Below are 138,661 nucleotides of genomic sequence, written 5' to 3'. Positions count from 1 at the left end.
ACCCACGACTGCGTGGCCTCACACCATCATCAAGTTCGCTGACAACACGACAGCACTAGGCCAACAACAACGATGAGACAGCTTACAGTGAGGAGGTAGGCACTCTGATGGATTTCTGCCAGGTAAACAACATCTCCCTCAATGTTAGCAAAACAAAGGAGCTGATTGTAGACTTCAGGAGGAACCAGGTTGGACACACCCCCATCCTCATCAACGCGGCCTCCATGGAGACTGACTTTAACTTCAAATTCCTCGGCGTACACATCTCAGCGAAGCTGAAATAGTCTAACCACACGGAAACCGTAGTGAAGAAGGCACAACAGCGACTCCTTAACCTCGGGACGCTGAAGAAACTCAGCCTGTCCCAGAGGGCCCTCAGTATTTTACCAGAGCATCACCCAGAGCATACTGTCAGGCTGCATCACAGCCTGGTACCTGGTACGGCAACTCCACCACCGGTTCTTCAGAGGGTGATACTTGCAGCCGAACGCACCATTGGGTGCACACTGCCTGACCTACAGGACACCTACAACACCAGGTGTCGTAGAAAGGGTTAGGATAATGAAGATGGCGCCGGAGGGTATGGCTGCCGTCTTATCAACACTATGGTGTTGAACGCTGAGTTGTAGTCAATGAATAGCATTCTCACATAGGTGTTACTTTTGTCCAAGTGGGAAAGGGCAGTGTGGAGTGCAATAGAGATTTCACCATCTGTGGATCTGTTGGGGCGGTATGCAAATTGGAGTGGGATTAAGGTTTCTGGGATAATGGTGTTGTGAGCCATGACCAGCCTTTCAATGCACTTCATGGCTACAGACGGGAGTGCTTCGGGTCGGTAGTCATTTAGGCAGGTTACCTTGAAACATGTTGGTATTACAGATGTCCTGGTAATCCGTCTGGCCCCGTGGCCTTGTGAATGATGACCTATTTAAAGGTCTTACTCAGATCAACTGCGGATAGCGTGTGTCACGTTCTGACCTTAGTTCTGTTATTTTGTCTTTGGTTTAGTATGGTCAGGGTGTGTGTTGGGTGGGCAGTCTATGTTTTTCTATGTTGGTTTTTGAGTTCGGCCTAGTATGGTTCTCAATCAGAGGCAGCTGTCAGTTGTTGTCCCTGATTGAGAATCATACTTAGGTAGCCTGGGTTTCACTGTTGGGTTGTGGGTGTTTGTTTCCGTGTTTGTGTTCGTACCACACGGGACTGTTTCGTTTTGTTCACATCGTTTATTGTTTTTTTCCATTGTTCAGTTTGTTTATTAAAAAGACATGAACAGTTACCACGCTGCACCTTGGTCCTCCTCTCTATCTCCAGACGACATCCGTTACAGCGTGATAACATAGTCTTCCAGAACATCTGGTGCTCTCATGCATGTTTCAGTGTTATTTGCCTCGAAGTGAGCATAGAAGTTGTTTAGCTCATCTGGTAGGCTCGTGTCACTGGGCAGCTCTTGGCTGTGCTTCCCTTTGTAGTCTGTAATGGTTTGCAAGCCCTGCCACATCCGATGAGCGTCAAAGCCGGTGTAGTATGATTAGATCTTAGTCCTGTATTGATGCTTTGCCTGATAGTTTGTCGGAGGGCATAGTGGGAGTTCTTATAAGCTTCCGGGTTAGAGTCCCGCTCCCGCTCCATGCATGCAGCGCTACTCCTTACCTTATTTTTCTTTATCTTCAGTATTTTCCACAACTAGTCAATTTTTTTTCCACACATCTGACTTCTCCTTTCACCAGTAAACATTCCCCAATTTTGAATTTATTTGTCATGTCTTCAGCATCCATTTAGCTGTTATTGTGTTGAGAGTTTGTTAAAACCAATTTATTGTTGTGATTATGATATAAAGGGCAGGTAGGGCAGGCCCTATTGGTCACATGCATATGGAATGTTTTTCCTAAACAAATGAGGGATTTCGGTAACAGAACTTTTCAGTCAGAAATGGCAGTAATTATGTTGCAGCCAGCAACACGGACAGCACAATAAACACTTTGATGTTTTGTGGTGGTCGTTGCAACTGGGATGAGAGAGAGACAACTGGTGCTAGTCACACAGTCACTTGCTGTCTTTTTTTTAAACACAGAGCAGCAAGTCTGAGCCCGGCCTGGCACAATCAAATCAATTGCTGGTCGGACTCACTCTAATCTTTTGTGTATCTTAATTATTCAAATAAACAGTGTGCTTAAATCATCAGACAAGCTCAGTGAATATAGTTGTTTTGATTTAAAACACATAGGATGTGTCTATATATGGAAAAATACACATTTTAAAATTATGACCAATCCACTGGTCGAAAGAACAGACTCTTCGTCGACCACTATTTTTTGTTGTTGTGTACAGCTCTGTCTTCCTCTTTAGTCCTGGGTAACATTGCATTGTGCCATTTTGCAAGAGATATTATAGAAAGGAGATAGGAATAGAATGAATGAAGGAACACTGTCAACCAATCCCGCTCATGTTGTCATGCTGCGTCACACGGTTGCAAAGCTAATCGTCACGCAATCCCTTCTCGAAGTCTGTGCATATCAAATAACCTAAAATTGTATTGGTCACATATCCATATTTAGCAGAGTTATTGCATGTGTAGTGAAATTCTTGTGATCCTAGCGCCAACAGTGCAGTAATATCTGACAATCCCAGATCTAAAAGTAAAATAATGGAATTAAGAGATATATAAATATTCGGATGAGCAATGCCGGAGTGGCATTGACTAAAATACAGTAGAATACAGTATGTAAACATTATTAAAGTGACTAGTGTTCCATTATCAAAGTGACCAGTGAATCCATGTCTGTGTATATAGGGCAGCAGCCTCTAAGTTGCAGGATTGAGTATCCAGGTGGTAGCCGGCTAGTTATGGCTATACTGTCTGATGGCCTTGAGATAGAAGCTGTTTTTCAGTCTCTTTGTCCCAGCTTTGACCTCGCCTTCTGGATGATAGCGGGGGGAACAGGCCGTAGCTCGGGTGATTGATGTCTTTGATGATCTTTTTGGCCTTCCTGTGACATCGGGTGCTGTTGGTGTCCTGGAGGGCAGGCAGTGTTCCCCGGGTGATGCATTGGGCAGACCGCACCACCCTCTGGAGAGCCCTGCGGTTGCGGGCGGTGCAGTTCCCATACCACGCGGTGATACAGCCCGACAGGATGCTCTCAATTGTGCATCTGTAAAAGTTTGTGAGGGTCTTAGGAGCCAAGCCAAATTTCTTCAGCCTCTTCAGATTTTTCCTGAAGTCAACGATCAACTCCTCCGTTTTGTTGACGTTGAGGGAGAGGTTATTTTCCTGGCACCACTCCACTAGGGCCCTCACCTCCTCACTGTAGGCTGTCTCGTCATTGTTGGGAATCAGGCCTACTATGGTTGTGTCATCTGAAAACTTGATGATTGAGTTGAAGGCATGTGTGGCCACGCAGTCATGGGTGAACATGGAGTACAGGAAGGGGCTGAGTACACACCCTTGTGGGACCCCTGTGTTGAGGATCAGTGTGAAGATGGAGATGTACATGTTGAGAAACATGCCTATTTTCCTCAATTATGAATTGTCACAATTCTAAAGCGATACGATACTACAGACAGTAAGTTAATTATCTCACATCTCGAAAAAAAGATTTGTAATGTTGTACTTCTTGTTGACAGAATTTGTGCTAATGTTGGGTTTTTGAGCTAGCGCCCAATAGAATTCCATTCACTCTTTGAAGGAGAGCCCTCCTTTTCCCAGAATCGCCCAGAATGCAACTCACGGCCAATTGAAGAAGCATGGGCAATTTTTCCCATCTCCTCAAAAGTATATCTGCTGTTGCGAATGTTAAGATTCCACTCTTGTATGTTCTTCTCGAAGAAGAAAGTTGCTGATAATATACAGTTGTTTCTGTATGGACAGCCGATGGGGACTGTTTCTAAGTACAAATATTTGGGTCTATGGTTCAATGAGCGATATAGATGGAAAGATCATGTCCTAAATGTTGAAACAAAGTGTAAGAAGGTGCTGAATCTTACGCGCTCGGTCTCTGGTTATGAATGGGATGCTGACAGACAATCGATTGATGCATATTCATAGAGCTCTGATCAGGAGTACAATTGATTACGTGTGTATAGTTTATGGAACAACGGCAAAGACTTGGCTTCAGATGCTGGACAGTAACCAGTGTGTAGCTTTAAGGATATGTATTGGTGCATTTAAATCAACATCTGTATGTGCCTTACTAGTGGAGGCAGGTGAGATGCCTTTGGATATGCGGTGTAAAAATAATTCATTAGCTTATTGGGTTAGATTGAAAGGCTGTGAGCTTGAGCGTCCCACTGCTACTGTTCTAGATGACTGTTGGGAATATGCGCGTAGACAAGGCAGTGGTTTTGGTTGGAGAGTTGGAAAGCTTGCTGATGAGAGTAAGGTTTGAGGGAGTTGGAGGTTGGCCTTTCTCTGGTGATAGGGAATGTTCCTCCATGGTTACTGCCAGACCCTGTTGTTGATCTCACCTCGGTAGAGAAAAGGAACGATTGGTCAGAAGTCAGTGATATAGGGAAACTGGTTGACAATTACATTGGTAAAAGTTGTTATTATTTTTTCCCGCTTTTCACAGATGGATCCAAGGACCCAGACAGTGGACGCACAGGAGCAGGTGTTTACGTTCCTGAATTTGATGTGCAGATATGTAGAAGACTATCAGATGAACTGTCAGTATACTCGGTTGAAATGTTGGTGATAGTACTGGCCCTCCAGTGGGTGAAGGATTTACAACCTGTTATAATTATAGTCTGCTCAGATTCTCTGTCTGGGAATTGTTTATCATCTGGTAAATCTAATAGGAGTGACCTACTTTTGGAGGCATTCATCGTATCATGGAGATTACGTGTGTCAGATGAGATGGGATTCTGAGCATAAGGGGCGGCATTTATGTGCCCTCCAAAGAAAGCTAGTGGACCAAGATGTGTAGGGTCGATGAAACAGTGGAGCATGTGTTGTCATATTGTTGTAAGTATGTTGAAGAGAGGGAAAGATTTGAAGTGTAGCGTCATAGAGGGGGGGGGGGTGGAAGGGATATTGGTGGATGGTGGCGGGCCTGTTAGAAGTTAGTAGGGCTCCTTTTTTCTCAGAAGTACTGAGTTAGGCAGGACGGTTTAGAAATGTTGTAAACGTGATTAATCACACACACCAGGCCAGTAGGTGGAGGCATCCTCCTTTAACATTGGTTTGCGGACTGCCATTAAATCATAGAAGATGACAAAGACGACGACTCCACCTTGTGAGGCACATCGATAGTGATGTGACTCAAATTGATAGTGCAGTTTATTTTTGTTTATTTTACAGCTAACTAGCTACAGTATGTGATAAGCTGGTTGTAACAAAATGTGGGAAAAGGTCAAGGGGTGTGAATACTTTCTAAAGGCATTGTCTCTGCACCCAAACAAATTACAAATAGCATTGAGTCTTACATAGGAAAGACATAAACAAGTGATATAATATTAATAAAACAAACTTTATTGAAATAATAATCATAGGGGAATACATTGTCTGATTCAAACCTGAAAATAAAGACATTCAAATCGCTATCATAACATTATACAACGTTCATTTCAGGGCTACTTTTAGCAAAATATGAAACAAATCAAATCAAATTATATTTGTCACGTGCCGAATACAACAGTTGTTGACCTTAAAGAGAAATGCTTACATACAAGCCCTTAACCAACAATGCAGTTTAAGAAAATACCTAAAACAAAGCATGAAATAAAAGTAACAAATAATTAAAGAGTAGCAGCAAGGCTATATACAGGGGATACCGGTGCAGAGTCAATGTGCGGGGTCACCGGTTAGTAGAGGTAATTTAGGTAATAGGTACATGGGGGGACAATGCGAATAGTCTGGGTAAACATTTGATGAGATGTTCAGGAGTCTTATGGCTTGGGGGTAGAAGCTGTTTGGAAGCCTTTTGGTCCTAGACTTGGCTCTGGGGCGATCTGTTTGGGCGGTATGCAAATTGGAGTGGGTCATAGGTTTCTGAGATAATGGTGTTGACGTGAGCCATGACCAGCCTTTCAAAGCACTTAATGGCTACAGACGTGAGTGCTACGGGTCAGTAGTAATTTAGGGAGGTTACCTTAGTGTTCTTGGGCACAGAGACTATTGTGGTCTGCTTGAAACATGTTGGTATTACAGACTCAGACAGGGAGAGGTTGAAAAAGTAAGTGAAGACACTTGCCAGTTGGTCAGCGCATGCTCGGAGTACACGTCCTGGTAATCCGTCTGGCCCTGCGGCCTTGTGAATCTTCACCTGATTAAAGGTTTTACTCACATCGGCTGCGGAGAGTGTGATCACACAGTCATCCGGAACAGCTGATGCTCTCATGCATGTTTCAGTTTTACTTGCCTCGAAGCGATCATAGAAGTTATTTAGCTCATCTGGTAGGCTCGTGTCACTGGGCAGCTCTAGGCTGTGTTTCCCTTTGTAGTCTGTAATAGTTTGCAAGCCCTGCCACATCCGACGAGCATAGTACGATTCGATCTTAGTCCTGTATTGACCCTTTGCCTGTTTGATGGTTCATCGGAGGGCATAGCGGGATTTCTTATAAGCTTCCGGGTTAGGGTTCCGCTCCTTGAAAGCGGTAGCTCTACCCTTTTAGCTCAGTGCGGATGTTGACTGTAATCCATGGCTTCTAGTTGGGGTGTGTACGTACAGTCACTGTGGGGACGACTTACTTATTGATGAAGTCAATGACTAATGTGGTGTACTCAATGCCATCGGCAGTATCCCGGAACATATTCCAGTCTGTGCCAGCAAAACATTTCTGTAGTTTAGCATCTGACCACTTTTTTATTTACCGAGTGGTGCTTCCTGCTTACATTTTTGCTTGTGAGCAGGAATCAGGAGGATAGAATTATGGTCAGATTTGCCAAATGGAGGGCGAGGGAGAACTTTGTACGTGTCTGTTTGTGGAGTAAAGGTGTTCTAGAGTTTTCTTCTCCTTGGTTGCACATTTAACGTGCTGATAGAAATGAGGTAAAACTGATTTAAGTTTCCCTGCATTGAAGTCCCCAGCCACTAGGATAAGGCATATAACAACAATCAATTTCTACATTCAACAAGCATATAGTCCATTATATAACAGTTAGAATGGGAACAATTCCAAAAGCACAACATTATTTTTACAATCGTTATAATTTACAAGTGATTTACGTCCCCAAGGCCATTAGAGTCATGAATGAAACAAAGGGAGGCTGGCATGCAGGATGTCTTGGATAAGAAAGGGTAAACTTGCAAGGGAGACTGGACACCTACACCACCCGATGTCACAGGAAGGCCATAAAGATCATCAAGGACAACAACCACCCGAGCCACTGCCTGTTCACCCCGCTATCATCCAGAAGGCGAGGTCAGTACAGGTGCATCAAAGCAGGGACCGAGAGACTGAAAAACAGCTTCTATCTCAAGGCCATCAGACTTTTAAACAGCCACCACTAACATTGAGTTGCTGCTGCCAACATACTGACTCAACTCTAGCCACTTTAATAATGGAAATTGATGGAAAAATGTATCACTAGCCACTTTAAACAATGCCACTTAATATAATGTTTACATACCCTACATTACTTATCTCATATATATATATATACTGTACTCTATGTCATCTACTGCATCTTGCCATCTTCATGTAATACATGTATCACTAGCCACTTTAAACTATGCCACTTTATGTTTATATACCCTACATTACTCATCTCATATGTATATACTGTACTCTATACCATCTACTGCATCTAGCCTATGCCGTTCTGTACCATCACTCATTCATATATCTTTATGTACATATTCTTTATCCCTTTACACTTGTGTGCATAAGGTAATAGTTGTGGAATTGTTAGGTTAGATTACTCATTGGTTATTACTGCATTGTCGGAACTAGAAGCACAAGCATTTCGCTACACTCGCATTAACATCTGCTAACCATGTGTATGTGACAAATACAATTTGATTTGATTTGATTTGGACATGCAGGAGAAGGGGTACTTGCAGGAAAAATGACTAGTGAACATCTGAGCTTCACCTGAATCCCTTTACCAATGCATATTTCAGCAATGAGTCACACTCCCTGGAATGCCACAACTTAAAACAATGTCGGTCCTCTATGACGCAAAATCGTTTGCACTTGCATTCAGGTGCCACGCAAACAAGCTGGGTCATGTTCTCCTTTCTGTCTTTCCTACCATTTTTAGATGGCGCGTAGACTGGGCACGTGTTGTGTGTGTGTGTCTGTGTGTGAAAAGAAGACCTTAACGTTAAACTTGAGTTTTCACCGACAAAACGTTCTGTCATATGGAAACCTGTCATTAACCTTCTGACTGACGAACAACATTCCTTCTGAATGCAATCTGGCTTAACCTGTTTGCCCATTTTCCCCGACCAGGTGCTGCTTTATGACCCAGCCATTCCTGGAACAAAAAGGAAACTGTTGACAACTGCAATGTCAACACAGTAAGAAAAAAGGCGACAAAGTACAATTTTATGATCCAAAGGTTTTCACTGTAACATTTGAGAAAGCATGTCATGTAATTGCATATCCATAACTGAAATATGATCCTGTGTGCCTGTAAGTAGCAAAGTCACAAACCAGCTAGACGAGGAACATTTAGTTACCAAGTCCACCACACATTATTTAGTAGCTGTTATCGTAACGTTTCGGCTATAACGTTACATTCATTCTTGCCATCAACAGCCAGAAGGTTCAATATTTTATAAGAATCATATCACAAGATAGACACCTAATGAGATATAGCCAGTTAGTCATCTGCCATGGGATATGACTAGCTAGTCAAATATATAGCCATCCAATTTCCCTCCACAGCATCCCTCTCTCTCAAATTTAGGCTGGCTAACGCTAGACAGGGACAAAATATAATCACGAGCCAGTTAGTTTTTGCTCTAATACCTAATGCATTTGACTTTGTTATCAGAGAAATGAAAGAGTAGGCCATTCAAGGAGTTGGTATAATGTGATGTCATCGCCCCCCCCCCCCTTGCATACAGGAACAATAGAGGACAAAATAGAAAAGGCCCATCCACCACTTGTACCATGTCATGTCATACCTGGAACACCTATTGAGATCAGGTGTTAAATGAGGTTCAAAGCAGACTGGAGAGTCCCAAATAGGCTTGTCTAACCCAGCCCACATTCCTGTCAATCACTGGTGAGTTTCACCCACTTTGTTGTTGATTTTATTTATTTATTTGATCTTTATTTAACCAGGTAGGATAGTTGAGAACAAGTTCTCATTTGCAACTGCAACCTGGCCAAGATAAAGCAAAGCAGTGTGACACAGACTACAACACAGAGTTACACATGGAGTTAACAATAAACAAGCCAATGACACAAACAAGTCAATGACACTGTAGAGAAAAGAAAGTCTATATACAGTGTGTGCAAAAGGCATGAGGAGGTAGGCAATAAATAGACCATAGGATGAATAATTACAATTTAGCAGATTAACACTGGAGTGATAAATGAGCAAATGATGATGTGCAAGTAGAGATACTGGTGTGCAAAAGAGCAGAAAAGTAAATAAAATAAAAACAGTATGGGGATGAGGTAGGTATATTGGGTGGGCTATTTACAGTTGGACTATGTACAGCTGCAGTGATCGGTTATCTGCTCAGATAGTTGATGTTTAAAGTTGGTGAGGGAAATAAAAGTCTCCAACTTCAGCAATTTTTGCAATTCGTTCCAGTCACTGGCAGCAGAGAACTGGAAGGAAAGGCGGCCAAATGAGGTGTTGGCTTTGCGGATAATCAGTGAGATATACCTGCTGGAACGTGTGCTACGGTTGGGTGTTGTTATCGTGACCAGTGAACTGAGATAAAGTGGAGCTTTACCTAGCATAGACTTATAGATGACCTGGAGCCAGTGGGTCTGTTGATGAATATGTAGCGAGGGCCAGCCGACTAGAGCATACAGGTCGCAGTGGTGCGTGGTATAAGGTGATTTGGTAACAAAACGTATGGCACTGTGATAGACTGCATCTAGTTTGCTGAGTAGAGTGTTGGAAGCTATTTTGTAGATGACATCGCCGAAGTTGAGGATAGGTAGCATAGTCAGTTTTGCTAGGGTAAGTTTGGCGGCGTGAGTGAAGAAAGGCTTTGTTGCGAAATAGAAAGCTGATTCTAGATTTGATTTTGGATTGGAGATGTTTAATATGAGTCTGGAAGGAGAGTTTACAGTCGAGCCAGACACCTAGGTATTTTTAGTTGTCCACATATTCTAGGTCGGAACCGTCCAGGGTGGTGATGCTAGTCGGGCGGGCGAGTGCGGGCAGTGAACGGTTGAAAAGCATGCATTTGGTTTTACTAGCGTTTAAGAGCAGTTGGAGGCCACGGAAGGAGTGTTGTATGGCATTGAAGCTCATTTGGAGGTTAGTTAGCACAGTGTCCAAAGAAGGGCCAGAAGTATACAGAATGGTGTCGTCTGCGTAGAGGTGGATCAGGGAATCACCCGCAGCAAGAGTGACATCATTGATATATACAGAGAAAAGTGTCGGCCCGAGAATTGAACCCTGTGGTATCCCCATAGAGACTGCCGGACATCATGCCCTCCGATTTGACACACTGAACTCTGTCTGCAAAGTAGTTGGTGAACCAGGTGAGGCAGTCGTCAGAGAAACCAAGGCTATTGAGTCTGCCGATAAGAATAGGGTGATTAACAGAGTCGAATGCCTTGGCCAGGTGGATGAATACAGAGCACAGTACTGTCTTTTATCGATGGTGGTTATGATATCGTTTAGTACCTTGAGCGTGGCTGAGGTGCACCCGTGACCGGCTTGGAAGCCAGATTGCACAGTGGAGAAGGTACGGTGGGATTCGAAATGGTCAGTAATCTGTTTATTAACTTGGCTTTTGAAGACAGGGCAGGATGGATATAGGTCTGTAACAGTTTGGGTCCCCAAACTGAAGAGGGGGATGACCGCGGCATCTTTCCAATCTTTAGGCATCTCGGACAATACGAAAGAGAGGTTGAACAGGCTGGTAATAGGGGTTGCAACAATGGCGGCGGATAGTTTTAGAAAGAGAGGGTCCAGATTGTCTAGCCCAGCTGATTTGTACTGGTCCAGATTTTGCAGCTCTTTCATAACATCTGCTGTCTGGATATGGGTGAAGGAGAAGCTGGGGAGGCTTGGGCGAGTAGCTGCGTGGGGTGGGGGTCGGAGCTGTTGGCCGGGGTTGGAGTAGCCAGGAGGAAGGCATGGCCAGCCGTTGAGAAATGCTTGTTGAAATTTTCGATTATCATGGATTTATCAGTGGTGACCGTGTTACGTAGCCTCAGTGCAGTGGGCAGCTGGGAGGAAGTGCTCTTGTTCTCCATGGACTTTACAGTGTCCCAAAACTTTTTGGAGTTAGAGCTACAGGATGCGAATTTCTGCTTGAAAAAGCTAGACTTTGCTTTCCTGACTGACTGCGTGTAGTGGTTCCTGATTTCCCTGAACAGTTGCATTTTGTGGGGACCCTTTGATGCTCTGGCAGTCAAGATGTTTTTGTGCTGATCAAGGGCAGTCAGGTCTGGAGTGAACCAAGGGCTATATCTGTTCTTAGTTCTGCATTTTTTGAACGGGGCATGCTTATCTAAGATGGTGAGGAAATTACTTTTAAAGAATGACCAGGCATCCTAGACTGACGGGATGAGGTCAATGTCCTTCCAGGATACCCGGGCAAGGTCGATTAGAAAGGCCTGCTCGCAGAAGTGTTTTAGGGAGCGTTTGACAGTGATGAAGGGTGGTCGTTTGACCGCGGACCCATAGCGGATACAGGCAATGAGGCAGTGATCGCTGAGATCCTGATTGAAAACAGAGGAGGCGTATTTGGAGGGCAAGTTGGTCAGGATAATGTCTATGAGGGTGCCCATGTTTACGGATTTAGGATTGTACCTGGTGGGTTCCTTGATGGTTTGTGTGAGATTGAGGGCATCTATCTTAGATTGTAGGACTGCCGGGGTGTTAAGCATATCCCAGTTTAGGTCACCTAACAGAACCGACTCTGAAGCTAGATGGGGGACAATCAATTCACAAATGGTGTCCAGGGCACAGCTGGGAGCGGAGGGGGGTTGATAGCAGGCGGCAACAGTGAGAGACTTATTTCTGGAGAGGTTAATTTTTAAAATTAGAAGTTCAAACTGTTTGCGTATAGACCTGGAAAGTATGACAGAACTTTGCAGGCTCTCTCTGCAGTAGATTTCAACTCCTCCCCCTTTGGCAGTTCTATCTTGACGGAAAATGTTGTAGTTGGGTATGGAAATCTCAGAATTGTTGGTGGCCTTCCTAAGGTGGCCTTCAGGAAGCAGACACGGCAAGGACATCAGGGTTGGCGGAGTGTGCTAAAGCAGTGAGTAAAACAAACTTAGGGAGGAGGCTTCTGATGTTGACATGTATGAAACAAAGTTTTTTTTATCACAGAAGTCAACAAATGAGGGTGACTGGGGACACGCGGGGCCTGGGTTTACCTCCACATCACCCGAGGAACAGAGGAGGAGTAGGATGAGGGTCCGGCTAAAGGCTATCAAAAGTGATCGCCTAGAGCGTTGGCGACAAAGAATAAAAGGAGCAGATTTCTGGGCGTGGTAGAATAGATTCAGGGCATAATGTGCAGACAGGGGTATGGTGGGGTACGGGTACAGCGGGGGTAAGCCCAGGCACTGAGTGATGATAAGAGAGGCTATAATGGGTGAGGTCATCGCATGTGTGGGAGGTGGGAAAAAGGTATCAGGGTTATAATAAGTGGAACTAGGGGATCCATTGTGAACTAAAACAATGATAACTAACCTAAACAACAGTATACAAGGCATATTGACATATGAGAGAGACATACAGCGAGGCATAAAGTAATCACAGGTGTTGATTTGGGGAGTAGTCGTTACTATGCTAACACGCGGGCTAACACGCGGGTGCTAGCACGATGGTATATGTTTAGATGTTAAAAATATCCCAAGTACAAATATAATAAAGCACACACACACACACACACACACACACACACACACACACACACACACACACACACACACACACACACACACACACACACACACACACACACACACACACACACACACACACACAAGGATAAAAACAGCTGTTTTGAGCAAAATAGTGTTATTTTGACACAACTGCAAACTTCAAGGAGTAGGGCATTCAAGGAGTTCCTTGGAAATCCGTGATGTCATCGGTATCCCCCTTGTTTGAGGAGCAATAGAGAACAAAAGTGGAAATACCCCTCCCAACTTGTGCTATATCATGACATACCTTAACCACCTATTAAGATGTGCCTTTTGTTAAGTAAATTAGGTGTTAAATGAGGTGAAAAGGAGACTGAAGTGGCACTTTAAGACAGTAAGACTGAGATGTTAAGACAATAAGGAAATTGTCTGGAAATTCTGGAAATGCCCGTTTGTTTCCCTATCCTGCATTTGCCTTTTGAATAACTTCCTCTGAGCAACACTAATTGGCGTATAAGCTCTACCTGTGTGTAGGACAGTAATCATGCCTAATATTGTTTTAGAATTCAAAGAAATTAGCATTAGGCATTCAGGGATTCTTGAAAGTCAGGACAAGGATTGGTTGAAAAAAGTGTATTTTGTTTAATTATTATTAATATCAATGTTGGCTCTCTTCCCTTTCCAATTTCTAACTCTCTAACTCAAATTGCAATAACTGGCTAGAATGAACCTCTACAGGATCGGTGTCCCCCCACGGGACGGTTAAGCTAACGTAGGCTAATGTGTTATATTCTCCTACATTCATTTCACATTTCCACAAACTTCAAAGTGTTTACTTTCAAATGGTGTCAAGAATATGCATATCCTTGCTTCAGGTCCTGAGCTACAGGCAGTTAGATTTGGGTATGTCATTTTAGGCAGAAATTAAATAAAAGGGTTGGAGACATAAGTGTAGTTTCTTGCAGTAGCCATCTCTGACTTTAAGGAATATTTTCTGGTCAGTTGTGAGGTATGAAGAAAATACAGATATACAAAATATGCAGATTAATTACTCTTTTATCCCCTGATTGATTGCTGTTTAAGTCTGTCAACACCAGATGACCAGATGACGATTTCCTGCATTTTATGTAGGGAATCATTCTATTCTGGTAGAGCCACAGGCTGTAAGATTTTAAAGCACTTTCTAATTCCAGCCACTTAAAAAGATGGTGTTATGATGGCGCCGGAGGGTATGGCAGGTGTCTTATTGGCTCTCAACCAATCATGGTATTTTGTTATTTTTTTCGCGTTGTTCGTAACTTGTTCTGTACATAATGTTGCTTCTGGACGTCAGAACTGGGATTATTCACCTCAAATTGGACGAGGAGTTCTTCTTCAATGAGTTGGACGCAAGGGCTTATTGCAGAGAGAAGGAAATGGAGATGGAGAGACGGAAATGGAGTTTTCGAGGAAAAAGATCAGGGTGCCTTGCGATCAGGCGACGAGTGGCTAATCTTCCCTTGCATTCATTCTGCTAGCTAACGTTCAATCGCTGGAAAATAAATGGTATGAACTGAAAGCACGTTTATCCTACCAACGGGACATTAAAAACTGTAATATCTTATGTGGCTGAACGACCACATTAAGAACATACAGCTGGCAGGTTATAAACTCTATCTGCAATGCAGAACAGCAGCCTCTGGTAAGACACGGGCAGGGGTCTATGCATTTATGTAAACAACAGCTGGTGCACGATATCGAAGGAAGTCTCAAGGTTTTGCTCACCTGAGGTAGAGTGTCTCATGATAAGCTGTAGACCACACTATCTACCCAGAGAGTTTACATCTGTATTTTTTGTAGCTGTCTACATACCACTACAGAGTGAGGTTGGCAATAAAACCATACTAAATGAGCTGCATTCCGCCATAAGCAAACAGGAAACGTTGATCCAGAAGTGGCCCTCTAGTAGCTGGTGACTTTAATGCAGAGAAACTTAAATCAGTTTTACCTCGTTTCTATCAGCATGTTAAATGTACAACCAGAGGGAGAAAAAATTCTAGACCACCTTTACTCCACACACAGAGACTTGCGCAAAGCTCTCCCTTGCCCTCCATTTGGAAAATCTGACCATAAATATATCCTACTGATTCCTGCTTAATAGCAAAAAATAAAGCAGGAAGCACGAGTGACTCAGCCTATAAAAAAGTGGTCAGATGAAGCAGATGCAAAACTACAGGACTGTCTTTTAAACACAGACTGGAATATGATCTGGGATTCTTCTGATGACATTGAGGAGTACACCACATCAGTCACCGGCTTTATCAATAAGTGCATCGAGGACGTCGTCCCCACAGTGACTTTACGTACACACCCCAACCAGAAGCCATGGATTACAGGCAACATTTGCACTGAGCTAAAGGGTAGAGCTGCCGCTTTCAAGGAGCGGGACTCTAACCCGGAAGCTTATAAGAAATCCCCCTACGCCCTCCGATGGACCATCAAACAAGCAAAGCGTCAATACAGGACTAACATTGAATCATACTACACTGGCTTCGACGCTCATTGGATGTGGCAGAGCTTGCTAACTATCACAGACTACAAAGGTGAGCACAGCCGAGAGCTGACCAGTGCCACGAGGCTACCAGACGAGCTAAATAACGTCTATGCTCGCTTCGAGGCAAGTAACACTGAAACATGCATGAGAGCACCAGCTGTTTCGGATGACTGTGTGATCACACTCTCCGCAGCCAATGTGAGTAAGACCTTTAAACAGGTCAACATTCACAAGGCTGCTGGGCCAGACAGGTTACCAGGACTCCGAGAATGCGCTGACCAAATGGCAAGTGTCTTCACTGACAGTTTCAACCTCTATCTGTGCCCAAAACCACTAAGGTAACCTGCCTAAATGACTACCGACCCATAGCACTAACGTCGGAAGCCTTGAAATGCTTTGAAAGGCGGCTCATGGCTCACATCAACACAATTATCCCAGAAACCCTAGACCCACTTCAATTTACATACTGCACCATCAGATCCACAGATTATGCAATCTCTATTGCACTCCACACTGACCTTTAACACCTGGACAAAAGGAACACTTATGTGAGAATGCTATTCATTGACTTCAGCTCAGCATTCAACACCATAGTACCCTCAAAGCTTATCACTAAGCTAAGGACCCTGGGACTAAACACCTCCCTCTGCAACTGAATCCTAGACTTCCTGACGGGCCACTCCCAGATGGTAAGGGTAGGTAACAACACATCTGCCACACTGATCCTCAACACGGGGGCCACTCAGGGGTGTGTCCTCAGTCCCCTCCTGTACTTGTTCTCTAATGACTGCACGGCCAGGCACAACTCCAACACCAGAATTAAGTTTGCTGATGACACAACAGTGGTAGGCCTGATCACCGACAAGTCTGAGACAGCCTATAGGGAGGAGGTCAGAGACCTGACTGTGTGGTGCAAGGACAACAACCTGTCCCTCAACGTGATCAAGATAAAGGAGATGATTGTGGCCAATAGGAAAAGGAGGACCGAGCACGCACCTGTTCTCATCGACGAGGCTGTGGAGGAGCATGTTGAGAGCTTCAAGTTCCTTGGCGTCCACCTCACCAACAAACTATCATGATTTGACATTCCAAGACATTCGTGAAGCACACCAAGACATTCGGGAAGAGGGCACGACAAAGCCCATTCCCCTTCAGGAGACTGAAAAGATTTGGAATGGGTCCTCAGATCCTCAAAAGGTTCTACAGCTGCACCATCGAGAGCATTCTGACGGGCTGCATCACTGCCTGGTATGGTAACTGCACCGCCTCCAACCACAAGGCACTACAGAGGGTAGTGCATACGGCCCAGTACATCACAGTGGCCAAGCTTCCTACCATCCAGGACCTCTATACCAGGCGGTGTCAGAGGAAGGCCCTAAAAATAGTCAAAGACTCCAGCCACCCTAGTCATAGACTGTTCTCTCTGCTACCGCATGGCAAGAGGTATCGGAGCGCCAAGTCTAGGCCCAAGAGGCATCTAAACAGCTTCCACCCCAAGCCATAAGTGTCCTGAACAGCTAATCAAATGTCTCCCCAGACTATTTGCATTGCCCCCCCTCCCACGCTGCTGCTACTCTCTGTTACTATCTATGCACAACCAATTAAATAAATCTACCTGCATCTACATAATTACCTCAATTACCTTGACTCCGGTGCCCCCACATATTGACTCTGTACCGGTACCCCCTGTATGTAGCCCCGCTATTGTTATTTACTGCTTCTCTTTAATTATTTGTTTTTCTAATCTCTTACTTTTTAAAAACATTTTTGTTATATTTTCTTGAAACTGCGATTTTGGTTAAGGGCTTGTAGTAAATTAAGCATTTCACCTGTTGTAACGGGGCATGTGACAAATACAATTTGATTTGATTTGATTAGCTAGTTCAGCGAATTTAAACATTTTAATATTTGTTTCCTCCCTCATTTAGCATGTATTAATAACATCAGTCCACTTTCTCTCCCCCAGGTGGCCATGCACAGCTGTTAAAAATGCTTCATATCGGCTTTTTTTCTTGTTGCTCTTTTCATACTTTGAGGGATTTGTGTGCTCTAGTATGAGGCTGTCTCCCCTCTGTCTGTCTGGCTTATCCAGTGTGTGGCACTGATTCTCTCAACAAAGATTGTGGGGAGTCAGGATGCAGTTGCAGGGAGCTGGCCATGGCAGGCCAGTCTGCACAGAGCAGCCATTTTTGTGGAGGCTCCTTTATCAACAAATAATGGCTGTGTTTTAATTCAGTGTGACTATAAATCTACTGGTAAATATGTTCTTGTGATGTAAATAATTAAGTTCGTAAGCAAATTTGGTTGTTTATCAGAACTCAGTTCATATGACTGTTAAACGCCTTTCTGTTTAGTCATCACACTTGATGATTAAATGGAAACATATCATTTGTATACTGCGGGACTAAGCACACACACCTGAGGGGCTCCCGTGTTGAGGGTCAGTGTGATGGTGTTGTAGCCTACCCCTATTACCTGGGGCAGCCTGTCAGGGAGTCCTTTAGGCAGGTTACCTTGGAGTTCTTGGGAACAGGGACAATGGAGGTCAGTTTGAAACATGTAGGTGTACCCAGTAAAACAGCTGTTAAGCTGAAGATTGAAATAGGTTCAATTTCTACCTCCATCTTAACATCCTATGATGTGTTAGACCTGGGATATCGTTCAAACAATGTAAGCCTGCTTTCCTTCCTCCATATTCACAGATTTCAAAAGGTTGGATTTGGTAAAAACCAAAAGGGGGAAGGCCTTGCCTGTACAAATCCAATCATCCACAGATCAGTGTTTATCTAAAAAAAGGAAGAAAGAAAACCAGGGTGGAAGCAAGCATGGAAAGAAGGTTGTACTTAAAAAGTATTCTAAGGACCTCTGTTTTGAATTTATAAGTCTGCTGGATTAGGTTGGTCCAGGTCTCTTGTGGTCTGTCCCCAAGGAGGGAGGCACTGACTCTAAAATGAGTCTCTCTGGGGATAAAGAGAAGGGGGGTCATTGTCTTTAACATGAGATAGAGGGGAGCACTGCCTGTAAAATGAGTCTCTCTGGGGATAAAGCGAAGGGGGGGCATTGTTTTTAACATGAGATAGGGGGCACTGCCTCTAAAATGAGTCTCTCTGGGGATAAAGATAAAGGGGGGGGGGCATTGCCTTTAACATGAGATAGAGGGGGCACTGTCTCTAAAATGAGTCTCTCTGGGGATAAAGAGAAGGGGGGCATTGCCTTTAACATGAGATATAGGGGGGCACTGCCTCTAAAATGAGTCTCTGGGGATAGAGAGGAGGGGGGCACTACCTCTAAAACAAGTCACTCTAGTTGACATGCAAAGTTATGAGATAGGACAAGAGGGTGTGTGTGTGAGTGAGAGCAGCTGCATCCACACAGGTGTGGTTTTCTGAGTTAATTAAACTATTAACATCCCATCATGGTTAGGGTCCTGTACAAAAACGCCGGTTGCCCATTATTTTGGCTACAATGGATAATAGAAGAAATCGCAGTGACTTTGAAAGGGTGGTCTCTAAGGGGCATAGGAGGTTTAAAGTGTGTGTGTACGTGTAGGTATGTATGTTTACTCTTTAACTGTAGGGATGATAGAATTACAAATACACAATGTTACTTTTATTGAGAATAATTGAAAATTAGGAATGTTGAATGAGGCAAGGCAGGGGAGGACACAGAGAGGATGAGAGAAAAAAGAGAGAGAGAGAGAGAGAGAAAGAGAGAGAGAGAAAGAAAGAAAGAGCGAGAGAGAAAGCGTGCGAGAGAGAGAGAAAGACAGAGAGAGAGAGGGCCAATGACGTGTCATGAGGCATGTGTCATACCCTGACTCAACAATACAAGCTATTACCTACCTATGTACATTCCACAGGAGGCTGGGTAGGACAGCTCATAATGTCAGAAATGGCGCTAATGGAATGGGTGGTGAGCCATTACCACAAGCCCATCCTCCACATTTAAGGTGCCACCAACCTCCTGTGGTACATACCTCCTCCTTCAATCAATGGTATTATAAATACAGGACACACACAAAGCCGTAGTAGCTAATAGGATGGAGTCGGGGTGGGTCTTGTGTGCTGTTGTATTTTCGTTGACCTGCATGGGAAAAGGTAATAGAGAATTATTGTTATTATTATTATTATAGACTAGCAGTCCACTTTGAGTTACTTTAATACATTTAGAGAAAACTCAAGAAGTTCACACTTTACCATGAAGTACTGTACTTTTCCAAGTAAATTATTTTACTGTTTGACTAGATTCCTATAGACATTGGGTTATATTGGGTTCTTTCCCAAATGAATTAAGGAATGTTTAGACCGCATTAAAACAGTGAATATGTTTGATATCACTGGTTTACAGTACATTACAGGACTATAATCTATTTTGGACTGTGTGTATATTTGCTTTGTAATGATTACTGCCTCATTTTGAGAGAGACCCCCCCCCCAAACAAAGTTGAGTATTTAGGAAGTTGGAGTTGGAGTTATCTATGAAAAGTAATTGAAATTATACGTCTTTTGAAATTATGTAATCATTCTTATACTGAATCTTTCAGTCAAATGCAAGTCTTGCACATGACACCACTTTAATCGATAATTAATATGATAGCCAAAACATTCTCCACAGCACTGTCCCAAGTGATATTACTGTTTAACAAAAACAAAGTGGTTTCCACACTGACTAAATCAAAGATTCTCACTTAAACTGCCATTATATCTACTTCTTATTATCAAAAGTCAACAATATATATATACTTTAAATTGAACCTTTATTAACTAGGCAAGTCAGTTAAGAACAAATTCTTATTTACAATGACGGCCTACACCGGCCAAACCCGGAAGAGCTGGGCCAATTGTGGTCCCAATCACAGCCGATTGTGATACAGCCTGGATCAACAATAGACTAGTCTAACCAGACCACATTCCTATTGTTCACTGTTGAGTTTCACTCACTTGACCCAGTGATACTACTGTTTAGATGTTTATTCATCACATGCGCCGAATACAAAAGATGTAGACCTTTCAGTGAAATGCTTACTTACAAGCCCTTAACCAACAATGCAGTTTTAAGAAAATCCCTAAAAAAGTAAGAGATAAGAATAACAAATAATTGAAGAGCAGCAGTAAATAACAATAGCGGGGCTATATATAGGGGGGTACCGGTACAGAGTCAATGGGTCAATGTGCTTTTGGAACAGCTGTCGTGGTAATTGAGGTAATTATGTACATGTAGGTAGAGTTATTAAAGTGACTATGCGTAGATAATAACAGAGAGTCGCAGCAGCGTGGGGGAGAGGGTAATGCAAATAGTCTGGGTAGCCATTTGATGAGCTGTTCAGGAGTCTCATAGCTTGGGGGTAGAAGCTGTTTAGAAGCCTCTTGGACCTAGACTTGGTGCTCCGGTACCGCTTTCCGTGTGTAGCAGAGAGAACAGTCTATGACTAGGGTGTCTGGAGTCTTTGACAATGTTTAGGGCCTTCCTCTGACACTGCCTGGTATAGACGTCCTGGATGCCAGACCCCGGTGATGTACTGGGCCGTACGCACTACCCTGTTTAGTGCCTTGAGGTCGGAGGCCATACAGATGTCATACTAGGCAGTGATGCAACCAGTCAGGATGCTCTCGATGGTGCAGCTGTAAAAGATTTTGAGGATCTGAGGACCCATGCCAAATCTATTCAGTCTCCTGAGGGGGAATAGGTTTTGTCATGCCCTCTTCACGACTGTCTTCGTGTGCTTGGACCATGTTAGTTTGTTGGTGATGTGGACGCCAGGTTGGCGTCTTGGTGGACGCCCACCTGCTCCACTACACCCCCGTCGATGAGAATGGGGGAATACTTGGTCCTCCTTTTCCTGTAGTCCACAATAATCTCCTTTGTCTTGAGAAAAAAGAACGAGGCTCAGAATATAACAATGGATGTTCCAAACATTATATTCTGGAAATGCCAGTTTGTTTGTGTATGGTCTTTCTGCCCTTAGAAGGACATCCACTGAGCGGAACTGAATGGTGTATAAACAAAAGGGTTGATATGACAAAAACCCTACCAGCATTGAGTTACCACAAGTTTCACCTAGAGAGCCAAGGAATATCTTGCCTAGTGTGCTGTTTCTGTGACATATAGTAGTGTATGCACAGAGCCTTCGGAAAGTATTCAGACACGTTGAATTTTATTCTTAAATGGATTCAATACTTTTTTCCCCTCGAGCATACTACACACAATACACTATAATGACAAAGCGAAAACAGGTTTTTAGACATTCTTCCTAATTTATTTAAAAAAAATTTAAAAAATACCTTATTTACATAAGTAAATACAGTTGAAGTCAGAAGTTTACATACACTTGGTTTGAAGTCATTAAAACTCGCTTTTCAACCACTCCACAAAATTCTTGTGAACAAACTATAGTTTTGCCAAGTCGGTTAGGACATCTACTTTGTGCATGACACAAGTAATTTTTCCAGCAACTGTTTACAGACAGATTATTTAATTTATAATTCAGTGTATCACAATTCCAGTGGGTCAGAAGATTACATACACAAAGTTGACTGTGCCTTTTAAACAGCTTGGAAAATTCCCAAAAATGATGTCATCGCTCTAGATGCTTCTGATAGGCTAATTGACACCATTTGAGTCAATTGGAGGTATACCTGTGGATGTATTTCAAGGCCTACCTTCAAACTCAGTGCCTCTTTGCTTGATATCATGAGAAAATCAAAAGAAATTAGCCAAGACCTCAGAAAAAAAATTGTAGATCTCCACAAGTCTGGTTCATCCTTAGGAGCAATTTCCAAACGCCTGAAGGTACCACATTCATCTGTACAAACAATAGTACGCAAGTATAAACACCATGGGACCACGCAGCCGTCGTACCGCTCAGGAAGGAGTTGCGTTCTGTCTCCTAGAGATTAATGTACTTTGGTGCAAAAAGTGTAAATCAATCCCAGAACAACAGCAAAGGAGCTTGTGAAGATGCTGGAGGAAAACGGTACAAAAGTATATTTTTCAACAGTAAGTCCTATATCAACAACTTGAAAGGCCGCTAAGCAAGAAAGAAGCCACTGCTCCAAAACTGCCATAAAAAATCCAGACTACTGTTTGCAACTGCACATGGGGACAAAGATCGTACATTTTGGAGAAATGTTCTCTAGTCTGATTAAACAAAAATAGAAAAAAAAAAAAAAAAAAAATAGGCTTGCAAGCCGAAGAACACTATCCCAACTGTGAAGCACAGGGGTGGCAGCCTCATGATGTGGGCGTGCTTTTCTGCAGGATGGACTGGTGCACTTCACAAAATAGATGGCATCATGGAAAATGATGTGGATATATTGAAGCAACATCTCAAGACATCAGTAAGGAAGTTAAAGCTTGGTCACAAATGAGTCTTTGTGTGCCTTTCCAATTCACATCCAATCAATTAAGTTTACCATGCGTGGACTCAAATCAAGTTATAAAAACATCTCAAGAATGATCAATGGAAACAGCATGCATCTGATCTCAATTTCGAGGCTCATAGCAAAGAGTCTGAATACTTATGTAAATAAGGTATTTCTGTTTTTTTTTTTTTAATACTTCTGCAAAAATGTTTAAAAACCTGTTTCCACTTTGTCATAATTGGGTAATGTGTGTAGATTGATAAGGAAACTTTTTTATTGAATCCATATTAGAATAAAGCTGTAACGTAACAAAATGTGGAAAATGTCAAGGGGTCTGAAAACATTCCTAATACCCTGGCTATCATTTTGTAGGGCTTCATTCTATTTTGATAGAGCCACAAACTGTAAGATGTCCTGCTACTTAAAGGGATAGTACAGCGATTTTAAAAATTTAGATACTTGTTTCCTCCCCCATTTAGCATATCTCTTTAAGCCAAAGGGATTCCAACTTTTTTCAGCATCCTTAGAATCGATACATTTAGATGTATTTACACATCAACAAAAAACTTTCAATTCATAAAATGTTAATGTCTTATCAAAATTAAGATAATCAATAAATACATTTACTCAATACATTTTATTTTTCAAATTATACCTACTATTTTTACTTAAAAAAAACTGGTAACTGTAAACCCCTTTAATAACACCAATCCACTCTCTCTCCACCAGGTGGCCATTCACAGGCAAATGGTAAGTTGCTGTTATTACATGCAACTGCAGTGCTTCAAATCAGCTAGGGTATCTTCCTCAATGCTCTTCTTATACTGTGAGGGATTTGTGTGTTCAATCATGAGCTGTCTCTCCTCTGTTTGTCTTCTCCAGTGTGTGGCATTGCTTCTCTCAACACAAAGATTGTCGGGGGTCAGGCTGCAGCTGCAGGTAGCTGGCCATGGCAGGTCAGTCTGCACCGCTTCAACAGCCATTTTTGTGGAGGCTCCCTTATCAACAAAGAGTGGGTGCTGACTGCCGCTCACTGCTTCCCCAGGTAGAAAGACATAACCTTACCCGTCCCCCAACCCATATATTATGTCTTGGTGATATTTTAATATCTATAAGCTGTCTTTGTCTATGTACTGAATGATCTATTTTAATCATGTATTAATCACTTAATTCAGAGAACTAATTCAAAGTATAATATCTTTGGGTATTTTTTTGCAATTAATGAAATGTAACATGATTAATGTACATGTAACTGCCAAAATACAGGACATGTCAAAATATAAAGTGTCTTAATAGGATGTTGAGCCACCAGAACAGCTTCAATGCACCTTGGCATAGATTCTACAAGTGTCTGGAACTCTTTTGAAGGGATGTGACACAATTCTTCAATGAGAAATTCCATCATTTGGAGTTTGTGGTTGAAAACTAATCTCCAACAAGTGTTCAATTGGGTTGATATCTGGTGGCACACACACACACACACACCTTCTAACCCCCTAAGATCCTCTGAGACTGCTCTTCAAAGTCACTTCTAACCACTTCTAGCCATGGTAGCCAAAATAATGTGCAACTGGACGTATTTATACATGACTCTGAAGGTTACGGTATGCTTCCCAGTCAAAACAGTTTGTGCATATATTATGACGATGTTTTAGTTAATTTTGGTGTTCGGCAGCATACAGGTTTATTCGGCTGTTCAAGCACACCATTTTATTTTTCTTCAGGCAAGCTGAAGTTTGGTAGCGGAAGTCTATGCCCCTTCGTCGGTGATTGGACAACAGTAGGCATTCTTCAATGAAGTGTGTGTTGTCATCCAATGACTAGTTTTTTTTGTGTTTTTTTTACTCTGTTTATTAAGTTTTACACACACACATAGACAAGACAAAGCAATATAAATAATATACTCAACTAGAAGAAATAAAATAAAATAAAAAATAGCTTTAAAGATACCATACTTTAGACAAGTTAAACATACCAGGCAGAAGGCTACAGAGGTTAAAGGGCAATCTATAGTACAGCGACGGAGCAAACACCTCACCATTGTTCCTGTAAACAGTCAAGGGATAAGGGTGGAGAAATGCAACCACTCACAGAGAGTCATGGCAACAGACCGACCATCCGCTGGACAGTTTTTTTTACAATGCTTTAAAATAAAAAAATAAAATTATTATTTATGTAGGCGTGAACAAAGTGTAAAAATAACTGGGAAAAACAAGCTCACACTTCAGTCTCTGCCCGAGCAAGATGAACAAGGCATCTCCGGATCACAATCAATAAGCACATGGACCTTAATGCCCCCCCCCCCAGCAAAAACACAGAGAGAGGCTCCTCCAAGTCTTAAGTCACCGACTTATTTTAGTATTAATTGGAATGCCATCAGAGGATGGACTGTTTAAAGTAAGACCGGAATGGAGCCCAAGCCTCATTAAACAGTTTGGGGTTCCCACGTGAATTGAATTAGATTTTTTTCTAGTTTCAGAGAGCACAACACATCCCTCACCCAATATTTATAAGATGGGGGAGCTGCCATCTTCCAGTTCTGTAGTATTAGCCGTCTAGCTAAAAGAGTTGTATAAGCAACAGTGTCCGACTGGATTCTTGATAGGGGGGTACCCATGGGCAGTACTCCAAAAGGGGCTGTAAGGGGAGACGGATCTATAACAGTGTCATATATATCAGAGAAACATTTAAATATTAATTCCCAGAAACCTGACAGTTTATGACAGCCCCAAAACATATGCAACAGTGTGGCTGGTTCCCCTTTACATCTGACACAGGTAGGATCAAAATCAGAGAATATTCTTCCAAGTTTGGCCCCCGACCAGTGGATACGGTGAACCACCTTGAATTGAATGAGGCTGTGTCTAGTGCTAAAAGAGAACGAGTGCACCCTGTGCAGCACAGATTCCCAGGCGTCTTCCCCAAGTTCCTCCCCCAAATCCTTTTCCCATCGAGTCTTTAAAGGCACCAAAGAAGGGTTCTGTAAATCATGAATGATTGCATATACATCTGAAATTGCGCCCCTAGGAAGCTTGTTCAGCTCCAAGATGCTCTCTATAGCTGTATTCGCAGGCCTATTGGGAAATCCAGGTGTGTTAGCCCTGACAAAGTTTCTCGTCTGGAGATAGCGGAAAAAGTGGGATTGGGGGAGATTGAACTTTTCCTGCAGCTGAGAAAAAGAGGCAAATGTATCATCAAAGAATAATTGGGCTAGCGAGGAGAGGCCTAGTGAGTGCCAAATGCCAAAAGCCCCATCATTCAAAGATGGAGGAAATAAAATGTTCTGATTGATTGGGCCTGATAGAGAAAAGCCTCGGAGGTTAAAGGCTAAACGGAACTGATTCCAAATTTTAAGAGACTGCTTTACAATTGGGTTGACACACCTTTTGCCTAGGGACACTGGGAGAGACGAGCACAACACAGAGGAAAGTCCTGCAGGTTTACACGATTCAGACTCCATCTGGACCCAGAGTGGTCTAGGGCCAGTAGGATCAGTCTGCAGCCAGTACAGAACAGTTCTGAAATTTGCAGCCCAGTAGTATGTCTGAAAATTTGGTAGAGCTAAACCCCCCAATGACCAAGGCTTCTGTAAATGTTTTCTACCAATCCGTGGTACCTTGCCATCCCAAATAAAATGCATGAATGTTTGATCCAGTGAAATAAAAAAAGATTTTGGAATAAAAATGAGTAAACATTGAAATAAATATACAAATTTGGGCAACACATTCATTTTAATGACATTAATCCTTCCGATAAGAGAAAGGGGTAGCGAATTCCAAAAAGTAAAAGATTGTTTCAATCTGTCTGCTAGAGCAACAAAGTATTCCTGAAACGAATTTGAATATTTCCTTGTCACTTTTACTCCCAAGTAAGTGAATTGATCCCGGACAATCCTAAACTGAGAACTTGTAAAAGAGCACTTTAAAGCAGCCTTGTTTACCGGAAAAAGCTCACTCTTGCCTAGATTCAGCTTGTACCCTGAGATTGATCCAAACTTTTTAAGAACAGATAGGGCACGTGGCAATGAGGTATCGGAGTTGGAGATAAACAAAAGGAGGTCGTCAGCATATAGCGAGACTTTCTGCTCCCAGCCTGCCCTGATTATGCCTTGAATGGCATCATTAGCGCGTAGTGCAATGGCGAGAGGCTCGATTTCCAAAGCAAACAACAAGGGGGAGAGTGGGCAACCCTGTCTGCATCCGCGGTGCAAGGGAAAATAGTCAGAGGACAAGTTATTAGTCCATACCGAAGCCATGGGGGAAAAATAAAGAATCTTTATCCATGCATTGAATTTGGGGCCAAATCCAAATCTATAAAGGGCAGCTGTTAGGTAATCCCACTCAACGCGGTCAAACGCTTTTTCGGCATCAAGTGAGACCACCACCCCACGGGTCCTCCGACGCTGGGGACTACAGTATATTCATAAGGCGCCTAATATTGAAAAATAAATGCCTATTTCTCACAAAGCCAGTATGGTCAGAGTGTATTACTTGGTGCAGCAAGCCTTCCATACGGATGGCTAAAAGCTTAGCTAGGATTTTGTAATCACAGTTTAAAAGCGAGATTGGGCGATAGGATCCACATTCCAGGGGGTCTTTGTTTTTCTTTAGTAGTAATGAAATTGAAGCCTGATAAAGACTAGGCGGTAGCTTTGAAGTATTGAGGCACTCTGCAAATAGTCGAGACAAGAATGGGCAAAGCAGACCAGAAAATGTCCTGTAAAATTCAGTTGGAAAACCGTCCGGACCCGGTGATTTACCACTTTTCATTGCGGACACTGCTGTTGCAATCTCCTCAAGCGTAAATTCTTCTTCTCGATAGTCATGGGAGTCTGTATCATTTGAAGGCATATTCAAGCCATTAAAGAAGGAGTCAATCAGCAAGGGGTCTTGAGGGGATTCAGAGGTGTATAGCGCAGAGTAAAATTGTTTAAATTGATCATTGATCTCTTTATGTATAACTGTGGTGGCACCAGACGGGGTCTGTCATGTTTTGTCATAGATTGTCATGTCTTGTCCCTGTGCTTTCTCTTCTATTCGTTTCCCCCTGCTGGTCTTATTAGGTTCTTTCCCTCTCTCTCTCTCCCTCTCTCTCTCTCTCTATCGTTCCGTTCCTGCTCCCAGCTGTTCCTCATTCTCCTAACTACCTCGTTTACTCTTTCACACCTGTCCCCTATTTTGCCCTCTGATTAGAGTCCCTATTTCTCCCTCTGTTTCCGCTTCTGTCCTTGTCGGATCCTTGTTTGCTGTACTGTGTCCTTGTTCCGTCCTGTCGTGTTTTTGCCTTCTTCAGATGCTGCGTGTGAGCAGGTGTCTCTATCAGCTACGGCCTGCGCCAACCCGAAGCGACCTGCAGTTTGTGGCCGCTTCTCCTGTTGTTCCCCTCTACTGACTAGAGGATTTCAGTTATTCCTGTTTGGACATTACCTGTGAAAGTATTCAGGATTTATCGTTTTTTGTTAAGACTGGAATAAACTCTGTTTCTGTTAAGTCGCTTTTGGGTCCTCATTCACCTGCTTAACAGGGTCCTTATTTGTGGGATTAAACGTGAGGCCTCAGATTTACAGATCTGATGCGCAAGGAGTTTACTGGCCTTGTCGCCTTGTTCATAGACTTTGTATCGAGCTCGCAAGAGTAACTGTTCAGCTTGCCTGGTAGAAAGCTCATCAAATTCAGATTGGAGTAGTTGGCGCTCTTTATGCAGATCAGAGGAAGGATCCGTAGCATACTTCTCATCCAATGTGGCTATGGACTCGCTCAGGTCCCGAAGTCGCTGGGAGCGAACTCTGTTTTGGTTGGCTGTATAAGAAATCATTTGGCCTCATAGGTATGCTTTGAGAGACTCCCATATGGTAGAGCAGGACATACCTGGTGTTGAATTAGTTTCTAGGAATAAGGTGATTTCAGAAGAGATGAAATTGACAAACTCCTTATCTGAGAGTAAAATGGGGTTGAGACGCCATTGATAACACATAGGAGGTCGCTGGGGAAACTCTAGTTCAAGCACGCAATGACTAGTTTTCATTCACATTTTTTCCTTTGAGAATTACTGCACTAAACATCTTAGTTTGATGTAAAAATGCGTGACTAAATTAATTACAGGTTTCTTGATTTATCTTAGATTATTTATCTTGATTCTGACTATTTTGTTACATTAAGTGTTAATGTATGTAACAGCATTTAAAAAACACAGACCATCACAGAATGTGCGTTTTAAACCATTTCACCTGCGTGTATATTGAACATCATCTGCATTTACAAAATGCAGCAAGATTATCTTTTCTGCTTTTTATATTTCATTTTCTGCTTGAAAAAAAACAATCCTGCGTTAATGGTGATGGGATGTTAATTGCTTAATTGACTCAGGAACCAAACCTGTGTGGAAGCACCTGCATTCAATTGACTTTGTAGCCCTCATTTATTCAAGTGTTTCCTTTATTTCGGCAGTTCGCTGTATGTGCTTGCTAGTTTGTACTGTACTTGTTTTAAAGCACAGTATTAATGGTTGTCAAATAAGTTGTAGGAGTGGTAATGACTCCAGTGAGGTGACATTGTCTCTCTAAAATACATCCCTGAATTGTGTAAACGACATCAGCAAGGACACTAATAGTCTAATAATCACATTAATAATAGTTATTCCCAACTCTCTTCATTCTCAGCACCAGCACGTCCGGCATGCTTGTCTACCTGGGCCGGCAGAATCAGCAAAGCATCAACTCCAACGAGGTATCCCAAACGGTCTCTCAGATCATCTGCAACCCGAACTACAACAGTGCAACCAGCGACAATGACATATGTTTGCTGAAGCTCTCATCACCTGTCACCTTCACTGACTACATCCAGCCGGTCTGCCTGGCAGCAGTGTAGCTGTCTCTATGCTGGATCTAGTTCAATCACAAACAACATGATCTGTGCTGGTCTACTGAGTGGAGGAAAAGATTCCTGTCAGGTGAGGGATGCATGGCTGTGTTTCATTCCAAATAGTTGCAGAGCCAAAGCTGCAGTTTAGCTGCAGTTTGCAGAGCTATTATTCAATGACTAAGAGATGATGAATCAAACTTCTAATGGTAATTTCATTGTTCACTGACCCTGATGATTAACCTGGTGAAATCTTTAAATTTCACCTGTGGCTCAGTTGGTAGATCATGGCACTTGCAACACCAGGGTTGTGGGTTTGAATCCCACAGGGGACCAGTACGAATAAAGTATGCACTCACTACTGTAAGTCAATCTGGATATGATCATCTGCTAAATTACTAAAATGTATCTGTCTACAGGGAGACTCCGGGGGACCAATGGTGAGCAAACAGGGTCTGGTCTGGATCCAGTCTGGGGTTGTGAGTTTTGGACAAGGCTGTGCCGAAGCAAATTTCCCAGGAGTGTACACCAGAGTGTCCCAGTACCAGACCTGGATCAACAGCCAGATCAGCACTGACATGCCAGGCTTCGTCACCTTCTCCTCCAGTGGGACTGACTCTGATCTCAATGTCACCTGTAATGCACTGTCCAGTGGGGCCACACTCTTCTCCCTCTCTCCTATTCTCATCTCTCTCTCTCTTCTAATAGAGCACACACTAAAAGTGGATGCTTAACTTTACTCACTGTATGTGATAAGTACTGGAATAGTATGTTTATACACTGAAACGAAAGTGATGGTTCTATTTTAATATGAATCTACTAATACTTGTTGATTGTGATTGTTAATGGAACTGATGTGTTTACATGAATGATTAGAATATTCCACCCTGAAACCATATAATTGTATGAAATTGATTAGGATCATAAAATTATTATTAATGATGTGTGTAGTTTTAGTCAGTAAAATTCTAATAAATGATGTGTGTAGTTTTAGTCAGAATTAGGGTAAAACAATATCTTTGTACAAAATGTCTTTATAGTATCTTAAACACAGATTGTCTGAGCAAAATTCAGTGCCGACCTTGGCTAGGGGCCAGAGAGCTTTGGGAGAGGGCAGGGAGTACTTCTTACGACATCAGTAATCTTGGGGGAGGACAGGGTAGGGAGACGGTATGTGCGTAGGATACCTTCTGTTTGTGTGCAAAAGTATGTGCGTAAGGAGCTAGTATAAAATGAATCGTTTTGTACAACTGTTACGCACGCCTCTATGAAGAGGGAACGCAACACCCTGCTACAACTCAACTCAAAGATGAAAGGGGAGCTACTACCGTCGAGAAATTCTTACAGACTACGATAGTACCCTACCATCCCCAGGAATCTGAACAACTGGCGGCGGGTCGTGAGAGCAGGAAAAGCAACAATTGCTTCCACTTTGCCTGATACTGGGCGCACTTGACCTCGTCCCACTTGTTTCCCCAAGTAAGTCACAGTAGCCTTCCCAAACTCACACTTGGCCAAATTGAGGGTTAAAGAAGCATTCTCCAACCACTGAAACACACTTTTCAAAGTGGAGAGATGATCAGACCAAGTAGACGAATGTATCACCACATCGTCTAGGTAAGCAGTACAATTTGGCACATCTGCAAACACAATGTTAACTAGACGCTGAAAAGCAGGTGCAGGGCATCACCGTGTATTGTATATTGTAATTTGTTCTTAACTGACTTGCCTAGTTAAATAAAGTTAAAATGCAGTCATCTAAGTGAGGTAGAGGAAAAGAATCAGACTTTGTAACTGCATTTACACGACGATAGTCCGTGCATAAGCGAGACGTACTGTTAGGCTTAGGAACAAGAATACACAGAGAACTCCAGGAGCTGTTACTGGGTTTTGCCATGTCATTCTGTAATAAATAAGCTACCTCCCTTTTCTTTGAATTAACCCGGTACGGATGCTGACGTATAGGAACAGCGTTCCCCACATCCACATCATGTTCCAAGATGGACGTGCGACTTGGAACGTCCTGAAACACACTGAGAAAACTGTTTATCAATAGTATAAGATTCTTAGTTTGATCGTTATCCAAATGTTCCATTTGAGAGGGTAACTTCTACAGCATCTCCGAATTACATAGGTGTTCACACTGCTGTAACGTATGGCGTAACTCCAACCCGTCCTCCTTATCCTCCTCTAGGTCCCAGCCAGGCTTCAGCACCACCGCAGCCACACTGGAGACGGCGGGCTGGACCGGCTTTCCTGAGGAACTGTTGGGAGAATCACACACATAATATGTTTTCAGCATGTTAACATGACACACAGAAAGAACACAGCTGATCTGGTGTCTTTATTATACAATTGCTGTCACTGAGTTTCTTTTCCACCAGATATGGTCCAGAAAAACGTTCCGACAGAGATGAGCCAGGGATTGGCAACAAAACTAAAACTTGATCCTCTGGTTCAAATGAACGGCCAACAGCCTTTTTGTCATAATGCAACATGCGTTTTTGAGACGAGGAGAGAGACTTTTGGGCTAACGCACATGTGGCGTGCAGTCTCTCCCGCATCTTACTGACATAATCCAACACATTTTTAGGGCGCTACTGGGTGTAGGAGATAAGATATGCTCCTTCAAAACTTTCAGCGGACCCCGTGGGGTGTGTCCAAACACAAGGTCAGCAGGGCTGAATCCTAAGGACTCTTGTATCGTTTCCCTAATAGCAAATAGGACAAATGGCACCCCCTCATCCCAATTGGTACTGGTATCCATGCAATACTTGCGTAGCATTGCCTTCAGCGTCTGATGCCAGCATTCGAGAGCCCCTTGACTCTCTGGATGATACGGACTGGAGACGTGATGGGAAATACACAGCGTATTTAACACATTTGAAAACAGTTTGGACATAAAGTTGGATCCCTGATCAGTTTGGATTACTTTAGGGAGTCCAAATGTAGAGAAGAACTTCACTAGTGCCTTCACCACAGTCTTAGCCATTATCGTATGGAGAGGAATAGCCTCTGGGTATCGAGTAGCACTGCACATTATTGTTAGTAGGAACTGGTTACCTGACCTGGTTTTCGGCAATGGACCTACACAATCAATTATCACTCTTTCAAACGTTTCCCCCACCACAGGAATCGGGCAGAGCGGTGCTCGAGGAACTGTTTGATTCGCTTTCCCAGAGAGTTGACATACGTGACATGTTTTACAAAATTGGACCACGTCCGACTTCAGACCTGGCCAGAAAAAATGACAAAGGACTCGGTTATAAGTCTTTATGATCCCCAACTGTCCAGACCAAGCCTGGTCATGGGCGAGTGACAGCACCTGCTGTCGGAACAGTGTAGGAACAACCACTTGACACACTTCACTCCAGTCACTAACGGTGACATGAGCTGCCCATTTACGCATCAAATCCCCTGCTTCCATAAAGTAGGCTGTCTCTCTGGTTTTTGCTTCCTCAGTGGAAATTTGCATTGCCCCCCCCTCCCCTCCTACGCTGCTGCTACGCTCTGTTACTATCTATACACAACCAATTAAATAAATCTACCTGCATCTACATAATTACCTCAATTACCTTGACTCCGGTGCCCCCACATATTGACTCTGTACCGGTACCCCCTGTAGATAGCCCCGCTATTGTTATTTACTGCTGCTCTTTAATTATTTGTTTTTCTTATCTCTTACTTTAAAAAATATATATATTTTCTTGAAACTGCGATTTTGGTTAAGGGCTTGTAAAATTAAGCATTTCACCTGTTCTAATGGGGCATGTGACAAATACAAATTGAGTTGATTTGATTAGCTAGTTCAGCGATTTTACACATTTCAACATTTGTTTCCTCCCTCCTTTAGCATGTATTAATAACATCAGTCCACTTTCTCTCCCCCAGGTGGCCATGCACAGCTGTTAAAAATGCTTCATATCGGCTTTTTTTCTTGTTGCTCTTTTCATACTTCGAGGGATTTGTGTGCTGAAGTATGAGCTGTCTCCCCTCTGTCTGTCTGTCTTCTCCAGTGTGTGGCACTGATTCTCTCAACAAAGATTGTGGGGAGCCAGGATGCATTTGCAGGGAGCTGGCCATGGCAGGCCAGTCTGCACAGACAGAGCAGCCATTTTTGTGGAGGCTCCTTTATCAACAAATAGTGGGTCCTGACTGCTGCTTATTCCTTCTTCTTCCTTCTTAAGCCCGTTCTGTTTGTACCAAAACAGTTGGAGCAGACCACAAAAGATCCAAAAATTACAATAAGTGTGTTTTAATTCAGTGTGATTATGAATCTACTGGTAAATATGTTCTTGTGATGTAAATAATTAAGGTGGCAAGCAAATGTTATTTTGTATTGCTACATTTGGTTGTTCATCAGAACTCAGTTCATATGACTGTTAAATGCTTTTCTATTTAGTCATCACACTTGATGATTAAATGGAAACATATTGTTTGTATATTGCGGGACTAAGCACACACCCCTGAGGGGCCGCCGTGTTGAGGGTCATTGTGGTGGTGTTGTAGCCTACCCTTATTACCTGGGGCAGCCTGTCAGGGAGTCCATGATTCAGTTGCAATGGGAGGTGTTCAGTCCCAGGGTCCCGAGCTTGAAAGGTATTATCGTGTTGAACGCTGAGTTTAGTCAATGAACAGCATTCTCCCATACAGTAGGTATTCCTCTTATCCAGGTGGCAGAGAGCTGTGTTAAGTGCAATTAAGATTGTATCATTTGTGGATCTGTTGGGCGGCATCCGAATTGGAGTGTGTCTGGGATGACGGTGTTGATGTGTGCCATGACCAGCCTTTCAAAACACTTCATGATTACAGATGTGGGTGCTACAGGACGATAGTCATTTAGGCAGGTTACCTTGGAGTTCTTGGGAACAGAGACAATGGAGGTCAGCTTGAAACATGTAGGTGTACCCAGTAAAACAGCTGTTAAGCTGAAGATTGAAATAGGTTCAATTTCTACCTCCATCTTAACATCCTATGATGTGTTAGATCTGGGATATCGTTCAAATAATGTAAGCCTGCTTTCCTTCCTCCCTATTCACAGATTTCAAAAGGTTGGATTTGGTAAAAACCAAAATGGGGAAGGCCTTGCCTGTACAAATCCAATCATCCACAGATCAGTGTTTATCTCAAAAAAAAGGAAGAAAGAAAACCAGGGTGGAAGCAAGCATGGAAAGAAGGTTGTACTTAAAAAGTATTCTAAGGACCTCTGTTTTGAATTTATAAGTCTGCTGGATTAGGTTGGTCCAGGTCTCTTGTGGTCTGCCCCCGAGGAGGGAGGCACTGCCTCTAAAATGAGTCTTTCTGGGGATAAAGAGAAGGGGGGAATTGTCTTTAACATGAGATAGGGGGGCACTGCCTCTAAAATTAGTGACTTTGAAAGGGTGGTCTCAAAGGGTCATAGGGGGTTTAAAGTGTGTGTGAACGTGTAGGTATGTATGTTTACTCTTTAACTGTAAGGATGATAGAATTACAAATACACAATTTAATTTAATTGCAAGGCAGCGGAGGACACAGAGAGGAAGAGAGAGAGCGAGAGAGAGTTTTAGAGTTTTAACCTGTTCAGGATACCACGGTTTACTGCCCCTTCTGGAGGATTTGGGTACCCATATAAAACAGGATACATTTTTTTCAAAAGTTGCTAATATATGCATGTAAAAAATATTATCGAATAGAAAACACTCTAACGCTTATAAAATCGTTTAAATTTTGTCTCTATGTAAAGCAGAAGTGTCAGGGCATGCATTCTCCCAAAGTCTCTCTTGTAATGGAAAAAGTTGGCACCACTTTGACGTCATCGTATACGCACTTACCAAGCTGTTACAAGCCTGGGAAGAGTCTGTATGTGTTCAGCGCGAAGCCTGCTTCCAATGAGGCGTGTAACTGTGAGAATCGCGCGCTCACGAGACTTTGAGCGTGCCGAAAGGTCTCGGTCACGCCAAAAAACAGTGCACCTATTTGCGCGCTCTGCACATTTTCTCTCTTTCCCTCAGGATCGATTAAAAGACGTGTGTGTTTCGCTTCGTCCTCACAATTGCTGTAGGTCCTTCTGTAGCTCAGTTGGTAGAGCATGGCGCTTGTAACGCCAGGGTAGTGGGTTCGATCCCCGGGACCACCCATACGTAGAATGTATGCACACATGACTGTAAGTCGCTTTGGATAAAAGCGTCTGCTAAATGGCATATATTTTTATATATATATATAACATGTTAAAGCTTAATTATGAACATAGTTTGACAAGTTTACTCGACATATGATATATATTTGACGTTTTGGTGCGCATCCACTTGAAATTTGCCTACATTTTGACCGAAAAGTGGTTATTTTGAGAACCGAAAGACGCAGACTTGAAAACTGAACGCTAATTTGGTGAGTATAATCCCTTCCAGGTCTTCTGATGGAAGAACAGCAAAGGTAAGGGAATATTTATGTGTTCATTTTGGGTTTCTGTCGACTCCAAGATAGAGGAGTCATTATGCTAATGTGGGAGCGCCGACTCCCTATTATAGCCTAGTAAACGCAAAATGTAATGTTATAAATAAAAGTAACACAGCGTTTGCATTTAGAAGAAGTGTATCTTCCTATACATATGTAAAACATGCATATTTAGTCAAAGTTTATGATGTGTATTCCTTGTTAGCTGACGTTATCTGCCGGAGCTATTTAATTTCTCCGGACATTTTAGTAGCATTTTTTGAACGATGCATCATTGTAAACAGAGATTTATGGATATATATAGCATATTATTGAAAAAGAATGAATGTACTGTGTAACATGTTATATTACTGTCATCTGATGAAGATTTCAAAAGGTTAGTGAAATGATTTTTCTTTTAATCCTGCGTTTGTTGATTGCATATTCCTTATTTATTCCATATTTCCTACTTGGCTATGCTAATGAGCTATGTCTGCGGTGGTGGTTTGACATAAATATGTGCTATGTTTTCGCCGTAAAACATTTTAGAAATCTGACTTGCTGGCTAGATAAACAACTTGTTTATCTTTCATTTGAGCTATTTTACTTGTTAATGTGTGGAGGTTAAATATTATTAGGAATATTTTTGCGCATTGTGCGTTATGGTAATGAGCTTGAGCTGTAGTCACGCTACCCGCACAGGAATATAACCCCCTTACTTAAATCATCTTTATTGGGTCTGGGGGCCCAACACACAATAAATACTTATACAAAACCACAGTTACACATCAATTAAAAACACAACTCCAATTCCTCCTCCACAGTAACTAAACACAACAGCCTCTGAATACCCCAAATACTAAAAAACAGATCAATATTGTTGATAAGTTTATAATAGGCAAACTCAACCCTTAGTCTCGCTGCCAACATTCCCTCCAGCATTCCCACCACATCCACAGACCCCTGTCCCCGAATACTGTTCTTTCGGGTCTTCCATATCGCTAATTTTGCTGCCCCTAACACAAAATTAAGCAACACAACTACTCCCTTTCGACTGAACCTGTACTTTGGCCCAAATATATACAGTTGGGAAGAGAAAACCTCTCCCAATAATGAGAACCAATCAGTGATCAGTTCAATCATCCCGACCAACCTGGGACACAGTAAAAACAGATGTGCCAGAGTTTCAGACTCGGCACAGAATGGACACCCCTCCCCAACATTAGTGTCCAGGTGTACCAGATGCATGTTGGTGGCTATAGCTCCATGTATTATCCTCCATTGGAGGTCAGCTGTCCTCTTATCAATAGGCAGTTTGTATAATGATCACCAACAGCGTTTTGGAGAGGCACCTGGACCAAGCACACCCGGCCACCTCGTCAATTTTACCCCTTCCAGGGAAGAGGCATGGGACACCTTTATACATATTCTGTACATGGCCTTCTTTCCCACCTCCTTGAACTCCCCCAGCTCCAGGGTATCGAAGGAAAGCAGCATCCCCACATCCTCCTCGAATGCCCCCATCGCAGCACTAACAATCAGTGCAGGGAACACATAATCCAGACCCTCCTTCCACCGATCAGAATTGGAAGTGTCAGTCACATACTGCAGATGAAGCCCTGGCAAGGAATCTCAGACCTCATCGACGACCTTCCTCAGTAGGCGAGATGATCGGATCCCCACTCTTTCTCCCAGCTCCTCAAACGATCTGCTCCTGCTCCGCATCAGATGACCCAGCTTGGTACACCCCACGCCTAACAGGCATGAACGTAGGCTGGCTGAACCCAGAACTGGATGGCAGTGTTGTGAAAAAGAGGCTCTTCAAAAAGCCACATCCCTGGTGGCGTGCTGGCCTTACGGGACTTGACAAGGACTCTCCAAGCCTGCATAACAGACTCATAAAATGGAGTCAGGCCAGGCAAATCACCACCCTCCAGCTTTAAGAGGAAAAGGTGCTTGTCTAAGCCCAAACAGCCGCCTCTCCTCATCAATATTTAGGCTGTTTCGACCCAGCTAGAACCGTCTCTGTACAACAATCTCTGGGCTGCTTGGAGCCGGAAAGCCATGATTCTAGAGGAAATGTACACCAGGCCTTGCCCACCCTCGTGCAGTGGCAGGTACAGGGCTGCAGCTTTAATCCAGTGTTGTCCAGACCAGAAGAAATTGACAAGGGTCCTCTGAAGCTCTTGTATCAGACCCTTTGGTGGCTGCAAAATCATTAGTCTGTGCCACAGGGTAGAGGCTGCAAGATTATTAGCTACCAGGACCCTTCCCCTATAAGACAGCTGGGGCAGCACCCATTTCCACCTTGACAGTGGCACACACTTTCTCCGCTACACCCTCCCAGTTCTTTTTCTGAAAGACATCGGAGCCTAGAAAACCCCCCCAAAGTCTTCATCCCATCTTTGCCCCACTGAAACCCCCCCCCTGGTAACTGTGGAGTGGACCCCGTTTGAAGCCGACCTGCCCACAGCGTTTCACTCTTTCCCCAATTGACTCTAGCTGAGGAGGCCCCCTCATACACCTTTAAAACGTTTTAGAGAACCTTAACATCCTCACCCCCTGTAATAAAAACTATCACGTCATCTGCATACGCAGACAGTGCTATCGCGGGATCCTTCATTACACCTGGCACAGAGAAACCAGTAAGCTTCACTCTTAAAAAACAAAGCATTGGTTCAATCGCTAGACTATATAATTGCCCTGAAATTGGGCATCCCTGCCTGATGCCCCTTTGGACAGGGATGGGGCAACTCAAACCACCCCCCACCTTCACCATACACGAGGCCCCAGCATACAGTAAATTCATCCAAGACAAAAAACATCCCCAAACCCAAAGTACTGGTGGTCCACACAAAAGCCTTCTCCTGATCCAAAGAAAGTAAACCCACATTTACATCAGACAGTTTACAAATGTCTAAAACATCTCTTATCAAGTTGTCAACAATAGAGCGATCAGGTACACAGTAGGACTGGTCCTTGTGGATCAACAATCCCAGATACTCTTTCAACCTGTTTGAGGGACATTTAGAAACAATTTTGTATTCAGTGCACAGCAAAGCAACAGGTCTCCAATTTTTTATGAGAGCCAAATCCCCCTTTTTTGGCAACAGTGAAAGTACCGCACGTTGACAGGATACAGGAAGAGAACCCTCATGAAAAGATTCACACACCACTTCATAAAAATCCTCCCCAATAGACCCCCAAAAGTGCTTATAAAACTCAGATGGTAAACCATCGATGCCAAGGGCTCGGCCTGTTGAGAGCTGCATAACTGCTGTGGACAGCTCTTGCAGTGTAATGTCAATGCGATTCTCTGCTCAGGTCCCAATTGAGGAAGACCGTAACAACTGTTCAGTACACAGAGAGTCACAATCCTCCGCCTTATAGAGGGCCGAGAAGAAATCCACTGCATGTTGACGCATTTCAATGTCATCCGTGGTCACCTTCCCATCAGGAAGACGAAGGCAAACCATCTGTTTACGTTGAAATGTCGACTGTCCTAGGTTTTTTTTAAAGCGCTAAGAGCATCCATATCCTTGAGGGAAGCGAAACGAGACTTAATCAAGGCACCCTTCACTCTTTCATGCAGAAACGACCTCAGTTCATGTCTCTTGTCCTGTAAGTTCATGACTAGTCCAGGGTCGTTCTGAGTGAGCAGCTTCAATTCAATAGATAGATTCAATACCTGTTCAAGGGCCTTGATAGTCTCTTTAACTTCAATTTGAGACAGAGCAGTATACTGTTGACAAAATACTCATATTTGGGCCTTCCCAACCTCCCACCATTGTCTCAAGGACTCAACATTTCCTTTTATAACCCTCCATTTTCCCAAAAACAACAAAAACCTGTCCCAAAACATGACATCATGTAACAATTTAACATTAAAATACCAGGTAATGACCTTCGTGACAGGAAAAGTGAATATCAACAGTAACCATATATATGATCAGAGAAATCCACAGGAGTAATGGCACACTTTCCAACCCTACTACAGTATTGCTCAGATACACACAACCTGTCTAACCTTGCTGCACTGACACGACCTTCATTCATTTTTAGCCATGTGTACTGCCTAACGTTTGCATTCTTTACTCTCCACAAATCAGAAAGCTCGAACTCAGTTAATAGGCCAGACAGGCAAGTGGCTGACCGCAGGTGAGGTTCATCAAATCAAATTTATTTATATAGCCCTTCGTACATCAGCTGATATCTCAAAGTGCTGTACAGAAACCCAGCCTAAAGTTGCAACTCCGTGCCCTTCAGCGGTGCGATCAACAGTAAAATCCACTGTACAGTTCCAGTCCCCCCTAAAACCATACACCCCTCTTGGTCACACTGTCTTAAGGTTTCCTTTACTTGATCAAATATAGCAATACGCTCTGTACCCTCATTAGGAGCATAAACATTTTTAAAAAACACAAAAAAAACATAACATACCCATACGTAGAATGTATGCACACATGACTGTAAGTCGCTTTGGATAAAAGCGTCTGCTAAATGGCATATATTATTATTATTATTATTATTATTATTATTATTATTATAACATCCACCTTGACCAATAAAACCCGACCCATGACAATCTCTGTTGTAGATACCACAGTCACCCCTAAGCCTGAGGAAAACAAGACTGCCACCCCAGCACTGAAATTAGTACCATGACTGAGTACATGCTGCCCCTCCCACCACATACCCCAGTCAACCGTATTTTCCTCATCACTATGTGTCTCCTGTAGGAAAACTACATTAAGCCTTTTCTATTTTATTACTTCTAATACCCAAGCCCTCTTATTCCTGTCCCTTCCCCCATTAATATTGAGAGAACCAACCCTTGGTACCTCCATATAGAAAAGAGAAAAGAAAAGCAGAAGAAACCACAGAGAAATCAAGGAGAATAAAGACACCCCATGAAGCATGATCATCATCATTATTTTAATCTTCTCTTAATATGACTACGTTTCCCACCACCTTTTGCTGCTGCAACAGCAGTAATACATTTCCTCAAGTGAAACCGCTTCTTCTCACTCAATTGGTCTAACCCCACCGTCTTCTGTAACATCACAGCTGACCTCACAAACTTATCAACATCAAAAGAATCTGCCAATTTGACAGATTTCCCAAAAGCCTGATACAGAAACTCATTTACCTCCTCTAGATCATAAACTGAGTCCTCACCAGCAGCTGTCATATCAAAAGAGATATCCATATCCTTCTCCTGATCCTCAGCTGAGACCACAGACAACTGACTCCCCTCTACCACATCCCTTTCAACACTCCCCACTTGCACCTCATCACTCGTACCAGGCATCTTCTCCACTACCTGAGAGTCTAGCTCCACATGAACCCCAGCACTCGTAGTGGCCATCTCCTCCACTACCTGGGAGCCTAGCTCCACATGAAAACCCTCCTGTACATCATTACTCGTAATGGGCATCTCCTCCACTACCTGGGAGCCTAGCTCCACATGAACCCCAGCACTCGTAGTGGGCATCTCCTCCACTACCTGGGAGCCTAGCTCCACATGAACCCCCTCCTTTACCCCAGCACTCGTACTGGGCACCTGCTCACCAGTCTGAGGAACTGGCTCTTCAGATACATCCTTACCTTCTACAACAATACTTTTCTGTAGCATAACATTTCCCTCTAATAAAAGTTGCAACTCCGTGCCCTCAACACGGATAAGTTGTTCCTCAGCAACAGGTGATTTTGGCTGCTCTACCGTTGTCGGTTCACCTCTCCCTACATCAGAGGGCCCAGGCGTTACGATGACCACCTGCGCCCCTCCCTCGGCCTTCTCCCATTTCGGGCAAGCATGTCGCTTATGACCAACATCCCCACACTCAAAACACTGTTGACTACCCGTACTAGCATAAGCCATATACATTCTATTGTCATACTTGATTTTAAACGATAACTCTAAAGTCTGCTCCGGTGAGTCCAAAAACATAAACACCTGTCTCCGAAATGACATTACCTGTTTCAGCGCCGGGTGTTGATGGAGAAAAAAGCGGCGTAACTTGAATGAACATTCCTTTAAGAAGTACGCAATGCTCAACCATCCGATCAACCAGACACTCTTCTTTAAGAAATACCACCACCGCTTTATTCATCCGGGATGCATAAGCAACATTCTCATAGCCTACCTTCTCTCCTACAGCGACCAGAAACCGTGACAGTAGACAGGGACGGCATCCCCATTCGGGCTGCCATCCCCGCCAAAATCAGGGTAATTTTGATACGAAAAACAAAATACTTAATTCTACCACAACAAAAATAATAACCTTAATCATGCACAGAAGAAAAAAATGCCACCAAGAAATAGCAAACCGAAAGAAAGTTGTGAGTATCTAACTCTCCACAACACACTCACTCCTTCACTCAAACAATTCTCAGCATGCACCAATCACTCCCAGCATGCAGAGAGAGAGAGAGAGAGAGAGCGAGAGAGAAAGAAAGAGCGAGAGAGAAAGCGTGCGCGAGAGATAGAGAGAGAGAGGGCCAATGACATGTGTCATGAGGCATGTGTCACACCCTGACTCAACAATACAAGCTATTACCTACCTATGTACATACCACAGGAGGCTGCTGAGGGTAGGACGGCTCATAATGTCAGAAATGGCGCTAATGGAATGGGTGGTGAATCATTACCACAAGCCCATCCTCCTCATTTAAGGTGCCACCAACCTCCTGTGGTACATACCTCCTCCTCCAACAAAAGGTATTTTAAATACAGGACACACACAAAGCCGTAGCAGCTAATAGGATGGAGTCGGGGTGGGTCTTGTGTGCTGTTGTATTTTCGTTGACCTGCATGGGAAAAGGTAGAGAATTATTATTATTATTATTATTATAGACTAGCAGTCCACTTTGAGTTACTTTAATACATTTAGAGAAAGCTCAACAAGTTCACACTTTACCAAGTACTGTACTTTTCCAAGTAAATCATTTCACTGTTTTGACTAGATTCCTATAGACAGATTGGGTTCTTTCCCAAATGAATAAAGGAACGTTTAGACTGCATTAAAACTGTGAATATGTTTGATATCACTGCTTTTACAGTACATTACAGGAATATAATATATTTTGGACTGTGTGTATATTTGCTTTTGTAATGATTACTGCCTCATTTTGAGAGACCCCCCAAAAAAAAGTTGAGTATTTAGGAAGTTGAAATTATCTATGAAAAGTAATTGAAATTATACATGTCTTTTGAAATTATGTAGTCATTCTTATACTGAACCTTTGAGTATAATGCAAGTCTTGCACATGACACCACTTTAATCGATAATTAATATGATAGCCAAAACATTCTCCACAGGACTGTCCCAAGTGATATTACTGTTTAACAAAAACAAAGTGGTTTCCACACTGACTAAATCAAAGATTCTCACTCAAACTACCGTTATATCTACTTCTTATTATCAAAAGTCAACAATGTATATATATTTTTTTATTTAACCATTGTTTAACTAGGCAAGTCAGTTAAGAATAAATTCTTATTTACAATGACGGCCTTGTCACATGCGCCGAATACAACACCTTACAGTGAAATGCTTACTTACAAGGCCTTAACCAACCAGCAGTTTTAAGAAAATCCCTAAAAAGATAAGAGATAAGAATAAATAATTAACGAGCAGTATAGGACTATAACAATAGTGGGGATATATACAGGTGGTGCCGGTACAGAGTCAATGTGTCAATGTGTGGGGGGCTCCGGTGTCGAGGTAATTGAGGTAATTATGTACATGTAGGTAGAGTTATTAAAGTGGCTATGCAGAGATAATATATATATAGTATAGCAGCAGCGTGGGGGAGAGGGCAATGCAAATAGTCTGGGTATCCATTTGATTAGGTGTTCAGGAGTCTCATAGCTTGGAGGTGGAAGCTGTTTAGAAGCCTCTTGGACCTAGACTTGGCGCTCCGGCACCGCTTGCCGTGCGGCAGCAGAGAGAACAGTCTATGACTAGGGAGGCTGGAGTATTTTACTATTTTTTAGGGCCATCCTCTGTCACCGCCTGGTATAGAGGTCCTGGATGGCAGGAAGCTTGGCCCCGGTGATGTACTGGGCCGCACGCATTACCTGTAGTGCCTTGTGGTCGGGGGCCGTGTAGTTGCCATACCAGGCAGTGATGCAACCCGTCAGGATGCTTTCGATGGTGCAGCTGTAAAAATCAAAAGGGTCTTGTCAGTCTCCTGATGGGGTATAGGTTTTGTCGTGCCCTCTGCTTGGACTATTTTAGTTGGTGATGTGGACGCCAAGAGACTTGAGGCTGTAAACCTGCTCCACTACAACCCCGCGTGCTCGGCCCTACTTTTCCTGTAAGTCCACAATCATCTCCTTTGTCTTGAGAAAGTGAATGAGACTAAGAACATAATAATGGGTGCCCCATTGTTATAACTGGAAATGCCAGTTTGCTTGTCTATCGTCTTTTAGCCCTTAGAAGGACATCCACTGAGCAGCACAAAATGGTCTATAAACAAAGGGTTGATATGACAAAAACCCTACCAGCATTGAGTTACCACAAGTTTCACCTAGTGAGCCAAGTATATTCTTGACCAGTGGATTGTTTCTGTGACATATATATATATACAGTGTAAGCAAACAGTCTTCGGAAAGTATTCAGACCCGTTGAATTATTCCCCATTTTGTTACGTTACAGTCTCGAACATACTACACACGTTTCTCCCCCTCGAACATACTGCACACAATACCCTATAATGACAAATGACAAAGCGAAAACAGGTTTACAGACATTTTTGCAATTGTATGAGAAAAAAAAATGTCCAATCATTTGAATTTACCACACGTGGACTCCGATCAAGTTATAAAAACATCTCAAGGATGACCAATGGAAACAGGATGCTCCCGAGCTCAATTTCAAGGATCATAGCAAAGGGTCTGAATACTTACAGTTGAAGTCTGAAGTTTACATACACTTATGTTGGAGTCATTCAAACTTGTCATGGCTTTAGAAGCTTCTGATAGGCTAATTGACATCATTTGGGTCAATTGGAGGTGTACCTGTGGATGTACTTCAAGGCCTACATTCAAACTCAGTGCCTCTTTGCTTGACATCATGGGAAAATCAAAAGAATCAGCCAAGACCTCAGAAAACAAATTGTAGCCCACCACAAGTCTGGTTCATCCTTGGGAGCAATTTCCAAACACATGAAGGTACCATGTTCATCTGTACAAACAATAGTACGCAAGTATAAACACCATGGGACCACGTAGCCGTCATACCTGTAACGATTGTCGTTGCGAGAAGGAGAAGAGGACCAAAGTGCAGCATGGTACGCGTTCATAATAATTTTAATAAAGATTAATACTGACCAAAAACGACAAACGAACAGTTCTGTAAGGTGCAACACTAATCGGAAAATAACTACCCACAAATCATAGTGGGTAAACAGGCTGCCTAAGTATGGTTCTCAATCAGAGACAACGATAAACAGCTGCCTCTGATTGGGAACCATATCAGGCCAAACACAGAAATACAAAAACATAGAACACATAGAATGCCCACCCCAACTCACGCCCTGACCAAACTAAAATAGAGACATTAAAAAGGAACTAAGGTCAGGACGTGACAATACCGCTCAGGAAGTCTCCTAGAGATGAACGTACTTTGCGAAAAGTGCAAATCAATCCCAAAGGACCCTGTGAAGATGCTGGTGGAAACAGGTACAAAACTATCTATATCCACAGTAAAAACGAGTCCTATAACGACATAACCTGAAAGGCCGCTCAGCAAGGAAGAAGCCACTGCTTCAAAACGGCTATAAAAAAATCCAGACTACAGTTTGCAACTGCACATGGGGACAAAGATTGTACTTTTTGGAGAAATGTCCTCTGGTCTGATGAAACAAAAATAGAACTGTTTGGACATAATGACCATTGTTATGTTTGGAGGAAAAAGGGGAGGCTTGCAAGCTGAAGAACACCAACCCAACCGTGGAGCACGGGGGTGGCAGCATCATGTTGTGGGGGTGCTTTGCTGCAGGAGGGACTGGTACACTTCACACAATAGATGGCATCATGAGGATGGAAAATTATGTGGATATATTCTAGCAACATCTCAAGACATCAGTCAGGAAGTTAAAGCTTGGTCGCAAATGGATCTTCCAAATGGACAATGACCCAAGCATACTTCCAAAGTTGTGGCAAAATGGTTTAAGGACAACAAAGTCAAGGTATTGGAGCGGCCATCACAAAGCCCTGACCTAAATCCTATAGAAAATTTGTGGGCAGAACTGAAAAAGTGTGTGCGAGCAAGGAGGCCTAAAAAACCTGACTCAGTTACACCAGCTCTGTCAGTTGGAATGGGCCAAAATTAACCCAACTTATTGTCACACCCTGACCATAGTTTGCTTTGTATGTTTCTATGTTTTGTTTGGTCAGGGTGTGATCTGACTGGGCATTCTATGTTGTGTGTCTAGTTTGTCTGTTTCTGTGTTTGGCCTGATATGGTTCTCAATCAGAGGCAGGTGTTAGTCATTGTCTCTGATTGGGAACCATATTTAGGTAGCCTGTTTGGTGTTGGGGTTGGTGGGTGATTGTTCCTGTCTTTGTGTTTGTTACAGCAGATAGGGCTGTTTTTGGTTTTTCACATTTCTTGTTTTGTATATTGTTCATTTATCATCTTCATTAAAGATGTATCACAATAACCACGCTGCGTTTTGGTCCGCCTCTCCTTCAACAGAAGAAAGCCGTGACACTTATTGTGGGAAGGCTACCTGAAACATTTGACCCAAGTTAAACAATTTAAAAGCAATGCTACCAATTGAGTGTATGTAAAATTCTGACCCACTGGGAATGTGATGAAAGAAATAAAAGCTGAAAATAAATATTTTTCTCTACTGTTATTCTGACATTTGACATTCTTAAAATAAAGTGGTGATCCTAACTGACCTAAGACAGGGAATTTTTACGAGGACTAAACGTCAGGAATTGTGAAAAACTGAGTTTAAATGTATTTGGCTAAGGTGTATGTGAACCTCCTTCAACTGTATGTAAAATAAAAAAAGTATGTTTTTTGTTTTTAATACATCTGCAAAAATGTCCAGAAACCTGTTTTTTGCTTTGTTTTAATGGGGTATTGGGCGTTGATCGATAAGGAAACGTTTTTAATTAATACATTTTAGAATAAAGCTGTCACGTAACAAAATGTGGAAAATATTTTGATAGAGCCACAAATTGTAAGATTTCCAGCTACTTAAACGGATAGCATGTCTCTTTAAGCCCGAGGTATTGAAACTTTTTCAGCAGCTTTAGAATCTATACATTTAGATTTGTTTTCACATCAACAATAAATTCATAAAATGTTAATCTCTTATCAAATTATGATAATCAATAAATACTTTTACTCAATACATTTTATTTTTCAAATCATACTTTTATTTGAACTTTATCACGCTTGAATAGTGCTTAAAGCACTATAACCTGGTAACTGAAAACCCCTTTAATAACATCAATCCACTCTCTCTCCACCAGGTGGCCATTCACAGGCAAATGGTAAGTTGCTGTTATTACATGCAACTGCATTGCTTCAAATCAGCTAGTGTATCCTCCTCAATGCTCTTTTTATACAGTGAGGGATTTGTGAGTTCAATCATGAGCTGTCTCTCCTCTGTTTGTCTTCTTCAGTGTGTGGCATTGCTTCTCTCAACACAAAGATTGTCGGGGGTCAGGCTGCAGCTGCAGGTAGCTGGCCATGGCAGGCCAGTCTGCACCGCTCCAACAGCCATTTTTGTGGAGGCTCCCTTATCAACAAAGAGTGGGTGCTGACTGCCGCTCACTGCTTCCCCAGGTAGAAAGACATAACCTTACCCGTCCCCCAACCCATATATTATGTCTTGGTGATATTTTAATATCTATAAGCTGTCTTTGTCTATGTACTGAATGATCTATTTTAATCATGTATTAATCACTTAATTCAGAGAACTAATTCAAAGTATAATGTATTTTGGTAATTTTTTCAATGAAATAAATGTAACTTGATAAATATAGTTGTAACTGCCAAAATACAGGATAAGGTATCTTAATAGGGTGTTGAGACACCACGAGCCACCAGAACGGCTTCAATGTGCCTTGGCATAGATTCTACCATTCTACCGCATAGATTCCACACACACACACACACACACACACACACACACACACACACACACACACACACACACACACACACACACACACACACACACACACACACACACACACACACACACACACACACACACACACACACACACACACACACACACACACACACACACACACACACACGTTTTAACCCCCTATGATCCTCTGAGACTCCTCTTTCAAAGTCACTTCTAACCACTTCTAGCCATGGTAGCCAAAATAATGTGCATCGGCTGTTCAAGCACACCATTTAATTTTTCTTGAGGCAAGCCAAAGTTTCGTCTCCGAAGAAGTCTATGCCCTACTCCCTACTACAGAAGAACTAGACCGGAGGAAAGTACCAGAGAAAAGTAGCCTACACATCAGTCAGAGCGCTGTCTGGTGATCCAATGACAAGAGCAAAGACATTTCATCTGAGTGGAGAAGTGCAACTGCAGCGCAAAGTTAGACCTTTTACGTTTATGATTTGAGGAAACCCTGACTGAGGCTGAGCAGAATTTTACCTTTATTTTACTAGGCAAGTCAGTTAAGAACAAATTCTTATTTTCATGTACAATAAGAAGCATTTTATCTTTGTTTACAAAATGCAGCAAGATATCTTATCTGCTTTTTATATTTATTTTCTGCTTGAAAAATACAAAATCCTGCGTTAATGCGGCCCCTGGTGATGGGATGTTAATTGCTTAATTGTCTCAGGAACCAAACCTGTGTGGAAACACCTGCTCTCAATTGACTTTGTAGCCCTCATTTATTCAAGTGTTTCCTTTATTTTGGCAGTTCGCTGTATGTGCTTGCTAGTTTGTACTGTACTTGTTTTAAAGCACAGTATTAATGGTTGTCAAATAAGTTGTAGGAGTGGTAATGACTCCAGTGAGGTGACATTGTCTCTCTAAAATACATACCTGAATTGTGTAAACGACATCAGCAAGGACACTAATAGTCTAATAATCACATTAATAATAGTTATTCCCAACTCTCTTCATTCTCAGCACCAGCACGTCTGGCCTGCTTGTCTACCTGGGCCGGCAGAATCAGCAAAGCATCAACTCCAACGAGGTATCCCAAACGGTCTCTCAGATCACCCGCCACCTGAACTACAACAGTGCAACCAGCGACAATGACATATGTTTGCTGAAGCTCTCATCACCTGTCACCTTCACTGACTACATCCAGCCGGTCTGCCTGGCAGCAGTGAACAGCACCTACTACACTGGCACTAATAGCTGGGTCACCGGATGGGGCCATATCAATAGTGGCGGTGAGATCTGATGGTCCCGATGCTGACTTTGCATTGACAAGCCATACATACCCTTTATATACCTGCACATATATCCACTTTTTTGCAAGTAAATGCTGTTCCAATACAGTTGCAGCAGAAAAGAAAGAATCAGAAATGTATACAACAGAATATCAGCAAAAGTTGATTTCATGGTCTCTCCTCCTCAGTGCCCCTTCCCTCACCCGGGACCCTACGGGAGGTGACTGTGCCAGTAGTGGGGAACAGGAAGTGTAACTGTCTCTATACTGGATTGGGTTCAATCACAAACAACATGTTCTGTGCTGGTCTACTGAGTGGAGGAAAAGATTCCTGTCAGGTGATGCATGGCTGTGTTTCATTCCAGATAGTTGCGGAGCTAAAGCTGCAGTTTAGCTGCAGTTTGCAGAGCTAATATTCAATGGTAAGAAAGAGATGATCATGAATCAAACTCATGAAGACTTCTAAAGATCATTTCATTGTTCACTGACCCTGATGATTAACCTGGTGGCTCAGTTGGTAGATCATGGCACTTGCAACACCAGGGTTGTGGGTTTGAATCCCACAGGGGACCAGTATGAAGAAAGTATGCACTCACTACTGTAAGTCACTCTGGATATGAGCACCTGCTAAATTACTAAAATGTATCCGTCTACAGGGAGACTCCGGAGGGCCAATTGTGAGCAAACAGGGTCTGGTCTGGATCCAGTCTGGGGTTGTTAGTTTTGGAAAAGGCTGTGCCGAAGCAAATTTCCCAGGAGTGTACACCAGAGTGTCCCAGTACCAGACCTGGATCAACAGCCAGATCAGCACTGACATGCCAGGCTTTGTCACCTTCTCCTCCAGAGGGACTGACTCTGATCTCAATGTCACCTGTAATGCACTGTCCAGTGGGGCCACACTCTTCTCCCTCTCTCCTTTTCTTGTCTTTCTCTATCTATTCCAATAGAGGACACACTAAAAGTGGATGCTTAACTTTACTCACTGTATGTGAAAAGTACTGGGATAGTATGTTTATACTCTGAACAATAAGTGATGGGTTAAATTTAATATGAATCTACTGTATCTAGTAATATTTGTTGATTGTGATGTAAGTCATTAAGTTGGACAGCAAATGTCATTGTGCTATGGGATTACATTTGGTTGTTTATCAGAGCTTAGTTTATGATTGTTGTTTGCAGTTATGCTTAGCTATCACACTCAATGAATACAACTTGTTTTTCTCCATTTAATCATGAAGTTATGTATATTTGTCCATCTTGAGTGTACTGTATCTGCAAATAAATACACTATTTACAGTGAACTACAGCTATTTACCATTGAGCTTAAAATGTCTCTCAACAATCTCCTATCATGTAATGGTGGGCAGGCAGGAAACTACCAGCAGTCTGCCCACTTCCTGTAGCGTAGAATGTTAACAGACTGATATATATTCCAGGGGTGCTTTTATTTAGACCAAGACCATAGTAAATAGTTGTGCTACTGTTTACTCCAATGGGAAAATGTTTTGCAAAGAAAACAAGAGTTTCTAGTGGACAAATTCAGGTAGGTCCCTAACAAACCATTATGTTTGCTTCTGTTGGCTTCTATTTGGTTTGTTTGGTTCCTAGTGAATAGACCCCAGTTGTTAAGCCCTCCTACCTGGATTGGGCCATACCAACTCACTTCTCCAGAGAGGTGACATCATCTCTCTAGCGACACTGAACAAAAATATAAATGCAACATGTAAAGTGTTGGTCACACATTTCATGAGTTCAAATGAAAAATCCCAGAAATGTTCCATACACAGAAAAAGCTTGTTTCTCTCAAATGTTTTGCACAAATTTGTTTCCATCCTTATTAGTGAGTATTTCTCCTTTGCAAAAATAATCCACCTGGCTGGGGTTGCGAGAGAGAGCTTTCAATTTTGTGCAGATGAGGGATATACATTGGAAAATTAATGATACATCTCATGATGAAACGGTTCCCAACCCTATACCCTATACACCCGCCTATGCGAACTGTACACTAAAGAAAAAACCTTCTGTTTTATGGGCTTACTGTAAATTTCCTAAATGCAGCGAAAACAGAAAGAAGAATGTGGACAGAGATCTACTAGAGCAGCACAGCCCCCTCAAGATTCCGAGCCTGCCTGGCAGGGTTAGTCTTACAAAGCCAAAGCCCCCTAATGGGAGAGCATAATATACAAGGAAATTGTCAAAGCTGCTAATGAGATCCTTGACGACCGTGTACCTAGCCAGTGGGGATTCCGGTGGGGTACCCCCACCCAGGTAGTGGCAGGGCTGGCAACACTGGCTGCAGAAACCCATGGGGAACGGGTCACACTCGGACAATCAGAAAGGGGGCATATTATTGTGACCCTAGTGGGTCTGACTGCACAGAGATGCTTGGGGAAATGGTCCCAAGTGTGTGTGTGTGTGTGTGTGTGTGTGTGTGTGTGTGTGTGTGTGTGTGTGTGTGTGTGTGTGTGTGTGTGTGTGTGTGTGCGTGTGTGCGTGCGTGCGTGCGTGCGTGCGTGCGTCCCACATCTGTTGCTAGGGGGTAAGGATGTTTGGGACAATATAGGATGAATCACAATAATTGTTTTCTAAAATAAAAATAGCTTGACAAAAATGTAATGCAATGGCAATCCTGGTTATAGTTATAGGTAACAATCCTTTGCATGAACTGTCAACATTATTACGCATATTAATTGTGAATGATGGATATTAAGACAGACAAGATTTTTGAAAATACACCGCAAGCACAGTTATTAGGCGAGTATTCTGATCTTATCATTATTTTTATGCACATTTTCCAACTCCAAACCAAATAAATTTGAATGCTTATTGGATTGAATAATTTTCAGGTGATATGTATCTGTGTAATGGGGGAGGGTGTCGTGAAAGTGAATAACACCTTTTATCAAGGTGTGCATAATGATTAGGGTGCTTCATTATTTCAGGTAAAATGGGCCAAAAAAGAGATTTCACTTACACTGAAAAGTCAAAAATGTTAAAAATGCCTTTCAGACGGATGCAACATTCTCGAAAGAGCTAAACTATTGAGGTGTGACCACCGGACAATTGAAACTATTTTGTTGCGAATAGTCAACAAAAAAACGCATGCGGACGAAAAGCCGCAAATAAACTGCAAAGGACTTGAGAGGAACCCATTATCCCATTATCCTCCAGTGCCACCATATTCCAGAACTGCAACCTACCTGGTGTGTCCAGAAGTACAAGGTGTCAAGTGCTCAGAGACATGGCCAAGGTCAAGAAGGCTGAAACACGACCAACGCTGAATAAGATTCACAAGTTGAAGCATCAAGATTGGGCAAAGAAATACCTGAAGACAGGTTTTTCAAAGGTTTTATGGACAGATGAAATGAGAGTGACTCTTGATGGACCAGATGGATGGGCCCGTGACTGGCCCGTGACAGGGCACCACTTTGAGTCAGGCGCCAGCAAGGTGGAGGAGGGGTACTGGTATGGGCTGCTACCATTAAGGATGAGGTAGTCTGACATTTTCCGGTTGAAGATGGACTGAAACTAAACTTCCAAACCTAGTGCCAGCTTCTGGAAGATTATTTATTCAATCAGTGGTACAGGAAGAAGTCCTCAGCATTCAAGAAGGTCATGATCTTCATGCAGGACAATGCTCCATCACATGCATCCAAGTACTCTACTGCTTGGCTAGAGAGCAAAGGCCTCAAAGATTCCCAAAAATGGACCTTGTCCTTTTGTGTGATGAGTTCAAATTTGATATTTTTGGATCCAACCGCCATGTCTTTGTGAGACGCAGAGTAGGTGAACTGATGATCTCTGCATGTGTGGTTCCCACCTTGAAGCATGGAGGAGGAGGTGTGATGGTGTGGGGGTGCTTTGCTGGTGACACTGTGATTTATTTAGAATTCAAGGCACACTTAACTAGCATGGCTACCACAGCATTGTGCAGCGATACGCCATCCCACCTGGTTTGCGATTAGTGGGACTACAATTTGTTTTTCAAAAGGACAATGACCCAACACACCTAAAGGCTGTGTAAGGGCTATTTGATCAAGAATGAGAGTGATGGAGTGCTGCATCAGATGACCTGGCCTCCCCAATCACCCGACCTCAACCCAATTGTTATGGTTTGGGATGAGTTGGACCGCAGATTGAAAGAAAAGCAGCAAACAAGTGTTCATCATATTTGGGAAGTCCTTCAAGACTGTTGGAAAAGCATTCCAGGAAAAGCTGGTTGAGAGAATGCCAATACTGTGCAAAGCTGTCATCAAGGCAAAAGGTGGCTACTTTGAAGAATCTCAAATATAAAATATACTTGAATTTGTTTAACACTTCTTTGGTTACTACATGATTCTATATGTGTTATTTCATAGTTTTTATGTCTTCACTATTATTCTATAATGTTGCAAATAGTACAAATAAAGAAAAACCCTTGAATGAGTAGGTGTGTCCAAACTTTTGACTGGTACTGTATGCGCTTGTGCAAACATGCCTTTGTCTTTGCAGCTGTATGACCCAGTGGGGGAATAAACTTGGGTGGAGCTTTTCCTAGTCATCGGTTTGAGTTTTTACTCTGTTTGTTTAGAACCTAGCATCATCAAACCTCTGGCATTCCATTGAAGGATTAACACCATCATCAAAATTAAATGAACCAATACATGATTCCTGGCTGGACTGACTCTCATTCTTATTGAGGTCATCCTCGGCATTTCCCCATTGACAGTCCAGTGATCCCAAGACACTTCACTGCCTGCTTCACTATGATCTGTATCTTCTTAGTCTTCGATTGTAATTTTTCCTGTGCAATTGATTGCTGCTGTCACAAATGTAACAACCTTCTTCTGTCTACTACCATTCTTGTCTTCTATCCCATTCTGCTCCCCACATCATGCCCAATCTGCCCTGGAATACCTTCTCCTCTCGGTGCCTCGATTGTTTCTGTGTGAGCTACTTTTCACTACAAGATTTTTCGCTCACTTCATACGCCACACTATGGGCAACCCCACGGTTACGCCAATTTATGCGTGATAGGGAGAAATGTGGTCCGAAGGCTTGGTATGGAGGATGTGACGCAACTGCAGAGCCTCCGGAGGCATGCAAAGGCCAAATCGAGCTCTGTATTGCGTCGCTGTGCGCCTCCTAAATGTTTTAACAATGTGGAGGGGCTCCAAATAGCACCGTATAGCGCCACATTGACATGATTGATTGACGGTAGATGGGGCCGGGAGGTCCTGTATAAACACTATTGCCGTGTATTCATGGATGGCAAGGGATGCCAGACTTCCCCAAAAATGTTTACCAAGAGAACAATTCAAAACATCAAATACTTTTTCTTTCGTCTCTGCGTTTCATAAATTTCCTTCAATTCCCAAGAGGCTGAATGAATTTCACTGGAGAAAACATCAGAGCGAGCGAAACAGCGCCCCTCTGTGCTGTCTGGTCTAAACGAGTATGACATTGTTGCCGCCTCTAGCATTGAAGGCAAAGGAAGACAGCGTGCAGAGGAAGCCTGGCCTCCCTTTACAAAAATCTATATGAAAAAAATTGGCAATCAGCGTCGACCAAAACTGAGCGAGCTCAACTGTGAAAGGTACTGGCGCACCAAAAAAGAAAGTGTAAACGGAAGCTAACTTGGATTTGGCGTCACTCCTATCAAATCCCATTGAGAGTATATGTCATTAACAGAAAAACGTGAATTGTTGCGTCTCGTGCTGTTGTCCAGCGGTGGCTAGCTAGCTAAAATGGTCCCGTTCCTAAAGTATCAATGGATGGAGATAGGCATAATGGACTTCTGGTTTTACTTAATTCTCCATACTGGCCAATGATTATAACTGCGATTCTGATCCATCCATTAATTAATACATTGTTGTGCCCCTGGCCTGAGAGGATGGAAGTTCAATATGTAGCTAGATGTAGAAGGCTAGCATTAATTAGCTAACATTGCCCATGAATGGAAGTTAGGCTAGCGAGCATGCATTTTAGCCAGGTAGCCAAGGACAACAAAAAACGAAAGCCGTGTACTTTATAGCACAATGATAGGCCGTTTCGTAAACATGAAAGTGAGGAGGATGGTATTGGAGTTTCTCTACAAGTAGTGAGTCGACATGTTTTTCTACTTGAACGCACACACCCACTCAGAAATCAAAACCATGGACATCCACATCATATTTAGCGTGGACTAAATTGTTTTGGTATCTTTTAGTTGTCCCTGTATTAGACTAAGCAGAGGAAATTTGATGATGTTGAATTTGAAATTGTGCTTGAATAATGGAGGCAGCGTCTGTTTTCTTTGCGACTGGTGGTAACTCTGTTGTTCTAAATCCATAGATGTTTAGTAGTCCACAAATGTCGGAAACATTAACTTGCTTGACCATGCTGTAGGTCATATAACTAACTGTCTGTTACTGTACATGAAATATGCGTTGTGGACTTCACTGGGCATTGGTTGCTATCCGGTTTTGTGATAATACAAAGGTGTGGTTGAATTTATTCTGCAGTTGCCCCAATAAATGTAACTACGCACCACTAATGATAAACACAAACTCACTTCCTTGACAACTTCCTCCACAACAGCTCTGCGCAAAGCGCAAGACGTATGAATGCCGTGACTTCTGCAGAGGCCGTTTCGCCGTAAATGCTGCAAGTGATGTTTGTCAGGCAAATTGTAATACCCATGACATGAACTGGAAAAAGCGGTGAGGAGGAGCGCCCTTGTCAAAGCAAACAGAAATCTGCACCACTCGATCAAGTTGTCAACAAAGCAGCATGATGCGTCGTTCAGAAACACACATCTCTTTTCTATGAAAAATGTTAGAATGTTCTAACTAGTTTTCATTTGAGAAGGCAATGAACAACTATTTGATCAAAAGCAAACACTTTTGCATGCAAGAACACAGAATCCTTATTAATCTGCGTGTGTAACCTACTTTACATCACCTGTTTTGACCTAAATTTGTCGTCGGCCAAAATGGGCCACCAGGCGCAGGTCGCTTCCAAAAACGAATGCAACCAACGTTAACCCGGTTCACCGGGGGCATTAATCAAATCCTCTCATTGAAAACTATGTTGCTGCTCATTCTGTATTTAGTTGATTAATCGGTAATCATCATGCAAAACACTAGTCTTTCTCTCCATGTAGCTAGGTATATAATATAGACGTTTTCCTTATTGCCTGACCTTGTGGGTGTGTATAAAACCCATAAGACTCTTGGGCCTCTAAACCATGTGATGCAGATCATCTTTACACTGAACAATCTGGCAATGATAATACATTATAGAAAATAGAGCCTTTGAATGTTTTTTGGTTCCCACACTTAATTCAATGTTTGTTGATGCTAGTCTACGCTGTGTATTAAGTCGATAAAGTAGGCTAGCATTTGTCACATCACATTTCTCCAGTCACTAAATGATTATATAACTCACCCGACTGTCATTGTCCATCCAGATTATTTTCTAGTCTCTCTTCTTACAGAGGCGTTGAGAAGACACTAATCATTTATCACAGTTGTCTCTCCAAATGAAACTTGCTCAAGAACCGTGGAGGAGGTGAGGAGATGAAGGACCGTGGCATGTCATGGAAAAGCATCCCCAAAAAGGCTGAAGATCGGCAGAAGTGGCACTATTACATGGACTAGATGTCTCTCCAAATTATAAGCACCATCGTTATTGCACTGAGGATGAGCAACCTGCTCAGACTTTTGTGAGAGACAGGGTATTGTCTATTGCCACTGCATTCCTATAAGATTCACATCACATTCAACTGCACAGCAGGTGCCATTATTTACTTAGATTAGACTCTAAGCACAGCCTGACTCAAATGCAGTCGAAACAAGTCAGCACTGAAGCGTGGAAAGTAGACATTGAACCATCTCAGCAGCTAGTCTGTGACTGAGCAGCTGTTCCTGCAATGCAACAGATCAGAGAATACCACCTTTTATTTTACATTGACCCTCTAATAATAAGATAGATGGAAATATGTATTTGCTGAGCTGTGGGCAATTAATGAAGGTACCAGGAAATATGTCTCCAATTGTGATTGAATTCAAATGACAGACTCAATAGAATGACTCAGTACTTACTGAAAATGAACGCATCCAGGAAGTGTCTTTAAACCCCAAGATAAATTACGAGACAAAACAGAAAAAAAAAATACTCAGATGACACATGTTTAAATGTTATTTTAATGAAATCCTTTTTTTTGTTGTTACAGAACAATACACTTATGATACAGAGTGGCTATTTGCACATAAAACAAATCTGGTAATTGTAGTAGAATAAGCATTAGATGGTTTGACAGTAACTAACAAATAACTTTTTACAATGGCTTTTGGCCAAGGGCAATGACAAACAATTTCAATACTGGGGGGGGACAAAGTTACCACTCAAATCCCTTATGCAACATTTAAATGCTTGACATACAATACCTTTTTTTATCTGAGTCAGAATTTGGTGAGAAATGCTATGCTCCTATTCCCTCTTGACAATCTAGATTTCTGAGTTATATTACAGATACAAGCACTTCATGGTAGTGGAGAACATTAATAAATCTAAAAACAACATAGAAACAAATAAAGGTTTAAAGAATGATACTGGAATAATGTTTAAAGAATGATACTGGAATACATAAAACAAAACAATGTTCATTGCACATATGCAATATAACATCTAAATGAGAGGGAAATAAATGCATGACTATCACATTCAGAACGGTAAGAACATGTTGGCTTACGTCTTCGTCAAGGTTGTTTTAATATGAAACATTGTCACACACATAGGTTTATGAACGCGTTTCAATCTGTAAAATATGTGTGTCGATGACTGACAAGTCTCCTTTTAAAAGCCACACCGTTCTTAAAATAATCTCATGTCTATCTCACATTTGAGAGTATACCCTTCATTCAATATTGGCTGAGAGATGAGCGGGGTCAGTGTTTTTTTTGTCATGAAACATGTTCTGGAGGCAGCTCTGCAGAGTGGTCACTAGCTGGCACAGCCACAAAGCCATAAAATCTGATTTTAAATCTAACCTTAACCCTAACCACACTGCTAATCCTAATATTAAATAAATAATTTTTACAATATAGTGAATTTTGACTTAGCAACTGGCCCATCTAGCGGAAATCGTTCAGTTCTGCCTCAAGGACAAGACTCACCCCAATAAATGTCAAACTGTGAGCGAGGATGGCAAAATTATACGTTTATAAATGGGGAAAAGTGTTTTGTAACTCAAACCATTTTTCCTCCGCCCCCCCTTACATATTTACAAACAAACATACATTGATTCTGTTACATATTTGGTCACATTGTCATTCTCATAGGTGTTAAATTCAATCAAAGTGCTTTTTAATATCCTTTAATATTTTTGAGGTTGACATCTTAAAAATGTCAACAGAACAACATTAGTTAACACATTTATATAGACCTTCCCTTCGTTTCTCAGGGCCAGTTGAATGTCCTGCCAGTGATCTGATAAAACTTCTGATTGAAGGGGTGGAAGAACTTCCTCAGTTTGGCCACGACCGAAGGGTCCACCTCAGGGTGGATGCGCCCCTTGCTGCCTGCCAGGCACTTGTTGAAGACAATGTTAAATCGCAGGCAGTAGAATCCCCTGGTGGCATTGAAGTACAGATTATAGTGGCTGATCCTGGACGGTAGGTTGAGGAAGCGCTCGACGAGCTGCAGCTCCGGCAACGGGTCCGTGATCAGACGGTCCCCATCCACAATGTGGAATTGTTCCACGGGGAAGTACTTCAGCCAGCGCTCCAAGTGCTTGGTGTAAATGCTGGTCCGTACCGCCTTATACTTTGTGTTCACCTCACACGTGTTTCCGTCAATGGCCAGCTTCTCAAACTTGTGGTAGGTCTTGTTCTTGCGCTCCTTGCCCTCCAGCACCTGTGTGTAGTCGGACACAGCTCTGGTGGTGGGCTCGCGCACAATAATCAACAGCTTGATGGAAGAGTTCATCTTGAAGATGCGTTCGGGGACCTCCTCTGTGATGAAGTAGGCGGGGCTCTTCTCAATGGTGATCTGATGGGGGAAGGAGAATGGCATCTTCTCCCGGTACCAGTCGATGCCCCGGGCGTAGTTCTGGTCGTTGTCAAAGAAGTGGATCTCCTGCGAGGCCTTGACCACCGCCGGGTGCAGGTTGAGCATCTCCAGCAGGGCGCGCGTCCCTCCCTTGCGCACCCCGATAATGATGGCCCGGGGCAGCTGCTGCACCAGGTTGTGCAGGCGGATCTGCTCTTTGGTGGCATTGCCCTTGCGGAGCTCGTGGAGCAGACCACGCTTATACTGCAGGGTCCGGAGAGGGATCTGCTCCGGCAGGTGAAGAGGGCCCAGTCTGCTCTCTATGGGGCAAATAGGCTGCAGCCTGGAGGAGGGGAAAACACAGAAAGATACATTCTGTACTTAACATTCAACAGGCCTTGCTTTCAGACCGAAAGCAAAATGTGTTAGCTACTATGGACACCAACCGACATACCTATCCAAGCTCCCAACCCTGGCCACTAGATAGAGGAGACTCCCGATAGCAAGGCTGCCCAGCACAAAGAGCTTCTGTCTCAGCAACGCCTGCTGTTTGAATAGCATGGCCCTCCATCAATCTTCAGGACTGCGTCTTCAGCCTGGGGATGGGAGAGCAGAGCACATAAACCACTAATCACTGGCAGTCTAATGTTTATTAACATACACTCAATCAAGCCTTACAAGTGATTAAGCCACCCTCACAGGATCCTGTAAAGTGCTGCATTGTCATTAGAGCAGACGTCTGCCTTCCTCAGTCATACCCACCCTTTATTTATTTCATTGTTTCTGCCAGCTAACACGGATCGGATTTGATCAAATGTATGACAGGCAGACCCACTCGATGAGAGCCTCGTCACGGTATCATTCTCTTTCTTTTTTTGGGGGGAAAAAGGTTTAATCTGTTATAATGGTATCATTTTCATTGAGTCAAGTGTAAATGCAGAATACACCATTCTTCCACCTTTTATTCTCACAAAAAGGATGACGGCATAGTTTGGTCCCAGACAACCCCTCAGCTGTTAATTAAGGAATATATATTAATTAGATCGGGCCTAGATCATGAGTCGGTCTCTAGATTACTGTGGATCCAATTCAATCATAACGTTCCTGAGGTGCTGTATGTAGCCTTTTGCGAAGGAAAACCCACAGTCTAGAATACATGAGTTGGTGCCTCATGAAAATATACACAAAATTATATATAAACGCAACATGCAACAATTTCATTGATTTTTACGGAGTTACAGTTCGGATGAGGAAATCAGTCAATTTAAGTAAATAAATTAGGCCCTAATCTATGGATTTCACATGACTGGGAATACAGATATGCATCTGTTGGTCACAGACACCACGGATCTCATCACTGTATCTCTGTGTATTCAAATTGCCATTGATAAAATGCAATTGTGTTCGTTGTCCATAGTTTATGCCTGCCCATACCATAACCCTTCCGCCACCATGGGGCAGTCTGTTCACATTGTTGACATCAGCAAACCGCTCGCCCACACGACGGCATACACGTGGTCTGCGGTTTTGAGGCCGGTTGAACGTACTGCCAAATTCTCTAAAACGACGTTGGAGACAGCTTATGGTAGAGAAATTAGCATTCACTTCTCTGGCAACAGCTCTGGTGGACATTCCTGCAGTCAGAATGCCAATTACATTCTCCCTCAAAACTTGAGACATCTGTGGCATTGTGTCATGTGACAAAACTGCACGTTTTAGAGTCAACCTTTACTGTAATTATCAATCATGCTGTTTAATCAGCTTTAAAAAAAATATATGCCACACCTGTCAGATGGATGGATTATCTTGGCAAAGGAGAAACGCTCACTAAAAGGGATGTAAACACATTTGTGCACAACCAGGGGCGTCGTATTGGGGGGGAGCGGTACTTGAGCGGTACTTGCTGGCAGTGAATTGTGAGTGAGGAGTGCCGGTGGAGCATCATGCCTCAGCTTCCTAAAGAAAAATCTGGCTTCCAAAAACAAAAAGAAAGACAGGAGAGAGAAAACAAAGGGCGGTATGTCACCCAATTTTTCATTAAAGTAGGTGGGTGTAGTCCGCGAGTGGTGGAAATGAACCTGTTAGCTTAGTCCATAGTGAAATAGGCTACGTTTGCTCCCCTAACATTAGTTTCTTAATATATTCACAGAAAATTCAGTGTTTACATTTTGCTCCTATTTTAGCCGGCATTAAATCAATGCAGGCAAACTTTTAGCAAGCTATTTTCTTCTTAAATCAGTTGTCCCTGCCTAACAGATGCAGCTTCAGGCTCAGCTACCCAGTCCCTTAGAGATGGATGGGAGTCTCTCCTGTCTGAGGCAGCACTGATTGCTACGCAAATGGATGTTGCACCTCAATTTAGCAAGGAACACAGCCGCCCGAGGAAAAGGAAGAGATACTATGATGAGATCTCTCAAGAGGAGACAGCTCAGGACAGTGCAGCGACAGCGTTTCGGAACTGCTATGGACAACATCATAAGTGACTTGGCCACCAGGTTCCACACCACTGCAAAAATTGTAGAAGAATTGTCTTCCGTTCTGAAAGTTGGGAAGATTAGTGAGGATAAAGTCCCTTCTGTGTGCCAACCACTGATCACGAAGTATTCCAGAGGTCTTAACACCTGAGTTTCAACATGAAGTAAGACACCTGAACACTGTATATGCTGCCACTTTCCCCCCTATCTTGTCCCCTTGTCTCCTGAATGCAACTTGTAAGATGCTGCTGCAAAGCATTTTTGGAGAAGGGTGCATTGCTTTACGTATGTTTTGCACACTGCCTGTGACTGTTGCTGGTGGTGAGAGAGCTTTCAGTAAGTTAAAACTGAGGACAGACTTTGCAGTCTTGCCATGTTGTCCATTGAAAGTCAGTTATCTCGAAAGCTGGACTTCAAAGACTTGATCAGTGACTTTGCTAGCAAGAAGGCCCGGCGCTGGGCTCTTGGTTAAGCAAGGGCCAGTGATAATTGTTTAATGGCATAGATATGGATATTGGATCACTACACACATGATGCCCACAGACTGAGAACAAGATATGTCTCAAAGTAATGGCTGAATTGTCGTACAATATGTTGTGCACAATCAAGACCCCGAGTGGAAGAAACCTATTGATTTGGTGACCGCTTGACCTTTCCTCTAGCGCTACCATCAGGCCTTTTCATTTCCATTTTGTTTTCCATTTCCACTTTTACAGCTGCTTATTTTCTAGTCGGTATGTGTACTTAGTTCAAAAATCTGCTACGGATTTTATTATTTTGTTTGTCATATCATTCTATAGATGATAATGCTAATTTATTTTAATAAATGTAATAAATTTAAATGTATTTTAATAAATGTAAATGTTTAAGTTATTTATTTTAAGTTATTCATTATTGTTAAGATCATTTTCCGTTCAAGAATTGTACCATTAAAATTACATTTAGACTGTAAAAGATGGCCTTTAGCACATTTCTTATAGAGGGTATCAGTCTTGCATCAAATAGTGAATTCCACTGTATGCAGAATGTTGCATGCATGTCTGCACAGTGTTATATTTTCACAGCTCACTGTCAGTAAATATCGTACAGAAGATATTGGATTACAAGAGAGTTGCAAGCCTGCAAACGTAGAGTTATTTAAAGCTATGAATGGGTCGATTGGGTTCTGGAGGTGTGTGGTTACAGCAATTGCGCAGGGTTGGTGTGGCTCAATGTGATATACTTTAATTGTGCTTATAATCTATTTCTGGGATCTTTTATTTCAGATCCTGAAACATGGAACCAACACTTTATGTTTATGTTGCATTTATATTTTTGTTCAAACAGGATAGAAATGGCCTCCTTTGATGTTGCAATCTCAATTTTCAACTCCGTTCATAACGTGTGCTGTGTGAAAATCATGTTGTGGCCTCCCGAGGGGCGCAACGGTCTAAGGCACCGCATCGCAGTCCTAGAGGCATCACTACAGACCCGGGTTCGACCCCCGGGCTATGTCGCAGCCGGCCGTGACCGGGAGACCCATGAGGTGGTTCACAATTGACCCAGCGTCGTCAAGGTAAGGGGAGGGTTTGGCCGGCAGGGATGTCCTTGTCCCTCTTGTCCCTCCCGCTCTTGCGACTCCTTGGTGGGCCGGGCGCATGCACGCTGACTTCGGTTGCCAGTTGTACGGTGTTTCCTCCGACTCATTGGTGCGGCTGGCTTCCGGGTTAAGCGAGCAGTGTGTCAAGAAGCAGTGCGGGTTGGCAGCGTCGTGTTTCGGAGGACGCACGGGAGTTGCAGCGAAGGGACAAGACTGTCTAACTACCAATTGGGGAGAGAAAAAAGGGGGAGAAAAGTACAAAAATAAATAAAAGATAAGAAAATCATGTATGAAAATAAAGCATCTCCGTATGAAGCTGCTGCATTTGAACAAAACAATAATGATCAAAGGAAACAGAACAACCTGACCTCAATCCCCTACAACAATTCAAAGTAATTACAACGTGTGTGGTTTTTATTTCAGAAAGGAAAGAAATGTAAGCAAGGTGTCCCTATGGTCTTTAGACACAGTTCAGTTGAATGCATTCAGTTGTACAACTGACTAGTAGGTACCCCCCTTTCCCTTTCTCTGTCCAGTCCAGTGTAGAGCTTCCATGACCGGCACTGAGCAGCCAATCACCAGAGATCTTACTGTTGATGCTAATTGTGTAAGATCATCAACAACCTAATCTGTCTCAGGGCATTTCCCTTGTTGTGATTAGCATACAAAAGAAAAATACCCTATCTTCATCACGTACGACATCATTCGTTTGACCTTCAATGAAGGAAAATGAAAAACCTGTTCCTCTTATAAACCAAGAGGGGGCAGTGTTTCATTATGTAAGAATGACATCAATCTACTCACTGACATGACTGGAGTTTTTTCCCCCTCATCAGTTCACTTCTTTCATTCTGGCCCAGGTTAAGCATACTAGTGGTTGTCAGACGTGTCGTTAAACACAAGTTATATGGGGGAGTAGTAGAACACTGCTATTCAAAGGTGGGCAGGCTATTGTCATTTGAATCTAGAGAGAGAGAGAGATGCAGTTTTGCAGGACAGTAGGTAGGCTTTACAATAGAACGTATTTGCAACTACTGTTAAGATCAGCAAATGGAAGCCCAGTTTCTCCCTAATGAATAACCACTAACTGACCCCATCCATAGCCTTGAATATTTCCCCTGGCCCCGTTAACCGAGAGAGATCCAAGACACCAAAAACCTATTAGTATGTGGCTGATATCACCCCGAATACAATACAAGGAAGGTAATATAACATATAACAGGCATGTGGAGTGGGCCTTTGACTCTTGCTGTAACTAGAAAATAAGTAATGTTGCCTTTCCCTGGCCTCTAAATGGATGCTAGCCAAGCAATTGAAATTTTAGCAGTCTAACAATACAGGAGAATAAACCCATTTAGCCAGAGGGCCAGTCCCCTTGTTTGTGGATTCCCATTTGGAAATGAAATGTTTTTCATTAAAGGCGGTATCTCTGTGAGGCTAGGGAGCGATTCACAGATCTCCTAGAGTGCTTTCATTTCAATGGCTCTTTGATTTATACAGGGTGTCATTGGCAGAACAATGCCGGGTACTTACAATGCTGAAGTAGACTCGGTTCAAATCAATGTACTGTTTTTAAAAGTCCCGACCTCTACTTTTAGAGTACATTTAATGTACTCCCTTAGAATTAAGGACGTCCCTTCTCTCCTATCTTCTACGTCTTCCCTGGTAAGAGACGGCAAAGTTGAACGTCCATTTGACTCTATGTAGGAATTCTATGGGAAACATATCTCTACTACTCCCATCTCTAGTACTCTACCTAAATACTGACATATTTTAATTCCTTCTAATCGCCCTGGCTGTTGAATCCACAGTGTGAGATTATCATGTCTGAATTAATTGCCTTTTTCACATGAACCCAGACTCATTTTAGCACTGAAAAGATGTCTGAGAGACTTCTGGTCAAATTAGTTTCAGATTAGGGTAATGCATAGTAAATTGCCTTTCATACAAGTTTTCTTGACTCCGCTACAGAATCGTGTTTGCGCTTATCAAGGCATGTTACATTTACATTTTGGTCATCAAAAGGCCACATGGGGTTTTTTCTATGAAGCTCCCCGCATCTTCATAAACAGTCAACATTTTATTATAATATATAGCGTATAGCCTTCATAAGCTAAATTAGGAGCTCAATAGTCTCAAGCCAATCGGGTAGAAGACTCACACAATGTGACCTAAATAAACCAAGATGAGCCTCAGAGATATTGTTTTTGAAGGGCTTGGAAGACAAAGAGAAAAGTTTGAACAATCGGCGTGTAGAGAGAGTACAGGTACCAGTGACAGAGGGAAACAAAGACTGACATGTTCGATGCCTTTGTGAGGCAGGTCCTTCGAGAGTAAATTGGAATTGTCTACACATAAACAGCAGCATCAATAGAAAGTTTGAGAAGGAATCACTTTCACCTGGAGTTTTTTTCTAGATTCTGGAAGCAAGTTTATGACAAGAAAAAAATGTTTTTAAGTTTCTCAAGTTTACTTATAGCAAAAGGTCATGCTCTGACTCCGAGTCAATATGCAGTTTACCAGACAACACAAGGCATTGACATTAATGCAGGGAAGTCTAGTCTTTGTGAAAGTAATCTGTCAGACTTTACATCAAAGCATGGATATCCATAATAATGCACTCTGATGTTTCAGTTCTCAGCTAAATAACCTTTTATTCAGTCATTTTTCCATTTTCTCTCATGACCTTAACTGTCTCGGCGCATCTTACCTCTTGAATGCTTATGCAAAAAGCTGGAGAGCAGGCAATTTTTTTTCTCACATTTTTTTTGACTGACATGAGTTCTGAACATACCATACCCGTAGGCTGTAAATTAAGCCTATTATATGTTATTACTACAATTTGTCCTCTACAATTGTAAATAGCATGGAGAAGCTTACATGATATTTCCCCAAGCACATTTGAACCAAGTAAATGTTTGCTATCCAAAGGCTTGATAATAAACACCCATTTCCATATAGCCTATTGCATCCTATGAATGAAAAAGCCCTCATATTTGTTATTGTAGCATGTGCTTATAGACATGGATACTACGCATAATCCTGTTGACTTATTAAGGTGCCCGCTAGGTTCTGCTCGTGATATGTACTCTGCTATGCTGCTGTTCTAATTCTCAGAACATTGCGCTGTGGTGGTGTGCCAGAAATAGATCAGTGCTGCAGTTGGTCTCAGTGGAGTTCCGTGGCTGTCCGTGAGCTCATAGTAGAACACCTGATTGGCCGTTGTTAGACAAGCCGGCGTCTCCTCTCAACCCCTCTCTGGTCCTGCCTCCACCCCATGAGCCCCACAGAGCATGACCACAAAGCTGCTGGCTCTGTCCCAAATGCCACCCTATTCTCTGTATAGTGCACTACCTTTGACCAGGCTGGTTACTACTAGAGGTCGACCGATTAATCGGAATGGCCGATTAATTAGGGCCGATTTCAAGTTCTCATAACAAGCTGACATTTTTTTTACACCTTTATTTAATCTTTATTTAACAAGGCCAGGAACGAACGGTGGGTTAACTGCCTTGTTCAGGGAAAGAACGACAGATTTTTTACCTTGTCAGCTCAGGGCTTCAATCTTGCAACCTTACAGTTAACTAGTCCAACGCAGTTACAGTTAACTAGTCCAACGCTAAATCCAGGCAATATTAACCAGGTGAAATTGTGTCACTTCTCTTGCGTTCATTGCACGCAGAGTCAGTGTATATGCAACAGTTTGGGCTGCCTAATTTGCCAGAATTTTACATAATTATGACATAACATTGGTTGGGCAATGTAACAGCAATATTTAGACTTATGGATGCCACCCATTAGATAAAATACGGAACGGTTCCGTATTTCACTGAAAGAATAAACGTCTTGTTTTCAAGATTATAGTTTCCGGATTCGATCATATTAATGACTAAGTCTATGATTTGATAGAGCAGTCTGACTGAGCAATGGTAGGCACCAGCAGGCTCGTAAGCATTCATTCAAACAGCACTTTTGTGCATTTGCCAGCAGCTGTTTATGACTTCAAGCCTATCAACTCCCGAGATTAGGCTGGTGTAACCGATGTGAAATGGCTAGCTAGTTAGCGGGGTGCGCGCTAATAGCGTTTCAAACTTAATTCGCTCTGAGACTTGGAGTGGTTGTTCCCCTTGCTCTGCATGGGTAACACTGCTTCGAGCCCAGGTAGGAGAGAGAAGAGGGATGGGAGCTATACTGTTACACTGGCAATACTAAAGTGCCTATAAGAACATCTAATAGTCAAAGGTTAATGAAATACAAATGGTATAGAGAGAAATAGTCCTATAATTCCTATAATAACCACAACCTAAAACTTCTTACCTGGGAATATTGAAGATGTTAAAAGGAACCACCAGTTCTCATGTTCTGAGCAAGGAACTTAAACGTTAGCTTTCTTACATGGCACATATTGCACTTTTACTTTCTTCTCCAACACTTTGTTTTTGCATTATTTAAACCAAATTGAACATGTTTCATTATTTCTTTGAGGCTAAATTGATTTTATTGATGTATTATATGAAGTTAAAATAAGTGTTCATTCAGTATTGTTGTAATTGTCATTATTACAAATAAGTAAATAAAAATCGGCCAATTAATCGGTATCGGCTTTTTTTTTGGTCCTCCAATAATCGGCATCGGAAAATCATAACCGATCAACCTCTAGTTACTACTACCTGGACACAACGGGTTTGAATCCGTTCCATTGATTCCATTCCAGCTGTTACATTGAGCCTGTCCTCCCATAGCTCCTCCCACCAGCCTCTTCTGACCAACGGTGCTTTTGGTCGTCAGCGGCTGTGGAGCGTCACATCACGTGGAAGCCATAGGAACTGTCTAGAGAGACACATTGTCCCAGATCCAAAACATGTCAGGCAAATACCATTTTCTCAAATTCAAATCATCCATTTGTTAATATATAGCCTATGACTAACTACTCTCTTATTTCCACAACCTTCTACCTCAACAGAATGAAATGGGGGAACAGAATGTCTATGGGATAGAGAGGAACATTAAGAAATGGTAATGGTGCACACAGAGAAGTGATCTGGGGAACTATTTCCAGTAGGCACATTTTTCCTCAAACAAGTCATTGTTCGCGCCCATGAGGCATGCAGCAAATTGGTATATTATATTCTGAATCATGTCCCATCTTGAGTTACGCTCATGTAATGTGACAGCTGAATATTAGACCCAAATCCACTTACATTTGGGGCGATTACATTGAGTTGGGTGATTTACCTCCCGCCATTTATTTGTGTCACTACTGCTGACGAGGTGCCGAGCAGCCGAGTAACTACCACAAGAAATGACACAGTCTACTGGACACAGACATAGTCACGTCGTTCTTCGATAGTGGACAGACGACTGGTATTGTGCAGTAGACTGACGGCTACTATGAACTGGTGCAAAAGACTAGTGATTTAGGCCAAAACAAATTCCATTCCTATTCATCTGATTCGGGTACACATTCATGTAAAAAATTTATTGCATTCTCTCACATTTCTAAGTGTCTGTCTGTTAATTAAAAAATCCCAATAAAGTTTAATGGAGACAGACTGAGGCGCCATTGTTCCCCGTAATGCCCAGTAATGTCATTTGAGGACAACAGGGAGGGATGGAAGAGATGGGGGTGGTTTATTATAATTATAATTCATATCTGTATTGATCTGTATTGTTATGCACCAGGGAATGATTCTGCTGTTCTGTCTGCAGCCAACCTCCATCCCATCCTTGCATCGGGCCCTTTTAGCCATTTGTCAATTTTGTGACATTACACCTACTTTATTTATCACCAGCACGCTGCAGTGCCTTTGTCCTGAACTCTCCTCTGGCACCAGCGTGTCTGCATGCCTCAGTCTGCCCCTGGCTGCAGCCAGCCCTCACTGTACACAGAGTAGACACGCCCCCTCTCTCACACACACATACACCCCGTCCAGTGTGTCAGTTCTGGCACCCCATACAGCACTGACAGTGAAAGACCATATACTGTATGTCTACTCAGTGCTGCATTCTGTCAGGGTGCTTATCTCAACATCAAAGTCAACTTAAAAGTGCTGTTTGTGTCCTTAGAGAGGATCCCACTCTTCACACTCCAGCTGCATGTGACAGAAAAAGCGGCAAGAGAACGACCATGACCTGGGAAAGAGACACCAGAGAAGCCATCAACACTGGGATGTTATGATTTACAGATCAAAATAATCTGTCTGTGGCTGCTTTGCCTACATACTGTAAAGACCTAAGCCCACAATGGAAAGCTAATATCAGAATTATACACAGTGTACAAAACAATAGGAACACCTGCTCTTTCCATGACAGAATGTCCAAGTGAAAGCGATGATCCCTTATTGATGTCACTTGTTAAATCCATTTCAAATCAGTGTAGATGAAGGGTAGGAGATTGGTTAAAGAAGGATTTTTAAGCCTTGAGACAGCTGAGTGTATGTGTGCCATTCAGAGGGTGAATGGGCAAGACAAAATATTTAAGTGACTTTGAACGGGGTAAAGTAGGTTACTTAAGACCGAAACGATAGGAGGGAGGGAGGTTGGTTGGGGAGGACGGGTGGGGTGTATAATGTGAACATCTAGCAATCCAAAGGTTGTGTGTTTGAATTTCATCACAGACAGCTTTAGTAACTTTGCAACTGCTTGCTACTGTGCAACTACTTAGCATGTTAGCTAACCCTTCCCCTAACTTGAACCCTTTAACCTAACTCCTAACCCTAACCTTAATTTAACTACTTAGCTAGCATGTTACCTATCCCTAACCTTATCCCCTAGCCTAGCTAACGTTGGCCACCTAGCTAGCCTAGCTAATGTTAGCCATAACAAATTGGAATTTGTAATGTACATGAATGCTTTATGAAGAAAGAAGATCATGTAATACACACAAAAAGTGAATTTCTTTGGTGTGCCTGTCACGAATTTTGAATAAGTAATTTGTGTCTATTTCACAATCAGCTGTAATAGTGTGTTGCAGATAAATACATCTGTATCGTTGTTTCAAGTCCAGTGGGCTCAGGCTGTTGTATTTGTATCATTTGAGGGGCGTTCATCATGAGCAAAGTCATATCATTTTACTTAGTCTGTGAAAACCATTGTTGCATAAGTATTCACCCCTTTGTTTAGGCAAGCCTAAATTAGTTCAGAAGTAAACTGGCTAAACAAATCACATAATAAGTTACATGGACTCACTCTGTGTGAAATAATAGATGCTGGCAATACTTTTGAATGACTACCCCTTCCTCTGTCCCCCATACATACAACATCTGTAAAGTCCCTCAGTCAAGTATTACATTTCAAGCACAGATACAACTACAAAGAGCAGGGAGCTTTTCGGATGCCTCAAAAGGGCAGTAATTGGTAGATTGGTAGCAATAACAAATCAGACATTGAATATATATTTAAGCACGGTCAAGTTAATAATTATGCTGTGGATGATGTATTAAACTACCCAGACATCAAGGATGCAGTCGTCTTTCTGAACTGAACGGCAGGACAAGAAGGACATTGCTTAAGGATGTCACCATGATGCCATGGGTTGTTTTTTTAAACAGCTACAGAGTCCAATGGCTGTGATGGCAGAAAACTGATGGATCAACAACATTATAGTGACTCCACAAGAATGACTTAAATGACAGAGTGAAAAGAAGAATACTAAATATACTGAATAAAAATATTCCAAAACAAACCTTTTCTTGCTGAAACTCTTAACACGTTCAAAAGTGAATACTGGAACAATATTTCTAACATAGAACGTGAGGAATGGTCAGAGGCGATTTATAGAACACTAATGTCAATTTGTTTGTTATTTTGTGATGTAATAAAAAAAAATTATAAAAATAAATATTGTAACTTGGAAAGTATACCCACTACATGTATGAAGTTTCCGTACTATGCGTTATGCATGTAATATGAAAAATTATGAAAGTGTTTTTGTTAAGAGGGATGTGTTTTGAGAAGCTATAAGAGATGCTTGTTTTTTATAACTTTGCACAGTGAATAGTCACCGTCCCTGAGTGAGGTCAAAGAGCGTGTCAGCCTGCCGGAACAGCCCCTTTCCTGCAAACTGTATAATTATGGGTTAAGAAATTAAAATACCAGACCAGAAAGATGTGAAGCTGCAGCTTTGAACTTTGAATCTCAACACGAGGTGGAGATGATAAACTCAACTCCTGGACAATCACTGGTACGACTGATTAGCTGTCCTAAGTAAAGTTTCTTCTAAAGTGAATTTAAATAGGGCCATCGTGTTACTCTGCTCAAACCATTGATACGTCTGTCTAGCCTATCTTCAAAGAAGCCTTTTCAAGAGTGAATGAAAGGAAAGTCAACTCTGTAGTTCTGTTCAGGATTCTACGACAAGTCACCAGATAACTACAAAGAAGGACAACAATAGAAGACTTGTTGGAACCGTTTCAGACAATCAGAGTCTTACTAGCGTGCCCCGAAAAGGCCCAACCCCCTTTCCAAGGCTGCCCTGTACACGAGAGACCCCCGGTGAATAGATTCATGATTTCTTTTCGTGTGCAAAGTATATGGTTACTGTAAGTGAGAGGAGTTTCTGAATGTAACAATGTTAAGTGTCTCTGTCCCTCTCTCTCCCTCCATCTCTTCCTTCACAAGCATCAATGTTGTCATTCCGCTAGGGACCTGTTTTCAGCGTATTACGTCTCCAGTCAATAACCAGTGCAGTGTGTATGTTTATCCCGTGTTCCCATTTTAATGAGCTAGTAAAAAATAAACAAATTTGTATAGTACTGAATCATAACTACAGCTCTGGTTTTTGCGAGGAGGCTATGACTGTTCAGAATGATGATATGATACGAGGTTATTATTAATAAGTTGACTGTTTATAGATGTGATAGGTAAAGACCTTTTAGAGTTTAATTCAGGAGATGGCTCTCGTGGTGCCCCAGATCCTAATGAGTTAATTGTTACATGATTAAGTTAATCGGGTAACAATTAAACAGTTAGTTAATTAGATAAATAACAGTCTTCAGATTAATGTTAAAGTCAAGTCATGACAATAACCTACAACACAAAGCCAAAGTGAATATTCCTTAGTGGCAAAGTTACAGGTTTGATTAAATCTGCTTAACAATCTATGGCAAGACTTGAAAATTGCTATTTAGCCATGATCCAACACCTTGACAGAGCTTGAATAAAATAAGGATGGGAAAATATTGCACAATACAGATGTGCAAAGCTTTTATGAGACTTAACCAATAATAAAGGCACTAATTGGTAGAAGTTCCTCTGAGTGTATTCTATCCCTTTAGAATATTCCATGTGAAGGCCAGACATGAGAGAAGGAATGAAGCAGTGGGATGAAATAATAAACAGCATCACTGCACTGAACTCAAAAGACAATATCTGCTTTACTGCTGACTATGGTGCGACCTTGAAGCAACAAATAAGACAGAACTCCGATGCAATAAACTCACAGCCTAGAGACAGAGCGGGAGAGAGATACTAAGGTTTATGCCTTCTCCCCCCAAGGCAAAGTCAGTATAGTGTGGCATTTACACTCCATCTCTGCATTGTTTATCTCCCCACGCCTTCTGAAGATGTGATATGAATGACACTATAGATCCCAGACTCTGATGAAGTACACCTTATGTGCACAATATTACAAAGAGACGTGCACACATCCTGATTTTGTCTATCGATGTAAACGGTAGATATCGCACAAAACATTCAAATGCATTTCTCTCTCATTGTTACCCGAGAGATGGCGTCACCCCTACGGACACTCGTCCCTCAACTGAGATTAGAGTCGTCGCACATCTGAGGTAAGACAAAGGATTGTCTCGTTCTATTCCTGTGACTTAGCCTATCCCACAGGGGACTGAGATGTCATTTACAAACGAGGCACAGGAGAGCGCCACACCTCCAATTAAAGGCGGCTGTTTGCAATTACAAATCTCGGCAAACTACAGCCACCTGCATTCGCATCCACCATGTTTTCCCTTGATGTATTTTAACTAGATACCCTGCAACGTTATAAACACTGACAACTAACTAGATTAGGTATGAAAGCCTGATTTACCTTTGTAGTTACGCTAATAGAAGAAGGCCTGTGATATATATTTTTTTGGGGGGGGGCATGTGATCTCTGGCTGCCTCTCTACCTCATGGGGGAACCTGGGCCACATCAGACAGAAACACCTGCTAAGAGAGAGGGCTCTGGAGCAGCTGGCTCCCCCAACAGATGTGCCTCCCAACCCACTCCCCAAAGAGGAGAGTCTGCTGTCTTTACATCTAACTAGCCCATACACCCTCTCCTCTCCAGCTCTGGAGCCTGGAAGGTTTGAGGCCCGGCTGTGCCATGCTGGCTCTGTGCTGAGTCTGTGCTCAGTAAAGCAAAGCGTACCATCGGCAGAATGACGTCTGTCTGGTACACCACCAGATGAGCAGTGCTGCACAATCATAACCTCCCCAGGGTAGCCACTGCTGCTGCGTCAACCCCCCTAATTCAGTTCCATTATCGCTACATGCTGTTTCTTAGATGTACTGGGCTCTGCTCCCCCACTACTATAGCAAGTTAAGAGACTGGGCAGCCACTGCTAAAGCAGAGGCTGTCAAGTGGAAACAACTTAATCCAGATATCCAGGGGAGACGAGCTTAGTTCTGTAGAACAGTGTCGTGACTGCATGATTCCTAGGCAGATACGTCATCTAAACAAGGTACTAGAGGGCTTTTTTGTTGGCGGGATGTAATAGGGGACAGGCCTGCATATGCCGTGTTTCAAGTTACATAGAGAGGGCCTTTATAATGCACACACGCACACCTTTGTGGTATTTTAATATTTGTTCCAGTCAGCAAACACTTGATCATCTTGCAGATAGCCCATGATATGGCACAAGAGAGAGACAAAATAGCCATGAATCAAGCAGGGTGTTTTATCCAAATATGAAGGGACAGTCGCCATTAGCCTAGGGATGACAGGACCAGATCTTATCAGGGGCTTATGGATGCACACCTGGGTAAATAATCTCTGCCATCCACACACTGACTAATAGAAGAAGCCTAGCAAGTTCATTGTGTCATATACAAATGATATCTAGAGGATTTCAGTTATTCGTTTTGAGCATTAATAAACTCTGGAACCGTTTGGGTCCTCCTCACCTGCATAACAGAAGGAACGACCAGGACACATGGTGCGGCTGGCTTCCGAGTTAAGAGGGCGGGTGGTAAGAAGAGCAGTTTGGCGGAGGACGCATGACTCGACCTTCGCCTCTCGAGTGTGTTGGGGAGTTGCAGCGATGAGACAAGATCGAAATTGGGGAGAAAAGGGTGGTAAAAATACAAAATAATAATATACAGTGGGGCAAAAAAGTATTTAGTCAGCCACAAATTGTGCAAGTTCTCCCACTTAAAAAGATAAGAGAGGCCTGTAATTTTTATCATAGGTACACTTCAACTATGACAGACAAAATTAGGGAAAAAAAAACAGAAAATCACATTGTAGGATTTTTTATGAATTTATTTGCTAATTATGGTGGAAAATAAGTATTTGGTCAATAACAAAAGGTTATCTCAATACTTTGTTATATACCCTTTGTAGGCAATGACAGAGGTCAAATGTTTTCTGTAAGTCTTCACAAGGTTTTCACACACTGTTGCTGGTATTTTGGCCCATTACTCCATGCAGATCTCCTCTAGAGCAGTGATGTTTTAGGGCTGTTGCTGGGCAACACGGACTTTCAACTCCCTCCAAAGATTTTTTATGGGGTTGAAATCTGGAGACTGGCTTGTCCACTCCAGGACCTTGAAATGCTTCTTACGAAGCCACTCCTTCGTTGCCCGGGCGGTGTGTTTGGGATCATTGTCATGCTGAAAGACCCAGCCACGTTTCATCTTCAATGCCCTTGCTGATGGAAGGAGGTTTTCACTCAAAATCTCACGATACATGGCCCCATTCATTCTTTCCTTTACACGGATCAGTCGTCCTGGTCCCTTTGCAGAAAAACAGCCCCAAAGCATGATGTTTCCACCCCCATGCTTCACAGTAGGTATGGTGTTCTTTGGATGCAACTCAGCATTCTTTGTCCTTCAAACACAACGAGTTGAGGTTTTACCAAAAAGTTATATTTTGGTTTCATTTGACCATATGACATTCTCCCAATCTTCTTCTGGATCATCCAAATTCCTTCCGTTAAGGAGACGGCACAAATCATTATTGAGAATGTATTCAGAATCTGGGTTAGACCCGTTTCAGACAGAGGTCCGCAATCACGTCAGTGGAGGGAGTTCTGTCATTGGTGCCCATCTCTCTAGCAAACTTCAGACGGGCCTGGACATGTACTGGCTTAAGCAGGGGGACACATCTGGCACTGCAGGATTTGAGTCCCTGGCGGCGTAGTGTGTTACTGATGGTAGAGTTTGTTACTTTGGTCCCAGCTCTCTGCAGGTCATTCACTAGGTCCCCCTGTGTGGTTCTGGGATTTTGCTCACCGTTCTTGTGATCATTTTGACCCCATGGGGTGAGATCTTGCGTGGAGCCCCAGATCGAGTGAGATTATCAGTGGTCTTGTATGTCTTCCATTTCCTAATAATTGCTCCCACAGTTGATTTCTTCAAACCAAGCTGCTTACCTATTGCAGATTCAGTCTTCCCAGCCTGGTGCAGGTCTACAATTTTGTTTCTGGTGTCCTTTGACAGCTCTTTGGTCTTGGCCATAGTGGAGTTTCGAGTGTGACTGTTTGAGGTTGTGGACAGGTGTCTTTTATACTGATAACAAGTTCAAACAGTTGCCATTAATACAGGTGATATTTGCAAATTGTAGACAGATATACCTTTGTAGGCAATGACAAATGTTTTCGTAAGTCTTCACAAGGTTTTCACACACTGTTGCTGGGCCCATTACTCCATGCAGATCTCCTCTAGAGCAGTGATGTTTAGGGCTGTTGCTGGGCAACACGGACTTTCAACTCCCTCCAAAGATTTTTTATGGGGTTGAAATCGAGTGGAGGACAGAGGAGCCTCTTGAAGAAGAAGTTACAGGTCTGTGAGAGCCAGAAATCTTGCTTGTTTGTAGCTGACCAAATATTTATTTTCCACCATAATTTGCTAATAAATTCATAAAAAATCCTACAATGTGATTTTCTGGATTTTTTTTCTCATTTTGTCTGTCATAGTTTAAGTTTACCTATGATGAAAATTACAGGCCTCTCATCTTTTTAAGTGGGAGAACTTGCACAATTGGTGGCTGACTAAATACTTTTTTGCCCCACTGTATATATTTAAAAAATAATGTTGCTTAAGTATAAATACAGGAAGGCATTCACCAATTTACAGTACAATTTTTACACGTGACTCGGAGAAGGGGGATTGCCCTCAGAACATCCCCAATTTGTCGGGGCATGAACTCTACAAGGTGTCAAAAGCAAAAGCGTTGACTCCAATGCTTCCCACAGTTGTGTCAAGTTGGCTGGATGTCCGTTGGGTGGTGACCAATTCTTGATACACACAGGAAACTGTTGAGCGTGAAAAGCCAAGCAGCGTTGCAGTTCTTGACACAAACTGGTGTGTCTGGCACCTACTACTGTACCCCATTCAAGTTACTTAAATATTTTGTCTTTCCCATTCACCCTCTGAATGGCACACAGACAATCAGTGGCGACGTGTCATTCAGAAGAGGTGGGGCAAATAATGGTGGGGCGAATAATAATAATACAAAATAATCATGTTTGCCTGTTTTGCATGTTATTTTGGCATTAATACATATCAGTTTGCAAACAATGTAAAAACAAAATCACTAAAGCTGCATACAAACATTGTCTCTTTTTTGCTTTCTTGAATAATGCAGTTCCAAAATGCAGGTGTTTCAGCCTAGATCAGTGCTTTCTGTGGTGGTGGGGCAGCCAGCGTAAAATACGGAGCGTCGGGGTTGGTAATGTTCTATAGTTGCACCATGATTGGCTCAGTGTTCTGTCACTCATGGGGACACTACGTCAGTTCAAAATCTATAGGTAGAGTTCGAAAATGCAAGCCCCTTGGGTGCTGCCATAGACTTGCATTAGAAGTGCCCATCCAAGAATGCTCAAGGTTCTTGGCCACAGACACAATGATGTCAAATCACGTTATATCTATCGTAGCTTTGATTGGACTGATCATGTCAACATCATACTTTCAAAATCTTAGCTAGCAAGCTAGACAAGTGTCAGGGAAAGATGACATACTTACCTGATTTGTTTGATATTAATAATAGTAAACGGTTATATAATTAACTAAGAGTAAGACTGGCCTGCTAATGCTGAGTTTTTATGGTGTTCACTCTAGCTTCCTGCTGTCACATTCTGACCTTAGTTCCTTTGTTTTGTCTTTGTTTTAGTATGGTCAGGGCGTGAGTTGGGGTGGGCAGTCTATGTTGGTTTCTGTGTTCGGCCTAGTATGGTTCTCAATCAGAGGCAGGTGTCGGTAGTTGTCTCTGATTGAGAATCATACTTAGGTAGCCTTTTTCCACCTGTGTTTCGTGGGTGTTTATTTTCTGTCTTTGTGTATGTTGCCAGACAGGACTGTTTCAGTTTCCATTCGTTCACTTTAGGGTTTTTTGTATTTCAGTGTTCAGTTTGATTCATTAAATATTACATCATGAACACTTACCATGTTGCAAATGGGTCCTCCGATCCTTCTCGCTACTCCTCCTCAGAAGAGGACGAAATCCGTTACACCTGCAGTTCTGGGCATCTGATTAAGGGAATAGGTTTTTCTAGGGATAGCTTGAGTTGACAATGACTTGGTGCTAAAATTCTAAAAGCTGGCATTCTATAGACATGATGTATGTGTGTGACCCGAGATAGAGATGGCCTAGAAGAGTTTAGAACAATGTCTCACTGTCTCATCTTACTGGCATCTGGGAAACTAAGCCGGGTTGGAAGGTAAGCAACATCCCGTGCAGATAACCAGGAGCAGGACCAATGTGGCTTATGGGAAAGGTAGGAATGACTGACTGAGCATTTAGGGCCTATATAAGGTTGCTGTTTTTTTCATTATCAGTTAAGCTCTCGGCAACACAACCTAGGATGTGCGGTCGACTGTTTCGTTATTGCTATAATTAATCGATGCTGAATAAAGACGATTGTTTTAAATAATTGACCATGTCTCTTAAAGAACTGAAATGTCCACTACACAAGCAGTCACCATCATGCATCAAGTCAACAATCTACCGGCAAATCCTTTTCAATCCTTGTCATATGAAGAGAAATTATAGATAAATCGGCCATTGGACATAAATATTACACAAGTTGGAAATCGCAAATTCAACAATGAGTGCTACAGCGCCACTGCAGCCCTGGGTTCGATCCCAGGCTGTCACAGCCGGCTGTGACCGGGAGACTGACGAGGCGGTGCACAATTGCCCCACCGTTGTCTGGGTTAGGGGAGGGTTTGGCCGGCCGGCCGGGATGTCCTTGTCTCATTGTGCTCTAGCAACTCCTTGTGGCTGGCCTGGCTCCCGCAAGCTGACTTCAATCGTCAGTTCGACAATGTTTCCTCCAACACATTGGTACGGCTGGCTCCCGGGTTAAGCGAGCAGTGTGTCAGGAAGTAGTGCAGCTTGGCTTTTGACCTTCCGTAGGAGAGTTGCAGCAATGAGACAAGATTGTAACTACCAATTGGATATCACGAAAAAAGGGGGAATGCCATGGGCCAGAAAAGTGTGAATACATTGGCCATGCTGTCAATCCAGCATGATTTCTGCCGCGTTCAAAACAAGTTCAAGACAACTGGGTTCAAGACAACTGGGAACTCGGATTAATAATTGGTCATCCAACTCTGAATTCCATGTCGGGATTTCGGGCCTCTTTCTAGACCGCCGTGCCACCTTCCTGTTCAAGTGAGCACAGCACAACAAGGTGAGTCCAAAAAATGTACTGTATGCAGCTGCTGCATAAATGATGTAATATGCCAAGGAGATATGTATACTGTAGCCAAGAAAGTAATACTAAGTGCATGTTGTGTAGTAAGCTTTTAGTATTCCATGTGCCTCACCCTAATCAGTTGGTCCCTTTCCTCCATCATAATTTAGTCTACTGTTCTGAATTGATGGTGCACATGTAGCCTATTGCCTGTTTTAGAGAAATGTAATCATTGAATATTGTAAGTGCTTTCATTGTCTGCTTTATTTATCCTATGGTTCTGATTTGGTGTACGGGGAGAATACTGTAAGAACAGCCCATGTTCTGAATTCTGTCGCTGTACATTTCAAAAGTGCTGAATAAATGGTTATATTGACTACGTCCGTCCTAGCTCGCTCATTAATCTCTTAATCGAAATTACGGATTGCCTCTTTTCTGCTTTTTGTCCCCTTATGCCATAGTTTGTACATCTCAATTGTCAGTAGAAACCATATTTGTTTAAGCAAGTAAGCCATGTTTTTTTTTAAAGGCAGTAAATGGGGCTGAATGAACTGTTTCGCTGCCAGTGGAGGCTCTGCTGATAGCCAGGTGTAGCAGTGGGAAGGTGTTGGGACAGCTTTATGTAGGCCCTAACAGTTTGTGGGCACTGTTTGTCACCGTTAAAGTGCAATTAATCTATTGTTTAGTGTTGTGTTGTGTAGTGGCATTGCTGGCATAACCCCCCCCCCCAAAATAAATATTTGCCCCGCCAAGATTTAGATGCTAAAATCGCCACTGTAAATGATGGTTATGAAACAAACCAAACCTTGTTTCTCACATGTTTAGCAGGTTGTGAACTATGCAAACAATGTTTCAACGTCAAGAATGAGAACGGTAAATAACTGTAATTAACACGTAAATATATGTCAACAAATGATGGGGATTAACGATACATTTACTAGGCCTACTGGTAACATAAGTAATAGTGAATTGACAATAACATAAATGTGTGCATCCGAACATTGCACATGGACACGCCACCTTTCCTTTCCAATTCGCAAGTTGCTGCCTGAAAAAAAGAGATCTGTATATAATGACGAGATGCTAATGAACTCCACCCTAACAATGAGATTCGTTGTCCCAAAGGCAGGAGGGCAGGCTACAAGCTTAGGGCTGCATATTAATCACATAGAAACGCATTGGGCTTATCCTGGACATATTTTGGTGAGAGAGAGCCCTCTCGCTTCACCTCTTCCTCTCTGCCTAATCTATCTCACCGGAGAAAGCATCTGCGTGAGCGAAATGGCGCCCCTCTGTCTTACTATATGTATCGGATGCTGTCTGGCTAAAAAAACGTATGACATGCCATAGGCTACTCTTTCTGTGCAGACAGCATCATATATATATATGTATGTTCTACATCCTGAGACAGAGGGGCAAAGTTTTGCTTGCTTGGATGCTTTAGCTGAGATTGATGCATCTTTCTGCCGGAGCATGTCTCTGTAAAATAAATGATCAATATTTCAATATTTTATTTGGATGGGTAAGGAGTTACGATAGGGCCTGACGACAGGGAAACACTGCTGGTTTGTCAGTCTGCTGTCTGTCCCACCTCTCAATACCGGTGTTATTTTTGTGTGCTGTGGTTGGCTGCAGTCAAATTTCTTTTCACGGATGATGGAGTGCATGATTCTTCTTCATCGTCTCCCATGAATGAATTTACACGTCCCATGTTATGTAATTGGTAACGATGAATTGAAATCCACTTTTTTATTGATTTGTGGCATATTCATTTATTTTCTTTTGCGTGTTTTATAGGCCTGTACAGCTAGCAACGGAGTCAGGCGCATAGACTATTTACTGTGCTTTGATTGACAACCGAACAGTCAAAGTGTTGACTAGTTTATAAAAGGTGTCGAACTGATTGAATAAAGTCAATCTCATATATCCTTTTGCTATTCATAAATCATACAACGTAGTTCCATGTCCATGGTATCGCGTTGGAACAAGTAAACCAAATATCTTGTTTCTATTTTCCTAGGATTCGAAGCCCATGTCAAGACTTGCCAGTGACCGCTAAAGTGACTCGTCAGTGTAGCCTGGTGATGGGTTGGTCACGAACAAACGGCTCTTTTTGAGCTGATCTTTTAGGTGAACCCGAATCGTAGCGAACCGAATCGTATCGATCAGAGAGCCGTTCATCTGTCTCCTTTATTTGCATATTGCTAGGCTACAGTACTACTGTTTTTTGGCGATTATCTGCAGATAAATTATGAAAACATTTGATGAAGATGTTGAATCCTCTCTACAAGAACAATAGGTAGCGGAGAGATTCTGGTCCAAAATATGATAAAAGAAAACAGATTGAAGGTTTTAGGGGCACAACATTCTGAAATTACATTTTTTTCCCCCCAGTTTTATCATTGGCATGTGATACAAAACAATGGCTTTAGGACACTGTGGACTCCTCCGAGCAGTCAAGTAGTGCCCCCCCTCCCGCACTTTTAAAACCAAAGTTGCGCCACTAATAAAAACTAATGTCATGATATTTACATGGTATTATTAATGATATTGATATAGGCTACTGGTGATTTCTGTGGAGCAAAGCCCATGTTTAACACCTGCTTCATTCTTCAGTCATATATGTAGGTCAATTCATGGACGCCTGACTTTGTGCACCCCCACTTTTATACAATCTGGTTTGGGATCTGGCTGTCCTCCCCGGGATTTTTTTTTTTTTTAAACCATTTTCCTGCTATTCTATATTGTTTCTCAAAATGGAATTCATGATAACTTTGCAGAACAACCTTTTTTTCTTAAGTTTTTGCCACAATAAATTAAATTGAAAGAGTTGACCAGATTAGTTTTCCTGACTAGACTACTAATCTACCGCCTTCCCTCAAAGTCCCACCCACAGTGATTGATTGAAATCCTACCAACTCTGTGACTCACAAACATCCTGCAGCCTCCTCTGATTATCCCACCCACACTGATTGATAGGCCAAATGGTTAAAGGGATAGTTCACCCAAATTACACAGTGTCCGCACTAGCGGAGCCAACAAAACACATAATTTCAAGAACAAACATCATTGTGTCAATTCATATTTTGTAGTAAAACTGTAAATATGGATTTAATCTCAAGAGAAGGCATGTTAATGTTAAAGGTTCTCTTACTTAGTAAATAGTCCTGATCGTCTAGGCCTAATCTAGGGATGGGCAACTTTGATGGGAGTGGGGGCCACAAAAAATCTGAACTCCTCACGAGGGGCCGCAGTTGCTCGCAGGTCTGCATACACACATCCATACACACATTGCTAGCAAAAGATCTTAGTGACCCCACTCTTGACAGCAGAGAGAGAATTTTCATTTCGTGCAATTCTATACATTTTGCCATGGGTGTAGAGAAGCTTTTGCCATTTTTAAACTAAATTCATGCAATTCTACACATTTTGCCATGGGTGTAGAGAAGCTTTTTCCAGTTTTAAACTAAATTCATGCAATTCTACACATTTTGCCATAGGATGGAGAGAAATGTTTGCAAAAGCGGGGCCACGGCCGCCAGTCGCCATCCCTGGCCTAGACGATATCCAAAACAGTGTATTCAATAATTTAGCTGTGTATTTCAGATGGACAAGGCATTAGAATGTACCAGTTGTAACATCGATAGGCTTAAGCTACTACATGATACTAACATTTTCCCTATACCCATCATGAGGTTGCTACAACCTAGGCTATGAATTAAAGTTTACAACTGTGGAAAGGGACATTTCATTTGTTATCTTATATGACCGGAAAAAGACACGGGTCATCCTGTTCCTCCTTTTTCCACAATCATTTTTTTTAGGTTTCACTATTTGTATTTTTATGAAATTCACTGAGGAGGATGATCTTCCTCTTCTGAGGAGCCTCCACTGGTAGTACAAGTAGTGCACTATATACCGAATAGGGTACCATTCAGAGCTGTGAAAAACACTGGGACTGAGATCTCCTGAGATCTCCCGTCCATCCCAAGCTTTTGGGTCATCGTTTCCTCACACTGCTTCTTCCTTTCTGGCGGCTTCACACGCAGTGCAACACCCAAGGGTATCTATACTTGAGAAGAGGGTCAGCACATTATATGTAGATATCCATTTCAGACATATTGCAAACGACAAGGTATCGGCTTGTAAATCTAGTAATGTAACTACCACGGTGGTAATGTATGTGCACAGAGCTCCTTATTTCCTTTCAGTAGTGGGGGAGGTCTGCTTGGGTGCTCATGGGTAATGGACCCAGGAGTCATTTAGTTGGGGGAGAGGAAGAAGGGCACCCATCTGGCAAGAGACAGCAACATGCACATGAACCTAATTAACCTACCCCACCTTGTGCTGCATATGCAGCAGGATATTTCCCAGAACCCTCGCTGTTTACAGCCATCAAACTCCTTCTGATTCCCAGTGACAGGTCTGCTGCTCTGACTTGCATAAAGAATCCACCCCACCGATCTGTTTATCATTTCATCCACTCGGCTCCGCAGAGACCTGTTGGTGCCCGAGATTCTCAGGTTGTCCGCAAACAGCCCACCACAGCACAGCAGGCCACCCCCATTAATGCTGTAAACCCTTTCCTCAAGATGGATAGTCTTATTGCCTACATCTTTGATAGTGGACCAGCCACATACAATCAAATTAATATTAGCATTTGACACTTTTTTCATTTGGGGTGGACAACAATGATATTGAATCAAATTCCCGGATCGATAGATTCAATCTCAAGTTTCAATCACACGAGCAGTTTGTTCTAGCAGGGAATCTAAATGGAAATTCACAGTGGAAAACTGGAGTGAGATCCCCATTGCTGTTCACTATACTTGAATGGTTGTAGATACTTATCCCCTGCTTTAAACGGACTGAAGGGAACACTCCTCCAGTCTCTGTAATGAGCTGATGATGAGCACCATGTTCTCTCTGTAATTGGTTCCTTGTTAGGGTGCACCATTCCAGTCCTCATCTGGTCTACAACAGTGAAAGACAAGAGATGTGAGAATACATTTAAAGCTATCTCTCTTTACAGTCTAATCACCACTATTATAACCTTCAACCCTTTACAGTTTAATCACCACTATTACGACTTAATCATGAACAAATGTAAAACTGGGAACTTTCCTTAACGCTTATTCAACATCACCGACATAACATGCTTCCATACATGCATTAAAATGTTGGATGACAATAGCTAAATGAAATCCACATACAGAGTGCACAAACATTAAGTACACCTTCCTAAAATTGAGTTGCGCACCCCCCCCCCCCCAATATCCCATTTAAAGGCACTTCAATCTTTTGTCTTGTCCATTCACCCTTTGAATGGCCCACATACACAATTCATGTCTCAATTGTCTAACGGCTTGAAAATCCTTCTTTAACCCAGCTCCTCCCCTTCATCTAAGTGGATTTAACAAGTGATATCAATAAGGGATCATCACTTTCATCTGGTCAGTCTATGTCACGGAAGAGCAGGTGTTCATAATGTTTTGTACGCTCAGTGTTCATAGCTACTGTAGTCAATGTTTGTCAGTTCTGTTTACATCATGTTGGTCAGTTCTGTTTACATCATATTTCGACTCGTTTAACTATTCATACTCACTAGACGCTCGTCCTCCTTCACCACACTTCATCACGTCGTATCAACGTCTCCAGTCAATCAGCTGATTGATCGTTCTGACCAATAACAGCGTGGAGATGGTCATGGTGGGTCGACTGACTAGTGGAACTGTCACACAAGACACTCTCTCTACCACTGAACACTGGAGAGATGCCCACCGTCTAGCCTACTAAGGGGGCCTGGTGTGTTGTCGCCCAAGGTGGGCAGCTTCTATTGGTTTGCAACAGTCTAAACTAATTGGTGGCACATTCGGATTCTTCTCCATGTGCCCGTTTCACCATGTTGCCAAACAAAGTCTCATCCTGGTGTCATTATGCATTAGCTTCATCACCAAAATAAACGTCTTACTCTAAGAGGATTTTCCCATCAATACTAACCCTGTAGAGTCTTTGACTCAATAGAGGTCAGTGTCAACCAATGTAAACAAATCCACCAGCACTGGCAAAATTCTGATACAAAAAAAAAAAATATATATATATATATATATATATATATATATATATATATATATATATATATATATATATATATATATATATATAAAATAAATATAAAATAAATACATTTTCCATGATTTTTAATCATCTTCATCTGGTTAAACAGAATCACATGAGGGATCCAAACAAAAATGGCTTCCAGTGGAACGCCCCTCGTTCCCAACTAATGGTGTCAATAAAGACAGTAAAGCAGTCAAATCCAATTGAGTCCCCCGGAGAACACTAATGCATGAAATAACTGACGTGCTACTACTAAAAATGTATGCTGAATAGATGTAGACATGTTTTTCTTTTCTTGGAATACCTTTCAACTAGGAATGAAATGTTTATTGGTGCTCCTGTCGAGGTCTGCCAATGCATGCTTTGAAATAGATTCGGGTTAGGAAAGTCGTTTCCACTACTTCTGACTATTTTTAGTCTGACGCAATCAAACTGAAATAAACATGATGTCCATCTAAAAAGGAACTTTTCGTGTGTGGATAGATTGTGGGATCTATCAATGTAATTATCTACATAATTTCCAATCACCCATATATTAATAAAGAGGGATGTTTGTGATTTGTGAGAACATTGTTTACGTGTTTCTGTGGTAAAATCAATGTGTTAGCACATTGATTTTTCTCTCTCGCTTTTTGTGAATTTGGAGCAGCCTCTGATCCTCTATGAAAATCTATTAGCAGCATGATTCAAATCAGCTCACTTGCGGAATGTTAAACAGAATAAAGTGGAGACGAAATAACTTAAATCTATGTCATTAACCTGTGCTCCCCCTAGTCCTTCGTCAGACGACGACGACATGGGCAAGAGCGCCTCCTGTCCTATAACTTCTTCTCAACCAAGAGAAATCTGTCAGAACAAACCTACACGGAGAACAAGTATTATCCAGAAGCTCAAAGCAGGAGAGTCTATCGTCAATCCATTTGTCACGGTGTGTGGAGAGGTGGATTTATCTCATTCGTGGAGAACAATCCTTTTTTCTTGCAGACAGATGGCACTGATGATCCCTTTGACCAATGCACTTGTTCGAGCAGAGGATTTGGACCTCATTGGAAGACAAAAAGGGAGTGAAGAGAGAATATACTAAGTACATGTATTCCTCTGCAGAGTAGAGTCATGCACAAATTGGCCCTGCCGTTTGTACTGGTTAACGTTGGTTCCACAGCATTTGTACTGGTTAACGTTGGTCCCACAGCATTTGTACTGGCAGCATTTGTACTGGTTAACGTTGGTCCCACAGCATTTGTACTGGTTAACGTTGGTCCCACAGGATTTGTACTGGTTAACGTTGGTCCCACAGGATTTGTACTGGTTAACGTTGGTCCCACAGCATTTGTACTGGTTAACGTTGGTCCCACAGCATTTGTACTGGTTAACGTTGGTCCCACAGCATTTGTACTGGTTAACGTTGGTCCCACAGCATTTGTACTGGTTAACGTTGGTCCCACAGCATTTGTACTGGTTAACGTTGGTCCCACAGCATTTGTACTGGTTAACGTTGGTCCCACAGCATTTGTACTGGTTAACGTTGGTCCCACAGCATTTGTACTGGTTAACGTTGGTCCCACAGCATTTGTACTGGTTAACGTTGGTCCCACAGCATTTGTACTGGTTAACGTTGGTCCAACAGCATTTGTACTGGTTAACGATGGTCCCACAGCATTTGTACTGGTTAACGTTGGTCCCACAGCATTTGTACTGGTTAACGTTGGTCCCACAGCATTTGTACTGGTTAACGTTGGTCCCACAGCATTTGTACTGGTTAACGTTGGTCCCACAGCATTTGTACTGGTTAACGTTGGTCCCACAGCATTTGTACTGGTTAACGTTGGTTCCACAGCATTTGTACTGGTTAACGTTGGTCCCACAGCATTTGTACTGGTTAACGTTGGTCCCACAGCATTTGTACTGATTAACGTTGGTTCCACAGCATTTGTACTGGTTAACGTTGGTTCCACAGCATTTGTACTGGTTAACGTTGGTCCCCACAGCATTTGTACTGGTTAACATTGGTTCCACAGCATTTGTACTGGTTAACGTTGGTTCCACAGCATTTGTACTGGTTAACGTTGGTTCCACAGCATTTGTACTGGCTAACGTTGGTTCCACAGCATTTGTACTGGCTAACGTTGGTCCCACAGCATTTGACTCCAGTGACTTTATGAATGACTGTGAATAAAAAAAAAACTTACCTCACTCCCCAAATAATATCCACCATAACATTTGCACAACGGAAGTGATAATAAACCTTCACAGTACACTGGGACACTAAAGCCATGTTAGAGAGAGGAGAGAAGTGTAGAGTCTCAAAATAACTAAAGCCTTCCCTATTATTAGTATGCTCCGTCCATTTCCAGACACATTTGCCATTTCAAGAATGTCAGTGGAGTGCAGAGGGAGGGAAGCAATAAAACATAGAAGCTTGGACGCTCCACTTATTACAATTCATTATTTATATGGCCACATTAGCTAGGCAAAACCCACCATTTCATATAGAGGGGTTCTCTTCAGCCAGAGCCCGGGCAGATGGGATTGAAAAGCCTTCTTTTTTTTTTACATTAAATGAAGACTGCAGTGAGTACACGGCTCATGAATAATGGATTCAGTGTGTTGCTGTGCTGCTGAATGATAACGTCCCTCCTCCACTCTCACTCTCGATAATTTTGTGTACGTGCTCTGTGAATCCAGTGCTTTCCAAACATATTTAAGCCATGCATTGACTGTGTTTGGTCTGAGGAATATCTCATCAAAGCACTCTAGGGTAGCAGAGATAAAGACCATCTTACAAACCATATCATTGTACATTACAGGCTCTGAATTGAATTAGAAGATGGCACTAGTGTCCCATTAGGAGAGATTACAGTGTATACAGTCTACCAACTTATGGAGAGATTAGAGATCAACTCTCTGAATGTTCCATGTATTGGAGTGCAATGAATTATAGTATGTATTAGAGAACGACCGATAATTGGCCGAGTCAGTATCAAACAGGTGTAAAAACATTACTCTTTGTAATTGAAAATATAAAATATATTAGATGGTATTTAGATGGTACAATGATTCCCTATACTATTCAGTGCTTGTTTTCTCAGAAACTGAAATTGAGCGAACAGTGTCAAATTTTAGCAACCAGGAAATGACAGAGTTATTTCCACTAGATAACACAACCATTAAGTCAGAACAGCTTTCGCATTTTGACAACAGATGCCGCTCTGGTGGGAGAAATCAATAGTTGAATATCGCAGCCAATCACAAAGCTGGCAGGTAAATAATACAGTGAAACACTATCATTCCACTATTACAGCCAGATATATTATGGACATTTTCTGAAATTACAATGCAAAAATAAAATAAAAACTCCCATGTGTAGCACCTTTAATTAAGGGAATGGGATACCTAGTCAGTTACACAATTTAATTTATTTTGCATTTAATCCAACCCCTCTATCCAGTTTATCAAGAGATTTACCATTCAAATATAATTTTTATTAGGGGTGGAAGGTAGCCTAGTGGTTAGTGTTGGGCCAGTAACCGAAAGGTTGCTAGATCAAATTCCCGAGCTGACAAGGTTCAAATCTGCTGTTCTACCCCTGAAAAAGGCAGTTAACCCACTGTTCCTAGGCAGTCATTGTAAATAAGAATTTGTTCTTAACTTTATTTTAATTTGATTTATTTCACCTTTATTTAACCAGGTAGGCAAGTTGAGAACAAGTTCTCATTTACAATTGCGACCTGGCCAAGATAAAGCAAAGCAGTTCGACACATACAACAACACAGAGTTACACATGGAGTAAAACAAACATACAGTCAATAATACAGTATAAACAAGTCTATATACGATGTGAGCAAATGAGGTGAGATAAGGGAGGTAAAGGCAAAAAAGGCCATAGTGGCAAAGTAAATACAATATAGCAAGTAAAACACTGGAATGGTAGATTTGCAATGGAAGAATGTGCAAAGTAGAAATAAAAATAATGGGGTGCAAAGGAGCAAAATAAATAAATAAATTAAATACAGTAGGGAAAGAGGTAGTTGTTTGGGCTAAATTATAGGTGGGCTATGTACAGGTGCAGTAATCTGTGAGCTGCTCTGACAGTTGGTGCTTAAAGCTAGTGAGGGAGATAAGTGTTTCCAGTTTCAGAGATTTTTGTAGTTCGTTCCAGTCATTGGCAGCAGAGAACTGGAAGGAGAGGCGGCCAAAGAAACAATGGGTTTTGGGGGTGACTTGAGAGATATACCTGCTGGAGCGTGTGCTACAGGTGGGAGATGCTATGGTGACCAGCGAGCTGAGATAAGGGGGGACTTTACCTAGCAGGGTCTTGTAGATGACATGGAGCCAGTGGGTTTGGCCAGTGGGCCAGCCAACGAGAGTCGAGGATTGGTAGTCGAGGATTGGTAGGATGGTCAGTTTTACAAGGGTATGTTTGGCAGCACGAGTGAAGGATGCTTTGTTGCGAAATAGGAAGCCAATTCTGACTTAACTATAACTGACTTGCCTAGTTAATTAAAAACATGATATAGGTAAAAACAGTCAAATGTATTGCTTAATTTTAAAATGTATGCATTAATGCATACATGGCTCTCTCTGGGAAAGTCATCAAAATTGAAAAATTTAATGATATTAAATATCAGCCTAAAATATCGGCCATTTGACCCCAAAAAACAGGTATCGGCGTCAGCCCTAAAACAATCCATATATCGGTCGTTCCCTAGTATGTATCCAATTCCCTACATTGGTGAGAGGATGCACAGTATAATCCTGTGTGTAAAAACTAGACGAGTATTATTAAAAACAATATTTCTGGGCTGAGAATGGAAAACAAACACCATGCAACGTGTGATATCCCATCTGGAAGCCATCAAACCTGTTCATTAATCACCTGTGGAAGTAGACCGTTAACACTACATGTTGCAGTATACTTTCGAACCTGAAAAATATATATTTTAACTCAAACTTTATTTCTGCCAAATGCTAGTCTCTTACACAAAACCTGGTGTAAAATCTCTTACGATCATACTGTCTCCTACAATTGGATACCACAATGCAAAAATGTTCATATTATCTAGATAACTCTTACCATTAGAATGCATTGACTGGACGTCTGAACAAAGTTGATTATCTTAGTGCACTCGCAGATAATATTGCTTATTTTAAGCTGAAAATGGCTTGATTACAAGTCAGAGTATCTTAAAAACAAGACAGATGATCTTGATGCATTTTCTGGGTAGGTAAAATCAACTCAAATCAAGTAAATGCATTTTCTTGGTGAGCGAGATCAACTCAAAACAACACATTTCTACTTAAGATAATTAATCTTGTTTAAAGATATTCTGACTTGTACCTAAGATCGCTTATCTTGGTAGGACGTCAAGTCAGTGCTCCCGAGAGGCTCAGCGGTCTAAGGCACTGCATCTCAGTGCTAGATACGACACTACAGACACCCTGGTTTGAATCCAGGCTGTATCAGAACTAGCCGTGATTGGGAGTCCCATAGGGTGGCACACAATTGTCCCAGCGTCGTCCGGGTTTGGTCGGTGTAGGCCGTCACTGTAAATAAGAATTTCTTCTTAACCTGTATTTAAATAGGCAAGTCAGTTAACTAAAAAATACAAATGAATTCTAATGTTAAGCGATATCAAGGCAAGATCAACCTTTTTTGCATTGTAGGTCTATGTAATGTGAAGAACACTGTCATAATATTATGTCAGGAGAACAGAGTCATAAAACTCTCTCGCACATATCTGTGCTGTCCTTCAATACATTCTCTTAAAATCTTATTCACCACTACACCTCTCAAGCAAAATTATGACAATAACCTCTACACACAATGTAATTATGCCAAAGTATTAAAGGCAAAAGGCCGTGTTCGAAGGGCAGTGGTTTATGTATCCATTTTGCCACCGTGTACTGTGCCTTCGCCCTGGTGGCAGTAGTTTATCATGTATACAGCGAAGGTGACTGTGGAACACCAGTGTCATCTGGCCACACGCTGGATGCGTTTCTCCAATGACCTCACCCAGTTCCCCTCATCATTTATGCATTGCTCCTGTCTTTTAATATCAACTTCAATTATTACCCGATACAGCCCGGTTGCCTAGCACCGGGATACAAAAGCCACATTGCCTGGAGAGAGCAAAGCAATGGCCCTTAATATTGCTCTGAAATTGGGTTGCATCATCACCATTCCACTGCAATTTATGACACACATCCGAATTATCAGAAATATGGAGATGATTACAGGCGTTTTAATTGTAATGCTTTGTGTCAATAGAAATTACTGAGGTGTAGCAACACTTCTTTCAGTATTGTTTGGTTGAATCTAATGTATTTTGTAATATGGCAATATGGCATATTAATGCAATACGTTTGGTTAAATAATAAATACAGTGCATTCCGAAAGTATTCAGACCACTTTTTCCACATTACGTTACAGCCTTGTTATAAAATGGATTCAATTGCTTTTTACCCTCAACAGTCTACACAGAATACCCCATAATGACAAAGCAAAAACCGATTTTAACATTTGTGAAATTGTATTACAAATACAAAAATTGAAATATCACATTTACATATGTATTCAGAGCCTTTACTCAGTACTTTATTGAAGCACCCTTGGCAGCAATTACAGCCTCGAGTCTTCTTGGGTATGACGCTACAAGCTTGGAACACCTGTATTTGGGGAGTATCTTCCATTCTGCAGATCCACTCAAGCTCTGTCAGGTTGGATGGGGAGCGTCGCTGCACAGTTATTTTCAGGTCTCTCCAGAGATGTTCTATTGAGTTCAAGGCCGGGCTCTGGCTGGGCCACTCAAGGACATTCGGAGACTTGTCCCAAAGCCACTGCATTGTCTTGGCTGTGTGCTTAGGGTCGTTGTCCTGTTGGAAGGTGAACCTTCGTCCCAGTATGAGATCCTGAGCGCTCTGGAACAGGTTTTCATCAAGGATCTCTCTGTACTTTGCTCCGTTCATCTTTCCCTCAATCCTGACTTGTCTCCCAATACCTGCCGCTGAAAAACATCCCCACAGCATGACGCTGCCACCACCATGCTTCACCATAGGGATGGTATTGGCCAGGTGATGAGCGGTGTCTGGTTTCCTCCAGCTGTGACATTCAGGCCATAGAGTACAATCTTGGTTTCATAAGACCAGAGAATCTTGTTTCTCCTGGTCTGAGAGTCCTTCAGGTGCCTTTTGGCAAACTCCAAGCAGACTGTCCTGTGCCTTTTACTGAGGAGTGGCTTCCGTCTGACCATCGGGTTTTTTGTCACCTCTCTGACCAAGGCCCCCCCCCCCGATTGCTCAGTTTGGCCGGGCAGCCAGCTATAGAAAGAGTATTGGTGGTTCCAAACTTCTTACATTTAAGAATGATGGAGGCCACAGATTTCTTGGTGACCTTCAATGCTGCAAAAATGTTTTGCTACCCTTCCCCAGACCTATGCCTCAAATACAATCCTGTCTCAGAGCTCTACCGATAATTCCTTCGACCTCATGGCTTGGTTTTTGCTCTGACATGCCCTGTCAACTGTGGGACCTTTATATAGACAGGTGTGTGCCTTTTCAAAATAATTTCCAATCAATTGAATTTACCACAGGTGGACTCCAATGAAGTTGTAGAAAGATCTCAAGGATGATCAATGGAAACAGGATACACCTGAGATCGATTTCAAGTCTCATAGCAAAGGGTCTGAATACTTGTGTAAATAAGGTATCAGTTTTACATTTTTAATACATTTGCAAAAATTTCAAAAATGGTGTTTTCGCTTTGTCATTCTGGGGTATTATGTGTGGATTGAGGAGGGGGGAGGAGTATCTTATCCATTTTAAAATGAGGCTGTAATGTAACAAAAAGTGAATGGGTCTGAATACTTAACGAATGCACTGTATTACTAGCGTCTATAACAACCTGAAAATCTTATTGTTTGAGGGGGAGGTATGGATTTTCATGAACCCCCTGACCAGCCCAGTCTCGGTGGGATCAACTCCATTTGCTTATTAGCAGAGACTGATGGATCCTCCTTGATTCCCCCTGAAGTGTGGAGTAATGGGTTTCATATCCACTCTCTTTTCTTCTTAAGGGAACCATCTGACATATCCATGCTGTACAGCACACCGCGATAGCAACCCAGCAAATCTGTACTGCGGCTCCTATGTTAGTCATTTGTGCTACATCAAGCTTTCACAAAGGGGCCAAACTACTCTCCTACAGTGAAAGCACGGGGCAACTAACAGGCCTTGAATGTACACTAACCTACAAAGCAAAAAATGCTTCAGCACCAGGTCCTTGTGGGAAATGGGCTCCGACAAAAGAATAACCTCCATTCCGACAGGCAGGCAGCATCTACAGAGTAATTCTCTGGTTCTCCAACCTTTAACCAGTCTGCTGTTATACATGGTGAAATAATTAAAGTCCTAGCTGTGTTGTCGAGGCGCGGCTCTTGTTGCATTGCACCGGGAGCAGCTATTGATTTCAGCGTGTCTTCTGCCTCACAGAGTGTGGCCCTGCAAGCTAAAAGGAAACCCCATCAATGCACAAATAAGCCTGCCCAACAATATCTTCTATTGTGTTTGGATGAACCAGCGCAGCGCCTGAATGTGAGAGCGGCACAGCAGTAGTTCAGACCCTTGATGTTTCTGCCGGGACATTTAGGGCACAACAGGATGGCCAATGGCCGCCTTTGATAGCGCTAATTGAACACTTCAGGTCTGGGGTCTTCCATTTGCATAGAATTAGAGGTAATTGCATAATTACTGTTAGTGCCATTTGCTTGTGGCCAGTCACTTAGATCGGAGAGTGGCGGTGTCAGTGAGGTCACCGGAGGTAATACACTTAAAACAAGGCCAAAATGATGACTCTGCGGATGAACTGCAGATGCTGAGGCTGTCCTAATATGGACACCGTACACCGGTATGAACCTAGGGAGGGCAGGAAAGGACAAGAAGCAGACCTGGCCATAGCCAATGCTCCAAAAGGATAGCTAACAATCTTATCCCTCGATCGTGATTCAGCAGCCAGCTGAGCATAAACAGAGCAGAAAATGCAGACTTCATAATGCCATTGTCCTTCAGCTGGTCTTGTCTGAGTGATAATGATTCAGCTAATGAAAAAGGAATAAATGATGTATGTTTCTCTGTCAATACAATTAGCCTCAAGCTGTTGTCACATTTCCGCCCAGTTTAGTAGGCCTAGCACAGACGGCACATGAAAATAACTTGACTGAGGGGTTTGGGGGGGAAATCGGAATGCTCAGGTTCGAATAATTTCATGTGTATTTTATTCTTTCCCCCATAATTGCTCTCATCTGTCACCATGCTCAGGACAGCTTACAGAACTCCATTTAGATCCCTTCCTTCCTGCTTCTTAGTTGTTGTGCAAAGCATTCTGGGTAAACGTGAGATAAATCCCTCCAGTTTCAAAGAGAAATAAGGAGTGTTGATATGTAGGCCTCCGTCTCACAGATGCCTGTACTTTTATGACGGATGACATGAGGAAGGAAGAGAGAAAATGATTTCTCCGGTAGATCTGGGAATTTAAATTCCTGCCCCCTTCAGTCGCGGGGCTAAATCCGTCGTGACGGGTGATAACTGAAACATGCTTGAACAGTCGGAAATGTGGTTCCAGAGCTATGCCGAATGAGCGTCTGTGAGATGAAGCTTATCTCACGTTCTTTCGGGGGATTCCACACACTTAGCAAATTAACTTTATACACATGCAGGTAAGTCAGAACTCCGACTGTAAGCGTTTCTCTACAACGCGCGCAGTACAAATCATTCCCCAGCTGTCTGCTACACAGCAGGGCTGCTGCAGGGCCTTGCTTGGATTAGACTCCAGTGGGAGAAACTGCCTTCCTTCCCTCCCATCAAAGTGCTTCTCACTTCCTCCAAGTTGTCAAACTTAGCCTGTCTTCAAACTTTCAAGTAGTTACACAACAGAAGGCTCCCTGCAAATTGATGAAAGCTCAAACTAAATCAGCTCTGCATAAAGATGTAGGTTGAAGATATTACTGAAGTTATGGAACAATACTTATGAGTCAAAAGTTATGGCAAAACTGACAAATATACTGAATACAATCTGATCAGAAGTTTTTTTTCAACACATCAAAACAAACTTTGTAGAGCTCATCTGTATCACATGTTTTGACATGTAACCAATAAACACGGATTATAGTAAACTGATTATACACTACCTTTATTTGGTATCTGGTGAACAACAACAACACTACTGGCCAATAAAGTGTTAAGGCAAGTCGTGCAAGCTGATATGCGCAAAGTTTTATTTACGATAATAGATTCATATATTTTTTGTTTCCACATGCCAGCAGTTTTAATTTGGTGTTATTTTAGTGTGGAACTGTCACTTAATCTGAAAATAAGACTACAAAACAGAAATGTTGCTGACACATCAGCAGAGATATGAGAGGAGGGCTTAATCGTGCAGCCCAGGAATTGTGTAAACAGAGACGTTTCTTATCCTATACTAAAAGAGAGTAGGGGAGGTGAGAGAAAGGGAGAGAGAGTGAGTGTAAAAGAGAGAAGGAGAGGGGGGGGGGGGTAGAGAAAGGGAGGGAGAGGGGAAAGAGAGCGGTAACAAGGGAAGATTGACGGATGAGTGTGGGGGAGATTTAGTGGCCTGTCACCCCCAGCCCAGGCAATGCGCATACCCCACGACCACTCACTGTGTGTGTGTGTGTGTGTGTGTGTGTGTGTGTGTGTGTGTGTGTGTGTGTGTGTGTGTGTGTGTGTGTGTGTGTGTGTGTGTGTGTGTGTGTGTGTGTGTGTGTGTGTGTGTGTGTGTGTGTGTGTGTGTGTGTGTGTGTGCACCAAGGCAAGCAGCAGGGCTTGCCAACCATCTCCCTTCTCAACTGTTGACAAGTGAACACGGAACAGGACAAAGTCACCACCAAGGACAGGTAACCTGCAGCGACATAAAAAGTAACCTAGACCAGACAACGGGGTCATCTATTCCTGCTTCCTTCCTGTTCACTACACACGTTAGGCAACGAAACAGGTCCTGTGACCAGACAACTTTCACCTACAAAACATGTGCAGTATTCAATTACCAAACATGAACATACATCTATCCTGTCACCTGCTTGGAGTTTCATGATTTTTTTCAAGACTACATCTAATATTAATGGTATATTGTTTTTGTAATTATGAAGGAACCTTGCTTGAGCTAAATTAAGCAGAGACGACAACCACGGGAAGCCTTTGACACGTGGAACTGTAAGATAACACATCATAGTAAAGGTCTGTGCGTGTGAATTAAAGGATTGCCACATCTGTTTACCTCACACTCAGGGAGAAGCTCATTCACCTCTAGCAGGCATAAACAAATAGACCGGCAACAGGGCCGTAGTCAGGTTCTGAGTTTTAGTGACGTGCGGAGGGGGATTTTAATAAAGTTGAAACTCATTTACAGCATTTCGATGCAACTCTAAAATGCTATTTGGAGAAAGGCAAAAACAAGCAAAAAACACATTGGTTGCTGTAGCTTCCTTCACCTCAGTCAATCTACAAACGCTTAACCTATTATGTAAATGGTTGTTCCCATGTTTCATGAGCTGAAATAAAAGATCTCAGAAATGTTCCATATGCACAAAAAGCGTATTTCTATCATTTGTGCACACATTGGTTTACATCCCTGTTAGTGGGCATTTTTCCTTTGCCACAATAACCCACCCACTTGTCAGATGTGGCATATCAAGAAGCTGATTAAACAGCATGACCATTACATAGGTGTACCTTGTGCTGGGCACAATAAAGGGTCACTCTAAAATGTACAGATTTGTCACACAACACAATGCCACAGATGTCTCAAGTTTTGAGTGAGCGTGCATTGGCATGCTGACTGCAGGAATGTCCACCAGAGCTGTTGTCAGATAATTTAATGTTCATTTCTTTACCATAAGCCACCTCCAATGTCATTTTAGATCATTTGGCAGTACGTCCAACTGGCCTCACAACCGCAGACCACGTGTAACCACGCCAGCCCAGGACCTCCACCTGCGGCTTCTTCACCTGCGGCTTCTTCACCTGCGGGATCATCTGAGACCAGCCACCCAGGCAGCTGATGAAACTGAGGAGTATTTCTGGCTGCCCAGCCATGAAATCCATAGATTAGGGACTAATTCATTCATTTAAATGGACTGATTTCCTTATATGAACTGTAACTTAGTAAAATCTTCAAAATTCTTGCATGTTGTATTTTATTTTTTTGTCCAGTATACTTACATCATTTAATTACTATGCTTTAAATGCCACTTCTCTCTCCTCTGAAACAGTCTCGGCCCACCAAATATCTGGACATCCTGGAAACAAGAGGTTGTAAGTATGATTAAATTTGTCATTCAGACACCATTATGTAAACAAATGGGCCACGCTAGTGTGTTGCACATTGTGTGAACAACCTTGTGATTACTGTAGCTTTCACCTTGAACCCAAATGATCATAACAAAAGCAACAAGCTTGCCTGGCCTGCTAGCTATAGCCATTCTCCCAGACAATAGGAAGAGTCTATTGGCTTGGAGCCCGAGTCTCAGAGAGGAATTCAATACAGACATACCCCCCCTCTCTCTCTTCATATTATGTATTGATTCTCTCTGGCTTTGAGCCTGTCTGTAATTTATTCCATGCAGACTGATGCAAAGGGACTATACTCAATCACAAGAATATTATAACATACATTTGGAAAGGGGGGCTCATAACAATCAATAAGAATCATACGCTGGTCTCGCTCCGCTCTGGCCTTATGGAGTAGGAGCAGAAGAATGGAGATAGGAGGAAGGCAGCCAATGGTGTGATTATAGAATACTCTGACCCTGAAGGCCACGGGGTAAAAAGGTCAAATCCCTTGGGGGGGAGGAGGGGGAGGTTGTTGTTGGTCTGCCCTCAAGGAATGCACAGTACTTCAATCACTTAAAATAGTCATATATGATGATAAGGGCATGTATAAGGCCACTGAACTGTGTCCTCCCTCTGGTATCAATGGAGAATATTCCTCCTGTAAGATCCTCACACCCTGCCAGTTACCGCGCTTATACACTGTTAGGAACAGGAATGTGTTTGCCAAGCGGCGCAGAACAAATATTCATTTAACTTATGCAAATAGGCACAAAGAGTAGATTCATTTTAATAATTAAAAAAGCGACAGCTCTGCATTCAACAGATTGCTGGGCTTGTGAACTCGCTGCGTCTTGCCCCTCCCTAATTATGAACCACAGTCTTGTGTTTTGATGAGGTAGAACAGAATCTGTGAAGCATGCACAGCAATACAGGATACGCCGTAGATCACAACGTTCGCCCGTAGAGACGATAACAATCTTCACACCGCTCACTGGGGCAGCGTTGATTTCTGCTGTGAACAATTTCTGCTGTGAACAATCTCCTCCCCTTTCTTCTTCCCTCTCTCCACTTCCACACTATCTCCCTATACAATACCATTACATGTAATTGAATGTAGAGCCACAAAAACATGTGCACAGGCAGCGGGCTTTAGGCCGATGTAATAAACACGGCAATCCGTTCACCTCCTTATCTCTTCCCCCCCGTGCGCCTCCATACCCCCCCCCCCACCTCCTCATCTTAGAGGTAGTGGAGGTGGTATTCCTCAGAGCAGTTCTCTGTCAGTAGGTTTTACTGTCTCCTCCAAGAGCAGGAGAGCAGTATAGAGAGGGGTTATCTGCAGGGCCAGTGGAGAGGTAACACGGGAGGACAGGAGATAAGTCTGTCTGTCTGTAGGGGGTGAGGCTGTGTAGTTTTCAACCCCGCTGCTGTGTTTGTGAACAGGACTCTTCTTCACCCCAGTCATACACAAAAACTCTGAAGCGTTTACATTGTTAGTCATGTCGCAGACGCTCTTACTCAGAGCGAATTAAGTGCATACATTGTCATACCGGGTCCTCCGTGGGAGTCGAACCATGCGACAGGCGCACACAAAGATACGCTGTTTTTATGAGTGAGTTCATGTTTATGTTCTTACTCAGTACTGTCAACACTTTGCACTCAGCACCTCTTCCTATTTCCACTCAGCACTACAACAAACACTGCAGCAGTCATGAATGAGTAGGAAAGTGTATCTATAGGCTTGCGTTGTTGTTATTATTAGCGGCTTGGATCTTTTTTTAATATTGGGGAACATTTCACTTTCTCTGTACATGGGACTAACAACAGGAACTTGTGCATGAGGCGGAAATAATGTGGTGTGACTCGAGTTTCACCATCATCTGGAAGACAGAGTCCCTTAGTGGTAAGGGAGAGCGGAGGGACCCTCTCCGCTGAGACTAACTATCAGATGCAGGCACCAATTATTTAAATATATGCTCACTCAGCTGTGCTTCACAAGTAACACAACAACAGATATATTACCTGTGTGATCATATAGCCTACCTCAAATGTTTAAATATATATTTATATATACTGGACAATAATTGGTTTATAATTGGTTAATGTTGCATAGTCTTATGTTTTTTTTAAGTCATACAAAAACAAATCTGAGAGGTAGATCTCGGCTTGCATTTTGACTCAAAGTGATGTTGACCGGTGTGGAGTAAACCATCAGAGCTGCAGTAGGCCTGAATGGAAATAGACTATTGCCATATATGTATCTGTGCCATTTACTTTGAACTGGACTGTGTTTACAGCATGAGAGGTCATGAGTAGATGCACTTGTTTTGAGATCAAAGCGAGAGCTGCATGTAGCCACGGGTGCACATTTTGTTTTTAGCCCAGTTATAGATCATTTGTAGTCAGAAATGGGGGAGTGGTTGCTTCCTACAAGAGCACAAAATGAGTACATTTGTAGACATCTTTGAAAAATTAAGTCAGGTGAAGAGCTTTTTTTTTGGTCTTAAAGGGGCAGTGTTGTATTTTGAGACAGGCTTGAATAAGCTAAATAGCCAAAAGGCAGAGGGTAGCATAATTGATCTGATTCTCTGTCATAACAGTACGATATATGGCCAATGTTAAAACTGTAACTTAAAGTCGGTACAACCTCAGTGTTCACAGTAAACATGCACTGGAAGTTGCACAGAATTTTCACAACGTTTTTCACAACCACACATCTCAGCAGACCTGAGATTTGCTCTGTGCAGAAAAACATTTGAGGGAACATTGCACCTGACCGCACTGGTGTCCAGCGTAATGCCATTGCTGCACTGTTGATGAGAGCGTGCTGAGAGATGACTCTAGCTCAACGGGCAGCAGCCCTCTTCCTGCTAATGCCTGGGAAACAAAACGCTTACTTATGTAGACTCCCATTCAGGATCGTTACTATCAGCAGCATTACCAAGATTAATTTGACAAATACATTTGCTTTGGTAGCACAGCCAGCCCCTTTCTCACCACCAATACTTGGGATCTAGTGTTTAATGGCCTCCGGCATTAGATCTGCTGATCAGACATTTGCATTATAAAGCAACTCTGCTAGTGGTGCAAATTGAGAAAACATCCCATTTGGTTTTATCGTTCTCATCCATCTTCCTGCTCATTTGAGAGAGCACCATCAACGCACCAGCAGCAGCAATCCTATTTGCAGGACTGTCTCTAAACGTTCCCTTCTGGTCTCTTAGTGGTGTTTGCTTATTTGTTTGAATGCCTTTTGTGGGACCCAGCAGTCAAATTATTAATGATAACAAATGGCCTTAGCATCCACTCCGGTCTTATCCATCCTTTACAACTGCTAAGGATTTTTTTACACTAGCTCTAATACGGGCTGTTGTCTTAAATCAGGGTAGGGAAAGGGAAGGAAGAGGGCAATTCCACAGTAACAGATTGATGACACTCAGATTGTTCACTTTATAATGTATGCCAAACAAAAACCAATGATTGCAAAGTTAAACAAACCATTTATGCACAAGGACAACTGAAAATGTTACCCCCCCCCCCAATTTTTGTTTTTTAACCTGAAGAACAGTGCAGATGCCAAAGTTTGGTAACAGAATGGCTGCACAAACAGTCAAAACTGTTAAACGTAGTCCTTGTGTATAGAGTTGTATGGATTCACTTTGCGTTGGTTTTTTGTTTGACATGAAAAATCTGAGACCCAGCATCACTCTGCTACTGTGGAATTGCCTGAGCCCAAAATGCTAATCTGCTAATATAGAACATGATCTGGCGTTAGGCCGAGATGGAGACGAAGAAAGGTTGGGTGAGAAACTGCAGTGTCACCACGTGAGTCCACTTTTAGCCCTCCTGCATCAAGTTAATGTATTTATGTGCTGATCCAGCCGGGGGAAATGTCCTTGAGTGCCGGACTCTAATTATTAATGGGTGAGAAGTTCCACACTTTATCCCAGCTAGAGCTGCTTAGAAGCACACACGCTGGGATGTGCCCCAAATGGCTGCCTATTTCCTACTTATAAGTCGTCCACTGTATAGGGAATAGGGTACCATTTGGGATGCAACCTGGGCCTGGACCTTGATCACCCTGTGCCAGAGCAGGGTCCAAGGACCTCTCCACAGCAACATAAGTCATAAATCAACTCCGCTTTGAGGTCATTAATATGGCCATACAATAGGGCTGGGAATTGCTAGGGACCTCACCATACGATATTATCATGATACTTACTGTAGGTGCCGATAAAATATGTATTGCATTCTTACAATTCTATATTGCGATTCGATAATGTGGTCATAACATTTTGGCAACCAGTTATTGCCATGCAAAAGACTACTGGTCTCACTGTAATTTACTGGTAATCAACATAAATAAGTTTAGCATCTCCAAGCCTCCACTCATACAAGCTGCATTACAAGCAGCTGATGCACTCCTTTGGAACATCTACATTTAAAAAGTCTAATAAATCAATTTAATATACACAATCATAATAATTAATTGGCTATTTTAGCCAGGTCTAAAGAAACGTTATGATTTGAAGAAAATGTATTTCAGAAGAAGATAATGAGTTGGCCTACTGTATGTTATCTGGCTAGGCTCCACGCCATAGGCTGCATGCTTTTTCATTTAGCTGACAAGAAATACTTATAAAAATGTATTCTATCGTAAGAAGAATATAACTGATCTTAGCGGAATAAAATAGTATATTTTTCCCATTCCGGAGCGTGCATTTGAAGTGGCTATATTGAGCACAACAATGATCATTTGAAACAGTCCTATCCGCTAGATTCAGAGTTATTTGGCAACATTAGTTGTGAATGATACAAACCTTAGAATGTCTTAGAAATTAAAACATGTATGGGCTGCCTGATGTGATAATAGCCTATTGATGATTTGAGAACATTTTGCGCTGTGTTCCTTACCTCAGACTGCACAGCTGTTCTCTCATCAAGTGATCATATTTTCACCCATCAGACTATTCTCAATTTAATCTGGTCTTTACTAATATGTCAAATTAGTATTATTTTGGAATGGCCCATTATCAAATGGGCAGCGGGAAAAAGACATGTCATCCATATGACTAGCGAATGGAGGCCACGCGCTTTCCCGCTGGTCTGTTTCTCAGTGATGCGGAGTAGGCTACTTATGTTTTATAGCAGAGCTCTGCTTAACATGAGCAGCTGAGAAATAAATATAAGAACCTTTATTTCACTCCAATGCTCTAGCTGCGCGACAGGTGATATTCCGCTCAAACTCTGGATGCCATGGGCTCTCCAACCCTGTTCCTGAAGCTACCCAGTGTTTAATTTGGGGAACCAAGTTTAAGTCTGTTGGGCAACATCGATAGTAACATGTTTCCGCAACGAGAGATATTTCACTCAACTGTTGAAAGCCCCTCTGCGCGCTTGAGAAGGGAATACAGGAGAGAGAGGAGGAGATGGAAATGCATGGTGCCGAGATATTCCGTATCGCTAAAGGTAATGTGTCACCCAATTAATTATGACAATAAAAACAACACGCCCTAGTACTAGGCTATTATAAATTCACTATAATTGTAGGCTAACAGTAAGCCGCCCTGCACAATCAATGAACCAACAGCATCGCCTAGGGCTATACATTATCTCCCAGACTCATGGATAGAACGTCTGGAGCATAGCATAGGGTAACCTCTCCATCCAGTATGAATACTAATACAGTCCACACTCAAAGGCAATTACTCAAAATGTGTTTAATTTTGGAGTATAGGCCTGACCAATTATGTACCAAAGACCTCTTAAATCCGTTTTGTGTTAGGTTCTTCTGCCATGCATAATGTGTAATATATGGTAGGAGGAGATTAGCCTGACTCAAAGGTGACGAGGAATTTCACTGCAGTAATGACTCATGACTGCCGGTGTGATTTTTTTTCATATATTTTTTTCATTTAACCTTTATTTAAGTAGGCAAGTCAGTTAAAAACAAATTCTTATTTACAATGACAGCCTACACTGGCCAAACCCAGACAATGCGGGGCAATTGTGCACTGCCCTATGGGGCTCTCAATCACAGCCGGTTGTGATACAGCCTGGATTCAAACCAGGGTGTCTGTAGTGACGACTCTAGCACTGAGATGCAGTGCCTTCGCCCGCTGCGCCACAGGGGAGCCCATTTTTCCCCCCATCATTACCTAACATTTATGTAGCATACCACATTGTAACAACTATCTACACGTATGGACACACACAGCTAGGAAATGTGATTATTTTGCAAATTGTATTTATGCATTGCAAATTGATAATCAATATTTTAATAAACACTGAGTATACAAAACATGTTCTTTCCATGACATAGACTGACCAGGTGAAAGCTATGATCCCTTATTGATGTCATTTGTTAAATCCACTCGATCAGTGTAGATGAAGGGGAGGAGACAGGTTCATTAAAGAAGGATTTTTAAACCTTGAGAACTTTGAGACATGGATTGTGTATGGCCAAGACAAATGGGCAAGGCAAAATATTTAAGCGCCTTTGAACGGCATATGGTAGTATCCCGTGTAAAGAACTGCTGTGGTTTTCACGCTCAGCAGTTTCCTGTGTGTATCAAGAATGGTCCACCACCCAAAGGACATTCAGCCAACTTGACACAACTGTGGGAAGCATTGGAGTCAACATGGGCCAGCAAACCTGTGGAATGCTTTCGATGCCTTCTAGAGTTCATGCCCCCCAAAAAATGAGGCTGTTCTGAGGGAAAAAGGTGGCGCAACTCAACATTAGGAAGGTGTTCCTAATGATTTGTACACTGAGTGTATTATCAATACATGAACTTGGATTGATCATTTATTGGGCTATAAACATGAAAGTAAAAATACGTTTTGAGGCCAGAGATTCTTCAGATACCATTACCAAGCCATGACATAGATTGCTCTCGGATTTGAATATTCAGAATAACTATCACATCAATTGCAGCTCACTCTTGCAAGACAAGACTCTCACACCTGAAACCAATGATGCCATAAGCCAATAGATCATAACGCGCCAGGGAAAGCGCTAGAATAAATTGCAATAACCTTTCAAAAACTAGCAGCTTTTAAAAGTATTAATTTCTACTCCACATAATTGGATAGGACACCCAGGTGACCGGTCAATATTTCTTTATGGGATTGCCCTGTCAGGAGTGAAGATTGTCTCTGGAGGCAGAGTGATCGTTTAGTGTGAAGTGACAGTGAATCTTGGGAATGGGTCTCCTTAGAACATTATTTGCCATAAATTACTGTGCGGAACTCTGCTCAAGGTCAGCTGTGAAACTGACAGCCTTCAAACAGCAGCACGGACACAGTGCAGCAGCTGGCCAAGGCTTCATCTCATCAGCCTCCCAGTTTATCAGCTGTTGCAAGTGCCACACGCTTACTGACCAGCAAAAAGTGTATCTACATAGTTTCATACCGATGCCTTTAAACTGGGGCAGTAAAACATAGGGCAGTTCTTTATGTGGCCAGCGTACAGACCCATAAGGACAGCCAATCACCTGCTGTGAATCATAAAGACTAAGTGGCTTTGAACTTCAGCTTGGGTTGGTCTACCTCCAGTGGCATGCTGTACTTCATGAGAGATATTCATGGAAACAGGAAATACTTCACCAGTTTTATTTTACTGGGTATATAATAAACTATAAACTTGGTAGTAGTAAACCCCAATCGGGGCTGTATCTTCAATGGCATCACAGCACTAGTCAATGGGATTAAATCCACTGACATACCTTAAATCCATTGTGATAGATACCATAGCTAGGACAGCGGAAACCAAAGCCGGTACAACCGGGGGTCCTGTCTCCGAGGGGACTGTTGTATAGCACGTGGGCAGTCCATCTGATGTGGGTGATGTGTTCTCCGAGCAGGACCGGTGACATGCGATAGCATTGATCATTTCCACATGGCGTAGAGTCAATGAAACCACACTACAGCTGCAGCCTTGTCACTGGTACTGTCACAACGACAGAGGCAGGGCCGTGAGATCTGCCATGCCCCGCTTTGAACGTCCGACTACCATGTTCACCGTGTCAACCCCGGACTGACTGACTCTCTCTCTTTCCTCTACCATTCTCCACTCGTTCTTCAGTTGGCTGGCAGCAACACATCTGTGATAGCAGCACTCACACCCGGCAGTCTGTCTAGCAGAGATAGCCTCACTCTGAGAAACCCATAATCATTCCATTTTCATCCTTCATTCTCCCGTTTATTTGTGCTGCATCAGGCTTTGTCAGTGATTTATGCTAATGATCTGAGCTCAAGGAATTTTCTCTGACATAGAGGAGGCCAATCAAAGTCAAATTATGCAAATGCTATTCTGCCTCCCGTGTTTGTTTGTCGATTATGTTATAGTATTCGGTTTTCTGGTAAAAACTAAAATCAGGTATGTGTTTTAAGATTATTATTATTTATTTTTTTAACATCTAAATGTCAGCATTCAAGGCAGAGCTTATGCAGTTGAAATGGCAAACACCGGAGAGTATGAATCAATAGATGTGTGAGATATGGCTGATAAAATTGTCAGGCCAAGTTCTCGGTGTCTACGTGTTAATTACTCCTAGATAGAGCTGATCTTGCAGATCTCCCACTCATTGTGTGATTCAGTCAGTGATCTGTGTCAGTGTACAAAATACATTCATTGGGGCAACTGCTATGGATCAACCAGCACTGTGCATCTCACTGCATTAGCTGCTCCTATATTGCGGCATATGTCTTGTGTAGACATTTTGGGCTATTGGTAAATATGACTCCCTGTTTACAGCGAAGAGCAAAGCCATCAGTAGTCAGCAGCACCGTGGCTCCCATATCATCCAACTGTTATGCACCACTTGAAGTCACAACCCAACGGCATAGAATCAGATGTTTACCCACAATGGGGATGGGGCAGGCTCAGAGAAGATACAAGAATGATGGCACACAGGAAGCTTGACGGTAAGTGAGTAGCAGCATCTTTTTCTTCTTCTTCTTCTTCTTCTTTCCCACGGCAGATGAGAAAGCTTTTAAAACGCTAGCTGCAAGTGTTCATTAGAGATAAGGGAGTTTTCACTGACAGGCAGACTGACAGTAGAGGAAAGGAGGCTGGGAGGGAGACTCCGTGGGTGTCCCAATTGGCGCCCTATTCCCTGAATAGTGCACTACTTTCCACCGGGATCCATGCGGCTCTGGTCAAAAGTAGAGGACTATATAAGGAGTAGTGTGCCATTTCCACCAGGCCGTTGAAGATTGATGTCCTGACGACGTCGGGAAATGCCTTCAAAACAGGCCACTAGGGGCAAGAGTGAGCGAAATTACAATCAAGTAGGCTAGGTGCTGTGGACAGGGGTGATGGATGGATGTAACCCCATGACTCCGGATCAGAAGGTTGTGTGTTCGATCCCAGTTGTGAACCCTGTTTTTTTTTTTTACCCTATCCCAAAGCTTAACCCTTTAGATTAGCCAGTCATTCGTAATGACTGGCTAAACTTAACCCTTAACCATTCAAAATGACTGGCTAAACTTAACCATTCGAAATGACTGGCTAAACTTAACCCTTAACCATTTGTAATGACTGGCTAAACTTAACCCTTAACCATTTGTAATGACTGGCTAAACTTAACCCTTAACCATTTGTAATGACTGGCTAAACTTAACCCTTAACCATTTGTAATGACTGGCTAAACTTAACCCTTAACCATTTGTAATGACTGGCTAAACTTAACCCTAACCATTTGTAATGACTGGCCATTTGTAATGACTGGCTAAACTTAACCCTTAACCATTTGTAATGACTGGCTAAACTTAACCCTTAACCATTTGTAATGACTGGCTAAACTTAACCCTTAACCATTTGTAATGACTGGCTAAACTTAACCCTTAACCATTTGTAATGACTGGCTAAACTTAACCCTTAACCATTCGAAATGACTGGCTAAACTTAACCCTTTTATTTGTTTTTATTTAACCTTTATTTAACTAGGCAAGTCAGTTAAGAACAAATTCTTAACCATTCAGGAATGACTGGCTAAACATAATCCATAACTTTGAAATGTGATGTTTGGAGAAATGGAACAATACAGAGCAGCAGTAGTAACAAAAATGTTTAGAGCAACTTCCAATTTGGTGTTTGGAGAACGTGGATGAGCGTCTAATTCCGCAGTGAGACTGTGAGAGCTTTTTGGCCATTTGGGACGCATCGTCCACCGCCACTGGATGTTCCGTTTCTCATACATTTTAGACTCCGTAAGACTCAGCAGTAAGCCGGCCTAACGATAGGCTCCTTTTTGGTTTGCTCTTCCAGCCTATAGAAAGTGGCAACATAAAGTGCTCTTTAATGAAGTTAAAGCTAGCCTAACCACTGATCATCACGTGCATCAAATTGCTAAATCTTCTCTCCGTCCCGTGACAAAATGTGTAGAATAGCAGGAAATAAACTCTAAAACTGCTGCTGGGGTTTACTCATAGCGCCTCACCTCCCAGTTGAAGTGACAGTCTGTCAGATGTTCTCTTCCACAGCTTCTGTTCCCTGCAGTTCAGCGAGAGACCAGTGGCAGAACTCTAAAGGCGGTTGGTTGAGGGAGAGGTTAGGGCCCGCCAAAAAGGCTAGGGCACTGACTGCATGTGTAGGTATAGATGTGGGTACGCAGACCTGGGAACCACTCCTGCCCCTCATGATGAGTTAAGGTTTTTGTGGCCCCCACCCCCGACAAAGTTTCCCATTCCAGATCGAGTGCACCAGAGTCACTGGCATGTCACAAGCCCACATTCATTTCCCTGTAAGTAACATCACTTTTCTAAAACACTTCATGAAGCACCCTAAACATCAGCATTTTGCATATTTATTTCCCAGACACAAAGCCTTTGATATGAAGCACTGTCTGCATCTCCCCCACGTTCTTTTGCCTGTTTGAGTGATACAAACCCAGCTCTATACACCCAGACAGTATTTTCCATGTTTTGAACTGCATTCCACACCGTATCTGTCATCCTACCTGATTTCCCTGACGAGATCCAATTAGCTTGTTTTCTCTCCTCTTTGATCACTTGAGCTGAGATGTAGCAACATGATGTCATTCTCAATTGATGATCTTGTTTGTCTCTGAGCGCAAAAAGAAAAAAACGTCAGAAAAGCTTCTGGGTTGTCATTGTATAACTAGGCCCATGATAATTCCACATATCCATCTGATCACAGATTTGACATCTAACTGTTTTACCGTGAGTCACTCTGAACGGGAGATCTATGCCTGCCATCTCTATTTAAACATATTCTTTTATTTTTATGAACACCAGACAAGCTTAATGAGCAGAGGAAGCAGACTGGTGAATGTGTTGGAGGAGGAGGAGGGAGCTGGTCTAGACATTGCCACAGGCAAAATAACAAGCAAGTGCTAAACTTGGCTTCAATGGCTCTGAACCCAACAAGTAAACAGGTTCAAGAAAAGAACATCTGTCCGTCAGACCTCAGGGCAGAGAGAGAGAGAGGGCAGAGAGAGATGGCAGAGAGAGGGCAGCGAGAGAGACTCCTCTTAAGTAAAGCTACAGTCTCACGCCTCCAGATGACATCCCGGGGCCAGCTTTGGTTGCAATCTGCTCCAAGAGCAAGTGACATCCATAAAGCTGACAACCACCCTACAGGATAGACTGGAGGGGATAGAAGGGGAAGAGGAGGGGAGCCATGCCTAAAATATGAAGGCCCTCTTAATGGAAGCCTCCTGTTATGAGGTGGCAGGGAAGCGGAGCCACATTGCACTTCTTCTTCTGGCAGGCTGTGGGCCCATTTGGCATGGCCGCCACTCACTGTTGAGGCGGTGATAAGTGTAGGTTGTTTAAATCATTAACTGGGAGGCCCTGCAAATGGACATCTACAGGCCAAAGGATGAATGGCGATGGGTGACCATAATGGGTGACCAAGCCTGATTGATACAGCAAACACAGCACTGCAATATCATACACAATCTGCCTCAAGATGCAGCAAGCAAACTGCACATAAGAAGTAATTTCCTCTTATGTGATGATCAAGCTCACCAAATTATCGTTTACAATTACACAGGGTTGAGTCAGTGACTCAGGTGTTGCGAGTAAAGCAAACACGACTGTTTTCAAGGAGGGACCCCGTCGAGAGTTTGTTTCTAGATCCTTCAGCTGGAAAGAGTTTTGTCAATCAGTGGGATGAGAAGAGTGGAACTTTTCACCCAAAAAGTCCAATGAAGTGTTTTGACAGTGAGCTTAATAAACCGTGAAGAAGTCATTAATAAGTCATGCTCTGCTGTGTTGACAAATAATGAAGAGTGCATCAGCTGGGGCCACGGAGTACATCAAATCACACACGCAGCCAAACGTAACGCCAGAGCCAAGGCAACAGCTATTCCCATGAAGTAGCTAGGCCTTTTTGTGCATGCTGTGTGCTCTGATGCATCCCTAGCTAAGGAACCCAGCACAGCAGAAAATGAAAGCTCAGGTGGGTTAGAAGTGCTAGAAGTGTGGACAGCTCTGTTTCAGTTGTTATTGTGTTGTCTGGAAGGTGAACGTCGTCTCTGAGGCAGGGCACCACACAGTATCCAATCAAAGCTCAACAGAAGGACCTAGCTCTTCAGGTATCACAGGAGAGGTTGTTGATGGGAACAAGTGACATCAAAAGGAAAACCTGTTTTCGGTGAGATGGGATACACGAGACGTCGACTTCAATGTGGAGGTCTCTGAGATATATGGATTGTTATTGTACAGTGCAACAGCCTTCGTAATAAGAGCCTGACAGCTGCTTCTCCCTCCCAAGTCCCAATGCCAAGCTATGAACCTTGAATATTGAATGGAGTTGGCTTCATAAAACATGGCTGCTTTTATAAAAAATTTAATAGGATTCTGCAGGTTTTTACGGCGGCTCATCTAACCATGGCCACTGTTGCCATTGGTTTATTTACAGCGAGGTATAAACATGCATTCCAATGATAACAGAGCTCATATAAACTTTGCCTCATAACCCGACTGTTGATAGTCATCCATTTGCTTTGAGTTGCAGATACTGTACAACAATATCGCGTATACATTTCATGGCTTTATCGTGTCTAGACAGAGCTGTATAACGCATATCTCATATCAATGTGTTTATTTACAACTTTCTCTCCTTGCATTGGGCGCACAGTGCAGAACTGCCTGACAGGATATATTATAAATACAATACGTACATGTAGAGTTTTACCTTGGCCATGGCTTCCTGGCCACGGCTCTGGAAATGCGTTTGACCTCCCACAGCGTGGCCTGCATCAATCTTCCCAATGCATGACACTTCCCTCCTCACTGACCACGCTCGCAGCAGCCGGCCATTATATTCATGGCTTGTTATCAATAATCTCCTGTTCCGTGAAATTGTGTTAAGAGGCTGCTACCGATCCCACAAATCACGGAGCAGCAAATCCATTTTGACACGGAGGCACGTCTCTGGTGGATTTAATTCCGCTGAACAAATAGTGTGATGCAGCGTTTTTCTGATACAAACGGCAGACCTTCGAAAACTAACTCAATCTATTTGCGCAGATGAGTAGCACTACGAATGAACAACTTGGGAGCTGGGAAATATTTGGCGTAAAAGAACACCTGATATCCGAAATACAAGAAGGGCATAGATCTCAATATCAATACAGGACATAATTGAGTAACTCATAGCTCTGTTCCCCTCATACATAAACTGACTTATATGGACAAAAAGCAAATAAGCATCTCCACTAGTAGAAATGTTTATAGTTGAGTCTGAGTTCTGGAGTGATTGCTTTCCCTGCTCCTCTCCTTGGGGTGAATCAGCACCAGGGACAGCAGCCCTAAAGACTTCTTCACTCAGCCATAGATCCCGGAAGATACTGCAGCCTGTCCTACACAGTCCAGGAGGGAGGTCTGTTCATCCATTCCTCCATCCACGCCACTGACTGAACTGGCAATGGTCTAATACTGTAATGTAAATACATGTATTCAATAGTATTTAAGGCTATGCCCTTTTAATAATGATTATATGACTGCTGATGAAACCGGTACATATTGATTGAAGAGGATGTAATGAATGTATGTAGACGATGCAGAAAAGTTGAAAACCCCTGATAGGTAGCCTAAAGGGTGAGCTGCACGAGTTAATGATGTCACAGGTGGGCTCATTATGTGGAGCGTGAAGGTGTGAGCCCCGTAAGGCAGGATCAGTCGAGTGGGAAATGATCATACCTCTGGGACTGTGTGTTTGCACGGGCCACATATTCACCATCATGGATCACAAGCTAAATATATGTCTCTAACTCTTTAGAGAAGAGCTTTACCTGCCTCTGGACAAATAGCCAGAGGATATATCAATATGTCTACTCGCTGTTCCCGATATTACTCAACAGTTCAGATTTGCATTTTAAAATCATTCAAAAGTCTCTGATCTCTCCATTGGAAAGGGACAGATAATTCTCTGTCCAACCCAGTAAGAGGCAACAAGGTAATCGGAAACCCAGACGTTATGCTGTGTAGTGACAGATTATACTCCCTCCCACTACAACTGGAATTACACGGTAACTGAGAGGGTGTAGGTCCCAGAAATTCAATCCCCAGAGTTACCAGTGGATTAGCTTTCCTATCAGTACAGTCATACGACAGCTGAGTAAGGGGATTGAGACTGCTTACAGGGGAACTACTATATCTACATGTCCTGCTGCATATATATGCATGCATACAGTGGGACCTCATTAATATCAATGTAAAAGTATAGCGTTACTCCAGAGACCGATGTGCCAGGTCAGTGGTGTATGCAGGACATTGCTGTAGGTCAGGACACTCATCTATTTACTAGATCTACTGATCCAGGCGATAGCTGGAGCTCCAGAATGGATGGCCTCGCTCGCTGCAACGACCCCCAAACCCCCACCCCCCACCCTCGTCCGTCTCCCTACCTCCCCTCCACCTCCAATGTGCTCGCGACGCTGAGGCTGCACCTAATCATGGGAGATGCTCGGCTGTCCGCTGCTCAACGGGAGTGGGTGTCGGAGACGGAGAGCACCTATAATCTGTCAATGCATTTGTTGACCCTGAGGTCATCAGCTCCGGTGCTCAACGCAAACTGTTATTCTACAGGCCTTTCTTTCTTTCTTTCTGCTCCCCCAACCCCAAAACACAGCGAGAAACATGACAGAATGTATAATATACATCTATGTGCATGCATTGTGTTAAGACAAACAATATGTGTAAGTTGTGGAGAATACGGGTAAGTTGTGGAGCAATTAAAAACAGTGTTGTGCTTGAATGTGGACTTTTCTGTACTATATAGTTACAGCGCTGCGCTCGTTGTTGCATTCACGTGTTTTGGCGCATTAGCATTCGGTCAGATTTCTGCTTATGATGGGAAATAATAATTAGCATTGTAGCTTTGAAAGAAAACCCAGCAAATGTGATGATATATCATTTTTGGGAATAAAAACACAATAGTATGCTGCTGAAAGGGCAAACGGGTTGGCTCATGCAGTGAAGTAAACAGAGAAAGCAGGAACTCAGCAGAACAGCTTTGAAGACTGAAAACACCAGTCCCTCTGTTTCCTTCAACACTTATAATTGAGCCCTGTGAGATTTGACACATTTCAGGAAAACGCTATTTGAGAGAGAGAGACCCGGTACAACCATTCAGTGGCACCCAGGAAAGGACTATATATCCATTTTGAGTTCCTCTGAAATCCTCACGGAAACGTGCTTACAATGTGCAAACGTATAAATGTCAAAACAACAATGACGGGGAGACTGAGATGTTTCCGTAACACCGGAGGCAACGGTAAGAAGAAGCTGTTCTATGCAGCTCCGGGAGGATAAAAAAAGATGTAGGTTACATCCCTGAGGATGTACTGTACCGTGCGTGGCTTGTACCAGGACCAACTCCCACCTCATTCTATCCTTAAAAAAAAGTCATGATGCATTGTGTGTGCATCTGAGAGAGCAGAGGTGTACAAGAGGTGCACTGAAACAGTTTCAGCTGTTTTTTACACTGAAATATTCCGGAATTGAACACTGCCATTGAGAGTGCTTGTTTCCACTTTATTCGATTAAGAGAATAACCTCGAAACGACCTTGCACATTAATACTTGAGCAGGTGCTCCAAAACGGAGAGAAAAGGGGAGCATTTGTAATTGTGCGATCTGACAGTGAAAGACATTAAGTGAGTGTGTTCTTGTCTAGCGAGGGCACTGCACCTTCTGACATCAGTCAGATCCAGGCCTGGAGAGGGTTCAGACACAAATTGGCCGAGTGACAAACATGAGTTTGAGCAAAAGTAACAAGAGTTTTTGCCTCAGAGTACATTAAGTCAAGGTCCCTGAAAGTTCTGCTCAAGGGTTATGATCTTTTGCTAGTAATAGTGTTTGCTGCAGCGTTTATTTTTCTGGCTTTGAAGAGATTATGCCTGAGACACTAGACATTAGAGGTCGACCGATTATGATTTTTCAACGCCGATACCAATACCGATACCGATTATTGGAGGGCCAAAATCAATTTAGCCTCAAAAAATAATGAAACATGTTCAATTCGGTTTAAATAATGCAAAAACAAAGTGTTGGAGAAGAAAGTAAAAGTGCAATATGTGCCATTTAAGAAAGGTAACGTTTAAGTTCCTTGCTCAGAGCATGAGAATATATGAAAGCTGGTTGTTCCTTTTAACATGAGTCTTCAATATTCCCAGGTAAGAAGATGTAGTTATTATAGGAATTATAGGACTATTCCTCTCTATACAATTTGTATATCATATACCTTTGACTATTAGATGTTCTCATAGGCACTTTAGTATTGCCAGTGTAACAGTATAGCTTCCGTCCCTCTCCCCGCTCCTACCTGGGCTCGAACCAGGAACAGATTGACAACAGCTACCCTCGAAGCAGCGATACCCATGCAGAGCAAGGGGAACAACTCCTCCAAGTCTTAGAGCGAGTGACGTTGGAAACGCTATTAGTGCACACCCCGCTAACTAGCTAGCCATTTCACATCGGTTACACCAGCCTAATCTTGGGAGTTGATAGGTTTGAAGTCATAAACAGCTGCTGGCAAACGCACAAAAGTGCTGTTTGAATGAATGCTTACGAGCCTGCTGCTGCCTACCATCGCTCAGTCAGACTGCTCTATCAAATCATAATCTTAGTTATAACATAATAACACACAGAAATACGAGCCTTAGGCCATTAATATGGTCGAATCGGGAAACGATCATCTCGAAAACAAGACGTTTATTCTTTCAGTGAAATACAGAACCGTTCTGTATTTTATCTAATGGGTGGCATCCATAAGTCTAAATATTCCTGTTACATTGCACAACCTTCAATGTTATGTCATAATTACGTAAAATTCTGGCTAATTAGACAGCCCAAACTGTTGCTTATACCCTGACTCTGCATGCAATGAACGCAAGAGAAGTGACACAATTTCACCTGGTTAATATTGCCTGCTAACCTGGATTTCTTTTAGCTAAATATGCAGGTTTAAAAATATATACTTCTGTATATTGATTTTAAGAAAGGCATTGAGGTTTATGGTTAGGTACACATTGGAGCAAGGACAGTCCTTTTTCGCGAATACGCACCGCATCGATTATATGCAACGCAGGATACGCTAGATAAACTAGTAATATCATCAACCATGTGTAGTTAACTAGTGATTATGATTGATTGTTTTTTATAAGATAAGTTTAATGCTAGTTAGCAACTTACCTTGGCTTACTGCATTCGCGAAACAGGCAGGCTCCTCGTGGAGTGCAATGAGAGGCAGGTGGTTAGAGAGTTGGACTAGTTAACTGTAAGGTTGCAAGATTGAATCCCCGAGCTGACAAGGTAAAAATCTGTCATTCTGCCCCTGAACAAGGCAGTTAATCCACCGTTCCTAGGCCGTCATTGAAAATAAGAATGTGTTTTTAACTGACTTGCCTAGTTAAATAAAGATTAAATAAAAGGTGTAAAAATAAATGTTTTTTGTTTTTAAATAAAAAATTAAAAAAATATTTAAAAAAAAAAAATCGGCCAAATCGGTGTCCATAAATACCAATTCCCGATTGTTCTGAAAACTTGAAATCGGCCCTAATTAATTTGGCTCTCCCAAATGCATTGTTCTAACATATTTGATCTAAGAGCACCTCATTCCCCTGTCGGGCTTCAGACAGGCCCGCAGTCTATTGCATTAGTCTAATGTTGAATATCTTATTCAAATACATGCAATAGTTTCAATAGTATATTCAAAAACAGCTTCCTCAACAGCATAATTCTCTTATACTGGTGACACGGTAGCACTGGAGTCAGGTCCGTCAAACCAAAGCCAATGCCGATGTTCTGACTGAGTGTTTTAGGGCTGTGACGTGGATGCTAGCTCTGACTGTCACTCTATGTGCCCATGCCCAGTGGGGTAATTTATGACTAAAGGAATGCTGTAGCACCCTCGCTCTGCTACATGAGACCAATAGAATATTCATGGGATTTTGCTCTTTTGACAGCAGAAACTTTCCAGTTTCACAGCCTTCATGGCATCCGATACAAGTCCTATTAATGCCCCTCGGGCTGCTCCAGGGTGAACTGAATGCTCGATCAGACAAGACTGTCCTGAGAATCTAATACACTTATGAGGAGAGAAGCCTGCCCTCACTCAGAGAGTCAGAGAGGAAACTGGCTATCAAATGAATCAATTTCAGAGGCGCTAGCAGAAGAATATTCCCAAATCATGTGGACCAGGTCCTTGTGTTCGTGATGCTGCCTGCAAACAAAATCAATCCCACTTACGATCGTTGATCCACTTAAACACCGCAGATCAAACATGAAGATGTTGCCATGGTTGAAAGGATGGCTGTTCCTATGCAATTAGAAAAACATGTTTAGATGAAGCAACCCTGGGTCAACAGATAATACATTTCTCAGAAAACATCATTTAAGTGGGTAGCAGGGCGTTCCAACTCTATTCCTGTGAGAAGTTAGACTACCCTAGAGACATCCAAACGTGCCAATTTCGATCTAAAATCACCCTTGGTTGACTCTGGTCCTGTGAATTATTAGATGAAAGTAACCCAGCCTCCAGCTTGACACAACACATCTAGACGTAGTGGCCAGCCCACCGAACAGAATATCCCATCGCCTTTATAGTCTTATTCCTCCATACAGCAAGTCATTATAATTCAACATAGAACTTTAACACTCTTTACATTTACATAAAAAACTTATAGCCAAAAGACGCTAACTAACTCCTTTGCAATCTTTTCACTGTCTCTAGTGATGATAAGCTCATAACAGCAGCACTTTGCCTTTACACAACTGTGTCCCACACCGCCTTGTTACATTCAATTATTCATGTAAATAAAATCTTTCGTCTGACCGGAGGCCCTGGGCATTTCATATACCCCTGTGACTGCACATTCCCTACACAACCTAAAGTCGACCTAAAGTCAAATGCCACACTGTATACATTTTTTAAGTATCTTCTCCTCTCATTAAATCCTGTAAATGATTATCCTGTCGGTTTCACACCAGTACTTTATTTCACTAGTTTCACCAAAGCATTAGTCTCTTTTAGTGAGAGAAACCGATTATAAGAAAAATAGAACTATAAACTTACACCGCCTTAGATCTGCTCTGCTGCCTAATTTATTCTCTTCTGGTATCAGTGTGAAGGCTATCTGGTTAATTTTGTGTTGCCTGCTGTTCTTCCTTTCTAAATGCTGCTGTTTTAGACCTTAATTACAAGGGCCCATCTCTATAAGAAAGGGGGGTAATTGAATACGGTGTGAGTCATAACATTTAATAGTATGACTCATCATTAACACTTTGGCAACAGGGATCGATACAACGTGAGTGAAAAGAATACTTGAAAACAAGGCTCCACCAGCAACTAAGTGCTCCATCAGATAACTGCCGCCTATAACTCAGTGGGGAGAGACTGGAGAGAGACTGGAGAAAGAGAAGGTCCTGCTGCTGTGGTTCTCTCTGTCAGGGGACCGATTCAGATTACTCCTCACCACTGTCACTCGCCGTGGCTCAGCCAGGCCACACTAGACTGACTGACACCCAGCACTCAAAGCCCCTCTCCCTGTCTCTCCGTGTTTGAGGTTGACCTCTCCTGGCCGCCACTAGTAGTGTCTCCCAGATGGATCGATAAGCTAGGCAGATTCCTTGATGACTTAGGCTGTGGATGCAAACTCAGGGTTGAATCGGAGCAGATTTGCAGTAACACTGCTCCCCCAAGAAACTTGAATCTCACTGGCTGTGTATCTCAATACTTTTTGATTTTAATAAAGTTGTCAACTCCTCCATTTTCATTTGCCTGGATCCATCTATGCCATCGCAGGTCATTTCCTGCTGCAGAATAGCAATATTAAACTCAACATACTTGAGCTTGAAGCCAATTCCGCTGTATGACTGCCTCCGAAAACACTCAACGGAAAATTGTCAACGCTGATCTTTTCACAAGAAATAGCTTCAGCAATCCTGGTTAACCCGAGAGGAACCAGTGATAAAGAAACAAGGTCCACGGTACACACTACGCTCTGCCAACACTGCTAAGTATTTCATGCTTATTGTTTCCGTCCCTGGGTGCTAAAGATTTTGAATCTTTAAAATGGTACAGTGCAGTAAATCTTGCAGCACACCATCCACAGCCCTGCAGGGGATGCATAAGCCCCGCCAGAGACAGTGGTTGCCAAGGCCCTGCCAGAGACAGTGGTTGCCAGTGGTTGCCAGTGGTTGCCAAGGCCCTACCAGAGACAGTGGTTGCCAAGGCCCTGCCAGAGACAGAAATGTTATAGGGAGATGCAACCACTAAATGATAGCGGTGGATAGCAGCTCAAAATTAGTCACGCTTTTCTATCACTTTGTTTTGCATTCCGCTGTCAGACTGTGTACTCTGTCACTTCATAAAAAAAAGAAACTGACAGACATCCTTAAAACTGTCATCTTTGCCAAGAATAGGATGTTGTTTCAGTAGCATGAATCAAGACAAATCCTCTCAAGTCCATATAATAAACACTAAACCAGACATATGACTTGCTGGTATTGTTTTTGATGCCATTTGTAAGGTAACGTTAGTTCTTATATGTTGATGGTGAAATCCTTCAGTATTCCATTAGGTTTTCCTTCGCCAGCATTATTTGACAAGCATGAAACAGCAGAGTTGAAGAAGAGAAATGTGGTCCCTTTCCCCGGCCCTCATTCCCGGTGGCCATGGTGGGGAAAGTGCTTTCTGTGAAATTGATGAACCTGACTGTCATTTAGTTATGCCTGCCATTAGTCTACCCTAATTCTGGTCAGAATGACTTAAGTAAATCAACTTTTACGCTATGGCATCATTTCCAAGCACATCAATAAACCTTTATCTTTTTTTATGGTCAAGCTTCGGCAGAGACGCAGTAAAACGAAAAATATATATAAACTGCTGAACCTCTGCCTGCCTGCCTGCCTGCCTGCCTGCCTGCCTGCCTGCCTGCCTGCCTGCCTGCCTGCCTGCCTGCCTGCCTGCCTGCCTGCCTGCCTGCCTGCCTGCCTGCCTGCCTGCCTGCCTGCCTGCCTGCCTGCCTGCCTGCCTGCCTGCCTGCCTGCCTGCCTGCCTGCCTGCCTGCCTGCCTGCCTGCCTGCCTGCCTGCCTGCCTGCCTGCCTGCCTGCCTGCCTGCCTGCCTGCCTGCCTGCCTGCCTGCCTGCCTGCCTGCCTGCCTGCCTGCCTGCCTGCCTGCCTGCCTGCCTGCCTGCCTGCAGTAATGAATGTCTGCTCTGACAGACAACAAACAGACGCTGCTCTCATCATTTTTGTCAACAGAGAGGTCAGGCTGGAGACTTGATACCCTGGACTCAGCCGCAGAGGAAGATAGAACTTGATGTTTATCAGTTAATTCACAAGCATGAGACAGCATGAGTCTTGGAAGGGGGAAGGAGGGATTTAAATATATTTTCAATGCACAACAGTTTTTTGCTAGATCTAAACTTTTACTTAAAACTAATGCTGAAAATAGACACTTTATGCTCCCGAGTGGTACAGTGGTCTAAGGCACTGCATCTCAGTGCTAGAGTTGTCACTACAGACCCTGGTTTGATTCCAGGCTGTATTTCAGCTGGCCGTGATTGAGAGTCCCATAGGGCGGTGCACATTTGGCCCCACATCGTTAATAGACACTGCAGCAAATAAAACTGAATTTAAACATATGTCTTGTCCAGGACTGGAAACTGGAAATGATATTTTTGAGTGATATTATGATTGTAGATATGAAACAGACAAAGTAGTTAAAATGCTATCAGTTCCAGTTTAAACTTTAGGTCACCGTTTACTTTGTGTGCTAAACGTGAAATGCTTTTTGCAATGGCGAAGTAATAGTGGCTCTCCACTAGGTGGGCCGGTGCCCATCCAGGCCCATCCATGTCTACGCCCCTGATGCAAACAGCACATGATGACAATTTCACATCACAAATCGTCTACTCACCAACAGTTCGGACTAGACTTTTTCAATACCTGGTTTAAATACTCAATGTTTCCTTAGTTAGCATTTACTGGTAGATAGAATAAATTGAAAGGTCTTTCCTACCCTACCGGCTACATGCTCCATGCCAAAACCAGTTGAGAGCTGAACACTTGCTGCCTGTAGATGATATTCCGCTGAAACTAGGCATGTATATTTCACATGCTTTGCGATTGTGTAGCCTACTTTGTGCATAATTTCTCTATTGTACTACATAATTGATGTCGTATACCTCCACTACATTACTTTGATATGCATTAGTACTGATTAAGAAGTGAATATACGCAATATCCACTGAAAAGAAAGTGGGCATACAGTTTATACCTGCGTATACCCTCCACTACACCACTGGCTCTTTGTGTTTTACAAAAAAAAAGTGCATTCTCCTACATGGGTGCGCTGGTATTATGGTTGCAGTCCTTTCAGAATCACCAACCTGCCACACACTGAAGTCCTATAGGTTCGCCACTACGCAAACATGTCTATAACTGTTAAGGTCTTAATAGCCTTATCAGTTATAGACATATTAATGTTTCAAGAAATTAGTGTATATAATTTGGCCTGGCGAAGCCGATTTATGCGCTGACTAAATGGAAGCTGATAGTTATGAGTTTTTTTACTCTGCTGCTCTAGGGAAGAAATGAGAAGTCCTCACTGTTCGAGACCGAGTCAAGACCGAGTACAAATGTGTCCGACACAAGACCGAGACACTCAATATGTGGACTCGAGACCAGTCTTGAGTACTACAAAACCGCAGATTAGATTATACTATTTAGAACGAGCAACCAGCACACAAACGAAATTGTGCAACAGCGAGAAGGCAACAAGCATGCAGATGCAGTAAGTGACAATACATTATCTACGGTATGTACATCCAATAAGAGTCGAAAGAGGGATACACTAGCTATACCTTTTTTGTCCCTTGAAATAAGATCAAATTGATCAGGAATACAGTGTAGACGTTGTTAATGTTGTAAATGACTAGTGTAGCTGGACATGGCTGATTTTTAAAAATGGAATATCTACATAGGAATACAGAGGCCCATTATCAGCAACCATCACTCCTGTGTTCCAATGGCACGTTGTGTAAAATAATCAAATTTTATCATTTTAAAAGGCAAATTGATCATTAGAAAACCTTTTGCAATTATGTTAGCACAGCTGAAAACTGTTGTTCTGATTAAAGAAGCAATAAAACTGGCCTACTTTGGACTAGTTGAGTATCTGGAGCATCAGCATTTGTGGGCCCAAATTACCTGAATGTCAAGCCCTGCAAGGTCATTCTGATTTATAAGATTGCTAGTCATTATCATCCTGGCTCTGTATGAAATGCAGCTACATTATAGAACACAGGCCAGGTTATTAACTTCGCGCTGCAGGGAAGAAATGGAGCGACCTAATCGTGTGCTGGTGCAATCAACTGAAGAAGTTGGTTGCACCAGTGCCACAAGTGGAAAAAGTTGGTCTTGAGCCCTTTCAATTTTAAAGCATGCTTTAAAACTGTCAAATGTTGTCTCCGCTGCATGGCAAAATACGTATAATTGTAGGAATTTAGCTATTGTGTGGCCAGTAGAAGGCCCTCTAAAATGGTCGGCCACGCCCACTTCCAAGCCAAAGCTCTCCCTACACTAACTTTGCAACCACTGCTGGAAAAAATCCTAGGGGAAACACTGACCTGCATTGGACCTTCCATTACACTGAGCGTACAGTACACACATTATTCAACGTCACTCACTGTACTGTATGCCTCAGCTCAGAAAATCTGTTGTTCTTTACAGAAACACTGCTAGAGGTGCAGTATCATGACTTAGCCTACAACAGAGACTAGTGGAACGATAAGGCTTAAGGCAGGGAAAAACAAATGAGCAGTGAGAGCTTGCAACAGGGAGGAGGAACATGGCGAAGAAGCGAGTAGGCATCACTCAGAGACGAGTCGGCGTAATTATTTATGCATTCCAAAGTCAATTACACAGAGCACTGGTAGTAAATATGGATCCATGCTAGGGGTAATATACTGTATTTTCATTCAACGGCTTGAAAACCACAAGTACCGCAGAGGGAGAGGTGTAACTTCCATTGTTTTTCATCCGAACACAAAGGAAAATAGATACCATATCTGATACCGTGCAATTGTTTATAAAACCTGAAGCAAAAGCTACCCGACAACATATGACCAATACTATGGTGTGCATTTTGTGTTTGTAATTAAATCATGTTTATTTCAAAATGTGAAATGAACATTTAAAAGGGAAGCTCAGCTATAAAAATAAAAAAAGCAAAGGAGGAAAAAAGGGGGAAAAAAAGCAAAGTACAAAATCTAATGTTATCAAACATAATTTTTCCAGTGGTACACCGTCGGGAAGGGCGTCTATACGGCATCAGACGCACCCTGAGAATCAAACCCATATGGCTAATGGATGTGGATTACGATATTGTTTTCAAAGGCGCTAAAACGCGCCGCCGTCCTTCAGATGTTACACAGCCAGACCTCGGCAAATCATTACAGGGAGGTGTAACCGAGCACACTTGATCAGACCCAAGAGGAACCGAGTGCAAGGGAAGAGCAGATCGGTCTGTGAATAATGATCACGGTCACCTTCGCTATAACTCACCAGCCACAGGAAGACGACTTAGATAGGGGTGTCAGGACAGAGGAGTGACAAATTCCCGCGTCATACGCAGCAGCTTTCCATCGCATACAATAAAAAAAGCACCCCTTCCTCCCTCTCTCGCTCTCCCTAATTGCATTGCACGCAAGCAATTAATCTCGATTGTTGTTCAGCAAACACGTCTGTTCAAATTGGCATCGCTGCTAGTTGGTATTTGACCATTATTAAGGATCAGGATTAATGACATGGTGCTTTACAGGGGTAGATATCCACTACTGTATGTGTGTTATATTTGTTTACTTAATGAGACTCAGTAGTCAAGGTCAAGTTAGATATTGCTTGGAAACTATATACACTGAGTGTACAAAACATCAGGAACTCTTTCCATGACAGACTGACCAGGTGAATCCAGGTGAAAGCTATGAACCCTTACTGATGTCCCCTGTTAAATCGACTTCAAATCCGTGTAGATGAAGGGGGGGGGGGGTTAAACAGGTTAAAAGAAGGATTTTTAAACCTAGAGACAATTGAGACATGGATTGTGTATATGTGCCATTCATTAGGCTGAATGGGCAAGACAAAAGATATCAGGGTATGGTAGGTGCCAGACGCACCAGTTTGAGTGTGTCAAGAACTGCAACACTGCTGGGTTTTTCACGCTCAACAGTTTCCTGTGTATATCAAGAATGGTCCACCAACCAAAGGACATCCGGCCAACTTGACACAACTGTGGGCAGTGGAGTCAACATGGGCCAGCATCCCTTTGGAATGCTTTCGACACCTTGTAGGGGCCATGCCCCGACGAATTAAGGCTCACCTTCGCTATAACTCACCAGCCACAGGAAGACCACTTAGATAGGGGTGTCAGGACAGAGGAGTGACAAATTCCCATGTCATACGCAGCAGCGGGGGGGGGTGCAACTCAAGGTGTTCCTAATGTTTTGTACACTCAGTGTACATTAGTGCTGATCAATTCACAGAAATGTCAGTTATTTTTCAGTTTAAAACAACTAATTGACCACTGCGGTTCAATTATTTGAATTCCACTTTGTTTTTTTTGTTTTTCTGTGAGCTCAATGCGCATATTGCAGTTTCTCTACATAATTGAGATCCAGCCTGAACTGTGTGACGTAGCAAGGAGTTGTAGTTTCCAACAGGCCAAAATTATCCATAGTTTAGTGCATAAAATGTGGTAATTAACGACAATGACCATAATCCATTGCGCATCTACTTGTCCAGTCTGTGTTTATTTTATACCTGCTACAAAAGAATGCTCAATTGTGAGGTTATATAGAGAGCAGCTGTTGCTTAGTGAGGGAGCTCTACCTGAAAATACATGATCTAACTGACTGATAGTCAGTATTCAGCAGTCCTAAAAGTATGCCTTATTTACTTTTAAGAACTACTAATACTGATATTGTCAGAGAGCACAGGCAGCAGTTCTACAGAGATGAGATACTTGGAATGAAATAATAAAGTCATCAAGTAAAACACATGTAATATACACAACAACTGAAATATTTTATTAAAGTCAAATAATGTGAATAAATGATGGTTAAGTGATGAGCCGTAATGGACAGTCACTACCATCATGGGACTTTTATTCAGATATTTATTCTGTGCTGTTGCAGCATTCAACCCACATAATACATATTGCATTTAATTCCTAAAAAAAACACTCAAAAGCTGAAATCGCAAACCATGATTATTTTTTATAACCTAACCGAAACTTCCTCAAAAAGCACTATAATTGCTCAGCACTAGTGTACATTCAAGTACTCCTTTTGTTGCCAAAATAAAATGTAATATAGCTAACTTTGGCTTGAGGTTTTGAGAGAATCACTGTAAAGGACACTGTAAACTCTGAGTGAAAGGCTATTCTCCATTTCTCACTCTCTTTCTTTCTTGAGATTTTTACAGTGCTTGGCAAGCTCTCCAGCCAGCCACGTTGTTTCATCAGCCAGTAGCAGGATGCTCCATTTTTTTTTCTTCCAGAAGGTCAACGGAGACTGGCCTGCTTTCAGCTCCTGCCTGGGAGTCCTGCTGCAGCCCTACCCAGTGGAGTCATTAAGATGAATGCAACAATATAGTGCCCTGGCTGTCTCTTGCTGTCGGCCATCATGGCGTTTATTATCCCAAATTAGGCTTTTGACAACACAGCAGCCCCTAACTCATCCCTGTGGTGCACTGTTGCCTATGCCGGAGGGGGGGGGGGGGGGGGTTGGGGGTGCAGAGTGGAGAGAGACACTCGTTTTATGAGCTCCGTCCTTGATTTAAAGTTTCTGCAGTTTTTCTGAAGAAGTGCCAGAGGAGTGGGATATCGAGCTCTCTAGTGAAGACTAGTGGTGCCCACATTGTACGTGCAAGACTGAGCTGGAAAACACACAGAGGCAGATGGCTTAGGGAAGTTATGCAGTTGTCTTTTTACCCGTGTTGCGCATTCAACAACATGGCGCTGCAATGTGTAGATTCTAACGTGGTATTGTTCCGTGTGGTTTATGTCTGTTTCCACTGACTTTTACAGATGAGGTTGGAGACTTAACTAATTGCAAAAGCCCTATTAGAAAGTAAATGCAGAGTAATGGTGACAGGCTGATCTACACAGCAAAAAGCATCTGTAGACAGTAATGAAAGTAAATCACCACAGAGACGAGAAGACACAGAGACGAACACACAGAACAAAGAAGAGCTTACAGAGACAGAGACAGAGAGAGAGATTGCATTTTGGTATCACTTTAAACTCATGGATTCCATTGGCATAGGAAGTATATGATAAGGAACTCGGGCGCGCCACAACCACCTAAATCTGTGAGGGATAAATTATAGGACACTAACGCTTGTGTGTATAAAGCAAAGACCCTCTTAGAGCAACATCTACCCAATCACTAGGAGCCCAGATTAAAAATGTATTTTAAGATCTGAAAATGTCTGACATTAAGAGCTCTATTTGCACATCATAGAAATCAGATTCTATTTGGATTTGCTATAACAAAGATGCATGTCAAAACTAATGTATCTCAAAATCTCTCTTTATCAATTTGTGTACCATCAACATTTTCTATGAGCTGCCTGTGTAATGCATTGAGTACCCTCCATCTATATTACATAGTACAATATACTGTACAACCTGCTATCGGCATTCATAAAGCAATTTGCAGCAAATAACAAGCATAAACACAGGTTCAGAATACACAATGTCCTATAAACAGGTGACAAAGTTACAATTGAACTTTGTGGAAACATCCTTGAAATTCTGTAGGTTATTACATAAGATGTAAATAGAGTATACTATTTATCCAAAACATGATGGCTCCTTGCTGTCCCCAGTCCACCTGACTGTTCCCCAGTTTCAACTGTTCCATTCCATGCTGGTCATTTATGAACATTTGAACATCTTGGTCATTTTCTGTTATAATCTCTACCCGCACAGTGCCCGGTTTCCCTTCCTAGGTTTTGGCCTTTCTAGGGAGTTTTTCTCCATTCCTAGAGTATCCAGGACTACCTGACATGATGGCTCCTTGCTGTCCCCAGTCCACCTGTACACACTCTACCCGGCACAGCCAGAAGAGGACTGGCCACCCCACATAGCCCGGTTCCTCTCTATTTGGTGTAGCCCTGGATAAACACACCTCATTCAGCTCATCATGATCAGTCGACAAGTTGAATCAGGTGTGCTTGAACGGGTTACAGCAAAGAAATGTGTACTGTTGGGGGTACTCCAGTACCGGAGTTGGGAAACACTGCAATACAGAACATAACTGTGAAATTAAAGACTGACATGAGGGGAAGATTGGCATGTAAAACTTGTCAACAAAAAAAACGGGCAAAAAAAAAAAGACGCCTAGCTGGTCAGTTTTAGCTCTGTCCTGACAGGTGAAAATATGGAGGGAAATGCAAAGGCTTATTGTTTACCCATGAAAAAAAAATTGTAATCATACATTATGTTAACTAAGTTATAGAGACTTGTTCAAACTTTGGGATGAAAACGTAAAATATATCCATTCAGCCGTTGCTTCCGTAGTTAGGCTACCTGCCCGCAGAACACAGCCTCGTCAGAACACAACGCTGTGCCTAGTTGGTGGAATGAATGACACGTACATTTTTAAAAAATTTAACCAACAAAAGGTTACTGTAAACCTACCTGTTAGGCATCCTCAACGGGACACGGCTATCCTCTCAGCGGCGAAATGCACAAGAAGAACCGACAAGATGCAGTAGAGGTCAGAAAGCGCCCCCACATAATCTCCTGCGGGCTAGAGCGGGTGCTTCTCGGTCTCAAGCACCTACACGCACTGCCGCAAGAGATGTCCCGGACCGACTCGTCGAGAAGATGTTCTGGTAACCTACGTTTCTATATGCGATCAAACTATTCTAAACAGTCATCCTGATGGTTCCATACGGAACACATGTGCACACAAATGTCGGCGCCAAGAAGTCAGCAGTAGGTAATCTGCTACTAATGTAATGAAGTAGGTTGTGACATCTCGTGGACCTCTGTGGGGAATGGTGAATCTCAGCGCTGGCCCGCGGAAACTGTAGATCGGTAAGTGCGTACCCACTGCTTTCAGGGCACCTTGACAAAGCACTGTGCAGTTGGAATATGCGCGTTCAAGCTTTTGAGTTCCAAAATACAGTAGGAGTGCCCACCACAGCCGTCCACCAGTAGCAGCAGACTTGTGACTGACGACTGATTTTGAGAGTTTGGGCGTTTCTTGGAGGAGAGAGGTGGATGCGCAAAAGATATGCAGCTCAACTCAGACAAGAGAGGTAATGGTCGGAGCTCGTGCCGTACGTTTCTTGTGAAGTAGGTTACTGTAGCCTCTGTGTCCAGATGTCAATCACGTTAGCCCACCATAACAATAAAAGGATTTGGTCCTTTCAAATAAAAATCACCAGCTTTGTAAAATTTCGGTTTTAACTATTTGGAATCATTTCAACTACCCATAATTGATAACTGGGACAGCATGTGTGTGTGTGTGTGTGTGTGTGTGTGTGTGTGTGTGTGTGTGTGTGTGTGTGTGTGTGTGTGTGTGTGTGTGTGTGTGTGTGTGTGTGTGTGTGTGTGTGTGTGTGTGTGTGTGTGTGTGTGTTGACAAGGAGAGGTCATTGAACCTCCATAAAACCAATTGTACCACTTGATATTTTAAATACTATCCAGGGGCTTTATGCTTGCCACTATAATGACATTATATAATAGGGCAATTAGCTGACAGCCCATATAAGAGGCTGAGAATGCCCTAACTAATTTGTCACTGGAGTCAAGATTCGATAAAGATTAATTGAAAGATGGGGGGGGGGCATGTCAATAATACTTGGGCTCAAATGACAAGACAGGGTTGTGTAAATTGGCAGCGTAACTTTGACACCAGCACAGTGCCACAAACATCAATTCATTTATTAGTGCAAGATCAACCTCATAACTCAGGATTATATTGATAGCCAGGCTCCTCAGTTAGCCAAGTTTGGTCACAAAGGCTATTTGAATGTATAGTCTGGATGTTTCTGTGGCACTCACAGCTGCCAGCTGGTCCTGCATTAGAACATTCAATTATTCAGTCATCCCAGAGCAGATTGAATCTGTCAAGCGTAAGACGACATGGCTGGTTTCTTACTGTGCTGCTGGGGAAACATGGGATATGTACAAGAGAGTTGGTAACAACTTTTTTGCAGATCCAAGTTTGACTAATAAAGCTTATGCGGGTGCCGCTGCTCAAGAGTTTGTTAGCTCAGCTACGTTAATTGTTTTGGAGAGCAGAATGTGTTATGTTTTCATTGCAGAGAAGAACCATCAATTATTTAGCCGTTTCAACTTTGACTAACCACACAGCACTTATCTGCACATAAAATAAATACATAATGTTATTCCTTTGAACAGGTTCGGGAATGTTTGGTCCGTTCACTAATGCACCAAATAAAGTCAGGCTATGTCAAATGCAATTATGGAAATGATCAAAAGTTGAAGCAGAATGTGTGAAAAGCCATAAAACAAAATCTGGCCATAAATTCACTAAGAGACATCATGTGAAGCTTAAGACATTTAATGGTCTACAATTACCATATTGTCCATTAGTGATATTAGACTGAAGTTTTACTTATTGCCCGGTATGATTATGATTCCCATTATACTAACAAGATTGCTCCTGTCACATTAACAGAACCAATGACACTATGAACATACGTCTCCAAATATTGTTATGTGATATACACTGGGTGTGCAAAACATCCGCTCTCTGAATGGCACACATACATAATCCATGTCTCATTTGTCTAAAGGCTTAAAAATCCTTCTTTAACTTCTCTCCTCCCCTCCATCTACACTGATTGAAGTGGATTTAACAAGTGACATCAATAAGGCATCATAGCGTTCACCTGGTCAGCCTATGTCATGGAAAGACAGGTGTTCATAATGTTTTGTACACTCAGTGTATATCATTTCAGATTTAGTATTTTTCCCATACCCACCTCCTTTATCAGCTACTAAAAACAGTTTAAAATCTACAATAAGGCGGACATCCACATACTGTCACGACCTGACCTTAGATCCTTTTTTTATGTCTCTATTTTAGGTTGGTCAGGGCGTGAGTTGGGGTGGGCATTCTATGTTTTGTTCTATGTTTGTATTTCTATGTGTTTGGCCTGGTATGGTTCCCAATCAGAGGCAGCTGTCAATCATTGTCTCTGATTGAGAACCATACTTAGGCACTCTGTTTTCACCCTTGAGTTGTGGGTAGTTGTTTTCTGTCTCTGTACCAGACAGGACTGTTTCGTTTGTTCTGTTTTGTTCTTTTTGTTCTAGTGTTCAGTGTAATTAAAAGATCATGAACAATTACCACGCTGCACCTTGGTCCTCTCCTTCTTCCACCAACGACAACCGTTACACATACTGTACATGCATATTTTTGTTTGTGCAGAAATGATCTGAATTCAGTGTAGGATGATGTAATTTCCTTTGTCTGCTTGCAGCTGGTTAATCCTTTATAACTGGATGAAGAAAGCCACAGTGGAGAGGTGGGGTTGTGTCCCGAATGCCACCCTTTTCCAAGTGCTCTACATAGAGCTCTGGTCACAGGTAGTGCACTGTATAGGGAATAGGGTGACATTTGGGACACAGACCGACGGTGTTGTACTGTGTTGTACAACTGTGTCTTTGCTGTAATCACTCTGAAAGGAGGGCCCATTAATCCAGTTGGGCGGGGTGCTCTCTTCTCACTCAGTGGCTCTCAACCTCCAGTCGTTTAGGAATGACTTGAAATTAAAATGGAGAGATCTTGTGTGAATGGGGTAATATTGCATCTTGAATCAAGAGGCTAATCACACTGTACATGGCGCTGAAATATCAGGTTAATTTCATGTGCTATATTTTCCACGTATGACCATCATCTGAAGTGCCTGAAATTAGTGCTTCCTATAACAAGGGGGAAACAAGGTAGTTATACACTTTAGAATTATTGGTCCATGTATCTTGATTCAATATGGACTCAGATGTTACATGTGATGCTAGCTTTCTCACATCACCCTTTCAATTATACATTTGACCAGTGGTTCCAAACCTTTTTCAGTTACTGTACCACCAACCGTTTTTTGCTCTGCCCATTGTACCCCTGACTACCACCCATGTTTATTTTTACCAGTAAGCCTATGGTCTCATGGGTCTTCTCATGTACCCCCTGTGGATAGGCCAAGTACCCCCAGCGGTCCTAGTACCCCCGGGTTGGGAACCACTGCATTAGACCAGCACTGCTATACAGTCAAAAAATGAAAATCATGACATTTCAGATAATATTTCAAAAGTTTATTTGTTTTTGCACTTCAAAACAGATGTAAGAGGTCAAATTGTTGTGAATACTATGGTTGTTGCCATATTGACATCCTCACATGCATAGAAATCCATATAGGCTACATGTCAAATTCCCCAGGACAAGCTCTGTTAGACACTGACAGACAGAGAGAATGGCAACCAAGTTGTAAATATTCATGTGTGGCTCACTAGCTGACAGTTGTGTACCTCTACAGCAGCTCTTGTCAGGCCATTGATCTCTCACACATGACATTCACTTTGACTGACCGCACTGGCACTGCTCTAACCTCAGTCATGTGAGGAGAGGAGAGGGGCTCACACTCCCACCTGCCTGTTGTCTGTCTCCGAGACCACAACTATCTGACCGCTACAACCACAGAAGGTAGAAGCTACTCCTAACCACTGATATAGGATCAGATACTGTATGTTCACATGCTCTAATGGGCAGGATTGAGAATAGACTGATTCTACTGTAGATCTGTGGTGCAGGGTGACTTCTACCTCGAGGCCTACAACCATTCTGTTCTATGCCCGATCTATATCCTGCCCTATGGACAAGCTGCTGCACCTAGTATTACGTTTTTTTAAACGCTCCATACAGTGTGAGCACATCTACTACCCCTGTTGCAAAGTAGAACCATATCTCAAGTAATGTGGTATTATATAAATCTCTACTTAAGTCTTTGCCTAATGTTTAATATCAGCCAAACTCTTATGTGGGGGATCCAATAACCTGCAGCGACAGAGTCACCTCTCATGATGTCTAATTTCAGTCCTCCGTGCGCAATTTATTTGATCTGTTTTAATCGTATAAATTTAACAATAGCGTTACTCCTCTGGGTAAAGACTGTCACGGGGGAACTTAAATCCGATTAGAATGCCTAACTGCCTTAAAGCATTATTATTGTCGCTAACAAAATGAACCCCTCGAGAGACATTATTCTTCACAACACCACTACACCGCACCATAGGCACTTTAATTCCTGAGGTGGTGTGTCATCAGTTTGACCACATGTGATAGATACACCGTAATAATCCACAACGACACACTGTTGTAAAGACTGTCTATATGTGCTGTATGTCCAATGTGTGTATACACTCGCACTTAAACGCACACGTCCTTTACAGTACTGTTTTTATAATGAGATTCATAATCGATTGCTATCTGAAATGACCACGGACAGATAGTATGTATCCCGAATTAAACAGGGAATAATCATACAGTAGTGTGTGTCAGTTGTCTGTATGGTAACGGAAACCCGTATCAATTCAATTGGGGCGGCAAGGTAGCCTAGTGGTTAGTGTGTTGGACTAGTAACCGGAAGGTTGCAAGTTCAAACACCCGAGCTGACAAGTTACAAATCTGTTGTTCTGCCCCTAAACAGGCAGTTAACCCACTGTTCCTAAGCTGTCATTGAAAATAAGAATTTGTTCTTAACTGACTTGCCTGGTTAAATAAAGGTAAAAAATATATTTAAAAAATCAGGACAGCTTTAACCCCTAGTGCTCATGTTGCTTCCCCCTTCCCCGCTCCACCAGCCCTGATACTGGTCACGCGTCATGAACTCTGGAGATGTGCATGTGTGTGTCAGTGATGTACTGGCAGGCGTGGGCCGAGGCCTGTTTTCTGAGAAAAATCCGAAATGGAACCATTTGTCATTATCCTCTCGGGCTGATTCTTCCTACGTTCCACCAGATCCAACTCTTAATTGCCCCCAAAGAATCCATTCAAATAGAAGCACTGCAAAACTGTGTTTGACTAGTCCACTGTTAGGTCTGTGGACTAGCTACAGTGGAGCCACAAAACAATTAGGCTTTTTTCTTCTTCATAGAAATCATTCTTAAAGGATGATTTCCCAAATGGTGCTGTGTTATCTCAGAGAAAATGTACCATGTGGGCTGAGATAGCACAGACATACAGTATACTAGCTATCGATAATGATTTTTTCCCCTTTAATTATAATTTGCTGAACAGGGACAGACCAAGCTATGGTAAGTAAAGGCAGGCATCAACGATTGAGAAATTCTAATGCACACAGGGCTGGCCATGGTCCTAGCGGGACTGGAGATGCTCTGTATTTTCTTCTGGGATATTTGCTTAACATCACTGGTGGGGATTTTAGTGCCATGTCATTTTCATGTATTGTTGCCGTGAATGCAATACGTTGTATGTTAATTCATAGTCTCTGGCAAGTTCAGGTTTCCTTTCCAAGATCTCATCTATATCCCATATCTTTCAACAGGGATTTCAGTTCAACGATTTTAATAACATGCATGAGTGGCCAGGCATTTCTTTCTTAAAAAATAAATAGTTGCAATGATTTTTCTTTCTCCCTTGGCATTAGCAAGCAATCAATGGCCAATTGCCTATTTAATGCTTTTCTTCAGGATCCTGTTGAAAATCAGACCCATTTCAAGGTATCCGCCCCAAACTTCCTCCTTGGCTGCCCCTACATTTTCTCTTTCCATGCAACCAGGAGCAGAGAAGTGGGTACAAATAATACAGATAATGTTTGCTGAGTAATGATTTCACATCTCCTTACTTATACCCCATTATTAGTTAGATCAGTATGGCAGTGTACCTTTTATTTTATTTTCACTTAGAAGGAACAGTCACACTTTATTTGGATAGTCTGGATAGTTCATCTGTAAATACTCTACAGATGGTCGTACTATTAACAAAATATCTGTTGACAAGCGAATTGCTTGCTAAGGTTACGGTGAAGGTTAGGGTAAGGGTTGAATTTAGGTTTACGATAAGGGTTAAGATTAGGATTAGGGTTAGTGATTAGTTAGTTAAATGTTACTTATAGTCTGTAGATAGTAAGGGTTGGAACCGGTTCAACTGTTCTGCCTTATTATTATTCGGCCATGCTGGTCATTTATGAACATTTTAACATCTTGGCCATGTTCTGTTATAATCTCCACCCAGCACAACCAGAAGAGGACTGGCCACCCCACATATGCTCTCTCTAATTGTCTCTTTCTTTCTCTCTCTCGGAGGACCTGAGCCCTAGGACCATGCCCCAGGACTACCTGACATGATGACTCCTTGCTGTCCCCAGTCCACCTGACCGTGCTGCTACTCCAGTTTCAACTGTTCTGCCTTATTATTATACGACCATGCTGGTCATTTATGAACATTTGAACATCTTGGCCATGTTCTGTTATAATCTCCACCCGGCACAGCCAGAAGAGGACTGGCCACCCCACATAGCCTGGTTCCTCTCTAGGTTTCTTCCTAGGTTTTGGCCTTTCTAGGGAGTTTTTCCTAGGCACCGTGCTTCTACACCTGCATTGCTTGCTGGTTGGGGTTTTAGGCTGGGTTTCTGGACAGCACTTTGAGATATCAGCTGATGTACGAAGGGCTATATAAATACATTTGATTTGATTTGATTTGATTCAGGGAACACAACTGAAAACTAGGAAAACTTTTTCAAGTTCCATTCTTCTAGAGAAAAACTGGACTTCTAGAGAAAAACTGAACATTTTCAAAACTAGTTAAGGATACTATAGGCCTACTGTAGGATTTATTAACTACAAAAAGGTAAGAAGTGTTTTTAATTCTGGTGCAACTCTGCACACACAATCGTGTTAGCTAGCTAGTTCAAGCTTGTTAGCGAGCTAGCTCAAAGGACATCCATTGAAGCCGCTCCTCCTAGGTATAATTCTGTGGACCTAATTCAGATAATGCATCTTGCGCTATAGGCTACACTTGTCTGTCCATCACGCATTAAACAACTAGCTTGCCTGCTCTTTCCACACTGATTGGTGAAGTAATTTAATGAGATAAATGTAAAAGAAAAACGGTTGATTTCACAGGTTAAAAAGGAACAGAAAGGAACCAGTACTTTTTTTGGTTCAAACCGGTTCAGAACTTTATTTTGCTGGTCGGAACGGTGGAATGGAACAAAAAACGAAACGATTGGAAAGTAATTTTGGTTCCAACCCGTGGAGCATCTGCAGATCGACTATCCAAATTAAGTGTTACTGAAGAAACATTGAGTGGAGAAAACCAGAGTATTTCAGCAATTTGAGCAGTGAAATCAATTTGTCCTGATGTGAGAGGGGCGTGTGGGATATAGACAAGTATGAAATGTCCCGCTCTTGTCTTCTCCTTTAATAGGAAAAGAGCAGCAGTTGGCAATGCCCTTTTTGCAGGAAATGTGGCCCCTTTTGGCATTTATTAAGAGGAAAAGAACTTGAAAATGTGATTGTCTCGATCTATAAACCATTTAACTTAGTCTTACTCAAACCAGTTGTGTTGTTAGAATTGGAAAATCTATTTAAATATCAAATATTTTATCAAATGCAATTATTTTACAGTTTGGTGTCGGCAATTCTGTGTTGCCATTCTGCTTGTAATTAAGTAATTGAAATGTACATATTGGTGAGATTAATTACAACCGCATGCTCACACCCAATGGAGTCTGCCCTCCAACCCCTCCTGCTGCTAACATAGGGTATCACGCCTCCAGAGGGGACCAGAATACATATTTGCAGGTCCTCAAAATGAATATTCTGATCGGCCTCCAGATCAGTCAACAAGACAGAGACCATGGGCAAATTTGGAATTCTCATGTCGATTTACTTAGCATATTTACATTATGTTATCACTTGGATTTAGGGCTCTCTTAGGGCTCTCAGAATGTTGCTTCCTGAGAAAATTGACTGAGCGGTTCTTCTGAGGGAGAACAGATCTGTCCTAATTGCATAATTAAAACCATTATTTGGACATGAAATTAAGTCAAGCATTAAAGCAGTGACAAATTAAAAGGTGTCTCTAAACTGCAGTGGTCTTTAGGGGCTGCAGACAGAGACCTCTGGATGATTCTCTGCTCGGTTGCAGGTCTATTATTTATAACATCTTAAACTGCAGTGGAATGAGCAATCAGATATTTGCTAAATTAATGAATCAATCAGTTTAGGATTGAAATAGTTATTTCCAATGCATAACCTTAGCCCTTCAAAATCACAACAGCATTCAAACCTCTGTTCTACCTCTTAACTAAACCCTAATGAACTGGTGCTGTATGTGGCTTAAACCTTGGTTCCTACAGGTACCATTACAATTCATCCATTCACCTGGTGTCACACACCTCTAATGGGACTAAGATGAATGGTAGGCCACGTTCCTCATGGACAAGCCAACCTCCAGGGAGTGGACAATGAGGAAGAGAGATTGAAGGCAGACCAGTGGCTCCATCCCTCAGAGGAGGTACTCTGGGTGCGAGAAGGCCATAGAGGAGGCACCGTCCTTGACCACCGCAGGACACCTGAAGTCACCACTGCACCTGAAATGGAATCAAAACTAATGGTGCAGGTCTTTGTCTTGTGGGCGAGCTGTAGTCCTCAACCTAAAGGCCTCCACCGGTGCTTGATGAAGACAGATGAGCACTAATGTGGACTGTTTCGGGGACACCTGGGGTCATCCCTCAGACGGCCAGGTAGAAAGCGTCAGGACGGTGAAAGGCTGATGTCCTTGGGCTGGTGCTGCTGCTGAGAAGAGGCTCTGCATCTTTAGGGATGGACCCTCGCTCTGACTGATTGGGGATGGAATGAAGGACATGATGAGTTGCCCGTGTTTTTCATCTCCTGTCCTGAGCCAACGTCTTGATGGATGACCGTACCTTTCCCTCATCGAGTTAGGGTTTGGTGGTGAATCAATAGTCTGGGAGCAGATAAACCTGGAGAGGAGGGGATCTCATGAATGACAAGCTGCTCACACACAGGAATGATGTTCAGTCTTCCCTTCCCCCGGACAAGACAGTGAGGAGAGTGACTGCCTCTATGATTACATGAGGAACATACACGTCACGCACCAACCCTGAAACCCATCCTTTCTTAGCTTAGAGGGCTTGGCTACCAGACTAAAAGAATGTGCTCATACTTCAAATGAGTCTCTATCCCTATCCTCTCCAAACTCATCCTCTTCTATTACCTTCACCTTGTGCCCATCTTCTGTTTTGGCAGCGTTCTGCTTTTGCAAGCATTTTGTTTTATGACTTCTCTTTTATTTCCTTTCACCCAACGTCATTTGTTAATAAAACCAGTTTATGTGAGAAGGTGCTGACACGTGTTTACGTTTGTTGAGGAATGATGCCTCGCGACTAATGATAATGATGCAGCTTTCTGCTTAGAGCAGCTCAAAATGTAATTGACACAGGAAGAGCCTTTGCAGACTGCCTAATGTTGCTTATGAATGCATCATTTGTAGAATGCAGACAACAATTATACCCTTTCAAGGAGACCCACTCCTAATATTGAGTGTTCAAGTGCAAAATAACTTACATTTATACTGAAAAAAATATAAATGCAACATGTAAAGTTTTAGTCCCATGTTTTATGAGCTGAAATAAAAAATCTCAGCAATTGTCCATACGCACAAAAGCTTATTTTCCTCAAATTTTGTACACAAATGTGTTTATAACTCTGTTAATAAGCATTCCTCCTTTGCCACGACAATCCATCCACCTGACAGGTGTGGCATATCAAGAAGCTGATTAAACAGCACGATCATTACAGAGGTGCACCTTGTGCTGGGGACATTTATAGGCCACTCTAAAATGTGCAGTTTTGTCAAACAACACAATATGTCACACCCTGATCTGTTTCACCAGTCTTTGTGATTGTCTCCACCCCCTCCAGGTGTCGTCCATTTCCCCCAGTATCCTCTGTGTATTTATACCTGTGTTCTCTGTTGGTCTGTTGCCAGTTCGTCTTGTTTGTCACGTCAACCAACGTTTTTGTGTCTCAGCTCCTGCTTTTCCCAGTCTCTCTTTATCTCGCCCTCCTGGTTTTGACCCTTGCATGTCCTAACTCTGAGCCCACCTGCGTGACCACTCTGCCTGCCCCTGACCCTGAGCTTGCCTGCCACCGGTACCTTTGCCCCATCTCTGGATTATTGATCTCTGCCTACCCTGAGCCTGCCTGCCGTCCGTTACCATTGCCCCACCACTGGTTTACTGACCCCTGCCTGCATTGACCTGTCTATTGCCTGCCCCGTTGGGTTATTAAACCCTTGTTAATTCGTTGTTGTCTGTATCTGGGTCTTACCCTCATACCTGATAGTAGGAACTAGCCCTGACTGACCCAGCAGACCCGGGCCAGCTGCGCAACACCATCTCCTCCCGAGAACCTCCATTGGTAGGCACGAGGAATTGCTTCGTGGTCTTATGGAGGGGGTCCAAACGTCTAAAAGTTTCCTGACTTTCCTCCAGAGTCACCGAAGACGGCCGAGGCACTGTTTCCCAAGCCTATGCAACTAGGCAGAGCTGGGCTGTCGCCAGCGGAACGGCAACACAGGATCAACGCAAGGAGCTGTCATTTTGTGTCCTCTTGTCTGGTAAAAGACCAGGCTCACTGGAAGGAGTGAGTACTCTGGTGGGCCATATGGAAAACTTTTCTGCTTCCCTTACTTGAACCACTTTTTTTTAAATGCCCCCTTTTCTAACCAACTGTTAGTAATTACTATCTTGTCACATCGCTCCCGTACGGGTTTGGGAGAGACAAAGGTTGAAAGCCGTGCGTCCTCCGAAACCCAACTAAGCCGCACTGCTTCTTAACACAGCACACCTCCAACCCGGAAGCCAGCAACACCAATGTGTCAGACGAAACACCGTGCACCTGGCTACCTTGGTTAGCGCGCACTGTGCCCGGCCCGCCACAGGAGTTGCTGGTGCGCGATGAGACAAGGATATCCCTCCGGCCAAACCCTCCCTAACCCAGACGACGCTAGGCCAATTGTGCGTCGCCCCACGGACCTCCCGGTCACGGCCAGCTGCGACAGAGCCTGGGCGAGAACCCAGATTCTCTGCTGGCACAGCTAGCGCTGCGATACAGTGCCCTAGACCACTGTGCCACCCGGGAGGCCCACTTGCACCCCTTTTCATGTCATTCTGCTGTGGGCAAACC

At 42.6% G+C, this 138,661-nt stretch overlaps 2 protein-coding genes and 1 pseudogene across 3 annotated transcripts; 2 read left to right on the top strand and 1 right to left on the bottom strand.

Annotated features, from left to right (window-relative positions):
• Window positions 1-19,494: 19,494 nt before the first annotated feature.
• On the top strand, window positions 19,495-30,650 carry LOC123995127 (annotated as a pseudogene).
• Window positions 30,651-42,821: 12,171 nt separating this feature from the next.
• LOC123995764 (serine protease 27-like) lies at window positions 42,822-50,830 on the top strand. The gene is made up of 6 exons (XM_046299436.1): window positions 42,822-42,943; window positions 47,617-47,637; window positions 47,770-47,932; window positions 49,257-49,525; window positions 49,714-49,862; window positions 50,181-50,830. Exons 1-6 carry the CDS (start codon window positions 42,886-42,888, stop codon window positions 50,469-50,471), a joined length of 951 nt encoding a protein of 316 aa, XP_046155392.1. The 5' UTR covers window positions 42,822-42,885; the 3' UTR covers window positions 50,472-50,830.
• Window positions 50,831-57,668: 6,838 nt separating this feature from the next.
• On the bottom strand, window positions 57,669-127,682 carry LOC123995004 (heparan sulfate glucosamine 3-O-sulfotransferase 5). 2 transcript variants are annotated; one of them, XM_046298200.1, is made up of 4 exons: window positions 127,091-127,682; window positions 97,794-97,870; window positions 59,990-60,131; window positions 57,669-59,878 (listed from the first exon to the last, which is right to left on the bottom strand). In XM_046298200.1, exons 3-4 carry the CDS (start codon window positions 60,094-60,096, stop codon window positions 58,945-58,947), a joined length of 1,041 nt encoding a protein of 346 aa, XP_046154156.1. In that variant the 5' UTR covers window positions 60,097-60,131; window positions 97,794-97,870; window positions 127,091-127,682; the 3' UTR covers window positions 57,669-58,944. The 2 variants fall into 2 exon arrangements, with proteins under 2 accessions (XP_046154156.1, XP_046154155.1); XM_046298199.1 differs by lacking the exon at window positions 97,794-97,870.
• Window positions 127,683-138,661: the final 10,979 nt, after the last annotated feature.

This window comes from Oncorhynchus gorbuscha, linkage group LG14, assembly GCF_021184085.1.
Source record: "Oncorhynchus gorbuscha isolate QuinsamMale2020 ecotype Even-year linkage group LG14, OgorEven_v1.0, whole genome shotgun sequence".
NCBI classification, from domain to species: domain Eukaryota; kingdom Metazoa; phylum Chordata; class Actinopteri; order Salmoniformes; family Salmonidae; genus Oncorhynchus; species Oncorhynchus gorbuscha.
The sequence above is the reverse complement of the archived record's forward strand: the minus strand, read 5'-3'. Positions and strand labels throughout refer to the sequence as shown.

Coding starts and splice junctions, on each gene's coding strand:
- LOC123995764 (XM_046299436.1), top strand. CDS start 42,886: ATGGAGTCGGGGTGGGTCTTGTGTGCTGTTGTATTTTCGTTGACCTGC. Junction 42,944..47,616: donor GTTGACCTGCATGGGAAAAG/GTAGAGAATTAT, acceptor TCTCTCCACCAG/GTGGCCATTCACAGGCAAAT. Junction 47,638..47,769: donor TGGCCATTCACAGGCAAATG/GTAAGTTGCTGT, acceptor TGTCTTCTTCAG/TGTGTGGCATTGCTTCTCTC.
- LOC123995004 (XM_046298200.1), bottom strand. CDS start 60,096: ATGCTATTCAAACAGCAGGCGTTGCTGAGACAGAAGCTCTTTGTGCTG. Junction 59,879..59,989: donor AGGGTTGGGAGCTTGGATAG/GTATGTCGGTTG, acceptor CCCCTCCTCCAG/GCTGCAGCCTATTTGCCCCA.